At 47.7% G+C, this 121,863-nt stretch overlaps 3 protein-coding genes across 6 annotated transcripts in view; 2 read left to right on the top strand and 1 right to left on the bottom strand.

The window, feature by feature from the left end:
• The first annotated feature begins 4,546 nt into the window (after positions 1-4,546).
• On the top strand, positions 4,547-58,159 carry FER1L5 (fer-1 like family member 5). Its single transcript, XM_046661981.1, has 53 exons — positions 4,547-4,767; positions 6,653-6,705; positions 7,305-7,396; positions 8,114-8,222; positions 9,844-9,898; positions 10,339-10,448; positions 12,587-12,715; positions 13,812-13,874; positions 14,607-14,657; positions 18,058-18,088; positions 18,715-18,830; positions 19,052-19,175; positions 19,615-19,667; positions 21,278-21,346; positions 24,182-24,225; positions 24,314-24,396; positions 24,471-24,565; positions 25,532-25,660; positions 27,374-27,551; positions 38,944-39,068; positions 39,918-40,018; positions 40,732-40,909; positions 40,987-41,142; positions 42,323-42,454; positions 43,695-43,858; positions 44,179-44,293; positions 45,179-45,281; positions 45,881-46,044; positions 46,135-46,308; positions 46,568-46,712; positions 46,838-46,915; positions 48,031-48,212; positions 48,417-48,605; positions 48,900-48,989; positions 50,077-50,223; positions 50,304-50,466; positions 50,617-50,642; positions 51,311-51,361; positions 51,498-51,602; positions 51,954-52,073; positions 52,611-52,772; positions 53,008-53,099; positions 53,529-53,699; positions 53,908-54,056; positions 54,282-54,421; positions 55,589-55,677; positions 55,935-56,030; positions 56,200-56,341; positions 56,541-56,640; positions 56,716-56,909; positions 57,089-57,198; positions 57,484-57,631; positions 57,744-58,159. The coding sequence occupies exons 1-53, from the start codon at positions 4,683-4,685 to the stop codon at positions 57,963-57,965; spliced, it is 6,192 nt and encodes a 2,063-aa protein (XP_046517937.1). The 5' UTR covers positions 4,547-4,682; the 3' UTR covers positions 57,966-58,159.
• Positions 58,160-59,195: 1,036 nt separating this feature from the next.
• LMAN2L (lectin, mannose binding 2 like) lies at positions 59,196-83,495 on the bottom strand. Of its 2 annotated transcripts, XM_046661979.1 has the most exons (9): positions 83,308-83,495; positions 81,992-82,110; positions 79,056-79,173; positions 78,165-78,247; positions 65,604-65,636; positions 64,386-64,547; positions 64,179-64,293; positions 61,029-61,148; positions 59,196-60,680 (listed from the first exon to the last, which is right to left on the bottom strand). In XM_046661979.1, the coding sequence occupies exons 1-9, from the start codon at positions 83,492-83,494 to the stop codon at positions 60,538-60,540; spliced, it is 1,080 nt and encodes a 359-aa protein (XP_046517935.1). In that variant the 5' UTR covers position 83,495; the 3' UTR covers positions 59,196-60,537. The 2 variants fall into 2 exon arrangements, with proteins under 2 accessions (XP_046517935.1, XP_046517936.1); XM_046661980.1 differs by lacking the exon at positions 65,604-65,636.
• Positions 83,496-100,558: 17,063 nt separating this feature from the next.
• The window catches only part of CNNM4 (cyclin and CBS domain divalent metal cation transport mediator 4), a 34,584-nt gene continuing 13,279 nt past the window's right edge, over positions 100,559-121,863 (top strand). For all 3 annotated transcript variants that reach the window (XR_006888696.1, XM_046662117.1, XM_046662115.1), the window contains exon 1: positions 100,559-101,996. Coding sequence is in view for 2 of the 3 variants with exons in the window: in XM_046662117.1 (XP_046518073.1) it covers positions 100,595-101,996 (1,402 nt within the window). In the remaining variant the exon portion in view is untranslated. The remainder of the gene's footprint in view (positions 101,997-121,863) is intronic.

The following is a 121,863-nucleotide window of genomic DNA, read 5'->3' as shown; positions in this document are numbered from 1 at the left end:
GGAAAAGTAAAAGTATAAGGTGAGAGAAGGCACAGAACAGTGAGCCAGCCTTGGCTTGGGTTGGGGAAGGTGTCCTTGTGAAGGTGACATGGAAGCTGAAACTACAAGAGAAGAATGAGGTAACATGGTAGAAGCAGGGAGAGAAGCTCTCCAGGAGAAGGAACAGCAAAGACAAAGCCTCTGAGGAGAAAGGAGCTTGATAGCATTTTTTTAAAAAGGCAAGAACAGTGTAGCTAGGAAGCAATGGTCAGCAAGTGGAGAGAGACAAAGCTGGAGAGCTAGACATATGCCAGAGTCTGCAGGACCCTAGATGCCCCAGCAAGAATTCTGAGTAAAGAAGATGTGGTATATACACACGACGGAATACTACTCAGCCATAAAAAAGAGATGAAATTGTGCCATTTGCAACAACTTAGACGGACCTTGAAGGTATTATGCTAAATCAAATAAGTCAGATGGAGAAAGTCAAATACCATATGATTTCACTCATAAGTGGAAGATAAACAACAACAACAAATAAATACATAGCTATAGGGATTAGATTAGTGGTTACCAGGAGGGAAGGGGGGAGGGAGGAGGGCAAAAGGGGTGATAGGGCACATGTGTATGGTGACAGATGGTAGTCTTTGGGTGGCGAACATGATGCAGTCTACACAGAAATCAAAATATAATGATGTACAGCTGAAATTTGTATGTTATAAACCAATGTTACCTCAATTTAAAAAAAAAAGAACTTTGGTACTGACCACAGACTACTTCGTGTTAACTTTCCTCTGTGTTTTGTAAACAGAGAACAGATCCTCAAAACTGGGGATGTTAACCCTGTTCATATCCTTCAGAGAACATAGCCCAGGACATAGGGGATGGTTCCTGTGTTGACTGATTGATTGATCCATTGGTTGACTGACTGATAACAAGACACCAAGGCAAGAAACATGGTGCAAGCTGAAAAATAAATCTTTACCACTTCACACCCACTAGGATGGCTAAAAACTCTACAACAGCAAAAAACACGATAGAAAGTGTTGACAAGGGCCGGCCCAGTGGCGGAGTGGTTAAGTTTGCATGCTCCACTTGAGGGGGCCAGGGCTCACTGGTTCAGATCCCAGGCCCAGACGTACACACCACTCATCAAGCCATGCTGTGGTGGTGTCCCATATGCAAAAATAGGGGAAGGTTGCCATAGATGTTAGCTCAGCGACAATCTTCCTCAAACAAAAAGAGGAAGATTGGCAACAGATGTTAGCTCAGGGCCAGTCCTCCTTAAAAAATAATAATAATAAAATAAAGTGTTGAAAGTATGTAGAGAAATTAAAACCCTCATACGTTGCTAGTTGGATTGTAAAATGGTGCAGCCACTTTGGAAAACATTTCCTCAGAAAGCTAAACATAGATTACCATGTGACCCAGAAATTCCACTCCTACATGTATACTCAAGAGAACTGAAAACATACGTACACATAAAAGCAAGTGTACAAATGTTCAGAGCAGCATTATTTACAATAACCAAAAAGTGTTGACAACCTAAATGTCCATCAACTGATGAATGGATAAACAAAATGTGATGTATCTCTACAATGGATTTATTAAGCCGTAGAAAGGAATGAAGTACTGATACGTGTTACAACATGAACAAACTTTGAAAACATTGTGCTAAGTGAAAGAAGCTAGTCACAGAAAGCCACATATTGCATGAATGCATTTATATGAAAGGTCCAAAATAGGCAAATCTGTAGAGACAAAAAGTGGATTCATGGTTTCCAAGGGCTATGAGAAGGAGGAAATGAGGAGTGACTGCTAATGGATATGAGGTTTCTTTTTAGGGTGATGAAATAATCTAGAATTAGACAGTCGTGATAGTTGTACAACCTTGTGAATATACTAAAAACCCGAGTTGTACAGTTTAAAAGGCTGAATTTATGGTATGTGAATGATATCTCAGTAAAGCTGCTATTAAAACGAAAAAGAAACCTTTATTGTTTTGAGCCGCTGAGATTTTGGGTTTGTTTGTTACCTCAGCATAACATAGCCCATTCAACTAGACGATCCATCAAGTGTGAAGGGAGAATAAAGACATGTATAGACCTGCAAACACTCAAAAAATTCAGAAAGCTACTAAAAATTGTGTTCCACTAAGGTGAGAGAGTAAATCAAGAAAGAGGAAGACATAGGATCTAGAAAACAGGTCCAACACAAAAGGCAGACAAGGGGAATTCTAAAGATGATGGTGAAGGGAAGTCCCAGGACGACAGCTATGCTACAGGCTGGGGGGCAATCGGTGTAGACTGGGGAGGAGAGACGGCCAGGACGGATATCTCTAGGACAACAGTAAACTGGTAAAATACCTGATGGATGTGAATCTGGGGGAAATTGTATTAAAAGGAGTATCACAGAGCTGTCAAAGGATGTGGGAAGACTTGGTTAGACTTTCAAGAAAAGCAAGCAAATGAAAAAGTGAAGCAATTCTTACTTTTGGAAAAACACGAAGTTAAATAAGAAAGGACATGGAATTGGAGTATATTACTTGATCTGCAGTGAAAAACTATACATTATCACAGTAGAGAAAACACTGAAGCTAGATTTAACCTCTAAATGAGATATAATTATATTGGGAGAATAGGATACAGGTAAGGCAGAGTGTGAAAAGGATAAACGCCTCATCATGTGTAATGAGCAGCAGTAGCTAATGTCTAAAGGTGATGAGTTGGGGTAGGCTGGGGAGAGAGAAGCTGGGAGGCAGGAGAGGCATGAGAGATGCAGTCAGAGAGCTGACGCAATAGACAATGTCTCTAACTGAAAAATTCAAGTGACGTCATTTAAATATGCTATTTAGAAATACAGAGGATACTACTACTAGAAATGACCAAAAAAAGAGCCATTCCTGCCCAGCCTCTCCCCACCCTTAATTCTCTCTCCGGGGCAGTCATCTTGGGCCAGGATTCTGCTATTTTTCTATTTATATCTCATCAGGGCTGTGTATGATTTGTATCTTTTCTCTGCCCTCCTTCCTTCCTTCCTTAGCACACCAAATTTTTCATTCTTTGCCAATTGGGGAGGTGATAAATTCATATCTTGTTGCATTTATTTCCTTATTAATGAGCTTGAATTTTTTTCCATCGTTTTTTGGCTTTTGAATCTAACTTGGCAAAGTGATAAATGATATCGCATTGCATTTCTTTGATTATTAAAGAGACTGAATTTTTTTTATATCCATTTGAGCATTATCTGAGAGAAACTTTGCCCCCATTTTCCTTAGAAATATTCGTCTTTTTCTTATTGAATTATAAGAGCTCCCACTAGAAAAGCTGATAATCTTTTGGACATTAAATATGTTACAAAGAGGGGTCAGCCCCGTGGCCGAGTGGTTAAGTTCGCGCACTCTGCCTTGGTGGCCCAGGGTTTCACCAGTTCGGATCCTGGGCACAGACATGGCACCGCTCACCAGGCCATGTTGAGGCGGCGTCTCACATGCCACAACTAGAAGGACCCACAACTAAGATATACAACTATGTACTGGGGGGATTTGGGGAGAAAAAAAATATGTTGCAAAGGTTCCCTACTTCGATATTTGTCTTTTAACTTTGAAGTATATTTTTCTGTACAGAAATTTTAAATTTGTGCGGTCAAATCTACCAGCCTTTTCCTTTATTGGGTTTGCCTTTTGTGCCTTGCTTAGTTTGGAAAATGATTAACAAAGCAAAAAGCATTGTGTTGTGTTTGGATTTCAAGAAAAATTGTCAGGAAGTGCTTTTTCTTTTTAAATCTGCTGTGCCAGAAAGCAATCAATCAAGGCACCAAGATCACACATCCAGCTTTTTGGTCTGTGAATGCCGTGCATGTCTTAGAATGCGTAGGAAGCCTACTGCTAAATTGTTTCATCAACCAACTAGACTTTTAAAACATCCATTAATTTTCAGGCTAATCGTCAGATAAAATGTTCAACCTTAAAGCAGAAAAAGCCTGAATGTGGACAAGAACCAACAACCCAGCTTCGTCCCTATGCCATCGTCACGCGGAGAGGCCTTGAAAGCTGTCACGACGCCACAGCAAAATTGTATCAGCTCTGAGGTTTTTCTTCAGCCTTACAAACCCAGCTGGCAAAAGAGCTCATTAGGTAAAAAGCTAATTTCCCTTTCTGAAAGAGAGACATGTCTGAACTGAGGTTTCCTTTAGAAAAGTGAGGCCTAACTGTTTGCTTCGACATCAGGCAGGATTCCTTCCGAAATGTCCCTGAACTCGTCTTTGACGTCCCTGTTCCTTTCCTCAGATTTCCTCGCTTCTCTTATTTCCTCATATAAATTGTGTGACTTTAGCAAGGATTCACTTCAGACAACTTGCTTGTAGAAAGAGAAAATATGACTCTTAGACCTGATCTTGCAATCAGAAGGACAGCAAGAATAAAACAGAAAAGAAAGAGGAAATGAAGAGCGGCCAAATTGTTTGGTTTTTCCAGGCCTAGTCACCTCAGGTCCTTGGCTCCATAGTCCCTGTAACTACTTCTCTCATTCACCTTGATTCCTTTCCAGAACCAAGAACCACCCAGCTTTGTGACATGGGCTCTATTGCTAAGCAACAGACTCAGGGCTCCACTGACCCCCAGGAGCCGTGGGAGAAGCCTCTGATCGAGGTGCTCCAAGAAGGAAGCTTTGCTACAGAGGGACGGACGGAAGTAGGTCGAAGACATGCTGCGGCTTGTCGTGGAGTCAGCCAACATTAACCCGCCCCTAATACCCCCACCCAGACCCTGCGTGACCGTCTACTTCAGAGGTGAGAGCCAGGCCCTGGGTGGGAGAGAGGAGCCCCGAGAAGCGAGATGTATTCAGTGAAAAGATAGATTTCTTGGTGCCCTACTGTGTAAATGATGCCCTGTGTAACAGAAAGGTGAGGTAGACACCATCTCGTTCTTTCAAAACTTATCATCTTTATTGCTATTATTGCTCTTATTTCTCTTATTATGACATCTCTGCCTCCCATTTTTTCCAGGAAATGTCTATAGGAAAAAGAGAAGATTAACTCTTTTTCAAGCTTCTTCTGTGAACTAGAGTTGTGCCACAAACTACAGTTTAAAGAAAAAAATACCTGCTTCATAGGATTGATGTGAGGATTTTAAAAGATAATATATGTACAGCTCTTTGTACAACTTCTCATAATCGCTCAATAATATTAATCACTTTTAAAATCAATAATCAAATTTGTATTTTCATAAATATAATGACTTTTGCTCCTCACAACAATTCCATGGGGCAATTGAGGCAAGTTTTATTGTCTCTATATTTTATAGATAAGGAAAAAAGTCTAAGAAAGGTGAGGAGGGAGCTAGTGAAAGGATTTATGAGAGAGAATAAAAAATATGAAGTATATTTATATAACAAACCGGGGAGCAAAAGAGAAAGAAGAGTAAGAAAAACGAACAGTGGGCGGAGAGTCTGGGGAGGTGGCTAGAGACATGAGTGAAGAATGAAATTCCTTCCATTTTCTTCCTGGTCTGTGAAACTGTGCTTGCTGAACATGACAACATTTGGGACTCCAGGCTCCCAGGGCGATGGATGTTTATGCTCCCAGTCTGAGGTTTGAAGCGGTGCAGTGGCTGTTCATGTGTCTTTGCCCTGACTCACTCATTTAATGGTGAGCCAGGGAACAGGCCTGCGGCTCCTCTCCCTGATTCTGAGCCATCTTCCCCACGGTCCCCTGGGCACCATCTTTCTCCTCCTAGAAATAATTCTTACACAGATGACTAAAACCCAGAATCCTGGGTTTACTCATAGATTTACCTACCAATTCTTATAACTGAATGTTTGTTTGATATTTTTTATTCCTTTTTCACCTGTTCTTCCTAGCCCTCTTTCTCCAAATACCATCCACAACGCTGCACCCCTTCCTGCTATCTAAGAGGCTCACTCTCCCCCTTTCTTTCTCTCTCTCTTGCAACCTTTCCTTGGGAAGAATCTCAAAGTAATTTAGCAATTTAGAGGTTCTTTGCAGGGCTATAGACTGGTCTTTGTGAAAGATATTTCTGGAGGAGGGGGATTTTAGTGGCTGAAGAGCTCCCAACCCATTATAGATGTTTTGGGGTGTCTTAGGGTACACTAGCCTTTGCTCTGGTAATAAACCCTTAAACTGCCTTAACACAATAAAAGTTTACCTCTTGCTCACTCAAGCCCTGCGTGGATGGGGCTGGTCAGGCAGCTCCCCAGAGAGCCTCCTTCAAACAGTAGTTTAGAGACCAGCTGCTCGCTGCTTGTGGCTGCAAAGTCACCCAGGCACCACCCTGCCAGCAGATCGTGAGTGTGGACTTGGGAGTGAGGACAAGAATGGAGAATCTCAGGGGAAATTTTAGGGGCCAGGCTTGGCAGTGGTGAATATCACTCCCATACCCCATTGGCCAGAACAAGTCACAAGGCACCAACCGGCTGCAAGGTGGCTAGGAACTGCACAGCCAAGAAGAAAATGAAATGAACACGTCATAGTATCTGTGATGTGGGCTGATGTTACTCTTACAAAAAGTGGAAAGTCTGAAATCTCCAGAGTAAGAATAGTGCCATATCACACCTGCCAATGCAGACTTGAAGTTTCCTTCCTTTCTTTACCCGACTCGAACTTAGACTTTGAAATATTTCCTACCACCAATGCCAGCCCCTTGGTGTTTTTGCAGATATCAAGAGGAGAACTCGTGAGATAGAAGGGAATAACCCCACATGGAACGAGGTAAAGCCATCTAGGAAAGCCCCGAAGAGACCTTAACTACCCCAGGAGTGAGGCTGGGTCCAGGCCGTCCTCAGAAGGGAGAGGACAGGGAGCCTCAAAGGCTTTTCCCAAGGCTGGGGCATCTTGGCCTGCGAGTAGCCTCTGAGCTGACAAGGCTGTGAAGGCCTGAGGGCCACAACAGCCATATCTGCCCATAGCTGTTCTTGGCCCTTCTCCCTGACTCTGGGGATGGGCATAGTACAGCCCATCGTGTCCAACTGGGCCACTCTAATGTTCCCAGAAACCTGAAGCAAAGATAAGGCTCCCTGTGCAGGATCTCATCTTCCATCCATCCATGTCCTCCCTCGCTTGGTTCCCAAACCTCTTAACTACTAACACGCCCATGATACTACAGCTAAAGTCACGGGAACCCAAATAGGATGCCCAGCACCTTGATGAAAGGTAGCAAGGCCTTCCTCTTAGCAAATTAGACTTGGGAGAGGTTCCTCAGTTCAAGGGAAACACAGTGCCAGCCCATTCCCTGCATCTTTCCTCATTGCCTAGAAGGATGGGAAGGGGGAGGTAGAGGAAGGATGCTGATCTCTCTGTGCCTCCCACAGACCGTAATCTGGCACCTCTGGAACCGCCCCCTGAAAAACGACTCTTTCCTGCAAATCATCCTTCGGGACATGGGCTCAATAAAGAAAGAAAGGTGAGGCAGAGAGACGTAGGAGGTGCCTGACTCTAACGAAAGCTACAGCAGATGCTGCATCTCTAGTCCACAACTCACTCAGATGCAAGGACCAGAACCCACTCCGGCCAGTTAATGAAAAAAAATGGGAGATTTGTGGAAAGGTAGCAAGGCTAGGAGTGCAGATTGACTAGAACCGGGAACCTGGGAACCCAGGAGCAGATCTGTCTCTTCTGAAGCTACTGGATCTCAAGTCTCTTGTTCTCTCTGCCCAACCCTGGCTTCCCATCACACCCCGATTCTAGTGCCCAGCAGAGACTCACATCCCACTGAGACTGAAGCTACAGTATCCTAGGTCAAAAATTCCTAGGACAGAGAATCTGATTGGCTCAGCTTCGGTCAGGTGTCTATTTCGTGATCCAAACAGCTGTTACTTGGCAGAGTTCTCATTCCAGAGGAGTGTGGGAGCAGTTTCTGGGAAGGCACTGGGCAGGGCAGAGCCAGTAACTGGGGCACCCACTGCCCAGGAAGCCCCAAAGCCAGTTAGTTCCCAGAGACTTGAGAGTCCTGCGCCCTCTGGTGGATGCTCCCCATCACTGCATTCTTCCTTCAGCCTCTCTTCGTGGATAACACAGTCTCTAGGAGAAAAAAGAATCTCTAGATAAAATCATGCCTTGAACAGAGAAGGACATCCTTTTCCCTGGCTCAGGATCTCATACCTGCTCCTCATTTCCCCAGGTTCATGGGCCTGGCCACAATAATGCTCACGCCCTTGGTGAAAAAACCCAGAGAAGTGCTTTTTGTGAAGGACCTGACCCTGCTCAACCATTCCATGAAGCCCACAGAAGTGAGTCGGGCCCCAAGAAGGGTGGCTGGAGGAGTAGGGGCAGCCAGTAAAGCTGGGCTACTCAGCTCCAGCAGAGGCCCAGTGTCCCCACCCAGAGAGTGCTTCCTGCCCAGGGGGGGCCTCATCACACGGCCATCGTCCCCTCGACTTTCCCATCCCACCACCCATCTACCTACCCACCATTCCACCCTTCACCCACCTTAGATTGATTATTTATTTCATTGTCCACTGGATATCAGCAACTGTGCTAGGCCTGGGATACAAAATTGAACGAAACTCACGGTCTGTTGGAGTGGGCACCACTTGGTGACAAGTGCTCCAGCACACGGGTACCAGGGTGAGTAAAGCTAGGTCGCTGAGATCAGGAGGGAATGACTGATTCCACTTGGGAGGTAATGGAAGGCTTTACAAAGGTAATTAAGACGTGTGGAAACAAACGAAGACTAACCAAATGAGAACAAGCAAAGGCTAGTTATTCAGAGCTTTCTATAGCAGGTGAGTCAGCCACCATCACTCGTGTTTTGGCAGACACTCAAAGGCAGGCAGAGGAGTGGGAAAGCTTTATCGTGGAAAAAAGGGAAGACTCCAGGTGTGCCCCAGTTGGAGGCTGTTGGCATGGGGAAGCTGGAGGAGGGCTAACTGGAAGCGGGGCATCCTGTGTGATGGGTTAGGGGTGTGTATTTGACTTTCTCCGGTTGGTCCTAAGCTGCAGATGGGGACAAAAATTAGGGAAGCTGTCAGTTATTAACCAAATCCTGGCCATTTGAGCTGATTGCTATTGTTAGGCTTTCTGGATCATTGCTAGAGCTGGTGGTCAGACTTCCTATAAGGCTGACTTATAGCGGGCTGGCTTCCTGGGCTGGTTACTGCAGATACTAGTTGGTTTCCTGGGCTGATTGCTGTGGACTGTGGGTCAGAGTTCCATTTTTATATTTGGTCTGGCCACCGTCCATCTGGATATTCAGTTTCTCAGGCGAATCTTAAGGAGGGATGTGAGTTTACCCAATGGACAGGAAAGGAAGACGATCCCAGGCAGGAGTATAAGGTGCTTGTGTGAAGGCTGGAGGGAGAAATAGACAGCAGGGCAGGCTCAGGAGGGTGAGCACATAGAACAGAGGGCATGAAAGGGGGGAGAGCTGAGACTGGGTGTGCGGCCAGGAGCCAGAGGTGAAAGCCCTTGTGTTCTATGCTGGTGAGTTGTGGCTTTATTCTTTAGGGCACTTAGGGAGTGTTTAGGGGGCAATTCCAGAGGATGGATGGGTAGTGAGGGGACTTGGAGGCAGGAGGTCAGTTATGGGATTTTGGGCTAAGAGCAGAGCTGTTAGCATCAGTAATTCTCGGCTCGCCCCAAGTCCCCTCTCTTTCTCCTCTACCTATCTACATGGCTCCCCTATTCTCCAAATCCTCTCTACTGTAACCCACTGCTCTCTCCCCCCCAGTTCATAACCTCCCACCACCCCAGACTGCACAGGCCCTTGTGGTTTGGCCCTGTATCAGGGTCGGCATTGCTCCACCCAGGACGACTAGGCATGAACCCGCCAGGCTGGGTGGGGTTCCAGTGCTATCACTTGGCCAAGAATTGCAGGATCTGGCTTACAGCTCCCCTGCCTTTCCCTTGCAGTGCACTGTCACCCTACAGGTGGCCCTTATGACCCACCAGGATATTGAGAAGACAGGTATGTCCTTCCATGGAGCTTACCCCTGCCCTTCTTCAAGTATAGCTGGATGGGCTCTTTGAAACCTTCGAGACCCATCCCTTGAGGCCTGCAGAAGGACTGTAACCAGGTTATGGTCTAGAGGCTAGATCTCCAGACACCTGGCTGAGGCCATGTCACCCCAATATGTCCACTTGTCATCTCTAGATGTAAGACCCAGCCTCCAGTGGGCTACAAAGGGAGGCAAAGATGGCCATTTCCGGGAGCCACCAAGTATGGAGAGTGGGGCCCGGGGTTACTGAGGGTAGGAGGGGACCCATGGGAATATTCTGGGGAGGACATGTGCCCCTATCAGGGCTTGTTGGCCATGTTTTTAGTTAGGAGCTGGTCCTTGGGGGAAATGCATCAAAACCTCCTGAGCGCCAGCCTCTGAGAGCCCACCCTGGACTGTGTTTCCCCAGGGGATGAAGACCTCCTGGGCACAGCTACACGAGAAGCAGCCAAGCAAAAACTGATGGTTCCTGGCTCTGCCATTCCCAAGGCTCTGTCCTCAAAGCCTGAACACTTTCAGGTGAGCTTCTTCCAGGTTGAAAGGCCACATGATCTGTCTACACCCTCACCATGTTCCCAGGCCGTCCCTGCCTCTCCACAAAGTCGTGGCAGAGGGTCGGAGCTTCACACTGGGCTACAGGTCCTCAGACCCTCACCGCATCCCCTGCTCCTGCAGGGATCATTCTGGGGAACTTCTGCATGTGGCTGAAGCTAGATACTTTCAGTGAGGCAAAAGGAGGCACTGGTGCTTGTGAACCAACAGCCCTGGTAGATGCTGGGGAGGCAGAGCAGAAGGCCTGGACCTTGCCCTTCGGGAGTCCTCAGGGTTGTTGACAACCCAAGGCTAGCTACAGGCAAGATGAAATTAACTGCACAGGAGAAGCGGAGGAGAGTTTGAGGGGATCTATGGGGAGGTCTACAGGTTCCAGTGCGAATTCTAGAACCCCCATCCCATTCCCTCTGATCTCCAGCCTGTGACCTAACACTCCCGCCATGATTTTGCCTGTTCCGTGGCCTGCCACTCGCTCGGGAGACTGGGAGCCATCCTTGACTGCCCCTCTTCCTCCCCCAACCCCCTGCATCCAGTCACTGGCCAAGGCCAGTTCTTAATATCACCTGACTGCACCCACTTCTCCATCGCCACTGCCATTCCTTGGCCTGAGCCACCACCATTGGTTCCCTGGACCACCTTGATAGGCTCCTCCCAAACTCCCAGCCTCCAGTTCTCTCCTGTTCATTCTTCAGTCATGTGGTCTTTCAAAGATGTCATTCTCGTCACGCCATGCGCTTGCTTTAAAATGTCCTTAAAAATGAGAACACCCCAATATCCTCAGGATAAAACCCAAACTCCTTATAATGGCTTCTCAGGCCCTTGATAACCCAAGCCTGCCCCTCCAAGCCATCTTTCCCCTGCTCCTGCCCCTCCCCACCTGGCACTATCATCCTGGACAACTTGCAGTCCCATTCTCAAGCCTCTCTCTCTAGCAGCCAGGTCTTTGCACTTGCCGTTGCCTCCTTTGCAGTACCTTCCCCCTCCCTGCTGGGTCAGTGTGCCCAAATCACCACCCTTCCTATGTATTAGAGGTTAGGGCAAAATTGTGGCATGAGGGCTGTTTGCCTGCTTTGGCCCGCTCTTGTCTCTGATGGTCAGGTAGCTGCATATGTGTCAGTTCCTGAAGGGTCTCTGGACTTGATGGAGGCGCAGGAGACCTCATGAAGAATGGCTGGACCCATGGCCTGGATTGGGAGAGCTGTATGCTGTTTACTACCTGTAGTAAGAAGACAAGCTCCCATGACTGTGCCCTGCTAGCCACTGTCATCTCCAGTGCCTTCTCCCTCGGGCCTTAGCCAGCCTGTATCTTACATGGACTCCACATTGCTCTTCTCCCTCTGGCCTTCGAATTCTAGGCTCAGATGTCATAGTCCCTTTACTGAGTCTCACAATAGTACATAAAAGCAGCAGAAGAAATCACAAATCAGAGATCAAATCACAGATCATAGATTTAACTGCAGGGAACTTTAAAATTTTCAATTCCTTTAAAAGATCAGGGACAAAAGTGAAAAACGAACTACATATTGAGAAACATTAGATTTTCTTTCTCTATTCTGTAATAAGCCCATACCAACAGAGAAGAGAAACACTAAGTGCACACAAGATAAAAAGGGCAAAGAAGTGGGGGTAGCAGTTCCCATAAGAGGGGACAGAAGGAGCCAAGGCCTCCCCAGGGCTTGTCCTTGCCTGAGGCCAGCTCCTAGCCTTCTCCCTGTGGCTTCTCTTCTATCCACAGTAGATGTTTCTTTTTTTTTTTATTTGCTGAGGAAGATTAGCCCCAAGTTAATATCTGTCACTCATTTTCCTGGTTTTTTTTTGCTTGAGGAAGATTAGCCCTGAGCTAACATCTGTGTCAATCTTCCTCCACTTTATATGTGGGTCGCTGCCACAGCATGGCTGACAAGTGGTGTAGGTCTGCACCCGGGATCCAAACCTGTGAACCCAGACTGCCAAAGCGGAGCACACCGATCTTAACCACTACACCACGAGGCCGGCTCCCGCAGTAGATGTTTCTTATCACAACATTTTGTTCCTTTAGAGAAGAGTCCCTGGGAAACGGTCCTCTGGGCCCCCAACGTCAAGGTCCCCCCTTTTCTCTTCTGTAGGTCCGAGTGAAGATATTTGAAGCCCGACAGCTTATGGGTAACAACCTCAATCCAATGGTGAAGTTGGTCATTGGAGGCCATCAACAGCGCACGCGGATCAAGATGGGGAACAACCCTTTCTTCGATGAGGTGGGCCGCATGTGCCCTTCAGGGCTGAATGGGTCTCTTGGGCCCACTGGGCCAGTCAGGGGCTGGGCATTTCTTGCAGGCAGCTGGCAAGCTCTCTTCTTGACTCAGGTGTTTTCATTTGTTTCTTCCACAAACATTTACTGAGCACCTACCAAGGGCCATGCACTGTGCTTGGCACTGGGGATACAGAAGGAAGAACTCGCAGTCCTGCATTTAAGGAGCCTGTGGTCTGTGGGGGGCTTGGCTTCTGAACAGGGAAACAATGACAGTGGGAACAAAGACTGGGGTTGACAGAGATCTGAGAGTGCCTTTAATGCAGCCATGAAATGCAGGCCCAGACCGTGTACGTCTTGTCACTGCTGGAATCCCAAATTGTAGCATTGTGTCTGATACACAGTAGGAACTCCATCAATACTCGCTGAATTAATTGGCAAATAGACTAACAAATAAAAGAGAAAAGCAGAGTGGGAGCAGGGAGGAGTGGGTGACAAGGACTCAGGAAAGGCTCCCAAAACCTTGAAGGAAATGTCTACCAGGGAAAGAGGGACAGGGCGGGGAAAGATAATTCAGGAGAAAGGAATAGGGTTTTCAGAGGCTTGGAAGCATGAAGCAGCAGGATTTGTTGGCAGCCCTGTAGATCTGGGTGTGGCTGGAGGGGAGCCTGCAAAATGGGCTCAGGCCCTGTTGTGGATGGCAATTGGGAGCCAAGGAGGGACTTAAGTAGGAGAGTGACAGGGCCAGGTTTGTATTTGGGAAAGGAAGTTCTGGCTGCAGCAGGGAGTGGGGGTGGAAAGGACTGACAGGGCAATCTAGAAGGAGGCAGAGGCTTGAATCTCCACAGGGCAGCTACTGCTCATGACAGGTTCTCCAGGGATCTCCTGCCCCTGCCCTTTAATTGGGCAGAAAACCCTCCAGGAGCCTGGAGGGTTTTCTGCTTCCCGAGAAAGAAGGTGAGGACGGTAGTAAGCTGAAAGTTATTGAAATGGCAAATAAACAGGAAGTAGCATGTTATTCTGAGGCTTCAGGCTCACTGAGTCCCTGGGTGAAGCAGTGGAAGAAACATCGTCCACCCCTTCCCCCATTCTCTCTGCTTCAGATCTTCTTCCAGAATTTTTATGAGGTTCCTGCAAAGTTCTTTGATGAGATCATCTTAATCCAGGTGAGGAGCCAAACAAGATGCATCCACTTCCTTGTCCCACCTCAATTCTGGGAAGCATTTCAGCCCCCCAGCCCCACTCTTAGAGCCAGAGTCACCTCAGATGGTCTTTCTGACCCCAAGGCAGCACCTCCACCACCTTCTTCACTCCCAAGCAGCCCAGACTCCCCATTCATTCATGCGACAAACGTTATGGAGGGCCCTGCCCTAGGTGCTGAGATGAACAAAGCAGCCTCTTCCCAAGTGCCAGGATTCTCATGCCACCAAAGGACTCCTCAAATGTCCCCTCAACCTGGGACGTTCCACGCCTCAACCAGAGGGAGCCCTGTTATAGAGGTGAACATTGTTTATCAAGTGCCTCCTATGTGCCCAGCACAGGGTAAGGAGAACAAGAGGCCCCTCCCTTGAGGAGGTCACATGTTCTTGGGAACGCAAGCACACCGGAAACAACCAGGACAACGTGCCCTGAAGACAGCTGAGTGCAATGCTTTGCTTTGTGTTGACCAAGTGAATCATCCTCTCTGATCAATTTCCTCATCAGCAAAATGGAACTAGAAATCTGAACCTCACAGGGTTTCTCTGAGAATTACACGGGAAAAGCTATGTGGAAGGGTCAGCCATTAGGAAGTGTTGATAATCGGGGAGAATCCTGAATGTGCCCTTACAATCCCTCCCATGGGGTGGGGGAAAGCGGGGTTGTGAATAACTGAGATCTTTCTGGGAATTGCCCTGCAGGTGATGAATTCCTCAGTGATGAGATTCAATTCAGAGATCGGGAGATTCCAGGTGAGCACTGGATGGAGGAGGAGGTTTGGTGAAATTGTTAGAGACCCCCTCCCGGGTCTTTGCCCCAGTCTAGGGGAAATGACGTGGGTTTTTCAGCAGAAAGATCCTGACTTGGATCCACCGACCAATTGGGTGATTTAGACAAGTTATTCTGAGCCTCTATTTCCTCATCTGCAAAATGGGGATAATAATATACTCAACCCACAGGGTCCTTGTGAGGATTAAAATATGCAACATTTATGAAAGCATGGGGCCATGTTAAATTCCCCACATTTGTGATACGGTGGACACAGTTCAAACTTCTTCCAGGATGGAAGCAGAAGATCCAAAAAGGCCAACCTAATTGTTAGACACCCAGAGAAAGCTTGCTCCCTGTGAGGAGAGAGGAAAAAGATTTGCTTTGGAAAGACACAGACTGAGAGCTGAGGAAGGTTTACACAGTCATGCAGGGCTAAACTAAGATTCTCCAAATCCAGAAAGATCAGGAAAATAAGTTTGTCAGATTAAACACAAGATGCTTCGTTAAGTTTGAATCTCAGACAACAAATACTTTCTAAATCTAAGTCTGTCCCAAATCTCGCATGGCTCCTCATGAAGTATTGCAGGGGACATATGTACACGAAAAAAGTAGTCGTTGTTTACCTGTAATTTAAATTTAAGCTGGCATTTGTATTTTTATTTGCTTAACCTAGCAGCCCCTGAAAAGGGGCCCCACCCTTGGGAAAGGCAACTTTGAGACAAATCAAAATGTGTTCTTTCTCACCACTTGGAATAATCACAGGACCAGCCAAGACCTGCCCCTCCCCCATCCCACCCTCAAAGGAGCAGCACAGGGTGAGCAATTAAGAGCCTCCCGAGGGGTTAGATGGCAGGAGGTCAAAAACGTGCTTTTGACAAAGGTCACTGTGCAATTTCCCAACAATGACTAACGATATGATCTGTTGAGTAAGTTATAGAGGTCAAAGGAAATCTGACCTTTTTTTTTCTTAGTATTACTCTTTTGGAAAATCTCAAACGTACACAAAAGTAGAGAGAACAGTGCCATGAATTCCCACATCCTTATCGCTCAACTTCACTGATTCATTGCCAATCACCTTTTATCTACACCCGGCCCACCTCCCCTCCCCTACCGGATTATTTTGAATCAAATCTCAGACTATCCTATCATTTTATTTTTAAATATTTCAGTATGTATTTCTAAAACATAAAGATTTTATTAAGCATAACCAAATACAATTGTCATGTTTAGAAATCTTTATCATTCTTGGATAGCATTAAATGGCTAGTCAGTGTTCAAATTCCCTTGATTATCTTGTGAATTCCTTTTACAGTTTGTTCAAATCAGGATCGAAACCACGTGCGTACATTGCAGGTGGTTAATACGTATTTTTAGGTCTCTTTTATTCTGTTGGCCCCACTTCCTTTTTTTCCTTGAAATTTATTTGTTAAAGAAACTAGACAGTTTGTCCTGTAGAGTTTCCCCAGTCTAGATTTTGCTGATTGCACCTCCAGGGTATCATTTCACATGTCCCTCTGTCCAGGTATGTCCATCTGGAGGCTTGATCACACTTGGGTCAGTTATTTTGCAAGATGACTTCAGCAGGAGGCGCAGAATGTCCACTGATCTCTCTCTTTATGTTAACAGCTAGCGATGGTCACTGCCTACATCTATTGCTTCATTAGGGGTGACTGAGCTTTATTTTGTTTTGTACAACTTGACGTACAATTGACATACAACGAATTGCATGTATTTAAGATGGATAATTTAATACATTTAAAAATAAATATACGCCCATGAAACCATCATTACAATCAAGATAATGAATATGTCTAGCCCATCTATCACCCCCAGAAGTTTCCTTGTGCTTCTTTGTAATTCTTTCCTCTCACGCTCATCCTACCCCCTCTAATCCCCAGGTAACTACTGGTCTGCTTCCTGTAACTGTAGATTGGTTTGCATTTTCTAGAATTTCATATAAATGGAATCATACAGCATGTACTTCTTTTTTTTGCTTCTTTCACTCAGTATAATTATTTTGAGGCGCATCCATGTTGTTGCATGTATCAATAGTTTATTCTTTTTTATTGCTGAGTAGCAGTCCATTGCATGGATATACCACAGTTTCTTTGTCCATTCATCTGTTGATGGACATTTAGATTGTTTCCAGTTTGGGGCTATTACAATAAAGTTTCTGTAACATTGATGTCTGCATCTTAGTGTGGACCTATGCTTTAATGTCTCTTGAGTAGATATATAGAAGTGGAATGACTATCTCATATGGTAGGTCTATGTTTAACTTTTGAAGAAAATTCCTAACAGTCTTTCCCCAAAATTCAAATAGGTTTTACCATTTTATATTCCCCTGACTGGTGTATCAGAGTTCCAGTTGCTCCACATTCTCATCAACGCTTGATATAATCCATCTTTTCTATTTTAGCCATTCTAATTATGTGTAGTGGTATCTCACTGTGATTTTAATTTATACTTCCCTGGTGGCTAACGATGTTGACCATCTTTTCATGTGCTTCTTTGTCATCTATATATCTCCTTTGGCTAAATGTCTGTTCAAATCTTTTGCTTATTTTCATTGTGTTGCTTGTTTTCTCACTATTGAGTTTTGAGATTTTCTTATATATTTCTTATATCTTATATATTCTGGATACAAGTCCTTTATCAGATACATGATTTCAAAATATTTTCTCCCAGTATATGACTTGTTCTTTCATTTTCTTAACAATGTCTTTCAAAGGGCAGAAGTTTTACATTTTGATGAAGTCCAATCTATCAAATTTTTCTCTTATGAATCGTGCTTCTGTTACTATATCTAAGGAGTCTTTGCCTACCTAACCTAAGAGGGTAACTGAGTTTTAAAGCAGGCCTACATGCAGGATTTGGGCACTGCTCTATGGCACCTTCAGATGTGGGTTACAAGGGTGGCCTGAATGTTCTATGGCGCCTTGCCCCACACCACCTTCAATCCTGTACCACATCCCTCAGGCCTCAGTCAGAAGCTGTCTCCCAGGGGAAAGGGAAAACCCATAGCCTCTGCCAACTCCTCCCTTGACCATCCTTTTCCCCAGGACAGGAGACACACTTCCCTCCAGAGATAGGGAAGAGTCAATGCTCTGTTGGCCAGGCAGGGCTGCGTGGTGGTTAAGGATCCTTTCAATCAGGCCTCCTCACTACTTGTAAGACTTTGGGAACTTCTCTCAAACTCAGTATCCTCTTCTGTAGAGTGGAGGTGATAATGAACCAACTTCCAGGCTGTTGTAAAGATTAAAGGAGTGAGGGCAGGGCAAGTGCTTGCGCCCCGTGGCTAGGACTGTCCTCAGGCTAGCTGGCATTCTGGAACTTGGCTGGAGGACCTAACTAATCTTTACTCCACTCTTGTCTTTTCAGACAGATATTGGGTTTATCTACCATTCTCCAGGTAGGTAACAGTTGTTGCAAATATGTGTGTCTTCTGAGAAAAATCAGGCCAAATGTCAAAACATCTCAAAATCCCTGTATATTCAACATATGGGGGGAGAGTATTAGAGCATATGAATTATTTTCTGTACTTGATAATATTTTACTGTAATTTATCTTGTTTTATAGTAACATCTTTCTCTGCAAAACTCAAGGCATCCCTTTGGGTCAAATGCTAACCTTTTATTGCACCCTTGGGTTGAATTTCCATTTCTTGAGGCCAGTGTTGGGGGATTGAAGTTTGAGCAGTGGTTTCCACTGTGACCTGGCCGTAACATACACACCAGGTTGGGGTTGGGGCTTAGGTTTGGGGAAAATGCTTGCCTTTTTCAGACCAAGACAGTAACAACTGTAAGTTCCCAGGTTGGGAAAGAGGGGTCCCTATTTCCTGAAGGCAATCACAGCCTTGTGAGTGCACTATTTTTGCTTAATGGTAGGAATGACTGACTCCCATTTTCTGCTACTGGATAGGAACCAGAACATATGAGATTTGTCTCCACATCCCTCTCCCAGAGAAACAAAGACTGGTTTCAGGGAAGAAGAATGGAGACTGGAGGCTGGTCTCCCATGGGCCCTCTGCCTCTCCAGGTCACACACTCCTGAGGACGTGGCTAGGCCTCTGCCAGCCAAATGAACCCAACAATGGTGTGAGAGGCTACCTGAAAGTCACCATCTGTGCCCTTGGTGTGGGAGACCAGGCCCTGGTGAGGCTGCCCCCCCACACCCCAGAAATATTTCCTACCCTGGCTGCTTCTGTGGCTCTCAAAGTGGTCATTGACCTTCACGTGCTTTCATTTGTCTACTGTGTCACTTCAGGGTTGTCCACCCTCCCTGTACCAAGTGGAAGGTCGGGGAAGCCAAATCTGGTGGCCCTGGTTGTGACCTCCCTATGACCCTGACCCTACCAGCTCTCTGGTCTCTCTAGGTAGATCAACGGCTTCCCTACGGGGTTAAGGACGCCACTACTCAGATCTTCAAGTCAACGGTGGTCCCCGTCAAAGTGGCCTACTTGCAGTTCTTCATCTACTGCGCAGAGGACCTTCATCTCAGTTAGAACCGGGGTGGCAGGGAGGGAGCGACTCTGAGGTGCCCTACATAGCGGCACCCTGGAGTCTCATGGGACTTCCCTGCTCCTCTTTGACACTAACCTAATTTGGGGTGGGAGAAGAGAGTAAAACTGAAATCCAACAAGAATTGTTTTATGAAGGCCCTGTAGACGCCCTTTAAAATGGGCCATATGCCCCTGACCTGTCTTTGATGCCCAGATAAAGACTCAAGGCTCCCTACACCAGCCCCCACCCCTGCTGCCATTATGTGCCATAACTCATAACGGCACGTAGAAATAGAGTGGAAATGGGAGAGGTTGCCCAGGGGGCACCAAACCAAATTATAGGGGAGAGTTTTAAGTTGTTCTGTCACCTCCATTTCCTTCTCCTAAAAAAAAAAAAATGATGCTGTCTCAGAAATCTTTTAACTTCTTGTTCACAGAGAAACACTACTCAGTGAGTCCTGCGTTGGAGGTGGAACTAATTGGGGAAAAGGTAAGAGTAGAAAAGGTCTGAGGCTTAGAGAAATTGTCACTTGGAAAAAAACGGTGTGGTGAAAAGAGTGGGTTGGTGGGCAGACCCCAGGAATCGTATCCCAGTTCTCTCATTAATGGGATGTGACCCCATTGGACCAGGAGCTCCCTGAGGGTGGAGGCCATGGCTGAGTCACCCTGTATCCCCAGAGCTGTGCCCACTGTCTTGTGTGGAGACATGCCACTGAAAACCAAATATGCAAATGCACAGATGAGTGAATGAAGGAATGAAACAACAGGCGTCAGCATGCCCGCGAATGCACAACCTTGAAACTGTCACCGTCCCCTTTGGGCCTCATTTTCATCATCTATAAATTGAAGGTTCTGGGCAAGAGAGTTGCTGACATTCCTTGAACCTCTATGAATTTGTCGTTAGTGCCAGCAAGTCAATTCTGAGTCCTAGGGACCCTGTGGACAGCAGAGCAGAACCTGCTCTGTCTTTTGCCACCATCCTCTCACTTCTGGTGCCATATCAGACCGTGGTCCGCTGCTATTCACAGGGTTTTCATGGCCAATTTTTTGGAAGTATGTGGCTAGGTTCTTCTTTTTAGTCTGTCTTAGTCTGGAAGGTCTACTGAAACCTGTCCACCATGGGTGACCCTCCTTGTATTTGAAATACTGGTGGCACAGCTTTCAGCATCACAGCAACATGCGGCCACCACAGGATGACAACCCACAGATGAGTGGTGTGGTTCCCTGACCGGGAAACGAACCCAGGCCGCGGTGGTGAGAGCAAACAGAATAGCACTTTCCAAAATGCCAATGTGCAGAAAAAGGATCCTGTGTTCAAACTTGGGGAATGATGGGTTAAAGTCAAACAGGTTTGTCTCAGGACGCATGAACCATCATTCCCACCATATTCTACCTATTAGAAGAAGTCATTAAATTCAGCTCATACAAGGGGAGGGAGATTAGTGTACACCTTTTGAAGGGAGGAGTATAAAGGATTTGTGGACATAATTTTAAAGCACCACACTGAGTATTTCTTTCCCAACGAGTGGTTTGGGTCCTCCTGATCTAGGTGAGATGCTCTTGGGCGGTAGGTGGCGCACATTTTTCAAAAATTTTAATATTTCTGTGTTTTTCTTAGTGTGTATTAAAACATTTAACTAATCCAACTAACCCTGGATTTCACTGACATGATTGCTTAGAAGAAGGCTAGGTTTAAAAACTAAGTAAAGTGATGCTCTGAAAAGGGGCATGCCCTTGTGTGCTGCTGCCATTGGCATTGTTTTTGCCCACTTTTCTGTTGGGATCTTAGTGTTTATCTAACAAAATCTATGTGTATGCCCTCATATAATAAAGCTGGTAACACTATATTTATTTTTAAATTAAGTCCATTGAAAGTTGATGGAAAAGTATTAAGGAATCTAGATCTGGGCAGGCACACGAAGGCCTGAAGTTGCCGCCGATGAGAAGTTATCAGAGTGTCTGCAGACCGGGGCCTCCCACGATCAGCCCTGTGCTGCAGGCAGCGTCCACCTGTGGGCTGGATGGGACGGGCTGGAAGGTGAGGCCAGCGGAGGGAGGAGGGGACAGGCTGGCACTGACACTGCTTTGGGATGTTCCCAGCTCAAGACAAACGTGCAGAACCATACCGAGAACCCGATATGGAACCAGATCTTGACCTTCCAGATTCAGGTACCGCTGTTCCCTCATGCCCACCTTCCTCCTCCTGCCCCACAAACGGAAGGGACAACTGGGTGGTTGAGTTGGGGTGTGGATGGAAAGTAGGGGCCAAGGAGCATGTGAGGGGAAGTTGGGGCTCTGCCTGATAGGGAGCATGAGGAAGCCCAGAACATATTACAGAAAACTTTACGCTATTTATCTAGTACTAAGAAATGAGTGGGCCATACAGCTGAACTTCCCAGAGAACTTAAATGTGCCCTTTCACCTATATTATAAAACAAAACAAGGGGCTGGCCTGGTGGCACAGCCATTAAGTTCACAAGTTCCGCTTCAGCGGCCCAGGGTCCGCAGGTTCAGATCCCCGTTGAGGATATGGCACCACTTGCTAAGCCATGCTGTGGCAGGCGTCCCACATATAAAGTAGAGGAAGATGGGCATGGATGTTAGCTCAGGGCCAGTCTTCTTCAGCAAAAAGAGGAGGAATGGCAGCAGATGTTAGCTCAGGGCTACTCTTCCTCAAAAAAAAAAAAAATCACTTTAAAGACTCATTCTAAATTGTATTGTGCATTTTCTTATCTTCTAGGCAAAGTAGCCTGAATATAATTATAGCTGTTTGTTGGTGGTGTAGAGGCGTCATGGGAACATAGTTATTCTGCAGGCTACATGTAGTACAGGGCTATTTGTTCCTGTACTAAGTGGCCCCGAGATGCTCTTCTTTGTGGGGTTCTGAGGTCTGATTTTCATAGCCTTTCAGTCCTCCTCAGTCACCCGTCAGCGGTGCGGATGCCCGTTCTCTCGAAGCCCTGGGAGAGCCTTGAGTGCCTCTGCCTCCATGCCAGCCTCCCGACCTGCGTGTAAAAGAAGAGCAGGCAATTCTGAGAGGGAACCGGAGTGCTCTCGTGAGGGGGAGTGCACAGAACTTTGTGTGGCATCTATTTGGTGACCCAGAGAGAGTTTCGCTTTTCTCGTATCTTGTATTTATGTGATGGGCAATTAGCTAACGAGCTCCCCTCTACCCTCCACCTTGCTTCTAGAAGCTTCCCCAATGTGCCTCCTGGTGAGTCATAATTTTTAACCATTCCTCATAATCCCCACCTTCTTGGGTGATTTTATAGACTCTTAGAGTAGGGGGAGATTTTAGAGGGGGCCTCGTCCATCCCCCATCCTTGTTCCCTTCCCCCTCTGCCTGGCTGTGATGAGACTCGTGGCCAGGATTCTCAGTTGCTCTGTGGATGCTCAGAGCCTTAGGAGTCCTCCCTCATGTTCAGCTGCCTTCGGGCTCAGAAGCCAGTGACACAGGCCAGGCCCTCCTCTGTCGTGAAAGCGGCCTTCCAACATTTGAAGATGTCCAGTCCCTGGACACTCCCCCATTTCCCACAGAACACAGTTTCTAGGGCTGGGGCCATTTGGATGCAGGCCTGATTGTCGCTAACCCTCTGGAGATGCAATCGGCAGATGGGAACTCACTCTGAAGTGGCAGGATGACCCACAGATAGTAGCATCTGAGGCCAGCTGGTCAGGGCCCAGCAAGGCAGGATGCAGAGGGGAGGCACTGGTGAAAACGGGGGTGTGCCAGTTTACAGTCCAAGGACCCCAGGACAGGAGGGAAATCAAGACAGGGAACTGGGAAAGGGGAGGAGAATCTCAACAGGGTGGATGAAAAGATGGCTCAGCCATGAATCAGAATTTGGAGGATTCAGAACCTTGGAAGACCTGGACGCCTGACGGCACCCGTCTCTCCACTCCCAGCGTCCTTCCTGACCCTGGCCATTTCCTCATTTCTTACACCCAGGCTGCTCAGCTGGAAAGCTCTTTCCCTACTGCCCCTAGGTCCCCAGCCTCTGCAGCAAGGGAAGAATGGACCAGGAGAGGGGAGAACTGGGAGGGCTCCCGGCTGTGCCCCAAGTACCGTGAGGGGGTGAGGCCTCAGCAGAGAGGATTTGGGCCCCACCCAGGCCTCAACCCCAGCAGCTCTGTTTTCCACACGGATTTTTTTGTGTTCATAATTGAGGGAAGCCTGTGGCAGAGTAGAGATAAGACTCAGAAGCTTGGGTTCCAATCCTGACTCCACCCCTTACTGTGTGACTGCGAGTAAGTCCCTCTGCCTCTCTGGGCCTCAATGCCCATTTGTAAATAGGAACAATCACAGCCCTCGCTGGGTTATGGCGGACTAGTGGTTAGGAGCTCTGAAGCTGCTTCAGCCCCTGCGTGTAACACAAGAACTTCAGGAACTCCATCTCTCTGTGCCTCAGTTTTCCTGTCTGAAAATGGGAATAACAGCACCTGGCTTGTGGGGTTGTTGGAAGGAGTCACTCAGTGATCCACATGGATCATTGAGCACAGGCCAGGGGACAATGGAAACCCTCCCCAGAGTGGCAGCTATTATTATTTATTCTTTGAAGAGATAGATGTCCTGCTGTTTAAAAGTCAACTGCTAACCCTGATGGAGACATTCCAGGCCCACAGCCTCCCCAGGAGATGGTTTGGTAAACATGCACTCGGACTGTGAAGGGCCGTGTGTGGACGGCCGTCATCGAGCCCACAGTCAGGCGGACCCGGGTCTTGCGGGTTCTGAGGCTCATGCAATTAGGGGGCTGCTGTAAGAACAAGAATACAAAACCATCATGGGACACGGTCCTAGGTCTCTCCCAGGGCCTCACAAAGGGCCCCAAAGCCAAAGGTCCGTAACCTCCCATGGCAAATCCATCTGGGCTGCAGTTACACGGTTCATCGGTAACTGAGCCAGGCCTCGGGCCCAGACCCAGGACTTCCCAACCGCTCTCAGTCTCCGCGAGGACCAGACCATCTGAGCGGGCACCCACTGCTCCTCTCGCCTTCCCCTTGCAGCTGCCCTGCCTCTCCAGCTACATCAGGTTCAGAGTCTTGGACTGGTGAGCAACCGGGCGGAGGCTGAAAAACAAGCGGGGAGGAGAAAATCAGAGGCGGCAGGGGCTCAGCTAGCAGCGTGTTTCTCTCCAGCCCCAGGAACAACTGCCGGGATGAGATAGGGACTGTCAGCCTGTCCCTCAACCAGATCTCATCTACCGGAGCAGAAACCGAAGGCAAGCGAGCCCCGGCCCCAGCCTGCCGCCTCGCCCACCGGCATCCTGGCCGCTCTCACCCTCTCTTCTTGCAGGAATGTACTCGGGATTCCTACCCTGCTTTGGCCCCAGCTTCCTGACTCTCTATGGGGGTAAAAAGGCCCCTTTCAGGATCCAGGAGGAAGGCACTGTAAGCTTCTCATGTCCGCTCTGGGGAACAGTGGAAGTAAAACTGACCACATGCAGGGCACTGGAGCCTGGGAAATGCCTGAGCAGGGCCCGGTCCTGGTTTCTGGCCGCCACACTCTAGTAGAGGTCGCCTGGTCTGCAGTAAATGGCCACATAGACACGGCACTTGTGCTGTGGCACAAGAAAGGCACAGATGGAGCGCTCTGGGTGTTCACGGAGGAGGGGGCATTGCCACGAGGCCTCGGGTAAGGTTTTCAACAGGTGGAAAGGACACAGGAGACAAAAGAAAGGGCACCAGTAAATGTGGAAAAGCATTGGATTATTTCAGACTGGTGATAAATGACAGAAAGCCAACTCCAGTCGGCTTCAACTCGGGGAATGGAGCTAGGAAGGACTCCGAGCGAGGCAGAGCTGCAGGAAGCGGGACGTCCGGCCATTAGGTGGCTCTCCCTCTCACTGCATCTCGCATCATTTTAGCCGGGGCCTCATTCTTTCCTACTGCCGGCAGGCCTCCCTGCTGGGAACGCGGCGGTGGAAGCCTTTAATAGGGAGGCCAGGGAGGCCTTCTAATTGGCCTCCTTAGGTCAATGTGTGATCCCCTTGGACCAATCACTGTCACCAAGGAGGCGGGGCATGCCCTGATTGGCCAGGCGGGGAGAGCCAACTCAGCAGTTACCACGGTCCCCTCCAAGCAGGATGCCTTTGTGGGGAACGCGGCACTTCGAGTGGGCCAGCAGGTGGACTGCAGCAGAGGAGCGGTGGGCCTAAGGGTGGAGAAGAGGGGTCAGGAACCAGGGGTTTCCTGGCACTGCCGCGTCTGGGGTTTCTGGAATTCCCCACTGGGATTGTGGGCGGCCCTGGGGAGGAAGTTGCAGACAGCCCCGTCTTTGGTGCACGGGTTTCCAGGGAGATTGGCCTGCTCTTTTTCTCTCATCTCTTTTCTCCCCATTTTCCTCCCTGTTACTAGATTATTCCCCACTCTGTTAAAGATGGTTTAGCTTATCGAGGCCGAGTCTTCCTGGAGGTAGTCACCCAAATCAAGTCCCGTCAAGACTCTAGGATGAAGGATCTCTCCAATGAAGTGACCAGTGTGGAGGTAACCACGGAAACAGGTAACCCAGGAAGAAAGAGGCCCGCGGCCTGCCCCGGATCTTCTGACACTGCAGGAGGCCCTGGCCACCAGCTGAGTGCACTGCTGGGTGCACGAGGATGTTTGGTCAACCCGCCTGAGTCTTCACTAAGTCCCTGGGGGGCTTCATGCTATGCCAAATCCCAGGAGGTCACGGGACCCAGTAAAGACAAGATAAAGTTTTGGTTTAAGGAATGTGTAATCTAGTTAAGGAGAAATGATGTTCAAAGGAGTTTGGATTTCTTCCTGAAGGCAGGGGAGGGCCCGTGGGGCAGGAGAGGACAGGAGGAGCAGCGTTAAGAATAGACTAGAGTGGAGTAAGTTGGGCCACTCACTGTAGAGAAATGGGCGTACAGTCACGGGGGAGGAGAGCTGGAGAGGAGGGAGCAAGTTCCAGAGACTCTTTGGAAACAGAATGGCCAGAGCCAGCGGTTAACGGGACCTGAGAAGTGAGGCTGGCTCCCCTGAACTGACGCCCGCTGCTTCCAGTGGCAAGGTGGTCAGGGGTGGCGCCTCACCATAGGCTCCCTGAAGGAGGAGCAGGGCTGGCAGAGGGGATGAATCCCACCTTTGACATGTGCTTGTGAGACACCCACATAGACCAGTCCCCAAGGCTGCTGGACAGATGGGTGTGTCATCAGCACACCAGGATCTGAGCCCCTGGTTGTGGAGGAGTTGCCCAAGGGGAGTAGGCGGAGTGAAATGAGAGGAGAGCTGAGGCTGGAGCCTATCAGGATGCCACAGCCGAAGAGGCAGGTGGAGGAGGAGGAGGGGTTTGCAGAAGAGAGTGAGGAGGAGTCTTCAAAGAGGAGCACTGAGGCAGCCTCCGGAGGGGAGAGTTGCAGACAAGAACAATTGGTGATCTGAATGTGGCAGAGAGAAAGGGTGAGGACTCAACAGTGTCCCCTGGTTATTAGGAGGGCTTCAGTAGCTTTGGCTCAGGAGAGAAGCCAGGCCACAGTAGGTGGGAGGGAGAGGTTGCAGATGGTGCATAGAGGCAACTGCATAGAAACTTGGCTGGAAAGTGGAAGGAGACAAGAGCAGGCAGTAGCTGTATAAGGGCTGAGAGGGGAGAAGGAGGGTTATTTTTTTAAGACAGGGTAGACGTGAGCTACTGAGCAGACTGGGAGAGTGCAGGAGTAGGCAGAGGTTGGCAACAGAAATGAGAGAGGGGCTCACATGATGCAGAGAGGACCCCGAGCAGATGGGAGACATGGTGGGAGGGGGCTGGAGAAGGGCCAAGAGCAGATGTGCGTGTGTGTGCAACCTCCACCACACACTCCTGCCCACACTCTGTCTCATCCAAGGAGGGCATTTAGGCAAAAAGGAGAGGGATGGGGTGGCCCAACGTGGGTGCGGGAGCCCAACTCAGAGCCCAGCCTGACCAGGGAGAAGACCCTCGTGGCCAGTTTCAGGAAGGGAAGGAAGCAGAGCCGGCTGGGTGGAGGCGGCCAGGTGATGGAGGTGATGGAAGAACTGCCCTTGATCTGCCCTGAATGGGAGTCAAGGGAGGGTTTTGAGGGGGGTGCGGAGGTCAGTGATAGTCTAGCTTACCCTGAAGAGAAGCAAAGACAGCTTTTGAAAGAAACAGGGTACCTCGATCTTGCCTCCCTGACTGTGTCTATAGGCTTGTTCATCCTATGGCTTATGTACTGGGAATGTGGGGGGTTATTGTTTTAGAAGCAACAGTACCGCCAAAAGTATGGGCTGTGCGTCATCTTCCTTTCCTGTACCATGATGCCCAACTTTAAGGACCTGATCCAATTCGAGGTCAGCATCGGCCACTATGGAAACAAGATGGACCTGAGCTACAAGCCTCTCGTCTCAACCACACAGTACAGCCCAGTGATATATGATGGTAATAGTCTGAGCCAACCACAGAGTAGCAAGCATCCATCGCATGCCAGGCTCTGTGCTAGGCCCTTCTAAGGGCATTTGCGCATGGAACCTTCACAGGCATTGTTAACCCACATTAGAAAAACGAGCTTCGGGGGCTGAAGTCACCTGCCAAACACTGCACAGCTAGTAGGTGGTGAACCCACAAGAGTTGAAACTAGGTCTTGACTTGAAGTCATCTCCACTGCATTCCACACTACTATTATATTCACTGCTACTCTGAACCACTGCCAATCCATCCATGCAACTACCATACTCTATTCATCTGCCCACCTTCTTCCCCCTTTTTTTTTTTTTTTTTTTGCTGAGGAAGATTCACCGTGAACTAAGATCTGTACCAATCTTCCTCTACTTTATATGTGGATGGCTGCCACAGCATGGCTGAGTGGTGTGAAGTCCATGACCGGAATCCAAACCCACAAACCCACGCCACTGAAGCGGAACACACCAGACTTAACCGCTATGCCACAAGGCTGGCCCCTCATCTGCCCACCTTCTATCCATCCATTCATCCATTCCTCTGATACATACTTAGTGGATAGCTACCTGCAGCTCTCAAAGTGCAGTCCCTGGGCTGGCAGCGTCAGCATCACCTGGGAACTGTTAGAAATGCAGCTTCTGGTCCCACCCCCGTCCTACAGGATCAGAAAATCTGGGGATGCGGACCCACAGTCTGTGATCTAACAGGATAAGGACCTCCAGGTGATTCGGATGCATGCTAAAGTTTGAGAACCACTGCTCTAGAAGAAGGCTGTCTCACTTTCATCCTCCCCAGCTTCCCCATCTTGTCACCCATTGAGAGCCTTTCCATGCATCCCTCTTCTCTACCTGGTTTTTTAAGAACAGACTTATTGAAATATAATTCACACACCATACAATTCATCCTTGTAAAGGATACAATTCAGTGGTTTTAGTATATTCACGGAAGTGTGCAACCATCCCCATGGTCACTTTTAAGACATTTTCATCAGCCCAAGAAGAAACCCTGTACCCTCTAGCAGTCGCTCTATTTCTCCCCCCATCTCCTCAACCTTAGGCAAACACTGATCTACTCTGTTTCTCTAGTTTCCCGTTCTGGATATTTCATATACCTGGAATCGTACAATATGTGGTCCTCGGTTATCAGTTTCTTTCACTTAGCATAACGTTCCACTTGTCTTTAAACTATGAAGTATTATACAAAAAGTATATAAAATGTATATAATGTAGAGTTTAAAGAAGAAAAATAAAATGAGTACCCACAAACTCAGCTTAAAAGATAGAAAATTGTCAGCATCTGAGAAGTTGCCTGGACGCTCTTCCCAGGTCCCCTTACCAAGAAATACCCACCACCTGACCCTTGCGATAGTCACACCATCGTTTTCTTTTAAATTTTTACCACCTATGTATGCAGCATAAACACCATACTATTTTTGCATTTCATATAATGGAATCTTTCCGTCTGTATTCATCGGTTTGCATCTTTTGCTCAATATTAAATTGGTCTGTGTAGCTGAGGTTTGTTTTAATTTCTGTATATAGACCACCGTATGATTTTCCCACGAATTATGAGGTATATGGGGACAGTTAAGTTGTATCTTTGTTTTCTACTATAATAATTTTGTTATAAACATTCTCATACATGTCTCCTGGTCACAAGAGCAAGACTTCCTCTAAATTATATACCCAGGAGCGGAAGAGAAATTCAAAGCAAAAGCAATTCCAGCAAATTACGCTGTCATCAGCATATGGGATGAGAAGTCCTGTCCCTCTGCATTCTCACCAGTACTTGATGTTGCCCAGCCTTTTAATTTCTGCCAATCTGGTGGATAGAAAATGCTCTCTCTCATGATCTTGATTTGCATTCTCCTGATTAGGAATGAAGGCTGAGCCTCTTTTCACAGGTTTACAAACATTTGTTTTTCTCATCTGTAAAAAGCCTAGCAATATCTTTTATCCATTATTCTATGTGGCTTTGTTGTTCTTATTTGTACATTATTATTTGTACATTATTTTTTTCTGGGAACAATCTTTTGTCAGACGTGTGTCGTAAAGATCTTCTCCAAGTTTGGGGCTTTTCATTCTCTTCATGGTGACTTTTTATTTTTTTATTGAAGTATTACTTACAAGCAATAAAATGCATGGATTTTAAGTGGACAGTTTGATAAGTTTTGACAAATACATACACCCTTGTCACCACCATGCGTAGGAAGTTCCATCGCCCCAGAAAGCAGCATGTACCCCTTTCAGTCAATCTCCCCAACCTCTGGGAGGCAGTCATTGTTGTAACATCTATCACTATGGACTGTTCTGCTCGTGCACACCTTCACCTAAGTGAAATTGTACATGTGGTACTTACTCTTTGTTTTTCTCTGGCTTCTTTGGCTCAGCGTAGTGTTTCAGATATTCATCCGTGTTGTTGCATTTATCAGTATTCTCTTCCTTTTTATTTCTGATAGTATTCCATTATACACATATGACAGTTCATTTATCCATTCCTTGATTCAAGTTTTTGGAGTATTATGAATAAAGGTGCTATAAACATTTGAAGGCTTTCTGTGGAAATGTGCTCGCATTTCTTTTGGGTAAATATCTAGGGATGGAATTTGGGTTTTATAAGAAAATACCTAACATTTTTCTAAAATGGTTGTACCATCTTACACCCCACAGCAATGTTTGAGAGTTCCATTTGCTCCTCATCCTTGTCAACTTTGGCTATTGTCAGTATTTTTCATTAGAGTCATTCTAGTTGGGTCAAGTTGTACCTGTAGTTTTAATTTCCATTTCTGTAATCGCTAATGATCCTGAGCATCTTTTCATACTCTCATATCTTTCTCTAGTAAAGGGACTGTTCAAGTCTTTTGTCTATCTTTCGTTCGGTTGTTTGTCTTTTTATATTGAATTGCAAGAGTTATATTTTGCATGTCCTTTGCAGATATATGTTTTGCTAATATTTTCTTTCACTCTGTGGCTTGACTTTTCAATTTCCAAGCAGTATCTTTTGAAGATCAAAAGTTCCTAATTTTGATGAAGTCCAATTTATTGATTATCTTTTCTTTTATGGTGGTACATTATGTGATCTAAGAAATATTTGTCTACTCCAAGATCATGAAGCTGTTATCCTGTGTTTCATTCTATGTTTTGTAGTTTTAGCTTCTTTGTTTAGGTTTATAATCTAACTTGACTTAATTTTTTGTATATGGCATGAGGGAGGGGTCAGGATCCTTTTTTCTATACAGACATCCAGTTCAGTACCATTTGCTGAAAAGACTATTCAATCCCCCATTGAATTACTCTGACACCTTTGCTGAAAATCAATTAACCATATATTGTGGGTCTCTTTCTAGAACCTCTGTTCTGTTCCATTGATCTATTTGTCTATCTTTATGCCAATATCACACTGACTTGATTAGTGTAGCTCTAAAGCAAGTCTTGAGATCAGGTAGAGTAAATCCTCCAACTTTATTGTTCTTTTACAAAATAATACAATTTCTGACTATTTCGATTCCTTTCCATCTTCATGTAAATTTTAGCATTAGCTAAAAAGCCTGCTGGAATTTTCCTGTCTTCTTTTGTTTTAATCGAGTGTTTTTTATTTGTTTTGTTTTTGGTATTGCATTCTATCTCCTCCATTGACTTACTGGCTATACATCTATGGATTATGTTTAATGGATGCTCGAGAGATTACAATATTGATCCTTAACCTATCATAGGCTAACGAGTTATTATACTACTTCACATATAATAATGTAATTATTTAATTAATATATATTAATATAGTTATATCATTTTATACAATGCAGTTATAATAGTATAATTGCATTTTTACCTTATCTTTGTTACACATTCTGGAATTGCTTTGCTCATGTTTTGTTTAGGATTTTTGCATCTATATTCATGAGTAAGATTGATCTATAATTTTCTTTCTTGTAGTGTCCTTGTTTGGTTTTAATATCAAAGTTATGCTAGCTTCATGAAATTAATTGAGCAGCATCTCCTCTTTTTACTCTCTAGGAGCATTTGGGTAAGACTGGAATCATCTATTTCTTGAAAGATTGGTAGAACTCACCTCTAATTGTGAGCCTGGTGGGATTTTTCTGCAATAATTTAAATATAGATTTATTTTACTTTATTCAGCTTTTCTATTTCTTTTTAAGTCAATTTTGGTAAGTGTAATTTGTCTAGGAATTTATAAATTTCATCTAAGTTTTCAAAATTTTCAGCATAAAATTGTTCATAATATCTTTAAAACTTTTTATTGTGGCAAAATATATATAACAAAATTTATCATTTTAATGATTTTTACGTGTACAATTCAGTGCAATTACATACATTCACAGTGTTATGTAACTATCACCACTATTTCATCATCCCAAACAAAAACTCTACCCATTGAGCAATAAATTCCCTTTTCCCCCTCCCCCCAGCACCTGGTTACCTCTATTCTACTTTCTGTCTCTATGAATTTGCCTATTCTAGATGTCTCATATATGTGGAATCATATAATATTTGTCCTTTGCCTGTCTTATTTCACTTAGCATAAGGTTTTCAAGGTTTATCCATGTGTAGTGTGTGTCAGAACTACATTCCTTTTTATGACTGAATAGCATCCCAATTGTGTGTATATATCACATTTGGTTTATCCATTCATCTGTTGATGGACATTTCATTGTTTCCACCTTTCGGCTGTTGTGAATAATGCTGTTTGAATATTGGTATCCACATATCTGTTTGAGTCTTTATTTTTTAATTATTTGGGGTGTATACCTAGGAGTGGAATCACTGAATCATATGCTAATTCTCTTTAACTTTTTGAAGAAGCACCAAGGTTTCTTATTATCTGTTTAATCTCTGCAATATCTAAAAATATCTCCCCTTATTTTATGCTTTGTGGGGTTTGTATGTGTGTGCCTTCTTTCTTTTCTCTTGATAAGTTTTGACAGAATTTTCCAATCTTTTACTATTACAAACAATGCTACCAAGGTATAATCTTATTCATAAGTTATTTCACACGAGTCAGTATATCAGTCGGATAAATTTCCCAAAGTGGATTTGGTCAAAGTGTAGTTGCATCTTGGCAGTTACTGCAAAACTGTGCTGGTCATTTTCCTGTTTGCCTTCAGCTCCTCCAGCAAAGAGAGACTTTTGCATGCTCTGTTCTATATCAAGCTCCATTCTTGCCCTCCTTGCTCTACTCAGTATCTTAGTGGCTGGACACCTGCAAACTACATTTCCCAGATTCCCTTGCCGCTGATACAAGGTGAGATACTGTTGTTCTCTTCCCTCCCCTCCCCTCCCCTCTGTCTCTGTCTCTGTCTCTCTCTCTCTCACTGGAGGCATCTCAAGAAATAGCTGCATCCCTTCAGAGATCCCAGCTTCGGCTTCCTCCTCCTCCGTGGTTCCAGCCTTAGCTCAGGAGCCCCTCCTCTGCAATGCCACTACTGGTTGGGCATCGCCTTCTCCGTGGTTCCAGCACCCTGTGCGGCAACCTCAGTGATGCAGCTGTGGTTGTGCACGTGTCTCTGTTGACACCACTGCCTCCCTTTGTTCCCCCACCCTAGGAGTACTAGCTTCTTCCTCCTGTTACTAATCTCCGAGTAACCCCACTTTCCACTTTTTGATCTCTTAGATTTTTCAATACATTTTTTTAAATGTATTTAAATCCCTCTATTTAAAATATCTAGCATGGTCTTTTTCTTTTCCTGGCTGGCCCCTGACTGATAATCCTCCATAAGTGTTGTGTACCATTCTATACTCCCACCAGCAGTGTGTGAGCGCCTTATCAACAAAACCTGGTATAATCTTTTGGATTTTTTTCAATCTGATAAGTGAAAAATGGTATTTCAGTGTAGTTTTAATTTGTGTTTCTCTCATTACAAGTAAGGTTAGACATCTTTTTATATTTAAAAGTCATTTGTATTCTCCTTTCTGTTAATTGCCTGTTCATATAATTTTCTCTTTTATTCTATTGGGATGTTGGTCATTTTCTTATTGACTTCTAGGATCCCATCATATATTAGGGAGATTAGGCCTTTGTGATATGAGCTGTAAATATATTTCCTATATTTGTCTCATATTTTTGCTTACAGTGTTTTAGGGTTTTTTCCCGTGAAGACTTTTTTTCATGTACTCAAACTATTTCTTTTATGGTTCTGGCTTTTGAGTTATCATGAGAAAAGTCTTTTCCACTCCAAATTTATTAAGGAATTATCTCATGTTTTCTCCTAGAAGTTTTTGGTTTCTTAAAGTTTCATAACTCACACTTTTTCTTTTTCTGATATTTTTTCCCTATAAATCTCTTGATCTTTTTGGCCAGCTGCCCAAAGATTCTTTATCTTGTAAGTCCGGTAACTTCACTAGGATATGTCTAAGTGTTCGTCCTTCTAGGTCAGTTTTCCCTGGCATGTGGTGTACTCTTTCAATATGTAGATTCAAGTCTTTTATTTTGTTAGTAATTTATTTATTGGTAAAATTTACATATCATTAAATTCACTTTTTTTTTTACAATTCAATGACTTTTAGTAAATTTATAGAGTTGGGCATCCATCACCATGCCCCATTTTAGAGCCTTTCTATCAGCCCAAGAAATCCCTCATGCTTGTTTATAGTCATTTTCCTGTTCCCATCCCTAGGCCCACACAACTACTAGCCTATTTCTGCCTCTTTATATTTACTTTTCCTGGACATTTTATATAAATGGAGCCATACAGTACGTGGTCTTTCACGTCTGGCTTCTTTCACTTGGCATAATGTTTTTAGGGGGGTGGTTTTGGTGAGGGAGATTGGCCCTGAGCTGACATCTGTTGTCAATCTTCTTCTTTTTGCTTGAGGAAGATTGTCCCAGAGCTAACATATGTGCCAATCTTCCTCTATTTTGTATGTGGGATGCTGCTACAGCATAGCTTAATGAGCGGTGCATAGGTCTGCGCCGAGGATCTGAACCTGCAAACCCTGGCTGCCGAAGCAGGGTACGCGAACTTAATTACTACGCCACCAGGGCAGCCCTGAGGCATAATGTTTTTGAGGTTTATCCATGGTGTAGCCTGTATCAGTACTTGATATCTTTTTATTCCCAAATGATATTCCATCATACCATGTACCATTCACCATTTGTTAATCCATTCATCAGTTGTTGGACATATTTCTACTTCTTGTCTATTGTGAATAAAGCTGCTATGAACGTTTGGGTAAAGTCTTTGCGCAGACGTATGCTTTCATTTCTCTTGGATACACACTTAGAAGTGGAATGGCTTTTTAAGAAACTGCCAACCTTTTCTAAAGCGCCTGCACCATTTCACATTCCCTCAACAATGCATGACGGCTCCAGTTTCTCCACATCCTCACCAAGGTTTGTTATTTCCTCTTTTTCGTTATGTTTATTATAGTGGGCATGTATCTCATTGTGGTCTTAATTTGCATTTCCCTAATATCTAATGATGCAGAGCAGCTTTTTCTGTGCTCATTAGCCATTCATATATCTTTTTTGGTGATACATCTATACAAATCATTTGCCCATTTTTTAATTGGGTTGTTTGTCTTCTTGGTGGGTTGTAAGAGTTCTATATATATTCTGGATAAACGTCCTTTATCAGATATATGATTTGCAAGTAGTCCGTGGCTTGTTTCATTTTCTTAATGGTGTCTTTTGAAACATTTTTAATTTGAAGTCCAGTTTTTTTCTTTTATGGTGTCATATCTAACAACTCTGCCTGACCCAAGGTCATGAAGGTTTTCTCCTATTTTTTCTTCTAAAGATTTTACAGTTCTAGCCCTTACATTTAGCTCTATGATCCATTTTGAATTAATGTGCATAAGGATAGCTGACTTTTCAAGCACCATTTGTTAAAAAGCCTATTTTTTTCTCATGTGAGTTTTCTCAAATTATATTTTACAATATCCTGTTCCATTGTTTGGTTTTCTACTTGGGGCTTCGTTTCTGGGTTTGACAATTCTCCTTGGTTTTCTTCTCTGTCGTTTTCTCCCTAATCCTCTTTGACTCTTCATTTCCATTTTATTTTGGTCCCTTTTCTTATTTCGGTGCCTCTCACGGAACTGTCTGCAGGGTCTAATCTCCCTTGGGCTCCTTTTTATATAGTCTTTTCTGTGATGTGTTTGTTTTCTCTTCTACTTGTTTTCTGAGTTCCTGGCTCACATTTGTCACCTGAGCCCTGAGCTCGCTCTGGGAGTGTATTTTTGCTGGCCCTTTCCGCGCTCCGCTCCCAGCGGGCTGCGCCTCCTGCTGTCCTCTTGCCTTTCGCTCGCCCCCAGGTGGCTTCTCCTGCGCTTCTCCCCTTGAGGCTTCCACAGCAATCACGGTTGCTTTTGGCAGTCCTTATGTGTATTTTGAGTCTGCAGATTATATCTGTCTCTTTGTTTTACTGAAAATGGAGTTATTTTCTTTCTCCTTGTTGCTTTTGTATTCTATCCAAGAGTAGAAGAAAATTGCCAGTGTGTGTCCCCACGCTCATATCTGAGAAGCCCATTCACGGATAGACATCTTGTTTATCATTCTAATGATTCGCTCAGTGCCAGCGTCTGGAGCTGGTGTCTTCCAACAAGTCTCGGAAGTCATCAGATATTTTTCCTTTGAAAATTACCTCTTCCCCTTGTCTGTCTCTATTTTTTTTTTTTTTTTAGGAAGGTTAGCCCTCAGCTAACATCTGCCTCCAATCCTCCTCTTTTTGCTGAGGAAGACTGGTCCTGAGCCAACATCCATGCCCATCTTCCTCCACTTTATATGTGGGACGCCTACCACTGTGGCTTGCCAAGCGGTGCCATGTCCGCACCTGGGATCCGAACTGCCGAACCCCTGGCCGCCGAAGTGGAACGTGCGCACTTAACCGCTGCGCCACTGAGCCAGCCCCCCCGCCCCCAACCTTGTCTCTTCTATCTCCTTGAATTCACTCTATCCTCTGTGGAACTCCTCATTCTGTTCTTCATATTTTTAAATCTCTCTTCCCTATTTTTCATCTCCCTGGGCTGCATTCTGCATAATTTCTTCTAGATCTTCTAGGAAAGGCCTTGGGTAACCATTCTATTTAAAACTTTTTGGCAGCTCTTTATCCCGTTTCCCTACTTTATTCTTCTCCGTAGCATTTTCCCCCATTTGACACACTGTATTTTATGTATTTGTCGTTTTGGCCCCACCATTTTTTAAATTCTTAAGTCAGCTTCTGATTCAAGTATAACCTACCTGTGGGAAAATACACAAACCAAAGTGTCCAGCTCAATGAATTGTCACAAAGCAAGCACACCCACAGGCAACGTCAGACCGTGAGACATGGTCCTACCCCTCCACCCCCACCAAGAGCCACCACTCTCCTAACCTCCAATTTGTTTAGTCTGGTTTTTAACTTTATATAAAAGAAATCACATAGTATGTAGTCTTTTAAGTCTGGCTTCTTTTGCTCATCATTTTGTTTGTAAAATGCATTCACAGACTTAGATGCTGTCGGGCGTGTTGTAGTTCATTTCTTCTCATTGCTGTAGAGGATTCCGTTGTGCAAATATACCGTAATTTATCCTTCTGCGACGGAGGGAGATTTGAGTGGTTTCCTGTTTTGAACTACTGTAAACGGTGCTGCGATGAACATTTTCCTACAGTCTTTTGATGAAGCCGTGTATACCTTTGTGTTGGGTGCATACCACGGAGCAGAAGTGCTGGGTCAGAGTGTGCGCGTTGGTTCTAAGCTGCTCGTTTTCTTGCAAGTTTATCGGCGGGAATCCTCTGGGACTTGACTAAAGTTTCATGCTGCAGAGAGGATCTGCCTTTGCTTCCTCCAGTTACCTCGGGCCCTGCCACCCAGAGACCACTCTAAGTCTTCTCCAGACCACACAGGGGGCATGAATGCAGAATGCAACCTGCCTGAGGCCACACGCTTGTGGTGACAAATTTTCAGGAAAATATCCCGCCCCCTCTACCCAGATCCACGTTGGAGATTAGCAAGTTTCCTCTCTGTCTTCTGTACGCTGGATTCTTTCTCGGGGACCGAGGGTTTGTTTTCGGAGCGCCAGCTTTTCGTGGCGTGTTGGTTTGCTGGGGCTGTCATAACAATGCACCAGAAACTGGGCAGCTTATAACAACAGAAGTGAGTTCCCTCACAGTTCAGGAGGCTGGAAGTCTGCAGTCAAGGTGCGGGCAGGCTTGGCTCCTCATGGATCTGAGGGAGAACCTGCTGCCTGCCTTTCTCCCAGCTTTTGGTGGCTGCCTGCCCTCTCTGGTGTTCCTTGGCTTGTAGACACGGGCCTCTATCCCTGCCTCCGTCCTCACCTGGTGTTCTCCCTCCATCTCTGTGTCCTCACATGGCTGTCACCTCTCTGTGTCTCTCTCCTCTTCTTATAAGGACACCAGTCCTATCGGGTCAACGGTCCACCTTACTCCAGTATAACCTCTCTTCACTAATTACAGCTGCAATGACCCTATTTCCAAATAAGGTCACCTTCTGTGGTAGTGGGGCTTAGGACTTCAACATAGCTTTAGAGGGGACACAATTCAACCTATAACACACGGGTCTCCTGGTAGGCCGCCCACCTGGATCAGCGCTAGGCTTTCTTCTCCTGACCCTCTGTGTCCCACCAGTTGCCAAAAAGAAGCACAAATTCTCCAAGATTTGCCAGAGATTCAGAGGTCAAAAGTCAGCTTTGCTTCCACTTGCCTCGCAGACTTTCTGCTTTTACTTGATTTTTGGCTTCTGTGGATTTCTTCCTTTTATGTCAATTCAGCAATAGCTCTCAGAAAAAAGTCCCTTATGTTTCATCCAGCTTTCCCCCTCGTTTCAGTAAGGAACATCGCCAGGGAACCCAGCCTGCCATACCCATCACTGTCTATCTGTGTTTGCCCTGCCGACCCCACTCCTCCGCACTGGCAGGCCCCTTACGGTAGACGTCTGCCCACCACAACCAAACCCTGGGGCTCCTCCTGAATCCAGGCTCATTCCTCCTCGGCCTTGCAGACCACCCAGAAGGGAGGCCCTGCCTCGAGGCATGCCCCTGGCCTTGGCATCTCGCCTGAGGCTAAGGGCCGGGGCTCTGCAGTTAGATGCCTGCGTTATGACTACCTGGCTGTGCCACCCCAGGCAACTGCTTCCCACCACTAGCCTGGACTTTCCCACCTGTAAACTGGGGACTTTGAAACGCTGCATGACATCCTGAGCACAATGGATGCTCCATAAGACTGGCCACGTTCATCAAAGGGCATGAGTTCTCAACTGGCCCCCAGCCCACCCTCTGGTGGGAGGGGTCCAGTTAAGATTATTAGCAGATCAAATCCTTGTGGAATGAAGTAGCTCAGGGAAGGTCCTCCGATGGGACAGAGTGAGGGGAGACCTTCCAGAATCCCTCAGACCCCCCCACACACATGTGTCTCTGTATCTCAGGGAACATCTACCATTACGTGCCCTGGTACAACACCAAGCCGGTCGTGGCCGTGACCTCCTACTGGGAGGACGTCAGCGTCCGCATGAACTGCCTCAACCTCCTCCACTTCACTCGGGACCGCCTGGTGAGTGGTGCAAGGGGGGTGCATGGAAGGATCCGGATCGTCGATGGGAGATGGGGGAAAGTGAATCACAGTCCTAGGAGACGGTCACTCAGCTCGCTCATGCTTCCCACACCAATTGAGATGGGAGTGCCAGACCCAGTGCTAGGCACTGAAGACACGAAGGTGCACAGACACAGCCCCTCCTCACCATCTGGGAGTCGGACATGCCCATAGTTACTATGCAGTCAACCAGGGCTGCAGTAGAGATACAGGTCCCGAGAGCTACCGGATGGAGAGATTGGGGTGGGGGAGGGGAGATGAAGAGAGGATGCTCAGAGGAGGTATTTGAAAAGGAGGTGACATTGGGCAGAGTCTTAAAGAATGAGGAGTTTGCTGGGGGCATGCTGGGAGTGCAGAGAAGGGAATAATGTGCAAAGCCATGGTGATGTGAAGTTCGGGCGGGCAGGGGCATGGAGGTGTTGTGGAAATAAGGCTAAAGAAGCTGGGAGGGGTCAGATCACAAAAGGTCTTAGGTGTCTGTCAAGGAAGGAAACTACTGAACAGTTTTAGGCAGGAGAGCCACCTGGCGCCTCCACCTCAGACATGGCTTTCTCGCACCTACAGCAGAGAAGCCCAGGGTTAGGACTCTGTACTCCTTCACAGTCCTGCCCCATCCTGGCTCCTTCCTTCCACTCATTTCTTCTATTGGATCGTGGGGATCCTAGCCTTGCAAGGGCATGCGACAGCTCTGAACTGACATCCCAGGTTCCTCCTCAAAGGTCCTTGCTGAGAACAGCTGGGGCCACTCAGCCCTGCAGCCTGTCCCAGGTGAGCCCCGTGCTCACTCGTCGTTTCTCTCCTGCTGGACAGAAAGCCAATCTGGACACCCTGAAGTCCATGAGGAATCCGAGGGACCCAGCTCTGCTCCCCCATTGGGAGAAACTGCGGAGGGAGCTGGTGGAGGACTGCAAGTAGGAGTGGGCGTGCTGCAAGTGGGGCTGCTCAGAGGTTCAGACCAGGAACCCAGGGCAACCCCACCCCCCGCCCCCGACCTCCTCGGGAAATATGAGTCTGCTCAGATCGTGGCCCCGGCCTGAAACCCAAACACCAGAGCTGCTTCTCTCCCATTCAGGCCCCCCGGAAATGGCCCTGACCTCCTCACCCAGCACGGTCTCTGCTGTCCCCACACCCACACCTGATGCTTCTACTAAACCGAGCCTCCCCCGTTATCCAGACAAGCCGTGCACCGTCCCGGTCCCGGCCCCGCCCCCTTTCCCCTGCTGCTCCTCCTATCCACAGTGCCCTTTTCAGGATTCTCCCTGTTCTGGAAGGTTCGCTACAAGGCCTCCCCCTGCCCCGCACCCCACTTGGATCCTCACCCCTACCCTCGAGGGTTTGTTTGGCCCGTGTCTCACAACACACCCCCCTCTCCATGAGAAGGTCCTTGAGCACAGGCCCGGCACACTGTGGGGGCTGCTAGGATTGGAGAGGGATGGACGAGATCCCAGGGGCCAGACCTGCAGTGAGCAGGCTTCCTGAGGAGGGGTGGGACAGGCTCCCCGGGCCAGGCCCGCAGGGGCCAGGGCAGGATCTCGAGTCTAGGAAGGGCCCATTGGTGTAGGCAGGGCGGGAGCTGGTGAGATGGGACAGAGGCCCAACCCCCGCTGCCCGGTTCTGGCCACAGGCGCCCTCTGCCCTGCATGACCGATCACCACAAAGCCACCGACCTGGACAGGAAGAGGTGGCAGCTCCGCAGCCTCCTCCTGCAGGAACTGGCCCAAAAGGCCAGGGAAGCCAAGCCCAGGGACATGGTGGCCACCGTGGAGGGCTGGCTGTACCGCCTCAATGCCGTGCTCCCCGAGGTGGGCACTGGGCACACTGGTGGGGGAGCAGGCCTTGGAGATGCCCACGCAGGCCTGATGCTCTCCTGCCTCGGCAGCCCCAGGTGAGCCTCCCGGACGTGATGATCTGGCTGATGTCCAAGGAGCAGCGAGTGGCCTACGCACAGGTGCCCGCCCACAGCATCCTGTTCTCCCCAACAGGGGCCCTGTACTCTGGCAGATTCTGTGGGAAGACACAGACCCTCCTCCTGCAGGTGGGGAAGCGGGGAGTCCTCAGGGTTGGCGAGGGCCCAGAAACACCCCAAGGGAGAAGCCCTGAACTCGGGGCAGCCCCCATGAGCCTCCCCGAGGGCAGGTCCACTTCCTCTCTCCGGGGTCCTTTACCAGGTGAAATGGGGTTTAAACAGTCTCCAGAGGAAGGCAGAGCCTGTGACCACCAGCATGTGGCTGACACTAAGTCCATGTCTCTCATAAATCTTCCTCAAATTGGTCTCCTCTGTCATCCTCACGCCACACTTGGTTTAGTCCCCTGTCATCTCTCCCCTGGACCACGATTGGGTGCCGTCCAAAATACTTGATGCCTATAGGGTTTGGGCACCAGCCTATCACATCAGATAAGGCTGAGTGACCACCAGCCCAGCCCTGCTTCCAGCCTGCCTCTCGGGAGGCAGATGGGGACACTCCCTTCCTCTCGGAGATGTCCCTGGCTCCCCACTGCCTCTGAAGAAGGCTCGACCTCCCTGGCCCGACCCCAGCCACCTCTCCCTGCATGAACCCTCTTGGGCCCCACACTCTGGGCGTCCCTGCCCCCAAACCTGCCTGCCCTTTGCCCTTTCCACCATCACGGAAGGCCCCTCCCGTGTACATCTGAGCCCTTCTCGTCCTGCAAGAACCACTGAGACTCGAATCCCGGCTCTACAAATCACTGGCTTGTGTGACCCCAGGCCAGCTCCTGACTGTACCCAGGCCTCAGTATGCCCCTGTGTAAAATGGGCCTGGTGATAATGATGCCCACCTTGTGGTGGTCTGGGGGGATCACAGTATGCACTGCACATTCAGCACTTAGCACAGTTCCTGGCACAGAGCAAGCACACGACAAATGATCGCTAGTTCACTGTCTACGTCACCATCATCACTCCTCTGCTGTGGAGCCTCCCCAGGCTCCCTAGGCAGCACTGCCCATCTCCCCACAACCACCACCAGCCTCTCAGTCATGCATGGGGTCCCAGGTATAACCACTCTGGAAGGTAGGAACTCTGCATCCTTCGCTTTTCAGCCCCAGCAGTCAGCTCAGGGTGAGGCCCCTGCTCTGGGGCTCAGGGTGAAGGGGCAGCTGTGTATGACCAGTTGCAAGTGTGTGTGCCCCTCCCTCACCCACACCCCTGCCCCTGGGGGGACCCGCACCCCTGTGAGGTTAACCTGCCTCTGACTCAGTACCCAGAGGGTGAAGGACCCAAGGACACGCTCCCAGCTCACCTCCGGGTCTGCATGTGGCTCGGCAACGTCATGGACAGCAAGCATCTGCAGCTCCTCCGCCAGGGCGAAGTGGTCGTGTATGCGGAGACGGTGAGCGGGGGCGGGCGGGGCAGGAGGGAGGGCGAAGCTGCAGGGGCCTAGCACCGAAGGTGGAGAAAAGCGTTCCTGGCAGTCTGAGAATTGTGAAAGGGCGTCTGATAAGAGAGGTCGCAGATGCCACAACCTTGCCCCAACCTCACCAGGCTGCCAGATCGGTTCCCTTGTTGACAAGCCACAGGCATGTGGTGACAAAAGGGGCAGCTGAGTGGTCCCCCAGGGCTGGTCCCTCTCTCCCTGGTGGAGGTTGATTGGGAATTTCTCCCAGTTGGCTCAGGCCATAGGAGGTGAGCAAGGCTCCAAGTTTCAGGGAGGCCTTGTCCGTCACCAACATGGCAGCCTGGGACCCCTGCAGACCCCAACTGGGTCCATCAGGCCAGTCTGGTGGTCTCAGGGAGGGGGAGGCCTAGGAGAGTCAGAGGATCAGGAAATGGGGCATCTTCCCACAGAACCACAAACCCAGCGGGTGGGTGAGCAGCCAGCTAGGGACCTCTCTAGAATCAGAGGACGGGAGATGACCTTTGCTGCCCGGGGAGGACATGGCTCAGGAGAAGCCCCTGAGAGCAGAAGAGAAATAAGTTTGAGTTTCGGGCTTTGTAATTTACTGAGTTCAAACGTATCTTTATGGTTCCTAAGTTGCGTGTATCATAACGTGAGTAACCAGCCCTCACGCGGGGCTTGGAGATGCTGAGAGGGACTGGGGATTCAGGATGAGGGGCAGGGAGCAGGGACTGCATGCTCAGCAGGGGAAGCTGGAAGCAAAGGCTCAGAGGCAGCAAAGATGTGGCAAGTGGTAGAGCAGGACTGGGCTCCTCAGGGTCAGCAGTGACACAGGGCAACAGGTCACATCGCAGACATTGCCAGGCCCTAACACGGGCATCCACCCGACTCCACCCCTCGGTAGCTGAGCAACCTGGGTAGGGGTGACCTCTGAGCCTCATTCTCCTCACCTGTGAAATGGGCATGTGAGGATCATAGGGGATAGTTCATGTAAAGCCCTTAGCTGATGAATGCAGCCTGCCTGCGCTGACAGACAGCTGGGGGGAAACGGATGCCTCCTGATAAGTGATGACACAAGCTCCTGGCCCAAGGGCAGGGGCCACAGGGCCCTTTCTTGCCTGATGACCACACTTCTAGGAGGTGCCTGCAGCCCAGAGTTGGGGGCCCAGGGAAAGGCCAATGTCCCAGTGTGTGCTGGGGAGGTGGCAAGCACTGATGGCTTCCCCTCCCCCAGTACGAGAACCAGGCGAAGAATAAAGACCAGTGGGGGCAGCAGGGGCTGTCCCGCTGCCCCAACTTCTCGGACGTCATGGGGCGCAAGGCCCTCCCCAAGGAGGATTTCAAGGCGCCCCACGGATGGCACTGGCAGGGGCAGTGGAGAGTGGAGCCCCAGAGAAGGTAAGGCTGGGGGGTAGGGCCTGGAGCCTGTGTGCCCCTGGACACGCAGCACTGGACTTGACACTTCTTCTCCCCTGGGAGGGCTGGTTAGCAGCAGCCCAGAGAGGTGGGCACACGGCCTCTCTAGCCTGGTCCCTGGGGGTGGGTGCACAAGACAGAGGGCCCTGCCTACCACCCTGCCCTGCACGCCAGGCCCTGCTGCCCAGCCTGGCACAGAGCTGGTGGGGCTGCCAGGAAAGGGAGCACTCAGCAGAGGAGGACCCCGGGGTCCTGTAAGTTCGGGGAGGTGTGCTGGGAACCTGGGGTCTCGCTGCCCCCAGACTCCTCCTGGACACAGACATCAACAAGAGCCAGGTGCTGGAGGAGGTGTACGAGAACCAGTACCGCAACACCATGGGGGCCTGGGTGCCAGCGGCTGTCCCCAACACGGACATGGTGAGCAGAGGCCAGAGCTGCGCAGGGGATGTGGGGGGCAAGCAGCGCAAGCAGGTGGGTGCCTTGGAGGCGGGGTTGTCCAAGTGGAAAGAGCACTGGACCATCTGAGCCCTGCCCCCACATGCTGCAGGGGACCCCTCATGAGCACTGATAGGGTTTGTACCCCAAGATGGCGCGTAGGGAGACCTCAAATAGGACCATAAGGAACGACAAAGCGGGGCAGTGTTTCCTTCCCAGGCCTCTTTCAAAGGTTGTGTGCACCCTGGAGGACGGAATCTGTTTGGGGCTAGTCTAAGCCAGCACCGGCCAGTAGAACCTTCTGTGATGATGGAAACATTCTATATCCACGCTGTCCACGTGCAGCTATTGAGGACTTGAAATGTGGCCCTTGTGAGAGGAGGACCTGAACTTTGAATTTTGTTTCATTTTAATTAACTTACATCTAAGTAGCCCCAGGAGGCTGGTGGCCGCTGCGCTGGACAGCGTGGGTCTCGCCCCTCTCCCACACACACTGCTCTCCCTCCACAAGGACAGGGTGGCCTGGGCCAGGGCAGGAGCATCTAGCCGAGACTCAGTCACACTTGTGCTTTCACAGTTGATAGTGTGGTTATTCCCTATTTATGGTGAGTGACCCTGATTTCCCATTGATAGTGGTTATATAAAGTTTCCTTTTAAAAATACGTTTGTTTACAGTTCAAAAAGGCAAGTCAGTAAAAACATATTAGGTGAATATGCAGGTGGCATCAGACGTAGCGAGTGCTGTCTGCTCCAGAAGGGCGGGGGGCCACTGTGTCCACAGTAGGCGAGTAATCGTGTGGGCAGAGTGAGTGACAGTGGCCTCGCAGCTCAGCTGCCCTTCAGCCCGGCCCCTCTGTCCACCCACAGGATGGGCACGCCATGGAGGCCCGGGAGAGTATGAAGTGCCCCCAAGGCTGGTACATTAAGAAGAACTGGACTGTGGAGCTGAACCACGCAGTGGACAATGAGGGTCAGTCCTCTGGTCATGGGCGGAGGCCAGGAGGGCCTGGGGCTGCCAAGGTCCGAGACTTCCCACAGCCTGAATGCAGCTGAGCTCTCGGGTGGGATGGGCCTGAATTCCTGGGGATTCCCCAGCCTCCAGAGAGTAGGGCCTCCACCCTTTCTGCAGATGTGGGCCTCCGTTTTGAGACAGGCAGGTTATAAGTGCCTCCCGAGCACTTGAACCTGGTCATGGAGCCTGGGTTCACTTAAGGTAGCTCCAGGGAGGAACAATGGGGTGGAAGTCTGAAGACCTGGGTTCAAGATGCAGACTCTGCTACTTATGGGCTGTGTGACATTGTGCAGGTCACAGGACATCTTTGAGCCTCACCTTCTTCATTTATACGATGGGCAGTTGGGCCCAGGCCTCCCAGGTGACCCAGTGCGACCACACCTTCCTTTGTGGAAGGAAGGTTCCTCTCTGGCACCTTCCAGGGCCAGAGAGACCTGGACATGAGGGAAAGCACTGCCTCTTTAGCGTGCTCTTCTGGGGCCCATCTCTCAGGCCTGTCCAAGCCTCGCAGCCTGTGGGCACCTGGGCAACCCCTGGCCGTGGTCCTGCCCCTGCAGGTTGGGAGTACGGAGTGGGGATCCAGCCATCGGGCCTGCCCCGGGTCTGGAACTCGGTGGAGAAGACCTACTATTCGCACCGCCGGCGGCGCTGGGCACGCGTGCGCTACCGGAACCACGGGGAGCTGAGCCACGAGCAGGAGACCCTATCCTTCCTGCAGCTGGTGAGGGGGCCGCCTGCCGGGACCTGGTGGGGCCACAGACAGGGTCCACCATGTGTGTGGCAGACGGGTGACTCTGCTCTCCCCCTGCAGCACCACCCTAGCCTGGATGAGAAGGAGCAGGGCTGGGAATATGGCACCTTTGGCTCCAAGTTCCACCTGAACCCTCAGCCCCAGAGCCAGTTCCGCCGCCGCTGCTGGCACCGCAGGCTGGCCCCCGACAAGGACAAGGGCATTGCACCCATATTCTGTCTGGAGGGATCCTTGGTAAAGCCTCAGTGGGCTAGGTGACTCCTCCCTGTAACCCTACCTCCCAGAGCCAGGGCCCACCCTGGGGGTGGCAGCCAGCCGGAGATGCCCCAGGTTGGGGCATGGACTTCCAGGGAGTGGGGGAGTCTGGGTCCCAGATCCACATCCTCAGGCTTTGGAGGGTGGAGCCCATAAGGGGAGAAGGGTGACCTGGGCCTGGGCTAGAGGAGACTGGAAAAGCCCCCAACAGCCTCAGGGGAGACTGTCTGGGGCACAGGCTATGGATCTGAAAGAGCAGACTGAGAAAGAAGTGGACAGGGCGCCATCACGGAGTCTGAGCAAAAGGCTCGGGGACGCCTGGAGGCCTGCCCCAGAGGACATCCAGCTACCCAACCTCCCCTTCATCTACTGCATCTTTGACAGTGAGCACTTAATTGAGAGTCTGCTTGGGTGGCCCCAGAGGCCCCGTCTCTGAGGGCAAGGAGGTGGGAGGGCGAGGGAGGGAATCCTGGGGGCAGGTGACAGACGTGACTTCTCTCTTACCCAGAGCCCCACTACTACCAGCTTTTCTGCTACATCTACCAGGCCCGGAACCTGATGTCCAACCAGATCCATTCCTTCCAGGGTAGGTGGCAGGGACCCCTTCTCCCCCAGCTGCCCAGGGGCCCCATGATGTGGCCACCCGGCAATATGAAGAATGTGGCAGGGGCCGGCCCAGTGGCATAGCAGTTACATTCGCACGCTCCGCTTCGGCAGCCCAGGGTTCACCAGTTCAGATCCTGGGTGCAGACCTATGCACCACTTATCAAGCCATGCTGTGGCAGGCATCCCACATATAAAATAGAGGAAGATGGGCACAGATGTTAGCTCAGGGCCAATCTTCCAAAAAAAAAATGTGGCAAGCAAATGGGTGACAAGCTTGCAGACCACTCCCCAGCAGCTCATGGCCCTGGTTTGGGGAAAAGACACAAAAACAAGGAATATAAGGCAGGGCTGCTCTTGAGATGTGTCCCCAGTGCTGTGGAATCAAGATGGGGGAGTTGGGGAGGCTTCTCCCCTAGGGGACCACTTAGCTGGGCCTTGAAGAGGGAAGAGGAGTTTTCTGGCAGAGTACTGAGGAGACATGAAGACAAGAGAGAGGGTGACACATTGGGAACCACTTGTTCCTTGTGTTAGACAGAAGGTGAGGGGTGGGGAGGAGGGGTAGCGATTTCTGGCCCTGTGCAGAGGAGGACCTGCCAAAGGCTTCAGGTGAGTCACATGCACGCTCCTGCCCTGTCCTGTTAGTCACATTTTTTGTAAGGAACCAGGTTGCTGGAAGCCAGGGCAGCGGGTGTCTACTGAAAGCTGTGTCCATTGGGCATCAGCACCCATACTGAGACAGACACATGATGTTCCCTGATGCCAAGGCCACTCTCTGATGCTGTGGAAAGACAGCCACATGTAGCCTGGTCCGCAGAACTCCTTCAGAGGAGCCACCAGGCCCTCTATCTCTGTAACACCCGGGCCTCGACCATGGTAGTGTAAAATAGACATGGATAGAACCAAATGATCCTTGGCCACTGGTTAAATGCCCATTTGCTCTGCGGCTTACACTGAGGTAGCCTTCTGGGCAGCTGGCAGTGGCTGTGGCTGCCCACCATGGGCCTCCCTGGCCCAGTGGCGGCAGCAGCCAGAGATGAAGAGAGCCTCACTTGACAGTTCAAAGGCATGACTCTCTCCTCTCCTTCCACCCTCCAGGGCCCTTCATTCGGCTCATCTTCTTGAACCACAGCCAGTGCACCCAAACCCTTAGGAGCTCTGCAGCTCCCACATGGGCACAGACACTCATCTTCCAGCACCTCTTTCTGTATGAAAACCCCCAGGACACCAAAGAGAGCCCACCACTCGTTATGTTGGAACTGTGGCAGCGGAGCTCCCAGGTAAGGCAAGCTGGGCTGGGCAGCATTGCAGGGCTTTCACTCTAGAGGAGAATATACAGAAAGTGCTCTAGTGGGGCCTGATTCGCAGAGTGCATCATGTAGACAGACGTCAGCCCTTATCCTGAAGCTGTCAGAATCCCAGGGGAGGAGCCAGAACCCTGCCAGCTTGGCCTCCCTGTTTTGTGAACTTCCCCCCCACTCCAGGGCAAGGAGAGCTTGTGGGGACGGACCATGTGGTCCCCGGTGGTCTGGCTGGATGTAAAAAACCGGATCCTGCCCCCCATGAGGTGGCATCCCCTTGTGAAAGAGTTGGGGAATGAAGAGGGTGAGATCTTGGCATCCTGTGAGCTGATCCTCGAGACTGAGGTATCGGGAGAGAAGGGCTGGCTGGGAGTGTGGTGTTCAGTGCTCCCACCCTATCCCACGTTCCTATAGCCAGCGGTCCCCAACTCCACCTCCTCAGGAAAAGCCTGGGGCCTGGGAACAAGAACACTGGGCTTGGTGATGTGGGCCTGCCCAACCTCACCCCTAAATCCCCCATCAGCTTCTGCCCCTGGGGCTCTGGGGCCTCCTCAGTTGAGCCCCCTTAGGGACCTGCTTGAGTTGGGGGTAGGGGACAGTAGGACTGGCCCAATGGGGCCTCATGCTCTCTGCTCTCCCACTTCATCCCTTCAGAGTCTCAGAGAGAGGATGCCAATCTTAAGCGTTCCCTGGAAGAATGGGGTCTACACACTCCCCAAGAGCATTGAACCCACGCTAAAGAAAATGGCTATTGAGGTGAAGATGGTGTGGGGCAGGGAGGGCCGGCAGGGTGCAGGCAGCAGCCAGGGCAGGCGAGCACCATGGAGCTCTCTCTGCTGATCCTCCTTGGGCCTTCCTGACCGCCTGACCCAAAGCTTGGACCCTAAGGAGATACTCTCTGAGAGCTGGAGGGAGACGGGAGAGAAAGGAAGAGCAGAAGCTCTGAGAGAACGTTGTAAATTACTTTAACGCGCATCTCTGCAGTAGGTAGGCGACAAGGGCTTCACGCTGCCCCTCTGCAGCGGGGACTACTTTTCAGAGAAAGAAATGGAGGCTCTGAGAGACGATGTATTCCATGCACAGTGACTCAGGGGCTAAGTGGCAGAGCCAGGATTTGGGCTCAGCCCTGCCTGACTCCAAATGCCGGGCTGTTTTTCATCTATCTTTTGACCGTAGCATGGAGGTCCCCATGTTGGAATCTTTGTGCCCTGCCACAAACCTGCCAAAGAGCAAAAGATGGGCAGGTGGTCCTGGCACTGGAGGCTTTCCCAAGATCAGGGACGCCTGCTCTGGGCCCCTGAGGAGGCCCTCATGAGTAAGGACGTGGACACTTCCTGGGGTGCCCAGTGTCTGTCAGTTAGAGCAAGGTCATAGGGTACTGGGTCACTGAATGGCCATGGAGATCTATGGGATACAAGTCAGCAATGAGCTAGATGGCCTAAGGGATGCCTGAGAAATCTGAGGCATTCCCTACTCTGTGTGCCTCCAAGGCAGCCAGCCTCAGTAACTCACTCCTGAGAACCGATTAGAGGCCAAATAAGACAGCCAGTGAGGAAGGGCCATACCTAAGGGGCACTGGAGGTCAGTGAAGGCTACAGTTACAGGGACCGGAGGGCACCTCCCTCATGGAGGAGCGAGGACAGCAGCCAGGCCCTGAGGACAAACACTGATCCCACAGGACAGGTGACCTGGGGGAGTCTTCAGACTCTGACTTCACCCAGCCACATGCCCTGGCCCTGTGTGCTCCCGGATGCACCATCCCTCCCAGGACAGCCCCCTCTCTCTGGCCAGGACCCCGTGACGCAGGAACTGCCTGCCCCTCGCCCCTTCTCTGTTCTGGCAGATCCTGGTCTGGGGCCTTCGGAACATGAAGCAGGTGCGTGCGCCCCAGCTCCTGGTGGAATGCTGGGAAGAGTCCCTGCAGACAGAACCCATCAAGGGCTTCCAGACCAACCCCAACTTCACTGAGTCCGTCCTCTTCCTCACGCTGGTAAGAAGGCCTCGGGCAAGGGCTGGGCGGCCCTCTCCTCCCGGGAAGCCTCACCCTCCGGCCTCTCCTTGGGGCTGCAGTTCATGCCTACAGAGGAGGCCTACGCACTGCCCCTCATGTTGAAGGTGGTGGACAACTGGGACTTCGGCCAGCAGACTGTGGTGGGTCAGGCCAGCATCGACTCCCTACAGCCCTACTTCTGTGACCCCTGGGCTGAGGACTACATGCCTCCACGACGTCCAAGTACGGCCCCTCCTCCTTGCCCTTCCCCAGGCCTCACCAACAGGCTGGCACGGGGAGTACCCGGGGCCCTCACTGCCTGTGGGGTTGGCAACCCTCCTCCTCACCCTCCTCCCTTCTCTTGAGACTCATGATTACACTTTCTCCACACAGTTCTGACTGTGAAGAAGTACCAGGAGGTGAGTAAAGGGCACGAGGTCCCACCTTTCTCGACACAATTCACAGGGAACAACGCTTGTCCCTGAGGAGGGGTGTAGATTAAACATAGCTCTGATATGTGTCCCGGTGTGAGCCCTAACTGAACACGGGAACTCTAAAGCAGTGATTCTCAACTGGACTGCACACTAGAACTGCCCAAGAGTTTAAAAAATCCAGATAGCCAGACCTCTAACCAATTCCTTCAGAACTGCTGGGGGTAGGACCCAGGCATCAGCATTTTTTAAGGCCCCCCCCCCCCCCACCCTCCCTAGGTGATTCTGATCTTTGCAAGGTTCAAACTACTGCTCTAGAACAGCACTTGTCACACTTGAATGGAGAGGAATCCTCGGGACACCTTGAGCAAAAGCCAATCCTGATTCAGTAGGCCTGGAGAGTGGGGCTTGAGCTTCTGCACTTCTGAGCCTTCCAGAGTTCAGTCTGAAGCTGTGGGCAATGAGAACTAAGAGCTGTGCTTGCCCTCCTTCTTGCCCCAAATCCTACATCTCAAGATTCCTGAACTAAAAGGCCTATGTGAAGGGCAGGGGCCAGGGAAGCAGGCCCGCCTCGACCCCCACTCTTCTCCGAGTCGGAGACATGAGTGGGCTGCAGGCCGCCAGGCCTCACCCTGCTCACTGCTCTCATTTTTCAGCTCCTAGGTTACCTCTATGGAAAGTTCTGGTTCAAGTCCAGCAAAGCTGAGGTGATATAGGCTCAGCCCCAGGGAACAAGGAACAACTCCAGGCAGCTCAGGGAGGTGGGAGCAGCATGACCCTGGGCAGAGAAAGGCCAGTGTGTCTTTTCCCCCCGAGGGCCAGAATGACCCTCTTCCCTGCCAGGATGAATACGAGCATGAAGTGGATTGGTGGAGCAAGCTGTTCTGGGCCACAGGCGATCTTCAGCAGCCCCTCAAGTACAAGTACAAAGACTACCATACCCTGAAGGTTTGGAGGCCCCTAGGAGGGGAGATTGCTGAGAGAGATGGAATAAAATCTGCTGGGAGAGGCCAGCAGACCCAGCCCTGATTCCTCTGGGAACCACCAAGTGGAGGAGTTTCCTTATTGTCTCTGCAAGACTCCAGGCCACACCTCCACCAGCAGCGCGCTTGTGGGAACCAGGGCCGCCCCGTCTGCAGCAGACAGTGCTCACCCTGGGGCTGCTGACTGGGCAGATGCGTTGGGGCAAGACCTGGGAGCTGGTGGTCTCTCAATCCCCTGATCCCAGGAATGTTCCCCCTCTGGTCAAGCCCAGGCCTACTCTCCCCATAACCCTGGGCCCCACGCACCCTCCTGCAGGTGTATGACTGTGAGCTGGAGGCTGTGCCAGAATTCCAAGGCCTGCAGGACTTCTGCCAGACCTTCAAACTCTACCAGGAACAGCCCAAGTTGGACAGCCCTGTGGTGGGGGAGTTCAAGGTGCGTGTCTATCCCAGCTTAGCTGCCCCTGTCTCCTTGTGCCCCTCCGTCCCCAGAAGACTCTACTAAAAGCCCTGGCTCCATATGCTCATTGTGAGGATGGGGTAGGGATGGCTTGAGAACCAGTTTTGGGAGTGGAGGAGCAGAGATCGACCTACACAGGGATTCAGGGTGACCTCCTCTTACACAGGAGAGGGCGAGGCCCACTCACCCCCAGCTCTGGCCTATGCTGGCCTCCCCAGGCCTGAAAGCCTTCGAGAACAAGCACAAGCCTGAGGACAGATGGGGTGGAATGAGAGTTCACATCAGCAGAAACTGGGCACTTGTCTAATGCCCAACACCCCTCCTAAACATGGGAGCTCCTGTTGAGCATCTCTGCTGCACCTCCTCCACCCATCCTTCTGCGTTCCGCCCCTGCAGCATCGACACAACTCACTCTCCCTGAACTGGGGCCAGGGGTACCTCCTGGAGGCTCTCAGAGCCAGGCCAGCACTGCCAGACTAGGCTGTCAACACCTTCTTTCCCCAACACACACAGGGCCTTTTCCGTGTCTACCCCTTTCCTGAGAATCCAGAAGCGCCCAAGCCCCCCCGCCAGTTCATGGTTTGGCCTCAGAAGGAGGACTTCCCTCAGCAGTGCTTGGTGCGAGTGTACGTGGTGCGAGCCATCAACCTGCAGCCCCAAGACCTTAATGGCCTGGTAACGAGCAGCCCCAAACCCGCAGTGCTCACCTTCCCGGGCCCCACCCAGCCCAGGGACCTCCCACACCTTGTCCTATACCCCAGTGTCCTGGAGCTCCCTCAGTCTGCTGACGCCGACTGCCAACTCCCCACAGGCTCCATCTGGTGCAAGGGGCTCCCCACTCCCCACTCCCTGACAAACCTGAATTGACTCTCCATTTCCTGTCCTTCCCTCACTTACGTCTGACCCCCAGTGTGACCCTTATGTGATCCTAAAACTGGGAAAGACAACGTGTGGCAACCGAGACAAGTACCAGCCCAACACCTTGGATCCCATCTTTGGCACGTGAGCTGCCCCAACTCACCCAGGCCCACTTCTCCACTCCCATCTGCACGGTGCTGGCAGTAAGCTCCAGAAAGCAAAGAACCCGTGCATTCCTTTCCAGCCTCCAGTCCCTGGCATAGGGGCTTACACACTCTAGGTGGACAACAGACAGAAGATGAAAGAATGGGCACTCCAGTTCTACCCTCCCTCTCACATGCTTTGCCTGGGAAGGGAGCTCAGAGTCCCACACCCACATCCCATCAACAGTTATTTCCAGCCATAACTAGGGGATGGCTATTGGCAAACAACAGCCATCCCAGGCTCTGCTCTCCATATTCACCATGACCAAACAAGGGGATGGAGCACGGGCCCAGGGGGCCAAGATGCTGGAGAGGGAGGCACGTAGATAACACAGTCCACGGTTTCTGCAGTCTGCACCCTCACCCCTAGGATGTTTGAACTAAGCTGCACCATCCCCCTGGAGAAGGACCTGGAGATCCAGCTATATGACTTTGACCTACTTTCACCTGATGATAAGATTGGAGCCACAATCATCGACCTTGAAAACCGACTCCTGTCTGGCTTTGGGGCTTGTTGTGGGCTCTCCAAATCATACTGCCCGTGAGAGGCCTGAACCAGGGCGAAGGAGTAGGGGAGCGGGGAGGACTGAGCCCACAGCTCCCTCGAGGAGGCTTGCCTCCTGGGTCAGGGAACCAGGGCCTGAACCCGTCTCCACCCATGCTCCCACCACTGGTCATCCTGCAGCTCCAAGCAGAGTGTTCTCCCGGACCCAAACCTTCCTCCCTTTCCCTCTCACATGTCCCCACAGGTCAGGGCCCTTCAGGTGGCGGGATCAGATGCCCCCAAGCTTCCTCTTGGAACGCCATGCCAAGCGGAAAGGACTGCCTCCACCGCTGTTCAACACTAAGGATGACTCGGTTTTTTACAATGGGAAAAAATTCAAACTGCAAAGCTTTGGTGAGAAGCAAAGCACACTGCCAGAAAGCATGGAGCCAGGCCTCTGAAACCAGGGAGGCTCCAGCATGGCAGAGCTGCCAGAGGACAACCCCCTTCTCTTTTTCTCCTGTAGAGGGTGACCATATCCACTGTCCCAGCTGGGGGCGGGGAAGGTGGAGGGCCTACATGGGAGAGGGGAAGGCTGATGACCTTGTGATCCCCTCCTTCCATCCCCCTCCAATCCAGAGCCCAAGCCCCCTACTGCTCATTATTTGGGACCTAAGAAAGAACGCCTTGCACTGTACCTCCTGCACACCCAGGGGCTAGTACCTGAGCACGTGGAGACCCGCACACTGTACACTGACAGCCAGCCAGGCATCGACCAGGTATGAGGCTGGAGGGGCTGGATCAGGAGATAGGGGCGTCCATCCATGCAGGACAATGGCGCATGATGAGAGGAGAAGGGGAGGCCAAGGATTCACAGATGTATATGCACAGAAGACCAGCATGTTCTGCACATGTTAATCAGCAAGAAGTTCCAGTGAGGGCATGCAGAATGGAGAAATTCAGAGCTGGAAAAGTCAGCTACCAGAAATGGAAGCCATGCGTCAGCTGTAGCAAGTGCTAAGGCGCCCTCCCAGCCAATGCCAACACTGCCTTAGCCTCTCTTCAGGGCAGGTGGGGAGGCCACACCTGGGGTCAGACCTGCAGACATTACAATCCTGGCATGGCTGTTAATTGCAGGCTGCTTTCTCCATGGCAAGGAACCCAAACAAGAGGAATGAAAATCCCCACAGGCACCCTAATTATCATCTACCTTCCAGCCACCAGAATGGCTCATCTCATTCTCCAAATTTCTCAAACTGATACCACATTCTAGATACAAAGTTCTCTGCTGAGCTTTTAAAAAACCATTCTCATTAAAGCTGTTTTCTCAAATGGGGTCAACTTCAAAAGAATAAAATTAGGTCAGAAAGTTTGAAAGAATATATTTATCTTCCAATGTTGGTAGTTCTACCCTTTTACTTTTTCCTCCCTTTTTCTCACCATTTTCATCCCTTCTTTCTTAGATCTCTGTGCTTTGTGGATAGCTTCATATCCTTAGGCTGTGGTTACATAACATAAAAGTGACCTGGAAATGTGGACTGATCATCCAGTTTACTCTGACTCACGGGCCACTAAGCTGATTAATAAATGAAACCCCAGTCCCATTCTGGAGCCCCATCCAGAAAGGCTGTCTAGCATGACCTGCTAAATGGCATTAACCCTCCAGACCCCAGTCACGAGTGATATCCCAGCACCATGGCCATCCTACACTACCCAAGCTTACTGCAATGTTCTCCCAGCCAAAAAAAGAAAAACGAGGAAGCTGGTGGGTGGTTGCTGATGTCCTGTCTGAAGTCCATTCCACCTCACAAATACCTCTATACTTCACCCCCAGCATTGGGAATACAGCCTCAATAGACCTCAGAACCTGGGACAGGGCTCCCCAGGCCAGCATGCTGAGAACAGAGGCTAGCAGAGCCCAGCTAGCTAGTCCATCTCTACTCTAGGGAAAGGTGCAAATGTGGGTGGACATCTTCCCCACGGAGCTTGGGCCTCCTGGCCCCCCAGTCGACATCAAGCCCAGGACACCTAAACGGTGAGTGACAATCCATTTCCCACTCACTGCAGTTCGTGGCGCAGCCTTCCCAAGGTGCAGAGCACCATGCGCTCACATGCTGAGTGGCAGTGATAACTTGCCTCTCTGGGAGTGTCGGGAGCTTCCCTCCCTAGAATTCCCTCAAATGCAGGATGACTTGCGTGGGCACGGAGGGCAGCCTCCCAGGCTCTCTCCCCTCACCAAGGCTGTGGCTGGGGAGCTATCCTCAGCAGAGCCTCAGAGCACAGTGGCTGCAGGTATGAGCTGCGCTGCATCATCTGGAAAACTGCCCAGGTGGACCTGAAGGACAGCACTTTCAGTCCCGAAAACCTGAGCGACATCTATGTCAAAGGGTGAGGAAGAAGAACAGGGCTCCAGTCAAGTTCCCTCAGAGTTCCCCAGTTCTGTCATTCCTGTGGGTCCTTCTAATCCTGGGGTGACATCTCTCCACTTCCACCTATGCCAGCTCGGGGATGGGGACAATACAAACATGAACCTCAGGTGAAAGGACTTTGGCCCCAGGTGGTTATTCGGGCTAGAGAAGGACGTGCAGAAGACAGATATCCACTACTACTCCGTGACTGGGGAGGGCAACTTCAACTGGCGGTTCATCTTCACCTTGGACTACCTGATGGCAGAGCACGTGTGCGTCCTGAGCCAGAAGGTAACAGGCCTGGGAGCGAGGCATGCTCCTCCTCTCCCTTTGGAAACCTGTAAGTTGCACTAGAACACTTAGAATGTGGCCTCAGGCAGAAATCCTCTTTCTTGACAGTCCATCACTGCTGGGTAGTGGGCTACTGAGGTGGCCAAGGAAAATCTCAAAGGAGGCAGGCCAGTAATATGCTCTTCTGCCATTCCTCCAGGACTACATATGGAGCCTGGACCCCACAGTGATGAAGTTCCCAGCACGGCTCATCATCCAGGTCTGGGACAATGACATCTTCACCAGTGATGACTTTCTGGGTAAGTTCCTGGCATGAGGCCTGGGACCAGAAGGCAGGGAGTTCGTTGGTGCTAATGGCATTTCTCTGGGCTCAGGGGTCCTGGAGCTGGATTTGTCTGACATGCCCTTCCCAGCTCGGCACGCCAATCTATGCTCCATCAGGATGATGGATGCTGACCCCAAGTGGCCCTACCTCCTCCAACACAAGCGCTTCTCCCTTTTTAAGAAGAAGACTGTAACCGGCTGGTGGCCTTGCCAAGTCCTCGATGGTGGCAAATGGCGCTTGTCGGTAGGAGCTGGGGAAGGTGTCTATTGCATAGGACTGCTATGCCACATAACTTGGCTCTAACAGACTTCTGGGAGTTTTAGCTAAATCTCTTTTCCTTTCTGGATCCTGGGAAGAGGCCTTAAAACTATTCTTGCTCCTGCTATCTGAATGCAGCCTCCCACCACCTACGGTGTTTCTAGGGTAAAGTGAAGATGACTCTGGAGATTCTGTCCGAGAAGGAAGCCTTAATCAGGCCAGCAGGACGAGGCCAGTCAGAACCCAACCAATACCCTACACTTCATCCTCCCCTGTAAGGGTCCTGTGGGGCAAAGGCACCAAATCTTTCTCCCCTGTTCACCAAGCCGAGCTGCTGGGCCCAGTAGTTTGCATGGGGTGGTGACCAGTGGGCCTCTAAGTGGGGAGAGAAAATGACTTCCCACCACCCCAGCTCAATGCTCAGTTACAGTCAGCAGAGAACTTGGGGCGGGGGTAAAGAGAAGTTGCTTTTCAAAAAGAAAGCTCTTTGCTCTGGATTACTTGACCTGAAAATTCCCTCTGCCCTCCATTCTTTGACATTTCCTCTGCTCATGGACAGACGCAACGAAAAGTGGTTCTTATGGTTTCGGTCACCTCTTCAAAATATCTTCCATATTTTCTGGAAACGCTACCGCTTCAAAATGATAATCTTCTTAATGATAGTGATTATAGGGCTTCTGCTGTTCAACTTTATCTATTCAGCTCCGGTGAGTGACACCATTGGGGACAGGGAAAAAGGCACTGGTTGCTCTTGGGATGACTCTGAAGAGAGAGTCTTCAGGTTGCTACCTCAGGCTAACTGTTGCCTGTTATCTCTAGAACTATTTGGCCATGAGCTGGATCAAACCTGAACTTCGGCTGAATGCTCCCATTAAAATATACGCCAATATCATCAGTTCATCAAACACCAGCAATGCCAACTCTTCCATCCTCACCACCCAGCATCCGAACATAAAGCCTATGAATGAGTTGAAACTCCTCCAGGGACCCATGAATCACCTGCAAGATATTTTTCCAGAACTTCCAGTCCCACAGGACTGATTCACTCACGTTTGCCTGGATTTCTCCTGACCACCACCAGCCCTACCCTTGGGCTTCCTACCAATTTCTTGTTTCTCTCCTCTAGGACATGTGCAAGGGGCTAGGGATATTCTGGCTATCGTGTTCAGAAACCACTTCCAACAAGAAGGGCAGAGTTGTAATTTTCCACAGAAATAAACAAGTTTTGTAACAGAGAGCCATCTTGTAATGTGGGGGGTTAAAGACAATATGAAAGGCTGAAAACGCCAGCCTTTCAAACAAGACTCACAAGGACAGAGAACAATGTCATCTTTATACACCCTCTAGTTTTCAGGGTCTCTTCTACTCTAAAAGACTCTGAAGTCAGAGGAAAACAGAGGGAAAGGGTGACTATGAGGAAAGAAATGGGTTACGTGGGGTAAGCAGCTTGCCGAGGCCACTTCTCTCCCTGCTAGTGTGCACACACAAAAGAGCCATGCCATGGATCAGGCATCTCCCTCCTCTAGGGCACACCTGCGATTACAGTATCCAGAACAATATTCGGCCCCATTCATGATGGGAAACATTTGTTTCTACAACAGAAAACAAGAGCTAGGGCAGGACACATCATGCAAGGTCAGCCAGTTTCCTTGCACCACACATTTCTCTAAGGTGAGCCCCAAGTGGAGTGGAAACTGGAACCGCACTTCTGTCTTCCCCACCTCTTTAAAAAGCCTCAAGGAGCTCCTGAGCTGGAATCATACAAAACCCACAAGTTCTCTCTCTCTCATACACTCCCTCCCCCATGATGAGATCCCCTCCTCCTGCAGCACCTGGGCCATCTCAAGAGCCCACCTAGGGCCTCCCATCACAGGGCTCCATCCAATCTGCCCCTAAACTCAAAAAAGACAAAACAGCCATTTGCTTTTTCAGTTCTCCCAGGTCCTAAGGCCAAGCTCTAGGTCACAATTTGTCCTCTGGCACTCTGGAGCTGCTCTGCTGTCACGGGGGTGTTAGGAAGATCCCATTTTAATCCCACCTGTAGGAGAGCACTACAGCCCATGATGCTTAATTAAGCACGTGGGAAGGATATAAAAAAGTCCCAGATGACAAAACCCATACCCAGCCAAGGTGACTGTCCTTTCCTTCTGGGCTGAGGGCTTTCCCAACGCAGGAGCAGGCAGGGCAAGGGTTGAAGGGCTTGAGGTTCAGGAAAAAGGCTTGGACCTTCCCCCAAACCCACCCATAGAAGGAGGGACACTGAGTCAGAAGTTCATGTTTGGTTTCCGCCACTTTAAGAATACAGAAGTACAGGGCTGGGAAAGCTCCGAGTTCCAGGCCCTCCAAGGAGGCTCTGGCCTGTCAGCCAATTTAATCACTGGCCAGACAGGTGAGCAGCACATGGCCCCTTGTCAGATAAGGCAGTGGAATAAGCGTTGACCCACAGAGGATGACACTCAGGCTCTGTCGCTCAATGACAACGAACTCTTCCAGGCACAGAAGACAAGGGTCTATTGCTCCCAGATTTGGAACACGAGAACAGCAACTGTTTGTTATCCATTAAGAAAAAGAAGCCAAATTTCTTCTTTGGGGAGTATCCAAGCTGAGGCTATGAGAAGAAAGCTTCTTTACATTTTGAACATTCAAAGTGGAATTCCAAAAATCATGATAAACACAAAACATGCAGCTAAGCAGGCTCCAGAGAGTCCAGAAACATCTCCCCGTGGACAGATCACATGGCAAATGTTGCTTTCAAGGTCAAAATGTGGAGTTGGTCAGTCTCACAGTTAATCCCATTGCATCCATGAAGTCTTCCAAGCTTCTCTTGACTTGCACACCAACTTTCAAGCAAACTTGACCGAGGACTAAAGAGACCTAACTGGGAAGGTCATGAACACACCAATAAAACCAAGATCCATGCTGAAGAACCAAGGCTAGAGCAGCGACCCAAAGCAGAAACCCTCTCCCTATGGCCACCTAATGAGGGTTAGTGAAACCTAAGTTTGTTCTGCAGCCCCAGACCCCAACAGAGAGGCATCCGAATGTCTTTTCCAGCTCAGGTTGCATTTAGAGAGGACAATGAATGGAAGGAGAGGAAGGCAAGGTAGGGAAAAAGTTTCCATCCAGATTTCCAAGGAAAGCTCCTCAGGTGAACAGAGGCTTAGACAAAAAGCAAAAACCAGTGAATGGACGGCCAGAAGGTAGGAGGACTTATCAGTTTTCTATTCTTCGCAGATTTAAAAATGAAGTACAAGGGTCCTCTGAGTCCAACAACAAGGCAGCCTGGGCTATGAAATATTCTTCTGTGATTCTGACATCATAACAGCATATATTCTCTCCATCCCTCGTAGCTCCCAAGTGGAAGGACTGCAGGGAAAGGCACATCACAGCAGCATTGCCCTGGGGTGGGTGGGCTTCCTGAACCAGAGTTAGATGTCCCCATGCTTGACCATGGGAAGCAGTGTCCCTGCATTCAAAGCTCCAGTGACAGAACAGAGTCCCTGACCAGCTGTTGGAGACTGGAGAAGACCCGCTGGGCTATGTGTTCAGGCCAGCACCTGCTCCTCCCACACCTCATGGGGGACTGCCACAGAGGAGGTGGTAGTAGGAGGGATCAGTAGAAACGCTTTCGGCTCTGTTCCTGCCATTTGTTGTAGAGTATGATACCAATGACAATGGCAAATACGGAAAACACCAGAGAGAAAAAGACGATGAGGAAGAGGGCGAGGCCACTTAGGGGCGGCAGTGGGGCTGTCACTGAGGAAGCAAGAGAGAAGCAAGTCAAAATCAAGGAGCCCACCCAGTTGGGAAGGCCCAACCAACAAGCTCTCAAATCCCCAATTTCTGACACCCCTTTCTGGGAGCCAGAGCTTAGACTCTCCCTTTCCAGGAGTCTCAATTTAAAAACTAAGCTGCGCTCCTACTGCTCATCTGTAACATGGAGACAAGTGAAAAAGCAGGTGTAAGTGCTCCACACTCTTTAGAGGAAGAACACGGAAAGGAGACAGCCCTACAAGCTGTGGGTGCAAGTTACCTCAGACCTCCCATAGCACTACGACCTCCTCTCTGACCATGGGACCATTTCCCAAGATCCCCCGTGCTCACTCTCAGGCAGCTTCATGTTGTCCACTGAGGGCAAAAACACATCTCGATGCAGCCTCTCCTCTTCTGGGGTTCTCTCTACTGTCAGCTCAAACAACTTCAGGGAAATGACATCATGATTATCTAAAGAGAAAAAGAACAAGAATTACTCTAGCCACCTCAAAAACAGGTATCTTGGAGTATCATGGTTCAAGCCTCCAATCTACAGCTAACTAGCAGTGCCCTTGAAAAAAGTAACTGAAACCTTTCTGTTTTCTCATCTAAAAATAAGGATATGGAACAGGGAGTATTCTATATTAGTCCATATTTAAGTTTTTATCAACAAGCATGCATTACTCATATAATTTAAGAATTTAGAGCTAATATAAGAATTAAATCCCACATTATATGTAAAACCTTCTAACACGGTGAGAGGAGACACAGGAGCACTGCAGCTCCCCTTTAATCAGACGACACACATGAGCAAGACAGGAAAGCGTCTCAGAGCAGCTGTTTAATGGGCCTCAGGCAGGGCAGAGCTACTGGCATGGAACACACTTCTCTTCCGGACTAGGCCTAATTCTTTACAGTTCCCTGTTAACTGTGACCCTGAATCACTAATAATTACCAGAGAAAGGACGGATTTTAGTCACTGGATTTTTTTCTCTCTCTTTTTAAAGTATCATTATAAACTTATAGATTCAAACATATTCGCTCTGTGTCCATACACTGAAGTTGTACATCTTATTGGTGCTCCACTCGACCCATCTTTGTCCAGTCAGAGCAAATTCAAGTTGGCTCCTGAGTCCTTTTACAGGAACCCAGAAGTTTTTGATACGTTCCTTGCTTTTCTGGGAAGTTCCAGTCTTATACATTTCCTGCCTCAGACCTGGCATCAGCCATTTCCCCAAGAAGCTCTCATTCTTTTTAGTGGGAATTGGTATGAAGAGACCACAAATCTGAGTGCTGGGGTGCTCACTGCTACTAGGTTGGTTCCTGGGGACTGGATTTCTTGCCATTTCTCTTACTAGGATGGCATCTACAGCTACTTGGACTGCTAGAAACTTTAGCAGACCCCCAGATAGGAAAAAACTGGATTCACCTTCAATTAGAAAAATGTTTTCGCTGTCAGGACTGAGTTCAAACCAAAGGACAGGATAAAAAGCCAGGGCAATGTTCCCCACAATATAGGGGCACCAAAGACTGGAAAGCTGGGGTGTCCTAACTTTCTCAGCACTTTTCAACAATCCATTGCATAACAAGTAAGAAAATGTCAACAAGAAAGACCTGAAGAAAAAGACAAAAATTTGTACTTAGGGATATTCTATGGGCAGAGAACACAGACTTACTAACCTAGGCGTTATCACCAAAAACCTAGAGCAAAGGACTCCTTAGGATAAATGAAAAATTATTCTCTTCAGCCATTTTTAACAGTTGGGAAGAATTTCCCATTGAAAAGTACATCAGGGGGCCGGCCCGGTGGCTTCAGCCGTTCAGTGCTCACGTTCCGCTTCTGTGGCCCAGGGTTCTCCGGTTCGGATCCCGGGTGCAGACATGGCACCGCTTGACAAGCCATGCTGTGGTAGCCATCCCACATATAAAGTAGAAGAAGATGGGCATGGATGTTAGCTCAGGGCCAGCCTTCCTCAGCAAAAAGAGGAGGATTGGCAGCAGTTACTCAGGGCTAATCTTCCTCAAAAAAAAAAAGTACATCAGGAGGTTAACTGAGCAAGTACTAGAAACCTGTGAGCTCAAAGAAAAACGTGTAGACAAGAACACCTTTTTCAACTTGAGTCATATAACGAGATTACATAGCAAAGATCTCAAGCCTGTGCCTCTTCTCCCTGTGCCACGGTGAGATCTGTCCCCCAGCTTTGATCTGCCCGCACTGTATTTAGAACCCAGCTGCCAACACTAATCTGTTGAAATAACAGAAAACAGATCAGTGGTTGTCTGGAGCCAGGGTAGGGGAGGAATACTGCAAAGGGGCAAAAGGGAACTTTTTGCAGCAATGGAAACATTCTATATCTTGACTATAATGGTGGTTATATAGGTGTAAATATCTGTCAAAACTCTTCAAACTGTCTACTTCTGTTGTACGGAAAGCATACTTCAATAAAGTTAATGTTTTAAAAAACTAGTTGCCAGGAGTTTAAAAATGAGATTTCATTTAAAAAAAATCCAGATTTCCAGCTTCTCTTGAAAAACTGGAGAACAGGGTCTCATTAAGTCCACATTTTCTCCTGGCGACAATGGCTGGAACTGAGCAGCTGCTGCCCATTTCGGATGGGTATTTGCCTTTCCTTTTTGCCACAAGAAAGTTCTATTTCATACTAGCTTTATTCAAAATAAATTAATCAAAAGAACAAAAAGTTCAGTTCCTTACCTCTTCTCAAAAGATGCTATGATTGGGGCTAACACCAAGGGGGAGAATAAACATATGAAAAGAAGCTACAAATTGGGAACGAGTAGGAAGAAAATCCAGAGGAAATATTAAAGTCAAAGAACTAGGTCCTGTTATGCCACATAAGTCAATGAAGGCAAAAGTTTCAGAATCATTGGTCAAATGAGCTGAAGAGAGGACAAAGAGCGAGGACTGGAACAGAGGACTATACACGGCAAGGAAATGGAAGTCAATTTTATGAGAATAGTGCTAAAAGCACAGCAGAGAAACAGGTCCGAATGCAGCACGGACTAGAGGTGGATGGCTGGGAAACAGAAGTGCCCATACACATGACACATTCAAAAGTGTGAGAACAAAGGAGAGTCCGAGGGGTCAGTTAGAAGAGGGATGGCACAGCCAAGGAAAAGCTTTGTTAAGAGAAGAAGAACTGACCACATCAGAAGGTGGAAGGAGGGGAACCTGACTGTAAAAAGGGGCACCAGAAATAGGAAAGTATGGAACTCAAAACACAGGCTGGAAGGGCTGGCTTGATGAAGAGGCCAACACTGCTCTCTGTTAGCACCCACCACGTCCTAGAGACAACTATCCCAGGATAGCCTAGGCCTGGGGGTTGGAAGGGATCTGGATACAAGAATGCAGGAAGATAAGTACTCCCAAGGCACTTGCTTCTCAGAGCTCTGCTTATCTGGTTCTCCCCTCTGAAGCCTCACCAAGGCCTGGCTATGGAGAAGTGACCTCAGTCAGGTAAATAACTGTGCATACAGCAGTACCTGAGAGATCCCCAGTGATGGAGGAGGTGCCAAAGTAGTAGCCCCGGGGCAGACGAACCCCAGGCACCTCAATGCAATCCCTCCACTCATGCTTGCCATCGATGTCCATCATTATCTAGAATAAAGAGAAGAGATAAATCAGGGCTAGGCCACGAAAGCAGGAGAGAGACAGCCCATACCGCCAACTGGTCCAGAACAGGGACTCACCGTCAAATGCCTCTTGACATAGCGAATCACAAGGAAGGTGTCATAATGGAGATTGCGGACAATGGCTGTACAGCCCCCCAGCTCTGTGGGCCGTCCATCCCGCTCATGATCATAGCTGAGGGAGCCATTGTTCACCATGGCTGAGATGTAGGGGAACACCCGCTGCGGAAGCAGGGAAGGAAAAGCAGAGGATGGTAAGGAAGTACTCTTGGGAGTGCCCGTACAAACAGCAACAGGAATTTTGTACACACAAGCTGAGCCCCTTACAGCAGACCAGACGACCACTCTGCCTCATCATTAGCAGCCCATGAGAACCCACACTCAGATGGTCACTCAAGGGATATGGCCCAGGAAGCAACTCAACTCTGCACTTGTCTTCAGGAATCCTCCTTGCTATGGATCTGGGACGGGCTTGAAATGGGCCCTCTGGAGTCTGACTCGAATACTCCCAGAGATCACCATTTGGCACCTATATATTGCCCAAGACTGACGGTTTTCTTTTTATGTATATACACTTATCTCCCAAACTGCCACGTAAACTTCTTAAAGAAAAAATCATTTATTATGCTTCTTTGCATGTCTCCACCTTAGCTCCATCCCTTCCCCCTCAGGGTAAGTGTTTTGCATACAGCAGGTATTGTGAAAATACTTGTTTGATGAGGGAAATCTTCCCATTCAGGATAGCTCCTTTCAAATTCTAAAATCCTATAACCATATGATACTAAATGGATTAGGACTCAGAAAGAGCACTGCCAGAACCAGGCTGCTGGATGGTGTTCTCCAGCACGACACCTGTTCTTAGTCAAAAGACCTTCCAGCCCACATATAACTTCTCCCAATAATACTCCAGGCAAGGTTCTCCCACTGAAAGTTTCTCCATATCCCATCCATTTCCCCACCTACTTCAGGGGCCCTCTCTCTCCAATAGAGTTGTAGGAGCAAATTCTCCTTAGAAACAATGAGCTAACCGTTCCAGACAAGCCCAGTGCTAAGGCAGTGCAGAGAGGCAGAGTGATGACAGGAGAGGAAACATGAGACATGCCACTTCTTTGGTGAGTTCCTCACTGTCCTAAACAGTCAACATGCAAGGTGGAGATGCAGTCGAAATCAGAGACTGGTGACTCTTGAGGCAACAGCCACGTGGATATAAACAGTAGCAAATGTTGGATGGACACACAGGGAATAAGGGATGACCATGGTGGGTCAAGAATTAAGTACCTGGACTCCTGGAGAATACCGCCTCTTCTGGGCCTGAGAGGGTCCAGCAGGTTATTATAAAAACAAGAGAAGGCACAGGAGACCGGGTCAGAAAGAAACAGCCATGGAAGAGCTATGACCCAGCTGTGATGGATGAGCAAAGCAATCTAAATCCCCAAACAGAATTTTAGGGTCCATGGAGGGCATTCAGCAAGTCCTTACACCCCTCAAAATTACAGGCAAAACTATATGCACAGGTATATGTACATTTTCTAAGGAGAAGGTCTGTTACCACCATCAGATTCTCAAAGGGGTCCATCAGGAAGACCTCTCTAAGGTCATGAGGCTTTCAGAAGCTTTAGAAAACACTGTCCAAGCAGGCCACAAGTTTATCTGTACCCAGACTACAATATTTCTGAAGCAAGGGGAAAGACAGGAGTGACAAATAGGCCTAAGTTCTTCTAAATTCAAGATGTTCTTTACTGCTCAGGATTTCAGGATACAGCTCTTACCCAGAAGACAAAAATCCCACCACTTGAGAGACTATGAAGTTAACTCTAATCCAAAGGGATCAGTTACCCTCTAATTGCGCCTTATGGACAAATATTTCTAAATAGCTGTTGTCATTCTAACCTACAACATGTGGGCAAGGAAAAAGCTCTGTGAGAGCATTGCAGCACAACAGATTTCAAAAAATCATAAGGCTCAAGGGTATTTAGCTTTGCTCCAGAAAACTGCTACAGTTCTAATCTCCTAGTAACAAGAGACACCTCCACAAGCGTAGCTCAGGCCTGCACTACAGAAGGGTGGGCCAGGGTGTAGAGTCCAAAGCACTCCTTCCTCTAATACTTAGTGAGCACCTATTAGGAGCCAGGCACTGTTCCAGACTCTGGGAGTTCAATGGGAAACAAGATGGACAGGGATCTGCTCTCATGGAGCTGACGTTAGAGGGAAGAGACAATCAATCAATAAAATTATTTCAGATAGTGACAAATACTATGAATAGGTAATACAATAAAGACTGGTGAGGGATCATCTCCCTGAGGAGACAACATCTGTGCTGAGACCCAAGCAGTTAGAGGGATCCACCAAAAGATGTGGGGGTATGAGAAGAATGAAGTTGGCATATTCAAGGACTAGAAGACAGGAGAATCTGAAACACAGGTAGTGAGGACAAGGCTGGTGTGAGCTGAAGCAGGAGCCAGGGCACACTGGGCCTCAGAGGCCACAGTCAGGAGTTTAGGGCGAGCCTCAGAGCAGCTGCTCAGCTACTCTTCTCTTATGCCACTGGTGGAATATGTACAAGACTACAGAAAGGAACGAAATGAATCAGTGCATCATTAAACTGCCATAAAACTACTCTTCTATAACTATCATTTAGAATAAGCGAATTATGAGTATATTATCAAGCAGTTTACAGAAATGGGCTTCTGACAAGAAAGCTCCTAACTTCAGTGAACAATTAGGGGAAAAAAAGGATTAAAAAAGGCCCTGGGGAGCTCTGATGATCCCAAAGCTTGCCTCATTTATCAATTCTAGCAACTGTGATCAGAAGTTTAAGTTGCAGCTTTCAAGAAAGTACCCATGGGGCTGGCCCCGTGGCCGAGTGGTTACGTTCTCGCGCTCCGCTGCAGGCGGTCCAGTATTTCGTTGGTTCGAATCCCGGGTGCAGACATGGCACTGCTCATCAAGCCACGCTGAGGCAGTGTCCCACATGCCATATCTAGAAGGACCCACAATGAAGAATATACAACTATGTACCCGGGGGCTTTGGGGAGAAAAAGGAAAAAAATAAAATCTTAAAATACTGTTCAGTTTAAAAAAAAAAAAAGAAAGTACCCAGGACAACGACCCTTAACCTAAGTAGGTCTGACTCTTCCCAGGGCGGGTGAAGCATCCAGTCAGCCGGGAACAGCCAGAGGTGAGCTGGGCCTCAGAATCACTTGGAGGAGCTTTGCAACTGCACGTATATGAGGGTCTCGCAGTCAGAGTCTCAGTCAGTAGGTTTAGAGTGGGGCACAGGATCATGTACTTTTTTAAGATTTTACTTTTCCTTTTTCTCCCCAAATCCCCCTGGTTTAATGTAGTTGTATATTTTTAGTTGTGAGTCCCTCTAGTTGTGGCAGGGTGATGTACTTTTTAAAAAGCACCCAGGCAGCTGTAATGTGCCACTAAAGTTAAGAAATACTGCACTAGACACACAGCCTTACAGCTTTAGAGCTGGAATCTGTCTACTTCAGCAACTCATGACTAGGCCTTCCACTTTTTACCTCACATTAGCAATAAATCTTTAAAAATCTTTCTTCCCTCTATTTTGTATGTGGGATGCCTCAACAGCACGGTTGATGAGTGGAGTAGGTCCGCACCCAGGATCTGCAACCGCGAACCTGGGCTGCCAATGCGGAGCGCATGGAACTTTAACCACTCGGCCACAGGGCCAGCTCCATTTTTGTTTTTTTTGACCCACTAAATATACTAAAATACAATAATGACAGAACAACCACCTATAATAAATATCATTTTTTAAAAGCACATTTTAACACCAAAAAAAGAGAACTATGTGCTTTCATAATAAGTCATTTAGCATTGATGAAGTCACTTCAATGTTCCTATTCTTAGACCAGTGACACCATTACCAACCAATATGAGTTCACGAACCAGCATCTGGAAGCTACTCCCTTAGAGCAGTTTTTGCCAACCTAAACCACACTGCAGTGGAGTTCGCTGGCCAAGGTTGCCCTCTGGAACCTTGGTATGAAGAAAAGGAGGGTGGGAGAGGCGAACAAAGCCACAACTACTGCCAAGATGTCTGCAGAATGTCCCTTGGGAATGTCATGTAGCGGTGTGAATAAGAATAGCTGGCACGTTCTGAGAGCTTACCCTGTGCCTGGCAGTGTACTCAGTAACATACACGTATGCGTTCATTTAATTCTCACAACCCTAAGAGGTAGTGTTAGTATCCCCATTTCACAGGCAAAACTTGTTGAAGATAACACAGGTATTAAGTAGTGAAACCAGGATTTGAAACCAGATAGTCTGGCCCCAGAACCCTGGCTCAATCACTATCCTATGCTGCTCTCAGTATCTATCAATACGGAAAAATGTTTAGTATATACTGTTAGATACAAAACACAAAAAATCTAGGTCTCTAATATACCCTGAAACACAAAGAAATACTAGAGAATGGTTCCAGATTAAAGGAAAAGAGAGACGTGACAGCGGAATACAACATAAGATCTGGGATTTTCTTTTGCTATGAAGGACACGTTGAGACAAGTGGTGAAATCTGAATAAGGTCAGTAGATTAGAGAGGTGCTGCTGTCAACGCTAAGCTCCTGACTGTGATCACTGTGCTGTGTCTAAGGGAACTCATTTCTAGGAAAAACAAGTGAAGTACTTAGGACTGAGGGAGCATGATGAAGGCAATTTACTCTTAAGTAGTTCAGAAATAAATCTACACACATGCATGAGCACACACAGAGACACACAGAAACAGAGGTGAAAGAAAAAGACAAAGCAAATGTAGTAAAACATTAACATTTTAGGGAATCTGGGTGAAGACCATTCCAGAATTCTGTGTTGTATTCTTCTAACTTACCTGTGAGTCTGAAACTATATCAAAATAAAAAATTTTTAAAAGATTAATCTGAATCTAGTATTTACCATACTCTCAATTTTTTTATGTCTAAAAAATTTCAAAATTAAAAAAGTTAAGGGGCCGGCCCCGTGGCCGAGTGGTTAAATTCGTGTGCTCAGCTTCGGAGGCCCAGGGTTTCACTGGTTCGGATCCTGGGTGCGGACACGGCACCGCTCGTCAGGCCACGTTGAGGTGGCATCCCACATGCCACAACTAGAAGGACCTCCAACTAAAATATACAATATGTATGGAGGGATTTGGAGAGAAAAAGCAGAAAAAAAAAAAAGATTGGCAACAGTTGTTATCTCAGATGCCAATCTTTTTTTAAAAAAGGGTAAAAACAATAGGTTCAATATGATGCAAAGTTTTTGTTCTTAAGTTGTCTGTACAGTGTTGTTTTTGTTTTGGCCTTTTCTGATTTTTCTGTAATGAGCTTTTATATAAAGATTGGAATTAATAAAACAAATGCCTCTTCTACAGCATCTCCCTTCACACCTCCATTTGATCCTCCTCTTGGATCACTAGTGGAACACACTCACTGCCACTGCCACTGCCACTGCCAGATGCTTCTCAAACTTTCCAAACTTTGTTTTGTTTTGTTTTTTGCTGAGGAAGATTTGCCCTGAGCTAACATCTGTTGCCAATCTTCCTCTTTTTGCTTGAGGCAGATTCGCCCTGAGCTAACATCTGTGCCAGTCCTCCTCTATTTTGTATGTGGGTCACTGCCACAGCATGGCCACTGACGAGTGGTGTAGGTCTGCACCCAGGAATCGAACCCAGGCCACCGCAGTGGAGCATGCTGAACTTAACCACCAGACCATGGGACCAGCCCCAGACTTTCCAAATTTTCTAAGTCACTGGTCCTACAGTAATCTTCATCCAACTCACCCTTATGCAGGAATCTGTATAAAGAGGTGACTGGTTAACTCAGCAACACTCATCCTATTCAGAGTGTAACAAGATCAGTGAGATTCTTACCACATTACTGGGCAGGATGAGAAGGCCCCTCAAACCGCTAACCTATACTAGTGACCCTGTCTCCCAGTCCCAAAGCTCCCTGACTGGAGGATACAGAAAAGTGCTGCCTCCAGGCCAGCTGACTGCCTGAAAGACCTTCACATACTTGAACGCTAGCATGATCTCTCAAACTCAAGGAATGATTTTTTTTTAATTGAGTTCATAATAGTTTACATCATTGTGAAATTTCAGTTGTACATGATTTCTTGTCACCACATCAGTGCTCCCCTTTACCCCCTTCCCCTGGTAACCACTGAACTGTTTTCTTTGTCCATGTGTTTGTTTAAATCACTCATGGAATGATGTTAATCCCATTTATTTCAGTTGTGACCCTACTATAACAAACCCAAATGATATAATTTGAGGAATTCAGTAAAGAGTACTCTAAAATCAGGAAAGTTTAAACTTGAGGTACACCCTCAAAACTGAAGTTCATAACTTATCTACCCAAAGTACAAGTATCAACATTCAGAAAATAGCCTAATATGCATGCTTTAATTTCACTGCTACCCATCATTTTGATAGTATGTGAATACTGCTTGTTAATGAGACGAACCATCAATTCTACAGAATAGGAGATCTTGTCTACAGTTCTACTTTGGGGAATGTAGGAACTTTCTAAAATTATATATAAAATCCCACATGCACCTGTATCTTTCTGTAGGCCCACACTTTGACCACATTCTCAAAAGGGTCAAAACCCAATGTCCTCTGGAGCACTGGCTCTTGCTTTCTTTCTACTTCCTCTCTCCCTCTTTCACTGTTTCAGAAAAAGAAAGATCATCTTCTCCTGGTCTTTATTTAATTCTAGCAGAAAACCATACATCTCTACTTCCCTCGAAAAGTAGTTCTCACCAATGAAGCTCAGCTTCAATGCTTAATCACATCTGAGAGCTTGCCAATACTCCCTAGATCTAGCTTCCAAAGGAGTCTCTCTTGGAAAACACTGCCTCACCTAAGACTGGAAAAAAACCTAAGTCACATCCAAGGTGGATGATAACAAGAGAATTGAAGAAGTTACGGCGTTCTTTTAATAATGTAAAGATTCTCTCTGCCAACAATAAAGAGACCAAGAGGATCAGTGTCTTTATCAACATAACGACTTGAGGAAATGTGTTTTTAAGTTGGATGGCACAGTACTGTTAATTTTCTCCAGTTTCAAAGGAGGAAAAATAGTCATCACATTAAAAAATACATAGGAAGGGCTTCAAACTAGACTCCCAAGCTGGCCTGACCTGGGAAGAGCAGTGAGCTGTTCTCCCCACTCTCCAACCAGCTGTGTCCGCCGCCACAGAGTGAGGCCCAAAGGTCTTACTGGGAAGAAGGAGGGCAAAGGCTGCAAAGGGCTGCAATTCTGTGCTCTCATTCCAGGACGGCCTCTTGTCATCAGACTCTGATTTCCACTGAAAGAAGAACATTCCTGGTCCAAAATTGCTACTGAGTTCCCTGCAACTTTTCACCAACATCTGGCTTCTCATGAGAACTAATGACCATCAGCTGATGGCTTCACAGTGCCAAGAAAAGATGATCAGGTCACGTTTTAATCAATATTTTTTTAAAAAGCAACACTAAGATAGAATTCACATACCACACAATTCACCTATTTAAAGTCTATAATTCAATGTCTTTTAGTATATTCAGAGTTAAGATTATAATGAATGTGGAACATTTTCATCACCCAAAGAGAAATCTTGTGCTCACTAGCAGTCACTCTCCCCACCCCCATTCCCATTCGCCCAGCCCTAGGCAACTACTCACCTACTTTGTCTCTATAGATTTGCCTATTCTGGATATTTCACATACATAGGATCATACAATATGTGGTCTTTTGTGACTGGCTTCTTTCACTTAGCATGTTATCAAGGGTCATCCAGAGTGGAGCACATATAAATGCTTCATTTCTTTTTAATGCTGAATGATATTCCATTGTACGGATATATCTTAATTTTGTTTATCCCTTCATCAGTTGATGGACATTTGAGTTGTATCCTTTTAGCTTTATTATGAATAATGCTGCTATGAACATTCATGTAAAAGTTTTTATGTAGATATGTTTTTATTTCTCTTGGGTATATACATGGGCGTGGAACCGCTGGATCATATAAACTCTATGTTTAACTGTTTGAAGAACTGCCAAACTGTTTTCCAAAACAACTGCACCATTTTACATTCCCACATTGAGAGTATGAGAGTTTCAATTACTCCACATCCTTACCAACAGTTATCATCTTTTTTATTTTGGCGATGCAAGTGGGTATGAAGCGGCATCTCATTATGTTTTGATTTGTATGTCCCTAATGGCTAATGATGTTGAGCATCTTTTCATCTGTTTACTTGCCTTTCATAGATATTCTTGGGGGAAATATCTACTGAGATCTTTTGGCCACTTTTTTTTTTTTTAAGATGTTATTTTTTTCCTTTTTCTCCCCAAAGCCCCCCAGTACATAGTTGTATATTCTTCGTTGTGGGTCCTTCTAGTTGTGGCATGTGGGATGCTGCCTCAGCGTGGTTTGATGAGCAGTGTCATGTCCGCGCCCAGGATTCGAACCAACGAAACACTGGGCCGCCTGCAGCGGAGCGCTCGAACTTAACCACTCGGCCATGGGGCCAGCCCCGGCCACTTTTTAATAGGGTTGTCTTTTTCATTATTGAGTTGTATCTAGAATATATAAAGAACTATTACAAGGGTCCTATCAGGTATATGATTTATGTTTATTTTCTCCCATTCTGTGGGCTGTCTTTTCACTTTCTTAATGGTGTCCTTCAAAACACAAAAGTTTTTAATTTTGATGAAGTCCAATTTACCTATTTTTTTCATTTTGTGGCTTCTGTTTTTGTCATATCTAAGAAACTATTGCCTAATCCAAGGTCATGAAGAATTAACACTATGTTTTCTTCTAAGAGTTTCATAGTTTTAGCTTTCACATTTAGTTCATTGATCCATTTAGCAAATATTTGCGTATGGTGTGAGGCAGGGGACAACTTCATCATTCTGCCTGTGGATACATAGTTGTCTCAGAATCATTTGTTGAAAAGACAATTCTCTCCTCATTGAATTGTCTTGCTACCCTTATCAAAAATCAATTGATTATGAGAATTTATTTCGGGATTTTCAATTCTATTCCATTATCTATGTCTATCCTTATACCAGTATCACACTGCCTTTATTACTGTAGCTTTGTACTAAGCTTTGAAATCAGGAAGTGAGTCCCCTGACTTTGCTCTTCTTTTTTTTTTTGAGGAAGATTAGCCCTGAACTAACATCTGCTGCCAATCCTCCTCTCTTTGCTGAGGAAGACTGGCCCTGAGCTAACATCTGTGCCCATCTTCCTCTACTTTATATGTGGGACGCCTACCACAGCATGGCTTGCCAAGCAGTGCCATGTCTGCACTCAGGATCCAAACTGGTGAACCCCGGGCCACCAAACCAGAACATGTGCACTTAACCACTGTGCCACCAGTCCAGCCCCTTTGCCCTTCTTTATCAAGATTAATCTGGCTATTCTGGTTCTCTTGAATTTCCATATTGATTTTAGGATCAGTTTGTCAATTTCTGAGAAGCTAGCTATGCTTTTGATAGATAGGAATTGCATCAAATTTGTAGATTAATGTCGGGAGTATCACCATGTTAATACTAAGTTTTCTGATCCATCACATGGGATGTCTTTCCATTTATTTAGGTCTTCTTTAATTTCTTTCAACAATATTTTATAGTTTTCAGAATATGTTTTTTTGTTAACTTTATTTCCAAATATTTTATTCTTTTTGATGATAGTGTAAATGAAACTGTTTTCTTAACTTTCATTTTCTGATTGTTCAATGCAAGCATAAATATAATTGATTTTTGAATGCTGATCTCACATCCTGCAACCTTGCTGAATTCATTTCTTAGTTCTAACAGTTTTTTTGTGGATTATTTAGGATTTTCTATATCCAAGATGATGTCATCTGCAAATAGAAATAATTTTACTTCTTCCTTTCCAAACTGAATGTCTTTTTTTTCTCTTGCCTCACTGCCCTGACTTTTGGAATCTCCAGTACAATGTTGAATAGAAGTGGTAAGAGCGGATATTCTTGTCTTATTCCTGATCTCAGGGGGAAAGTATTCAGTATCTCACAATTAAGTAGGACGTTTGCTGGGGGGTTTTCATAGATGCCCTTTATCAGGTTGAAGAAGTTCCCTCCTATTTCTAATTTGTTGAGTGTTTTTATCATAAAGAGCTATTAATTTTGTCAAATGCCTTTTCTACATCTATTGATATGATCATATGATTTTGTCCTTTATTCTATTAATATGGTTTATCCCATAAATTTTCAGATTATTAAACCAAATGTGAATTCCTAGGATAAATATACTTGGCCATGGTGTATAATTCTTTTTATATGTTGCTGGATTTGGTTTGCTAGTATTTTACGATGATGTTTATTTACATCTATATTCATAAGAGATACTGGTCTGTAGTTTTCTTGTCTTGCAATATCTTTATCTGGTTTTGGTATCAGGATAATACTGGCCTCAAAGAATGAGTTGGTCAATGTCTCCTCTTATTTTTTGTAAGGGTTTGAGAAGAAGTGGTATTAATTCTACCCTATATGTTTGGTATAATTTACCAGTAAAGTCTTCTGGGCCTGGGCTTTTCTTTGTGACTCGTTTTTTATTACTAATTCAATCTTTTTACTTATTACAGATCTATCCAGATTTTCTATTTCTTCAACTATCATTTTAACAACTATTTATAATATGGCAACCTCACTGTGGCACAGATAGTATCCTGTACTCCCAAATATTAAAGCTCTTGACTTACTCACCTAAACTACAATTGCTATACTGCTGATGAGGAAACTGAGGTCATGTAACTTTCAACAATCTGTCCTGATTTCAGAGAGTCAAGCCTAAACTCAGCTTACACATTGAACTCCCTCACTCCCTTCTCAGATGCATTACTGGTTGGTAGTGTTTTCCCAGTATTTCTTCATGAACAAATGCGGTAGGAAGTAAGTTGAGCAATAGGGTTGAGCACTCTGGTACCAAGGAAACAAGAAACCAGAGAAACGTTTATACCACTACCTTGAGGGATTGGATGAATTGTTCCACACCCACTCCTGCCTGCTCCTTGTCCAGCACATCTTCTATACGTGACATTTTCAAGTTGTCAAAGGTACCATATTTGTCACCCTCTCCTTATGTGCTCAAAATAAATAAAGGAAAATAATGAGACTGAAGACTCTGGAGTCAGACCCCACCACCTGTGTGTTTTTTAATCTTTCTGCACTTCAGTTTCTTACCCATCAAGTAGGGATAATAATATCTATCCCAAAGGGTTGTTATGATAAGTAAATAACACATGCAAAAGTGCTTAGAACAATGCCTGGCCCCTTTATGTGTGATATCAAAATAAACCATGGCACTAACAAAACACATTTGATTTTACCCTCTAAGACAGTTCCGGGTTGTCAGGATGTAGAAGGAAATACACTTTCTACAACTCTCTGCATTGAGTGGAAGTTCTAAGAAATGAAATTGCATAGATCACATGAAAATAATAAAACGTCTACATTCTCAGGGACATCAACCTGGCAGAAGAAACGATGGATGAGAGGTGGTAGAGCATCATAATTAAAAGCACAGCCTCTGGAATCAGGCAGACCTGTGTTGAAAATCTCACTCCACCTTACATTGGCTGTTACCTTGAAGGAGACACTTAGCTTCTCTAAGCCTCTGATTACTCACTGGTAAAACAGCAAAAATAATACTGACTATAAGATTTCATGAGGATTAGGACAATATTTGTAAAGTACCAGCCACATAATAGCCACCTCATAAAGAGAAATTGATTTACTACCTTTTTAAAATGTAGTTCTAATAAATAAACAGCAAGCAAGGACCTGATGTTGGTCCAGGGGTTCTCAATCCTGGTTATGCATGTGATTCATCTGGAGAGCTGCAAAAAAGTAAGCTTGCCTAGACTGCACCTAAGATAAACAGAATCAGAGTTCCCGGGCTGGGGGCCTGGACACCAGCATTTTTAAAAGCTTTCCAGGTAATGCCAATACGCAATTGGGGGTGAGAACTATAACAGCTAGCCAGAAAGGAAGTCCTGATTTTTACCATCTGAAACTAACTTTTTTGATTAACATCTACTCTCCTTACAAAATAAGCCCATCAGCTCTGCCCCCTCATATCAGAATTACTACTATCAGATGGTGAAATGGAAGCTAAGAAGAGTCTGAACAATTTATTTCTGGGGGAAGCAGAGAGCTAGGTTTGAAACTCTAGGCCAGCCCTGAAGCCCACACCTCTTATTCAGACGCATTCTAATCACCACTATTTCCTCAGCATAACTGCAAATCCAGTCATGACATTTCTCCTCATCAAAATGCTTTAATGCACTTACCTCCTTAGCATAAAGTCTAGACTCCGTAAAAGGAGGAACCCGGCCCCATAATGTGCATGGTGAGGATGAGTCACATATACTCAAATTGTCTGGTGCTGGTCTCAATAGCCAAACCACCTACTACCCAGACACTGCTCAATCTCAGTGGCCAGTTAACTGGCCCAAGAGGGAACAGCGTTAATACTAAAGAAGCAAGGTGAATGATGGCTCCTGGAATTGTGCAACATAGCAAAACTGCTGGCCCTGTTTTTCTTTCTAGCCTCATCTCTCTCTGATCCCCTCTTTTTTCCTCATATTCATCATCCCTTCTCTCATGTTATCTCCTTAACACAAGCGTTTCCTTCTGCATGGAACACTGGTTCCTAATTCCGCAGACTTCAAGGTAAATGTCACTTCCTGAAAAAAGTCTTCACCAAGGACCACCAGCATCACCACTGTCCACTCCAGGTTAGATGCTCCTGTTATGTCCTCCCACAGCGCCCCACAGTTCCCCCATCGGCATTCTCACTTTGCTACTGAGTGCAAAGACCAGGTTGGTCTTGCTCACTAATTCTTTGGCACCTACAAAGTGCTTAATGTATGGTGGAGTGAAGAGGAGGCCAGAAGAAACATGGAGATGCAACTCTGTAACTGACTCACACCAAAAGGTTATTCTCCTAACTCAGGTCTCACTTTCCACTTCCTCTAAAATAAACTCTGTGGGAAATGTTAAACACTATTGAATCTGGGTGTTGCACATATGATGATCTGTTCTTCCAATTTTTTTATAAGTTTGAAATTTTTCATAATAAACTTTTGGGGAAAAAATTAAGTGAATTCTGCCTCCATTTCTAATTCTGCCTTTCTTGCTAAATATTATTTAGCTACAGGATACCCAGCAACAACCTGTCATAATCATTTTCCCACCATCTGATAGCAAGGCCATTGGGCAGAGAGAGTACAAACCTGTTGCCAGTACAGGAAAGTACTAAAGAACCCTAGGGTCAGCTAACAAAAAGCAAGAAGCCTCTGCCAACAGCCAGATCCTGGGTTCCAACAAAATGCTGGGATTTCACCAATTTCCTTTTATAGCCTTTCCTATAGGAGAGAATTGCTGTTCATGGCTGAGAAGAGGAAGAAAAGGATGCTGGAAAATGTGAGCAAGCTGCAGAAGAGAGCACAGCGGTGACATATTAAGTCAGGGGAGCTGAGTTACATAAATTCAGCTTGTTCTGGTACTGGCATAGTAGCCACATCACCAACCAGCCAAACATGCTCAATTCCATCCGCTACCTAATGTGCATAAGAGAGCATACTGTGAACCTAAAGAGAAAGCCCCCATTTACAACAGCCATTCCCAAAAGACTGTGCACCATTAACAGTTCTCTCTAGAAAAAACCTTGACAAGGACATTAACTTTTGAAGTTCAATCAATGAAGAAAATAGAACGGAACCCCTCACTTTCTTCCCCTCTGTTCCCTCCTGAATGACATTCCTGAGGCAAAGGACTGTGATGTCAGTGCAGCTGACCTAAGCTCTGACACTTGCCATTACCTCTTGCTGCTTCTCCTCATTGGGATAGGTGTCTACAAATACTCCCAGCCCCACAAATTTGTCCATGTTTCCAAACACAGGCCCTAGAGAGAGAGAACAGATGACGAACAATGAAATAAAGCCAAGAGTTGATAAAGGAATAATATATCACTATGATGGAGGAAAAAGTGAAAGTCAAATGACTCCCAGGCCTCTCTTTAAGATGAGAAAACATACGTAAAAGCACGCAGCAAAGTGCATGGCCTGTAACAAGCACCCAGTAAATATCCGTAGTTGTTTGTTATTGAAGGCAGGGGAAAGAGAGAAGGCCACTGCAACTGTGTTTAGCTCTACAGCTGCTCCCTGATCCAAACTGGTTGCCAAGGCGCCCCGAAAGAATTCTGCTTCACAAACACTTGGTGATGACTATGCCCCCGAGAGAGAACTGAATTCCCAAGTTCCACTTCTTGTTACAAAAGAGACCAGGTCAAATCAGGCTGAGTTTGCCATCTACTTGGAGCAATGGCTCCCGCACAACAAGGAAAACTAGATAACTCTTCTCCTGAGTCAGGAGTGCTGAGATCGTCCCCTGTGCATGCCCAGAAGAAAGCGGCCAACCCAATCATCGGTGTTTGGGAGAGACAGCGCTTTCACCCAGCCAACAGGCCAAGTGGTTTCAAAGGGAATCTGGAAGGAACTAATAAGCAAGAAATTGCCCCAGGATGAGTCAAGTTCAGCTGCTTATTAGGACTTAGACCCCATTCCAGAGACTAGACAGGCCAGTCTTCATCCACAGACATCAAGGTAGAGGTAAAACTGCTGGCATTGTGGGGACACACCGTTCTCAAAGAGTGCAGATGAAAAAGCTGGCCTGTCACACCCCCGCAGAAGAGCAATACAGGGTCCCAATACCTGGCTGCATCCGATCTTTTGTGTACCAGATTGCCAAGCCATCCCCATGCAGATTCTTCTTCCCTTGTCCATGGATCTTGAAGTGCACCTGCAACTCCCAGTCTCTCAGGAAACACGGCTAAAGTGAAAAAGACGCTGGAGTCAATGAGGAGCAAGAAATGCGAAACCCCTCAAGCCCTCGTCAAGAGCCTACGGACTTGGACAACATAAATGCAGGTAACACTAGGTTAAGGGCTAAAAATGAAATCTAAGACTTGCTAAATGTTTGTGTCGTAAAATTAAAGAGATGGGCCATTCAGCTGTATCTGAGATTTAATATGAAAAGTGAATAAACCTCCCAATTATCTTCAACCTCTCCCAATAGAAACAGGATAGTACTCCAAAGTTGGAAAAGACAAGAATGCCAAATTAGACTACTGTGATCCTACACCCACCCAGCAAAGTATCTCAGACCATAGAGTGCAGGTGGCTGAACTAACATTCATTTGCAACTTAAGATCACCCTTCTGACAGAAAGACTCTAAAAAGCTTGAATTTAAAGGTCAATGCCTCGTTCATTACACAAGAATAAGAAAAGTAAGTCATTACTCTCAGGTTTCCAGAAGCAATTAGCAGATGCTATAAACAACTCTCATTAGCTAGACTTGGCCCTATGCCAAGCTGGGGCGCAAATCAGAGTTCTGCAAGAAGGTTAAGTTACAGTCCCCCAAAACCTCATGCCCATGGCCAAGAAACTAAATGCTCTAAAGGAGAACACCACCATCCCCACCGCAGGGACAGCCTCCAGGGGGAAAGCATTAAGGAGGTGAGAGACTCCTGTTTTTCTTCTTTTGAATTGTGTATCAAAACCTTGGAAAATGGAGAAGGTAAGTGCATGGTTAAGTGCTCTAAATAGTTGAACACTTTCAAGGAGAAACCAGAGTGGGTATCTAGTTTAGAGAGGCTCCTGGTTAAAGCTCACCAGGAAGGAGGGAAGAAGGGAAGGAAGAGCAGAAAGACCAGTGGGGTGCAGCCAAAGGCTCTCCAAATAGGTTATCCCGGCTCTCGAGCAACGTACTGCTAGGTCACTTTCAGTTTTCATTTTTAATTTCTGAGAAGTCTTCAAAAGTGATAGTATTAGAAGTACACAGTCAAAAATGAAAAGGGTGCTGATACTTCCGAATTCACCAAAGAACCCTGAAATCTTCAATAGCTTACCTGCTCTGATGAGCCCAGTCCCTGTATTGTCATTCTGGGTTCTGACCTTTCCGCTGTTTCATTTAGATTTCTGGGCTCCATAGCCAGTGAAATTCATTGGCTCCATAGCCAGCAGGTATATTATGCCCCTGAGAGGAGGGCAAGGCCAGAGAAGTTCACAATGACCCAAGAGATGTCTGCCCCTTATCCTTGGCCTCCAGCAGCACAGTGCTATACAGTTTCACTCAGGGCTACCTATAGTGTTTCTGAAACTTTGCTGCACATTAGATTCACCTGGAGGCTTTGAAAAATCCCAATTGCCAAGCCATACCCATTCCAATTAAATCAAAATCTCCGGGGGAACCACGCATCAACTCCAATGGACAGCCAAATGAGAACCACGGCTCAAACAAATGCTTTCTATTCAAGCAACTCAGAAACACCTCCAAAGCTCATTCTGCTAGTCAGACAACAAAAAATACAGGTATCAGAGAATCTGAAAAAGGGCAGGATAACTAGATCCTAGACTAAAATTGCTGCTAAAAGAGTTAAGACAGCAGCAAAGTATCGAGCTTTGGATATAATCATTTAGTAACCCAGAGAGTTCCGTCAATGAATCTTATAACAGACGTAATAACATAACAGTGCACATTTCTGTAACATTTTAACTTTCCAAAGCTTTTTCACACCTATTGTTTTATTTTACTCTCACAATAACCGTGGTGGGCAAGTAGAGCAGATATTATGAAGCTCATCTGACAGATGGAGAAACTGACAACTGTGAGAGGTTAAGTAACTGTCCAGGGCTAATAGTGGGTCTGTGATACAGCCAGATCTAGAACCCAAGTCTTGCAACTGCCAGCTGTTCACCTCTTCCACCAGAGCACAGTGCCCTGCACTCTGCCCAAGAACGAGCTCGGAACTACAATCTGGGTTAAGGGGCCAGCCTGTGCAAATAGTTCACGTAGAAACTTCTCTTATCCCTCTGCTCCTTTAGAATTCTCTGCCACATAAAATGAACAGTGAAAAGAAATAGTTCTCTTTTCTGAGGTACACTTATCTACAATTAATAATAAAAACCATGTAAAAGTAAGTTCTTAACTTATGAGAACCCAAGACAAAGTATTAAAGGATGCCAAGGTCATTCCCATAAGTAAAGCGGTCGTAAAAGATTTAGAAAGAGCCCTGGAAACTGAAATGAAAGCATCATCTTACACTTGTACAAAATCACAGTGCAGCCACACCAGGAATATGGCATTCACTTCTTGCCGCCATACCTCAAGAAAGACAATGTAGCTAGAAAAGGTCCAGAGAAGGACAAATAAAATGACCAAGGGCTCAAAGTGGCTTTCACATGAAAATAAAATTTAAAATTAGACTCTTCAAAGGGAAATAACAAGGGGGGATACTGGGATGAAGTTTGGGATATATTAAAAGAGCAGTTTTCTACTTTACAAAGCAAAGTAATTAAACATGAGTTATTAACCTGCAAGGAGTAATACCATCAGGTCAATCAGGAATTAAAGACATTTCAGGAAACAGAATCAAAATGAATTATTTGCTATAATTAGGGCAATAAAGAGCATTTCCTTAAATATCTGATTTCATTATGAAGGTTATCATCACCTCTGAAATGAAAATCCTTGATATCCACAGAAGACAGAATACTGGAGACAGACAGTAAAATTAAGTCAGTATGCCACTGGTGAACTTTTTAGGACTTTCTGAGTCACCAACACAGGAGAGAGAAAGACTCTTACCACCCGGTTCCACAGGGCACCCTGTTTACTCTGCATATCTGGGGTAAGGCGGATATACTGGGTCATCACCATGGCATTGCCCATCAGATTCCACAGGGAGGAACTGCTTGTGCCCACACCTATGGAAAGAAGGAGATCAGTTCATACTCTTCAACACCAACCTGTTCAGAAGGCCACCGTGGACCCTTTGAAAGCTAGAGTCATCATCTTTTTCTCCTTTTCATGTCACTCAATCTCCCACTTTCTGTCACTCATAAATCTTAAATCCTTGCCATCTTTACAGCTTCCTTTCACAAAGCCCTTCTCAGGTGAAGACCCCAAAGCACATCAGAGCTTCTACCTTATCCATGCCACAGTAACCATAGCTCAGATCCATTCTTCCCGTTTTATGAGCAAATTTCAGCACCATGAAAGAAAAAAAATCCCCCAGTTATACCAAAAAGAGCTTGACCCTCAGGCCTCTAGGACTTAATGATAGTCTTTCTTTAAACAATCCAAGTGTGAAGTCACTTCATCCCCTATCTCAGACTATAAATCCCTTGAGAGTGAGAGCACAGTATCAGCAGAGAGCAGCACAGAGGAGGCACTCAATACAGCTGCTAAGTGAACAAGTGATCACCCTTGGCAACAGTGTTTACGCTCTTGCAGTCTGAGTTTTTGTTTGCTGTCCCCCTATCCACACTCCCTTGGGGAAACAGACTTGTGTTAGTTAAGCCATCTGCACTGACTTGGTCCTCTTTGTAGCTAACTATATAAATTTTCTAGTCGATACGCTGTGCCTAGGGGCCTATGGACCCTAAACAGAGCAAAGCTAACCAGCCTCCTTCATCAGTAGAGCTCCTCGACTGGAGAACAGGTGTTTTAATCGGCAACAGAATGTTATCCTCTTTTTCAGTCTAAGTTCTACCCTGTTCTGCCTCCTGCTTTATTTCTAGCACATCCACAGCTCCATCGCGAGACCGGCTCGTCGTTAGTGGCCCTCAATCACTCCTCACCATTCGCCGTTCTCTCCCCTTCCCACATTCCTCCCATCCAACTCCAAGCTCCCCTTCGTCCAGGCCTAGCGCTAGTGACATCCGACGGCCCTCCTTCGACCTGCTGGAAACTTCTAGCGCTAAGTGCAGGGCGGAGAGGGGAAGCTGACCCCTGCTTTTCGGACCCGTGGCTCCCAAACGCGGTGGGAGTCCCCGTGGGGCCCCACCCACCGCCGGCAGTTTCCTCAGGGCCACGCAGCCCTGCGCCGCCCCCGCCTCTACCGAAGAGCTCGGGTCCAGAAGCCCTCCCCGTGCGCGCCCACCTCGCCCCGGGCGCCTCACCCTGGTAGGGCTTCGACAGCGAGTGCTCCCGTTTCAAGTACTCGAACGTTTGACCCGCCCCGACTTGCCGTGGCCCCTGCCCAGACCCCAACAAAAGGAGGAGGAGCAACATTCTGGACCCATCTCGGGCTGACAAACGCCGCCGCCACCGCTGCCACCACCCAGAGGACCCTAGACTCGCCGCCATCTTTCCCACCGCCGTCCCTTCACTAAAAACCCGCCTTGTCGTCCAAGCCATTGGCCCATGGAACCACCTGCCCCGCGTCTCATTGGCTCTCGTCGAGTCCCCGCCCCCGCAGGTGAGCATCTCTCCAATTGGCTGGCTAGGGTATCAGTTGCCTTGCCAACCCTGGAAAGGGGCGTGACCGAATGCCTGGACTCCCTAATTTGCATTTGTCCTAAGCTCCACTAGGCCTGCTGGGACACATAGTGATTTTCGTTTTGTTTCAGCGTTCCAGAGAAAATTTAAAGAGATAAAATGTTTCTTCCAGTCTCATGCAAACGTTCTTTCCTCTCTGCCGTAGTATCTCCTGACTGTGCCGAGCTATCAATCAGGAGGCTATAGAACTGAAAGGAGAAAAAGACAAACCCACAATTAAAGTAGCTGGAAAATTATCAAATTTATAAAAGACCTGAACAGCACTATCAAACAACTTGACCTGATGATATTTATAGAAATTCCACCCAACAACAACAGAAGACACATTCTCTTCAAGTGCAAAAGAAAGATTTACCAAGGTAGTCTGGATCAAGAAAAAAAAACCCCACACATTCAAAAGAATCAAAAACAAGCAAAGGATGTTCTCCTATCGTGATAGACTTAGACTAGAAATCCGTAACAGAAAGATTTTGCAGAAATCTCCAAATATTTGGAAATTAAACAACTCACTTCTAAAATCAGTAATCCGAGAGAGTAGAAGGGACGGGAGGACTTCAGCAAATCCTCCAAGAAGTAGAGCAATCATTTCTTTACCTGGGTGGTAAAATGATATACCCAGGCCCCACAGCCGAACAAGTGAGAGTCATCCCAGCTTCTCTCTTTTTCCTCAGCAGTTCCTCAACAATTTCCAGTTCCACCACCAAAATAATCAATTTAATGATTTTACTCCTAATTATTTCTCAAATAATAATAATCTTTTCCATCCCTCTCTCTGTCTCATGTCATACCCAGGCTTTGAAACCGCTTATGGCTCCCAATTACCATAGGATAAAATTCAGACTCCTTAGTGTAGCGTTCAAGGCCCTTCATAACAAGGCCCGAACCACAACAATATGTGTGCTGGCTGATATTCTGGCCACCATGATCCGCATGGCCACCCAAGTGATCAAAACCATCTAACCATACTGTTTCCTTAGTGTCAAGATGGAATGAGTCAATATTGGTAAAGCTCTTAGAATAGTGCCTGGCATGTAGTAGGCACTATATCATCATCACTGTTATTATTAACTGAGCCGTTGATAGTTCACCATCACCTGTGGGGAAGAGATTCAAGACCCTCAACTTGGCACACAAAGCCCTCTCCCATCTGGCCCTGGCCCTCTGGCCTTATTGTCCACAGCCCCCTTCCTTCATCTATATGCTCCAGCTTCCCCTCTTCCCTTTCCTTTTTCCCGGTCCACTTTCTCCTGGAGGCCTTCTCTGACTCCCTCAGCCAGGGGCAGTTGCCTGACTCTGAGCTCTGAATGTGCCCCAAAGCACATTTCTTACAGAGCACTTGCCAGATCTGTGTCCCTGTCTTCCCAATAGACGTAATCAAAGTTAACTCTTTCTTTCCTAAACTTAACTATATTTAGTAAGAGAAACATGAATATGGGCAGAAACATGAATATAAGCCTGTTTTACAGGGGATCAACTTTTTAAAATTAAAACTGTCACAGCCATTGATCTTTTATATCCTCCCCGAAAAGCAGATGTTTGGTGATAAGACATTAGGAATTGCAATGAATCTATTCATGTCATACCCAGGCTTTAAAACCGCTTATGGCTCCCAATTACCATAGGATAAAATCCAGACTCCTTAGTGTAGCATTGAAGGCCCTTCATAACCTGACTCAAATCAAGCTGTACACATGTCTATTATAATGTGTGTCACCCTGAATTAGGTAGCTCAATTAGCTGGTTATGTGTTTGTCTCCCCAGCAAGGCCAGGAGCTCCTGGATCACAGGAAGCAGGTCTTACTCATTTCCTATCCCAGGCGCTGCCCACTTTCTCACCCCAGAACCCATCACCCAGCACATACTAGGGGTTCTAATTGTTTCGAATAAAATTATTTCCATTCTATGTCTCTGTCAGCTGCAATTTTTTATTGTGGTAAAATATACACAAAATAAAATTTACCATTTTAACCATTTTTAAGTATACAGTTCAGAGGCATTAAGTACATTCACATTGTTGTGTGACCTGTCAGCTGGATTTTTGATAGATCATCTCAGTAGATCTCTCTCTCATTGAAAATTCATTATGATGAAGAAAAAGGGAAGAAAGGAGAAGGATATGAAAGTTGAAATACACAGGACAATAAATCAGGTGATTTTGTTCAGACTATTGCAATAGGGAGAATGCTCATTAATGAGGAACATATCCAAGAAAAGGAAGGGGACGTGGGGTTTTACAGAGGCAGACATACAAGGGAGTCATCATGAAGAAGGATGCTAGGGGTCTTATCTGACTTAGTGAGGAAAGTTGGAAGTGAGTCTTACCTTGGAATATTCTAGAGCAGGATAGTCCTTTGAGGTTAGCCATTTCTCAGAACTCAAAATGGGGTGAGCGGGGACACAAAAGGGTGGGGGAATTTCTTGACTGTAGCTGCTTTCCAGAAGCACAGGGTTAAGATGAAGTTCAACACCGTCAGTGTGTTGAGGGAGATAAAGGGACAGAAAAAAAGGAGCCATGCCCGCCTCCAACGCTGCCCTACACACACATGGAGGCACTTCCTGAAAGCTGGGTCAGATCTTGACCTACCCTCCTCTCAGCGGCCTAACATTCTTCTTTTTCTCTAGGGAATGTCTCCCACTATCTGGGCCTGTACAACTCCAGGTCAGGGAGCATTCATATACCTTGTGAGCTGTGCATTCTAGTAGTTCTGGGTGATTCCTCTACTTTCCTGCCTTCAAAACCAAACAGGTACCTCCACTTAGGAGCATCTTGAAGCCTGATGCCCCCCACCCCATGACAAAGGCTCCAAAACAGTCACTAGGCCTCATCATTTCCTCTCCTTTCCACCGTTCACTTTTTTTTTTTTTTTAAGATTTTATTTTTCCTTTTTCTCCCCAAGGCCCCCCGGTACTTAGTTGTGTATCTTTAGTTGTGGGTCCTGCCAGTTGTGTCATGTGGGATACTGCCTCAGCATGGCTCAATGAGTGGTGCCATGTCCGCACCCAGGACTCAAACCAGCGAAACCCTGGGCCACCAAGGTGGAGGGTGTGAACCCAACCACTTGGCCACGGCGCTGGCCGCCACTCTTCAGTTCTAAACCTTGCCATTCCATTTAAATCCACTCCCACCCCAAACTCAGGACCCAAAGCAGGACCTAATGTCAACCCGCTCAAAACCAGGTAGACCATTCCTCCCTCCTCAGGGATCCAGGTTGGGCCCATCTTCAGCCCCAAAGTTGCAGCTGACAGCTGACATTCCCCCCCCAACACACACACACACCTCTAGTTCTCCAAGCAGACCCTGGAGCATAGAAGGGGATGGTAGCTCTAACACAAACTAGCCAACTACTTTCCAGTGGCAACTTGTGAATTTTGGCCTCCTAACAACCACAATTAAATAGCCTGGAGTCCTTTGAGCATACACAATGCCTGGTTCCCACTCCCAGACACCCGATTCATAGGTCTGGGGTAGGGCCTGGGGATTTGGTTTTGAAAATCTCTTGCAGAGAATTTGATGTGCAACCAATTTCGAGAACCACAGCCCTTTCACGTCCAGTATCTCATTTCGACCTCACAATAACTTGGTGTGGTGGGCAAGGCAGGTGTTACTCAACTTTAAGATTAGGACGTTTGTACTCAGTTCATAGGGTAAGTTTCAAACAGGGTACAGCACCTGAATTTAGAGATAAGAGTTAGAGATTTACTTTAAAATACTGTTGGGGGGAAATTGTGTGTGTGTTGGGGGGATGGTAGGATAGATGAAAAAAAGGCAGCAGGATGTTGATAAATATTGAAGCTGGGTTATGGGTACATGAGGGTTCCCTCCAGCTTCATGTATGTTTGAGAGTTGCCATAATAAAAAGCTTTTTTGTTTTTTGAGGAAGATTAGCCCTGAGCTAACTACTGCCAGTCCTCCTCTTTTTTGCTGAGAAAGCCTGGCCCTGAGCTAACATCCATGCCCATCTTCCTCTACTTTATATGTGGGACACCTACCACAGCATGGTGTGCCAAGTGGTGCCACATCCGCACCCAGGATCTGAACCGGTGAACCCCAGGCCGCTAGAGAAGTGGAACGTGCGAATTTAACCACTCCGCCACCGGGCCGGCCCCTAAAAAGCTTTTTAAAATCTCCCTCGGAGATGATTAGGAAATGTGCTGGGTATGCATTTGTGGTGTTTTCTAAATTTCCTCCAGGGAATGAAAACTGTAATTAACTATAATCTGTAAAGTTCACTGTGACCCATCCAATATAATGTTGTCATAACTAAAAAGAGAGGAGTCTGCAATCTCGAAAAAGAACAATCAAGGGATGAAGATATGTCAGATGTATCAATTCTGTCCAGGGAGAGGTTTCTAAGTATTTAATATTTCTAAGTATCTGTGTTGTTATTCAAATCAAGTCTACTGTCCTAACATATTCATAAGTCTTCCTCTTAAGATTCTAGCCCTCTTAGCAATTTCTCATTATACTAAAAAATTAGGGGGCTGGCCCAGTGGTGCAGCAGTTAAGTGTGCATGTTCCACTTCGGCGGCCCAGGCTTCACCAGTTTGGATCCCAGGTGCAGACATGGCACTGCTTGTCACGCCATGCTGTGGTAGATGTCCCACATATAAAGTAGAGGAAGATGGGCACGGATGTGAGCTCAGGGCCAGTCTTCCTCAGAAAAAAGAGGATTGGTAGATGTTAGCTCAGGGCTAATCTTCCTTGGAAAAAAAAAAAATTAGTGTTGGGGCTGGCTCCATGGCCAAGTGGTTAAGTTCGCGTGCTCCGCTGCGGTGACCCAGGGTTCAGATCCTGGGCGCAGACATGGCACCGCTCGTCAGGCCACGTTGAGGCGGCGTCCCACATCCCACAACAAGAAGAACCTGCAACTAAGATATACAAGTATGTACGGGGGTGGGTTGGGGAGGTAAAGCAGAAAAAAAAAAAAATTGGCAACAGCTGTTAGCCCAGGTGCCAATCTTTAAAAAAAAATTAGTATTAGCATATTATATTGCTAACATTAGTATATTAATTAAGAAATTAGTATTTGGAGCAGTAGAAACATGCTATTCAGAAAAAATTACAATAAGAAACAGCTGAGTTAAAAGTAGTTGTCTTGGGAGAAAAAAAATCAGGGATAGGTAGAGAAAAAGCGGAAAATTGCTGTTTTCCATTACCCATCTAACAGTACTGTTTTGATTTTTCTTAACTATACATATATAGTTATGTATATATTTCTTTGATTAATAATTAATTTAAATAAATTTAATTTTTAAAGTTAAAAAAAGAAATTAGTATTTGGGTTTATCATTTAGTTACTTGCTTAGACAGTGTAACTTACTCTCCCCAGTCTGTTTACTCATGAGTGAATTGATAAATATCAATATTCTGAGGACCAGATCCCAGATCTGTGGTGGCTCAGTGAAGAGGGAGAACTCCCAGGAGTTACAGCCTGCCTCTAGGCATCCAGATCCTGCTTGTCACAGAGTTAGAGCATAAAATTCACCAGGAATTGCAGAATGGGAGTGAGGGAAGGGAGAAGAATCTAGCATATTCGATTTGGAATGAAAACACCTGCCCTTTTGAGCCCCAACTCCACCGTATGACATTGGGCAAATTACATAATCTCTCCGAGCCTTGAATTATTTATCTGTAAATTGGGTGTGCTGAAACTTACCACACTAGATTGGTGAGAGCATTAAATGAAGGAGAGTATAATGGATGCACGTGTACATCGTAGACTCTACAGAGTTCTGGAAGTATACAAATGGCTCTTTGCGAATCTTTGTGATGGCCTACTTGTATCCTGAAATGTGTTCTGGGAAAGTGGTTTGGTCCCTTTAGAAGAAGATACGTGTGTCAGAAGTATTTTTATAAATGCAGAAGAAACCGCTGGCTGATTTGAGGATACTACTCAGGCATCAGAGGTGCAGAGTGGAAATATGTAATGTGCAAATCCTATCACTGGGGTTTATAATTAGAAATATGATAAGCTATAGCTTCGAAGGTCAGACAGCTGGAAAAAGGTTTTGGTGGGTATAATTTTACTCATTTGCCTGCTGCTTGTGGAAGATGAGCAGATGGAGGAGCCCTGAGCTCCCCCAGGAGCTGGGTGAGTGGGGAGTACATGGGTACAGCTGAGCTGCAGCTATGACAGAAGGCAAGGGAGGGGTTGGATGAGGTTGGAAATTCCCTGTTCTGTGCAGCAGGCAGAGCCCATCACTGCAAGGAACGGTAGGCTCTTTAGAAGGAATAGAAGCCATGGGTCTAAAGAAGCCGTCCTGGGGCTTTGGATGTTAACCTGGCCTGAAGTCCTGAACTAGCCTGATGATGGCTACTTCCAAAAGTCAGATTGAGGGTTGTTGGCTGTAGGGGGGAAGCCAAGAAGTCAAGGTTAGCCTAAATACTGATGGAAAAAACCTGAAGATTAATGTGTAAGGAGCCCAATTGCAAAAACGTGGTTGTATTTCTTTAAATCGTATTCTGCTTGGTATTTCTTTAAACAACTAGACTCATGTATGACTGTTTCGTAATAAAGATTTCTATTTTCTATCATGAAGACTTTTATAATGTCCCAATATTTCTCATTGAAAATGGTAGCTCGGGGGGCCAGCCCCGTGGCTGAGTGGTTAAGTTCACACGCTCCGCTTCAGCGGCCCAGGGTTTCACTGGTTCCAATCCTGGGCGTGGACATGGCGCTGCTCATCGGGCCATGCTGAGGCGGCATCCCGCATGCCACAACTAAAAGGACCCACAACTAAAAGAAATACACAACTATATACTGGGGGTGCTTTGGGGAGCAAAAGGAAAAATAATATCTTTAAAAAAGAAAATGGCAGCTCGGAAAGCATTAGAGGTAGACAGGTTTGGGTTTCAATACTTGTCTCTGTTGACTTGACTTAGTTGTATGACCTTGGGCAAATTACTTAATCTCTTTGGGACCCAGTTTTACTATCTACAAAAGGAGAGTAATAATAACACCTACCTCACAGAATTGCTCTAAGTATTTAAATGAGGAAAGGAGTGGAAAGCCCCGCACCTGGCAAGTAGCACTCAATAAATGGGAGCTATTCTTTGTTAATTGTTACTTGTCCCTTCACATCTGGATTATATTGGCAGCTTCTTGGCTGGACTGCCTCCCACCCCCATTCGCCCAAAACACTGCCAACAATTAACCTTCCAAACTTTTTAGTTTCCATCATTTCACTTCCCCAATAAGAACTTTCTGTTCCTCCCTAATTAGATTAAGACTAAACTCCAGTTTGTAGGCCAATGTCCCAGGACTTTGGCTGTTACTTTGAAAGAAACTGGGAGCCTCTGGAAGGTTTTGATAGAGGAGGTTTATAATCTAACTTATGTTTTTAAAGGATCACTCTGGCTGCTGGCTTGAGAACAGACTATATGTAGTAGGGCAAGGGTGGAAGTAAAGCAGACCATGTGTATTCGTAATGCGGGTGAGACAGGAAGGGGCCGGGACCTGGGTGGTGACAGCAGAAACAGGGAGAGGGAGCTGGATTTTAGATGTATTTTCAAGGTACAGGCTACAGGATTTGCTGTTGGATCAGAGAGAGATATGAGAGGAATAAAGAATGGCTCCAAGATTTTTTGGCCACAGCAGCTGGGAAGTTGGAACTGCCATGTACTAAGAGAAGGGAAATTATGGGAGATATGTGTTTTGGAGGAAAGATCAATATTTTAATTTTGGTGACACTAGGTTTCTGTGTCTATTGGACATCTAAGCAGAGAACAGACCCTCCGACCCCAACCATCACCCCAGTAAGACCAAATTCCCAATCTTTAAGAGAATATGTTGGAGGTCAGGGTAGGAGGAAGTTTGTTAGTTGATCAGCGTTCAGTAGAGAGGATTTTCCCTCCCCTCCTATGATGGCTCGCCTCCAAATGGTCCCCAGTGATCCCTGCCATCTGCTATTCATGCCCTGTGTAGTCCCCTCCCACAGAGTACCAGTTTGTGTCCATTTGATCAATAGAAAATGGAAGATGTGGTAGTTTGTCACTTCTAAAGCTAGGTCATAAAAGACATTGTGGTTTCTATCTTGGTCTTTCTCTCTTGGATCACCTACTCTGGGGAAAGCCAGCTACCCTGCTGTGAATAGCCGTATGGACAGGTCCTTATGACAAAGAACTGAGGCCTCCTGCCAACAGCCATGTGAGTGAGCCTGGAAGTGGATCTTCCAGCCTCACTCAAGCCTTCAGATGACTGCAGCTCTGGGAAACATCTTGACTTCAACTCACAACAAACTCTGAGCTAGAACCACCCAGATAAACTGCTTCCTAATTCCTGACCTGCAGAAACCATGACATAATAAATGTTTATTATTGTAAGTCACTACGTTCTGGGGGTAATTTGTTGTGTACCAATAGGTAACTAACATACCTTTCAAAGTCAAGTGAAGGGGGTGTTCCAAGAATACTTGGGGGTTCCTGCAAAAAGGGAGACCGGTATCTTATTCCATGATCAGACTTCTGCTCAAGTAGCAGACTTGCTATTTCGTCCTATGACTCCTAGAGCAAAAGGCGGAGAGAACTGGAGAGCCACCTGGGGCAGAGAGAGGGGCCAGTAGTGGAGTGGTCTATACTGCAACCATTGGGTGGAGTCATCCAAGAGGGGCTGCCTGACAGGCAAAGGGCACCCCAACAGCAAGAAGCTGGGGGCAAGGAGTCCCAACAGGGCCTGAATTGAACCTTCCACTACAAGAAACCAACACTGGACACAAGCCACACTCAGTCAAGCAGCAACAACCACAAAGAAGAATGTTTAAACTGTGGGAGATTAAGAGAAATTTCCCCTCTCGCCCCACCCAGGAGAAGTTTGGCCCTGAAAAGGAAGAGGGAAGTATGCCAGAATCAACACATGACCCCTGCGCTCGACACCAGGCACATGCACACACACAACCAACACTTCCCTCCCCCCACAACCGGCTGCAGTGATGGGAGGATTGAAAGGCTGACCAAGGCATTTCCCTCCACCAAGTCCCTGGAGCAGAACCTGGACCCCGAGCCTGGAAAACGATGACACAACGGGGGCACAGGTAATATAAATTAGAAATGAGGCAGTAGTTTTTAATGGACCTGTCTGGACTTTTAATACTAAAAGTCACTCCAAAGCTGCAGATCCTCTAGAAATACAAGAAGGGAGGGGAAAAAGAAATTGGTTCAAAGCCTTGACTGGAAAAGAAATAAAACCCTGTCATGTTAAGGTCCCACCTAGTCAAGATTCCTCAATCAACAGATTACAGTTCTGTTCCTGTAACCCCCATCTTCAGAGGGGCAGCACAGTGCAGGGGTTAAGAAGGTTTGGATTCAAGATGGGTTCAAACAGGATCGAAATTCATCTTTGTGTAATCTGAGCAGGTTTCTGAAGATTTCTAGATCTCCCTTTTCTCATCGGTAAAATAAAAGTAAAAAAAAAAAAAAGGTGATGAATAATGATACTTCCCTTCCAGGGCGTGGTGAGCTGAACGGAGGCAGCAGCGCAGTCAGTAGGGAGAGGGGACACAGCAGCAGACGGCTTGGTGCTCCTATGAGCTCCATTTAGGGAGCCTCTCCTCATATAAAAGCCCAGGCCAGAGTCCTGATTGGCCCTTCCTGGTGTCTTGTCCACCCTAGGTTAGTTGTTGTGGCCTGGGGTACTTTTCTCCAGGCCTGGTCAGTTGCTCATTCCCATTAGAACACATGGGAATGGGGATGGGACAGGTCCCCAGAGGAGGTACCATTCCCAGAAGAACGGGACAGGAAGCTGGACAGACGAGAACGGCAGATGCCCACCACATCTGATCTTGCTGATCTCGCCTTGACCTTCCTCCCTTGGTCGTCCAGGAAGAATTATACATCAAAGAATTTAAATGAGGACAGAAGCTGGTTATCTAATCCAGTCCCCTCAAGTTAAAGATAAAGATCCGGAGGCCCAGCAAGATGAGCTGGTTGCCGAAGGCTCTGCAGGTTTTTCGTGCTTTGGCAATTGTTTGGGACAAACCTGCCTGCCGAAGTCTGGACACTTGGGAAACAATAAGATTTGGGAATCAGGAACTTGCCTTGTTGATCTGCCTGGGGTAACTTATTGCCACATTTGGATTATGTCAGGCACTGTGGACATGGGTGGGTGTCATTTACATAGAAAGCATCTGCCTCCCACTAGACCTGTAGGCTTCCTCCAAAAGGAATTCCAGCGGATGCCCGTGAGCAATGAAAAAGACCAGTATTTTTCAAACTGTAGATCTGTCAAGAAATCTATTTAGTTGGTCAAGATGAGATTTTTTTTTTCTTCTTTTTTTTTGAGGAAGATTAGCCCTGAGCTAACATCCGTGCCCATCTTCCTCTATTCTATATGTGGGACGCCTGACACAGTGTGGCTTCCTAAGCAGCGCGTAGGTCCACACCCGGGATCCAAACCAGTGAAACCCAGGCCACTTAACCGCTGAGCCACTGGGCCTGCCCCCAGGTTTTTTTTGTGTTTTTTTTAAGAAATAGGAGATAGCAAAAATTATATGAAGGGGTAAATATGTCTTGTGAAACAGTCTTCTCAGTTGTAATTTTATACATAAAGCTCCTGGCTACATGTTTCCTTCTCACTTCTCACCCCCGGCCACTACACATTATTCCTACTCCCTGTGAAGAGAAATCCAATTCACTCCACAAATGCACGTGGAACGCTGGGCGTTTCGGATACAGAGATGACTGACAGTTTTTTCCCTTGAGGGACCCTCAACCCCGTGGGAAATGGCCTCCAGTCCACAACAGGGAGGAGAAGAAAATGAAGAGGCAGAGGGTGGTAGATTACTTGCAGAGAAACCATCCCTGGCCAGTGGAATGGGGGTAGGGGAACGTCCATTTTCTACTTTATACACCTGGTGTCATTTGAATTTGTTGCAATGAACATGTATAACTTAGCAATTTTAAAAAGCCCAGTAAAAATAGGAAAATACACAAATGAATAAATGAATGAAATGTAATGTGAAAGTCCTGGCCTGGGGGAAGGAAACAAAATAATGTATTTCTTTCTTTTTGGTAGGGAAGATTGGCCCTGAGCTAACATCTGTTGCCAATCCTCCTCTTTTTGCTTGAGGAAGATTGTTGCTGAGCTAACACGTGTACCAGTCTTCCTCTATTTTGTATGTGGGATGCTGCCACAGCATGGCTTGATGAGCGGTGTGTAGGTCTGTGCTCAGGATCCTAGCCCACAAACCATGCCAAAGCAGAGCATGTGAACTTAACCACTACACCACTGGGAGGCCCCGAAAAGAAATAATATTTACAGAGTAGTGCTTTTAAACACGACCTCATGGGGCCGGCCCCGTGGCTGAGTGGTTAAGTTCACATGCTCCACTTCGGTGGCCCAGGGTTTCGCCAGTTTGGATCCTGGGTGTGGACATGGCACCGTTCATCAGGCCATGCTGAGGTGGCATCCCACATGCCACAACTAGAAGGACCCACAACTAAAATATACAACTACATACCGGGGGGTTTTGGAGAGAAAAAGGAAGAAAACATAAAATCTTTAAACAGGACCTCGTTTAGTCCTTTCAATATAGCAAGAAGAGTCTCTTGATCCTCATCTTAAAAATGGAAAAACTGAGGGGCTGGCCCCGTGGCCGAGTGGTTAAGTTCGTGCACTCCGCTGCAGGCGGCCCAGTGTTTCGTTGGTTCGAATCCTGGGCGCGGACATAGCACTGCTCATCAAACCACGCTGAGGTAGCGTCCCACATACCACAACTAGAAGAAGCCACAACGAAGAATATACAACTATGTACCGGGGGGCTTTGGGGAGAAAAAGGAAAAAATAAAATCTTTAAAGAAAAAAAAAAAAAGAGGAAAAACCGGAGCTGGTCTGGTGGCATAGTGGTTAAGTTAATGCACTCTGCTTTGGTGGCCCGAGGTTCACCGGTTTGGATCCTGGGCATGGACCTAGCACTGCTCATGAAGACATGCTGAGGCAGCATCCCACGTAGATGAACTAGAAGGACCTACAACTAGGATACACAACTATGTTCTGGGGCTTTGGGGAGAAAAAAAAAGAGGAAGATTGGCAAAAGATGTTCGCTCAGCAAAAATCTTCCTCACCAAAAAAAAAAAAAAAAAAAGGGAAAACCAAAGGCCCTAAGAGGCAAAGAATCTTGCCCCAGTTCACTACCTGATAAGGGACAGACCCCACGACATTTCTGCTACAGTCTTTTTCCATCTGCCAACCAAAAAAAAAGGGTCAGAAACTAGGGACAATGACTCCAAGAACTTTGTTTTCAAGCTTTCGTAAATACTACTCAATGTTTGTCATCTTGCTCTTTCTTGTTTTTCTCCAGTGATTAACAGTTAATATCTTCAAATAAAAAAGTGTCTTTGTGTTTTCAGAGGCAGAAGGAAAAACTTGCTGGGGTGGCCAGTCTTGGGGACAGAGGGTGCTCCAGCGCACAATAGGAGGAGGGACACAGAAAGGAAAAGAGCAGGCAGAGTCCTAGGTCCACTCAGACCCTCAGACCTGGCGCTGCCTGGGACTCCTCCTGGAGGCCCAGGGGCCCTAGTACAGCAGAGGCTTTCTGGCAGGCCTTGCCTTGCAGTCGTCAGGTCTCTGCAATCCCAAGTGAGAGGTTTCCTTCTCTCCCAGCTTGCTACCCTTTGCAGCCTGAGCCCCTTTGGTCAGTGAAAGCCCCTCCTGTCTCCCCTCCACCAGCTCTGCCTCTGCCCCAGCCTCCTTTCTTCCCTCACCACAGTGGCTCAGGGGCCACACGCAGTCTTGCTTAGTCCTCGGTGGTCCCCCTCAGCCTTCTTTCTTCCCCCATCATCCCCTACTGATTTTCTCCCTCTGCAGGAAAGGGAAGGGAAAGAAGAAGACTGTGGCTGAAGGTGGATGGAGAGACATAATGGAGCTAAGGAAATTTGAGTGTCCTCTAAAACTCTGGGCCTCATCATTTCCATCACCGTCACGGTTACAGATCATGTTTATTGAGCTATTACCACGGGCCAGGCATCCTCTCACTCAGCACTCAAGAATGTTCCAGAATCCCAGGTCACACAGGCCATCTGTGGCCATGCCAGCCCCACACTGTGCCTCCAGACGTGTGCCTGAACCCCCATGCTGGGGCATCCTGCCTCCGTGGTCCTGTCCCAAAGGAGAAAAATTTGTCCTATGGCCTTGGGAGCCTGAAGCCTACCCAATTAATACAAACGCTCCCTCCCTTTTCCTGCTCTGGTATGGGCCTTCCCGTCAGAGGCACATCCTTTTACTGGCCCAGATTCACTGACCTGATATTTTCATCCCCTCCTCTGGCTCAGTGAAGCATCTGTCCTAGGTGCAAATCATGACGCCAGGTCCAAATGTCCCCACTTGCTGGGATGATGTGAGTTGGGATTTGAGACAAGGCACCATCCCAGCTAATCCCAAGCTTGCTCGTCCCTTTGTGGAGGCATGCCTGCCCCTTCCCTCTTGAGACAATTTAATGGCGTGGATGTATCTGCGAATATTCTGCTCAGGCTTATTGTACACTTACAGACAGCCAGTGAACAGGCCACTGCATGTACTGATGATGGCCCGTGTCTCACCCTGAAAAGGTACCCCACTGCTCCCAACCAGGCTCTCATTCCGCAAGGCCCATGGCATCCCCCGAGGAACTCTGCCTGGCGCCGGATCATAGGAGGCTTCAGCCTCTGACCCTCACCAGTGGACAGGCAGCTTCTCTGCCAGCAGCTCCCTATCTTGGAGACCCAGAAGTTGGAAAGGGCTAAGAATCCAGCCTGGGAGGGTTCCAGACTAGAGAGTGGAACAGGAGATCCTAGGTTACTAATTCAGGATCTGGTTCATCATTGGATCCTCAGTGTCAGCACAAGGCCACAGGGCCTAAACCCGAGAAGAACCTGTCAGGTCCAAGGATCTCATGGACGGAGGGCTTTGAGATGCTGAGGTGCCAGACCCTTCTGAGAAAGACCTTCCCAAACTCCTTACTTGCAAACGGAGGCAACTCAGGTGAGTAAAGGCTTCCACCCAGAGGCAGAGAAACAGGTTGGCCCCCAAAGAAGAGGGCCTTCTCACTTGCAGTCACCGTCTGCCATTCTCACAGCCTGGCTCACAAGAGTCACACAGGCGTCCAGGCTTCCTGACTCTTCATATTAACAGACCTCCATCTCCATGTCATCCCCATCACTCTGTGGGAGAGGTTTTTCACCTCCAGAGGTAGAAAGGTTAAACTCTCTAACCAGGGATGCAAGCCTGGCAGTGGATGAATCTGGACTCCAGTCTGGGCCTCCACTGCCTCCTCCAACACTCTCTGTGTCATGTTACATTCATCTTTTACTCACAGACTCTTGTCTCCTCCGCTAGATCAAAGGATCTGCTCTATTCACTTTATCACAGATGTGAATATAATCATGGATGGGTGTAATTAAATGAACTTTGGGAGAGACTGATTTTTCCTACCAGACCCTCAACCACCCCTCCTGCTTTTCACCCAAGTATCTCGAAAGCTTGTTTTTCCCTTCCCTTTGTTGGCTTCTGTCTTCGGACTCAGTGCATACATAGAGAGCTTCTGAGTAGAGACAATCTGAAAAGGGCAAAATAAAAATAGCCAATGGGTCAACAAAGGAACGGGAAAGTCTCTAAGTATGGTGGGGGAGGGCAGTAGTCCTAAAGCCAGCTGGGAAGAGATGAGGCGGGGTGGGCAGAAGCCTCCCCAAGAGCTGGGCTTGCTCTGAGGCGAGGCAGGTAGCTCATGCTGGTGGGTGGAGATGAAAGAGAACAGTCGGTCAAAGGTTCTGCTTTCTGCTTTTGTTCTGTCTCGGCCAGTGCCCATCCCGAAGCTACTGTTCCCTAAAAAACTGGCCCGCTGGACCTTCACTGTGGAATGTGAAAACCTGCCTGCAAGGGACGGCTTCCGGCTGGCCTAGTATGCAAGCCCTCTGCTAACAGTGCTTAATTTCATCAGGCCTCCACCCCCACACCTCCTTCCATAACACTGTATGATTGTTCCTCTCTGTTTGGACTTTTTCTGGCTGGTATTGATTGTTACTTTTTCTTTTTTTTCTTTTTTGAGGAAGATTAGCTCTGAGCTAAATCCACTGCCAATCCTTCTCTTTTTGCTGAGGCAGAGTGGCCCTGAGCTAACATCCATGCCCATCTTCTTGTACTTTATAGGTGGGATGCTGCCACAGCATGGCGTGATAAGCAGTGGGTAGGTCTGCACCTGGGATCTGAACTGGCAAACCCTGGGCCGCCCAAGCTGAACACACACTTAACCGCTATGCCACCGGGCTGGCCCGATTATTGCTTTTATTGGCAAACAGCACATCAAAATAAAAATAAACACAAGTGTTTGTGCAGAGAGAGATTAAAGTGGATTGTGTCTCCAGGGCTGGGGAAAAGACTTGCTGTGAGACCCTGTGGTCAGCCTGGTCCCTGATTCTTCCCTCAGCGCACCTCTGCAATTATGATCGGGATGTTTGTCTGTCTCCTGCCCCCTAACAGGGTGGGCAGCTGCGGTCTTCCCCACACACCCTAAGTGTTTGGCACCTAATTCAAGGTAATTCATAGCTACCAACTGACACGGCGGTAGGGCTGTCCAGGAAGCAGTCATTTCAGGGCTAGGCTGGGGCGGCACCTCTCAGCTTGTTTCCACATGCAGCTGCCCCAGCTGGCCAGTCACCCCGACAATTTGGGGTTACGGGTTTGGTCCCGGAAGGGCAGGCAAAAACAACAACAACAACAACAACAGCTACACAGCCAAAGAACATTTAGAGTTGTCCTGCCGTGTCTAACACCTAGGCCCCAGCTTAGTGAAGTGATGCTGTAGTACCATTCTTATGCCCACTTTACAGATGCAGAATCTGGGGCTGAGCGACCCTCCAACTTGCCTTCCCGAAGTCACCCAAGCCTGCTCTTAAGACGACAATCTGTAAGGACCCTAATGTGTGTCTAGACTTAATTTCTTTATCTGTAACAGGGAAATAACACTACCTCTTAGAGTTGTTCAGAGGATTGAATAAACATTCTGCGTTTACTTGTTTATTGCCTGTTTTCTGGTCTAGACTGTAAACTCCAGTGGGCAGGGACTTCGGCTTATTCACTGCTATATTGTCAGAGCCCGAACAAGTGCCTGGCACACAGTAGGGGCTCAATATTTGTGTCCTAAATGGAAACGACATGAGATAAGGCCAGGCCACACCCTGGCCCTTCTCTCTGCAGGTACACTCTTCATTCTCAGTTCTCAGACTGGCGCTGGGGGAAGCTGCTTCTGGCCTTGGGACAAGGTCAGCAAACCCCCCAGGAGAGGGGTGGCCAGAAAAGTCTTCAAGGGGCAGGCTGCAATGCCGGTGGCTTCGTAAGCCTCCCGCAGGCCTCCGCCCTCAGGATCCACTTTTCTTGTTTTATATCAGGAAAAGCACTTTTCTGCCGCAGCACAACGTAGGGCTGCTTCTGAGGTTCCTGCAGACAAGGGACACACTCCCTGAGCTGCAGACTTCTGGGGAAGGGAAGGCGCAGGGCACGCGGCCCCGGCTAGGCTGCCGACGAGGAACTCCGCGACCACGAGAGTGGGTCCCGCCGGAGGAGAGCTGGACCCGCGCAGACGCCGAGTGGGCGAGCAAGACGGCGAGGAAGGGCTGCCGAAGTGGAGGGTGGGGTGGGGCGGGGCGGGCGCCTGCCCGCGGCTTCCGCCCGCGGCTCCCGCCCGCGGCTCCCGCGCTCGGGCGCCGCTCCACCTTAAGCGCCGGACCCCCTTAAGGGCGGGCGCTGGAGGCGCGCGCCGGGGGCGGGGCCCCCATGCAAATGAGGGGCGTGGGCTGGCGGGGCGGGGCGGGCGGGGCGCAGACCTGACGTCAGGCCTGCGGCCCGGGCAGTTGGCTCGGCGGCGGCGCAGCGGCAGGAGCGGCGGCACGAGCGGGGCCGCGCGGCGAGGCGCGGGGAGCGGCGGCGGCCGAGCCGGAGCAACATGGCGCCGGTGGGCGGGGGCGGGCGCCCGGGCGGCGGGCCGGCCCGAGGGCGCCTCCTCCTGGCGGCGCTGGTGCTGCTGGTGCTGCTGTGGGCGCGGGAGGCCCGGGGCCAGGGCGACCCCCAGCGAGGCGCGATCCTGGGCATGAGGCTGGCGAGCTGCAACAAATCGTGTGGGATGAACCAGGAAGGCATCATCTTCGTGTCCGAGGGCAGCACGGTGAACCTAAGGCTGTACGGCCAGAGGCTGGGCTCTATCTCCAGCAACCTGATCTCCTTCACCGAGGTGGACAACTCCGAGACCATCCGCAACTCTACCAGTTGCCCCGAGCTCACCAAAGACCTGGTCGTCAAGCAGCTGGTCAACGTGACCCGCGAAAACACGTCAGGGATGCTGGTGGTGCTCACTAAGTTCCTCCGGAGGAGCGAGAACATGAAGCTGTATGCACTGTGCACTCGGGCCGGAGTGGACGGGCCCTGGCAGAGGTGGACGGAGAACGACTCGCTGCTCTTTATGGTGGAGGAGAATGGGAGGTTCCTACCCCTCTGGCTGCACATCCTCCTCATTATGGTGCTGCTAGTGCTGTCGGGCATATTTTCTGGCCTCAACCTGGGGCTTATGGCCCTGGACCCCATGGAGCTGCGCATCGTGCAGAACTGTGGCACGCAGAAGGAGAGGCGCTATGCCCGCAAGATCGAGCCCATCCGGCGCAAGGGCAACTACTTGCTCTGCTCGCTGCTCTTGGGAAACGTGCTGGTCAACACCTCCCTCACCATCCTTCTAGACAACCTCATTGGGTCTGGAGTCATGGCGGTGGCCTCCTCCACCATTGGCATTGTCATCTTTGGGGAGATCTTACCTCAGGCCCTGTGCTCCCGACACGGGCTGGCTGTGGGTGCCAACACTATCGTTATCACCAAATTCTTCATGCTACTCACCTTCCCCCTCAGTTTCCCCATCAGCAAGCTCCTGGACTTTTTTCTGGGCCAGGAGATTCGCACCGTTTACAATCGGGAGAAGCTGATGGAGATGTTGAAGGTGACAGAGCCCTATAATGACCTTGTGAAAGAGGAGCTAAATATGATCCAGGGTGCCCTGGAACTACGGACCAAAACTGTGGAGGATATCATGACCCAGCTGCAAGACTGCTTCATGATCCGCAGTGATGCCATCCTGGACTTCAACACGATGTCGGAGATTATGGAAAGCGGCTATACCCGCATCCCCGTGTTTGAAGATGAGCAGTCCAATATTGTAGATATTCTCTATGTCAAAGACTTGGCCTTTGTGGACCCCGATGACTGTACTCCCCTCAAGACCATCACCCGCTTCTACAACCACCCAGTGCACTTTGTCTTCCATGACACCAAGTTGGATGCCATGCTGGAGGAGTTCAAGAAGGGTAAGGCCTGGCGCAGCTCTCCCGGTGAACTTTTGTCACTCCTCTGTACCCTTGCCTGTTTTGCATCTGCTGCTCATAGTGTCCCTTTGCCCAGTCACCTCCTTTGCTTCTGAGGTGAATGGCATTTGGGGCAGCAAAAAGAATTCTTAAGCATCTGCTGTCTGCCAGGCACTGTGCCTTATGCTTCAGGTGAATCAAAGCTGAGTGACACACTTGCCCCCTTGGAGGGAGAGAGCGAGGCTTCAGGGAGCTATTGAAGCAGGACAGAGTAAGGCAGACGTCTTAGATGAGGCCAGCACCAGGGCATGGAGATGAGAGCACAGTGGTGCATCTGATTGGGGTGGGGCAGGGAAGGAGCTAGGGAACTGAGAGAACCTTCACAGGGAAGGGAGCATTTGAGGATAGCCTTAAAAGGTGGGGAGACTTGGTACTTGAGGTGGAGGGAACCCCATGAGCAGAGGATCTGAGTGGGGAAGCAAAGGCTGTATTTGTGGCCCAGCAAGTGGTCCTGTTCAGCTGGGTGTGGGCTCTGCTCATCAGTGCCGGGGCGAGAGGCTGAGTCATTAGCGGCCTCGGGAAGAGCCTTGAAAGGATGCTAAGTATGATTGGAGCTGTGGAAAGTTTTTGAGCAGGGGGATGCCGTTACTGGAGCTCCTAGCCCACAGAAGCCGAATTGGGAGGTCTCTAGTTGGCTCCCCACTCAGAACAATGCCAAGTAATGCTTTGACTATTCAGCAGAAGCAAGCAGATTAAGTTTTGGTTATTGTTCTGTCTTTCCCAGGCGCCAAACATAAGCTTCCCCTCTGTGGTCTGCTGGAATCTTCAGCCGGCCTTGCGTGGCCTTGTGTTTTTTTCTCACGTGGGTTCTTGGCCAGTTCTCAGGTAGTTAGAGAGGCGCTTGGAGAGTTTACTCACCAGCCTCAAAGCTCAGGGCACACACCCCTTTCCTTACTTCCAACAGAACTTTCCTCCCACCTCTCAGAGTGGCAGTAAACAAGCCAATTATGGAGTAAAACCCTCCTAGGCCAAAGGGAGTGAGGAGGCAGAAAGGGAAGCTCTTTATAAAGGAATGGGAGGGGGAGGGAGCTCATCCTAAACCCGGGGACTTTGCTTCATTTCCCATAGGTAGAGCTCCTGCTGACTAAGACCTAGGTTGGCCTGGGAGCGACTTCTGCACCCTAGCTGAGAGCAAGCTCTGGACCCTTGTTAGTTGTTTCCAGAGCAGTGAGTGGAAGGGAGACTGGAACTGGCTGGGTCAGTGGGCAGTAGAGTGGAATAGGGAGGAGCTGGCCTTGCCAGAATTGGTCTGAAAAGATGCTCGGGTAGGGGCCAGGGTCGGGGGTTGGTCCCCTCCTGTTTTCAGTTTGACAGACTGAATCTCAGCATCAGAGCTGAGAGAAGCCTTGAGTAATATAAGTCCAAGTGGGAGACAGCCCCATAAGGCGGCCTCACTTCTCAGGAACTGGAGGGATGTGGACATCTGGTGGTGATGGCATAACCTGGGGGAAACTTTGGGGGTGCAGACCCAGGAAGCTATTTCCCCCAGGCACCGCAGCCTGGGACAGAAGAGCAGTGTGGATTTGTGCCCCACCTCTACTCTGCAGCCTCTTGACTCTGAGGACTTCTCTCTTGTTGCTTGGTCAGGAACCTGGTCAGGACTCACCAGGGCGTTTCCTCCTCATCACCTCTCTGGTCTTTGGGACATTGTTGGTGACACACCCAGCAAGCACGTTTGCATCTTTCAGCCCAGATCTGGATCCAACCAAGCAATATGGGTTGGCTTGGCCGGGCTCCCAGCCTCTGGTCAGCAGGTCTCAGCTCTCCTAGGGTGGGAGCTTCCTGGGTCTTAACAGGGCCACGTTTGGATTCATCTTGTAAAAAAGTGCCACTTCATGAAGCTGGGTAAATAGAGCTAGCATCTCTCAGGCCAGAGCTCTGCTGAGCGGAACTCTCCAGATGCACATTTTAGTCCCCTGGACACTCCGCCTTAACAGAGGCCTGCGGCCTGAGCCCAAACCCGAGCCCAGGGGATGCTGGTAATTCCATGGATGGTCTACCCAGTGCAGCAGGAAGCCCTGCAAGTGTGATATTGTCATCCCTGATGAGCACACCCCGGGGCTTTAAGCCATCATCACTTCCTGGTCCCCAGGCTCCCCCCAGTGTGGGCTCTTCCACGTCTTTCCATCTGGCATTTACCTTTTTAGTTTGAGGCTGTCTGGGACATGGCAAACCCCTAGTGCACATCTGCAGTTTAAAAGATTTCCTTTACAAATTTGGTGTTTGGAAGCCTTCTTTTTTAGCCAAGAAAAACAAGGGAGCAAGGTTACCAACAGCCAGCGTTGTCGGCAGCATCAAAATCAGAGCTGGGGTTGCCTGCTGAGACTAGCCCAGCATCTCTCTGAGGGTCTGTCCTGTGCTTCGGTGGACGATTCAGCACCTCCAAGTCGGGCGAGGGCCCTGACCTCTGCCAGAGCCTTTCTGCTCTGAGTGTAATCCTCTTTTAAGGTTGTTTTATCTCCTTCCTGCCCACAGCGTATGAGCTCCTTGAGGGTAGGGATCGTGCCTATTAGTGTTTTGCCACTCAGTGCCTGGTGAAGAGATGAGTCTTCAGTGAGTGTGTGTTAAATGAATGAGTGAATGAATGAATTAATGAACAACAAATGAACGACTGTCCGGCAAGCCCTACTGGCCTTCTTGCTGTGCTTGAACACACCAGGATGCTTGTACCCTGATGCCTTTGCCCTCCTATTCACTTGGGCTGGAATGTTCTTTCCCAGATGCCTGTGGCTCGCTCTCCCCTCCCTCATGTCTGCTTCAACTTCACCTTCTCAGTGAGGCCTTCCTGGCACCCTATTTAAAACTGTAACCCCCCATTCCACCCTGACCTTCCTGGTCTCCCCTACCCTGTGCTAGTTTTCTTTTTCACGTATCACTTTCTAACAACTATGTAATTTATAAATTTACTACGCTGTTTATTGTCTGTCTCCTCCCACTAGAATATAAGTTCCAAAGGGCAGGGCTCCTTATTTGTTCACTCCTGTGTACCTGCCCCCTAGAATGGTTCTTGGCACATCGTAAAACCTCAAGAGAAAGTCACTGAATCAATGAATGACTTGTCAGATTTGAGAGTTATCCCGGTTCCAGAAGTGCTAGAATTTTGAGGAGCTGATAAGGGATAAAGAAAAATGGGTGTTCTGCTGTTCTCCAGGGGCCTAGCTGCGCCAGGAAAGACAGGAGGAGCTCTTGTAATGACGTAGCTATTAATGGTTCAGCTCAGCAACTGAGAAAGAGTTTGGGGTCTTGAGTGTGATGCATGGTTCCCCTTCCCTGTGCCTCAGTTTCTCTGTGAATAAGTGGTCTTTGACCATCAGGAGTTTACATAGCTTCCCTCATTAGCGTGACTCATGAATATGCTCCTGCACACTTAGAGACAAGCTTGGGGAGTCAGTGCAGGCATGGGGGTCTGAGCTCCCCCTAAGACTAAGGCAAGGAGGTTAGGGCTTCCCAGCTGCTTCCGCCTCCCAACTCAGGACAGTTATCGTTAGATATTTGTTGACCCTCGTACTGTGTGCAAGACCTGTGCTGGGTGCTGCAGGACCTCAGGAGTAAGACCATCTAGTTGGTGAGAGCAGTGAGGCCACCGAGAGGCTCGTGTGATTTGAACCTTTGTCCTTTGACTAAAACCTCGCCTAGCACTGTTTGCAGTACTGGGTGTTGTGGTTGGGTTTGTCTACAGCTTGAAATCTTAGAATAAAGGCTCCTTGGACTTTTCCTGGCTCAGCTGTATTTTTCCTCTATCGCAGATGCTCTCTCAGACTCTGGAAGCAAAGTACTATAATCGATGAACTCTCCCCCGGAGATCAGAAGCTCAAGCCCCACACTGAAGCCCCGCTTTCAGCTTTCTGCAGTGCCCTTCCCTCTGTGACATTTCTGCCCCTCCCAGGGACTGAGCTCATCTTTAGTCATCTTATCTTTCCCCACCCACTTTATAACCATTTAGCCCCCTGTAAAGAGCTTGGTTTAAACTCTGCCCAGCTGGGTCACTGATCCATTAGGTGACTTTGGAACTGTTATTGCTCCTCATAGAAAGTTGGTGGGTTATAAATTGGAGGGGGGAAAGCTAGAAATATTTTATTAACTCCTTCCACATTTGCCCTTCTTTTTTTTTCTTTTTAAAGATTTTATTTTTCCTTTTTCTCCCAAAGCCCCCCAGTACATAGTTGTGTACTTTTAGTTGCGGGTCCTTCTAGTTGTGGCATGTGGGACACCACCTCAGCATGGCTTGATGAGTGGTGCCATGTCCGCACCCAGGATCTGAATCAGCAAAACCCTGGGCTGCCGCAGTGGAGCACGTGAACTTAACCATTCGGCCACGGGCCGGCCCCATCCCTTACCTTCTTAATTTTATTCCTGAAACACCTTTACAAAGTCAAGCAAAAACACTGTATAATTTTTGCATTCGTTTTGATTTCTACCATCTGACACACCGTAAGTATCATCTTTCCTTCTGTTTATTCGCTCCTTCATTTATTCAGCAGACATCTAGTTTTTTGAAGCCTGTGTGTCACACTCTGTGCAAGCTGTTAGAAATCAGAGAGGAATGAAACAGCCCTCTTGACAGAGCTCTCAGTCTGCCAGGGAGAGAGACGTGTCAGCAGAGCTTGGCTGTGCCCTGCTCAGTGGTGCAGTGCCGAGGGGCCGAGGATGCTTCTCAGGTCAGAATAACAGGACTCACTGATCATTACAGAGATGTTGAAATCAGGGCCAGGAAGTAGTTATGAACACCTGAGGTTTCTAGCTTGGGATTCAGGTTGATGATGATGTCATTTGATGGAAGTTGGGAGAGGAAGAAGCAGCGACAGTTGGTGAGTGTGGAGGGAAGGGAGTGATGGTAAATAATAATGGCGTGACCCCATTTTGGACTCCTCTGTGCCCAGCACTGTGTACACCAGAGCTTCTCACACTTGAACATGGGCCCAAACTGCCTGGGCATTTTGTTAAAATGCAGATTTGAACTTGGTGGGTTTGGGGTGTGGCTGGAGTCTGTATTTCTGACAAGCTCTTGGATGATGCCCACGCCTCTGATCCTGGACCACAGTGAGCAGCATGAGGGTGAAGTCCATCTGGGCAAGTGTGCAGGTCAACGTGCCCATGTAGGGGCTTGGGAGTGAGGCCAGGACCAAGCTGAAAGCTTTGGAAGTCAGCTGAGAGCAGGCAGAACGTGAGAAACATGTAGAAGCCTGGCCAAAGTGGCTTCTTGGAGAGATAAAAGAGCCAAGCAGGTGTGGTTTTGGGAGCCTTCTGGGGAGGTCAGATGGGGCGAGGGCTGAGCACAGACTGTAGGATGGGACAGTTATGTCACAAGGTGCTGGGAGGGGGCAGCCTCAGGAGTGGGAGTGAAGGCAGCCATCCACCTGGTCTCAGATAGCGCCACCTGGAAATGGTCTCTAACTGAGCTGGTGATTTGATCTCCAGAAGCTGCCCGGGGGCAAGTGTATCTGAGAGTGACAGCAGCTGCCTGCTAGGGTAGAGGTGCCAGCGGGGCAGCTGACAAAACGCTGGCCAGGCTCCTCCTCTCTTTCTCTTTAGCGGGTGCTTGGGGGCACGGAGCATGGCCACTGTGGGGAGGGCCGTACAGTGCGGCCTGCGGGCGGCTGCTCCTCTTCCCCTTGCTGGCATCTGCAGCCTGTGGGCTGGCTTTGCCAGAGGAGCCAGAGCTGGGAGCAGTTTCACCAGTCTTGCATTTACAGTTCTCTTCCTAGAGCTCTTCTTTGTGTACTGGAAGGTGCTGCCTTATGTGTCGGCCCTAATAAGAGCTTCTTAGATCATAGTGAGATCATCCTGGTGTTTACTTTTCAAAAATCTTATATTTTTAATGAAAAGCCCAGCTCCAGAGTTTTTCTGGACACCTCTGGTCAGGATGGGAGGTATCGAAGAGATGTTTAACCTTGAAAATAGATGAGTGCACAGAAACTGTCCGACAGGATAAATGGCTAAGGGGCAGAGGACTTTCCAGAAGCAGAGGCCTGTCTTGTCAGTAGAAGTCTGGGAAGACACTCCAAAGGAGGTGACATTTCAGCTGGGTCTTCCAGGGTGAATAGACATGGCATTTTCTACTTCTGTGCCTCGTGTTCTGCGAGAACGGGGACAAGACCACAGGACAAGAAATGAGCTTATCCGTCCTTGGCGCCAACTTAGGGTAAAACTGCTTCTGCGTGATGTGACTGCTTCTCAGCCGTTTCTGGAGGGGCTTCGAGGTCCGACCGTGTGCCTTCTCTCTCCATCCCTCCCTGCCCCCCACATGAGTGCTGTCAGACAGAGGAGCCAGGGTCGTTGAACAGCAAGGGCATCTCTGAGGGAAGGGAATGGCACCTCACGGGCAGGGGCAGCAAGAGCGTTTAACAGACACCCTCCTGACAGGCTGCACAGCCAGGGAGAGTGTGTATAGAAGGTGAGGATGGCCCAGGCCCTTCTGTCACTGTCTTGGTGACTGATTTCCGCAGAGCCACCAGGTTTCTTCAACCCAGCCCACGCGGAGGGATGAGTTCCCTTGCTTGTCCTCCAGCTGGCTCTCTCTAAGCCTTCCTTTGGTCTTAGGGATTTTTGGAACTTTTCAGCAGAACTTGCCATGAGGATGTGAGGGTTATCGAATTTCCCAGAGGTGCCCAAGATGGCCCTGAGCCAAGAGGATGGGGAGTAGCTTTCTGGTGCTGTTCCTGCCATTTGATCCGGCCCCTCTCCCCTGCTTCTCCGAGTCCCTCTGTCTGCCTGCAGGCACAGCTGCCCTTAGGTGCTCACCTGTCCTGTGCCTTCCGTTACCCCTTGTCAGCCCTGAGCGTGCCAAGACATCCTGTAGTTTTGTGGCTACATAAAGCACTCCTGGCTCATTGCATAGACTGGAGTCTGGACTATTGTGTGATGCATCTATCTCATCATCAGAACTTTAGAAAACACACAAAAATCTAAACAAAACAATCCATGAGCCTGTGACCTAGAAAGAACCACTTTTAATATTTTGATTTATTGTAATAACTTTTTTAGAAATTTACTTTAAATTTTATTTTTTGGTTAAAAACATCTTGTAACAAACAGCAAGATCGAAACCATTTTCATTTTTGTGGCCACGCTCTCATATTAGCTGCCCATTTGTATTTTCACATTTAAATCATTGTCTGCGTACAATTTTGTGTCCTGCTTTTTTGGAGCACGGCTTAGATTGGCTCTTCAGATTTTTCCTCTGATAAGAAATGAAATCCTTTTTTATCCCTGGGCTTCTTGGGAGGAGCGTTTGGGAGGATTTCCACGGACTCAGGGCTGGGCAGTGCTGTGTGGCTGACAAGAAGGTAGCCCAGAGGGCTGGGGTGTGCCGCTGCCAGCCTGTTTTGCTTCGGGTTAAGCCTGGTGTTGCTGGAGCATTCCCCAGAGGGGTACAGTCAGAGCTGCTTCCATGCTGCAGGGCTGGTTTACCAGTACCTGGGCAGGGTTCTCGAAAGACTGGTTTCCCAGGCTCTCTGGAACGCCTGGTCTCTGGCCAGCGGGCAGCCAGGAGCCTTGGTTGGAAGGAGTTTCCCTCCCTTTCCACCCCAGGCAGGCTCACTCCCACACACACTCGCTCCCCACCCCCACAGACACAAAGACAGGCTCACACAGAGGCACACTCTCCCCTCACAGGAAACGCACTTACCCGGCGCACAGGCAGACAGACAGACACACAGTTACCCCTCCAGGCAGGTAGCCTGTCTGTCTCTGTCTCTCTCTCTGTCTCTCTCCTCTATCTCTCTCTTTGTCTCTCTCTGTCTGTCTGTCTCTCATACATACACATGCACAGTCACCTGGAGTCCTGTGTTTTAAACTGATGTCCATCTCTCATCAAACTTCCCTCAGATTGAGTTTAAAAATGAGTAAATGCTCATGCAGTGGAGTTTATTTCATGAGAGGCTCAAAATAGAGACTGCCTCTTGGGCTCAGAAGAATTTCTCTGCTTGCTGGTGATTTGGTCACTCACGTTAATGTGTTCGGTTCACAGAGCTGTGGTGAGGATTCAGTGAGGGAAGGCATGTGAAGCACCCGGCTCAGTGCTGTGCCAGAAAAGCAGCAAAGACAAGAGGGAGCTCCAAGGGAACAGAGACTCCGCAGGAGGCCCCGTGTCCCCGGAGGTGCCCCAGACCCAGCGCTCTGGAAGAGGGTAGAGCAGGAAGAAGGAAGTGCCTTCTCTAACAGTTAGCCTTTATCGAATACTTAATTAGTCCTCCAGTGCTGTAGATGGGGCACTGAGGCTCAGAGAGCCTGACTCTTTCCCAGTCACATGACAGCCAAGTGGCAACCCCAGACTGCTCCCCTCCAGAGGCCAAGCTCTGAGCCGCTGTTCTGTCACTTTTCAGTGAGATTAAGAAAGAGACCAGAAGATTGGGATATTCCAGTAACTCCAAGCTGGAAAATTTACTGTCGATTCTAGATTTTTTTTGATTGAGATATATAGTGCATTGTGTTAGTCTCAAGTGTACAACATAGTGACTCCACATTTGTATATATTGCTAAATGATCACGATCAGTCTGGTTCATAGCCATCACCACACAGTTATAAAAATTTTTTTCTTGTGAGAACTTTTAAGATCTCTCTTAACACCTTTCAAATATATAACACAGTATATTATTAACTATAGTCACCGTGCTGTACCATATATCCCCATGACTTATTTATCTTTTAACTGGAATTTGTACCTTTTGACTACCTTCACCCATTTTGCCCACCCCCCACCTCTCGCCTCTGGCAACCACCTAGATTTGTTTCAAAGTAAATTTTTCATTGAAGCAAAGTGCATAAATCCTAAGTGTACAACTTTATAATTTTTGCAAAGGAACAGCCCTGTGTAACTACCAGTGAGTCAAGAAGCAGAACAGTGCCACCACCCTAGAAGCGCCCCCACGCACCTCCCAGCCACTGCCCCGCCCCAAAGTCATCATGGGTTACTTAGTCTGTTTCTGAAGGTTTAAGGTGAATCACACAGTATGCATTCTTTTGTATCTGGCTCCTTCTGCTCAGTGTTAGGTTGTGAGCTTCATCCATCTTGTGTGCAGCCGTAGCTCCGTCTTTGTTGCTGTCTAGTATTCCGTGTATAAACAGCCCACAATGGTGCTGTTGATGGACATTTGGGTTGTTTCATTTGAGGCTGTTGAGCACTAAGAGTATACTCTTGTGCATGTCTTTTGGTGACTAAATGTAGGCATTTCTGTTGGGAATAGACCTTAGAGTAGAATTGCTAGGACATGGTATGGGCACAGATGAGTCGGTTTTTTACAGTGCGTGTATCAGTTTACACTCCTGTCCGCGTAACTCTGGTATTGTCGGCTGCTTATTTGTTTATTTTATTTTATTTTAACCAGTCAGGTAGGTCTGTGGTATGACGTTGTGATTTTAATACAGATTTCCCTAGTGACTATTGATGTTGAGCACATTGTCATATGCTTACCATCCATATGGTTAGTACTTTTGATATCCTGTTTAAGATTCTTTGCCTGTATACAGGCGGGAAGCTAGGATCCTATGTTATCTTCTGGAAGCCATATTGTTTACCTTTCACATTTAGCTCTATAATCCTTCTGGAATTTTTGTTTTTGATGTGTTACAGGTTAAGATTCATTTCTTTATCCATACGGATATCCACCTATTCCAGTACTTACTGAAAGACTGTCCTTTCCCCACTGAGCCATGGTGTTGGCACGTGCATCTGTCTCTGGAAGCCTTTATATTCCATTGGTCTCTTTATTTTTCCTTGTTCCAGTACTACACTGACATAATTGCAGTAGTTTTATAATCAGTTTTAATATCTGGTAATGTTAAGTACTTTGTTCTTCAAGGTTGACTATTCTTAGCCTTTTGCTTGGGAATTTTGTGGAATTGCATTGAATCTGTGGATCAACTTGAAGACCTGACATCTTAATAATAATGAATCTTCCAATCTACGCACATGATTACCCCTCCATTTGCTTATGTTCTCATCATTTTCTGTGTAGAAGTCTTACATCTTACATTTGTTCCTAGGTATTTGGTGATTTTAAGTGGTGTCTTTAGAATTTTATTTTCCAAATGTTTGTTGCAGATTGTTCCAAGTGAGGTGTACTACGGTTCAGTTCTGACGCTGACCACCCGGAGTTAGCATCAGACCCCACAGGTCTAAGGCTCAGTCCTCCAGACGGCCCTCACTTCAGATGCCGGCCACAGGTGGGGGCCGCCCACTTGTGTACTTCTTACCAACCTGCCGTAAATTCGGGGGTTCTCATGACTCCCCTCAGGTTTGATAATTTACTAGAATGGCTCACATAACTCAGGAAAGTGCTACACTTATGGTTATAGTTTTCTTTTTAAGGATACGCATAGGATGAGGGCTGGAACTGTCTGGGATGCTGAGCTTCCGAGCCCTCTCCCCATCCAGTCAGGGTGGGTCAGCCCCCTGGCCATCAGTGTGTTCACCACCCCAGAAACTGCTGAGCTTTGGGGTGCAGAGTTTTTATCAATGTTTCATTACCTAGGCATGGTTGGTTAAGTTGTGGGCCACATGATTGGATCGAATCTCCAGCCCCCTTCCCTTCCCTGAAAGTAGGGCAGGTTCTCCTGGGGACCAGCCCTGTCCTGAAGCTATCTAGGGTCCACCTAGAGTCGTCCATTAACATTATAAAGACACTTCTATTGCTCAGGAAATTCCAAAGGTTTTTGAATCTCTGTTCGAGGAACCAGGGTCAAAGACCAGATATATTCTTTTTTTTTTTAATTGAAAAGTAGTTGACATACATTATAGTTTCAGGCATACAACAGAGTGATTCCACGTTCATATGCATTACAAAGTGATCACCACGCTAAGTCTAGTAACCATCTGTCGCCGTACAGTTATTACAGTATTGTTGACTGTATTCCCTGTGCTGTCCATTATATCCGTGTGACTTACTTATTTTATATCTAGAAGTTTGTACCTCTTAGTCCCCTTCACCTATTTCGCCCCTCCCTCCCCCCTTCTCTCTGATGACCACCAGTTTGTTCTTTGTATCTATGAGTTTGTTTTGTTTTTTAGATTTCACGTATAAGTGAGATCATACAGTATTTGCGTTTCTCTGTCTGACTTACTTCACTTAGCATAATGCCCTCCAGGTCCATCCATGTTGTCGCAAATGGCAAGAAGATATATTATTTATTATACCATACAAGTATAGAGAAATATAGTTAGTTTTTGTGTAGTGACCTTGCTAAATTTACTCGTTAATTCTAATAATTTATTTTAGATTCTTTTGGATTTTCTACACATAATTATGTTGCCTGTGAATAATGGCCATTTTATTTACTGAGTGCTAAGCTTTGTACATTTTATATCTTGTTCTTGCCTTATTTCACTGCCTAGGAAGGACATCTAGGATTGTGTTGAATGGTGACGTGAGCATCCTTGTTTCATTAGGTCTCGGAAATGTTTCAAAATTTATCATTATGTATGATTTTGCTGTAGTTTTTGGTAGATTTTCCTTTATCAGATCAAGAAATTTTCCTTCTCTTCCTACTTTGCTAAGAGTTTTTTGTAATAAATAGATGTTGAATTTTACCAAATGCTTTTTATTTATTTATTTATTTTTAAAGATTGGCCCTGAGCTAACATCTGTTGCCAATCTTTTTTTGTTTCCTTCTTCCTGTTTTTCTTCTCTCCCAAGCCCCCAGTATGTAGTTGTATATTCTAGTTGTAGATCCTTCTCGCTCTGTTATGTGGGACGCCACCTCAGCACAGCTTGATGAGTGGTGCTAGGTCCGCACCCAGGATCTGAACTAGTGACACCCTGGGCCGCCGCAGCGCAGCGCGTGAACTTAACCACTCAGCCACAGGGCTGGCCCCGCAAATGCTTTTTAAACATCTGTTGAGATGACTGAATGACTGATCTCCTTTGTTGTGAATTACACTGATCGATTTTTGAATGTTAACCCATATACATTTATTGCATAACTGGAATAAACCTGACTTAGTCATGATGTAGTCTGCTTTTATGCATCACTGGATTTGACCTGCCAATACCTTTATTTAGAATTTTGGCATCTACATTTATGAGCGAGATAGGTCTATAATTCTTTTTCCTGCCGTTAAAAAAAAAAAACAACAACTGAGAGAGATATTACAAGATACCCCTGTTAGTTTTTTTGTGTGGCAGGAAAAATGATTGTTTAATAATTGTCTTTTTTCCTCTTAAAACTAATATCCCAGTTTAGGCGAGCAAGTTTGAGCGTAGCAAGTAATATTCTCGCCCCCTCCCCTGCTTCTACTTCTAATAGCCCGTGTAATGTCTCCTCCATTGTGTCGGATGTTGCTGTTTTTCCCCTCTTCGGGTTTTGATATGAAGGTCTAGAATGATGGTTATGTTTTGTTTTTTTTTTGGTGAGGAAGATTGTCGCTGAGCTAACATCTGTTGCCAGTCTTCCTCTATTTTGTATGTATGACGCCACCACAGCATGGCCTGAGGAGCAGTGTGTATGTCCACGTGCGGGATCTGAGCCTGTGAACCTGGGGCTGCCAAACTGGAGCACATGAACTCAACCACTATGCCACTGGGCTGGCCCCTAGAATGATTTTAATAATTTGTAAGCATTTGGAAATGATATATGGTTATCAATTTACCAAGAAAAAAAAGCTTTTTCTTTTTTTGGTGAAAGAGATAAGATTTACTAGGTTAGTTCAGTAGAAGGCTAGTTCCAGTCTTAATGTGTCTTGATGTCAGCAAAGTATTTCACAGAATTTCCGATTATATCTTCATGACCAACATAGGACATGTGGGCTCATTAGTAATGGTCCAACTTTTAGATTGTCTGTAGGTTATCAGCTGGTTGCACAAACAGGTCTATAGAATGAGTGCCTCACAGGGCAGTAAGTGAGCTGTGAGTCTGTAGGCAATCAGTGAGAGGTACAACCAGGAAGGAGCTCCTTCTAGGTGGGGGGTGGGGGCCGGAGGCCAGACGGCTCAGGATTACAGGGGAAAAGGCCAGAGGGGCTCCTGAGAAGAGAGGACTGAGCCTAAAGGGAGAAGCAGTTTGGTGGAAGAGTCCAAAGTCAAAAGAAGGCTGGTGGTGCTGACGAGATGGCTGGAAACCCCTGAGGTGCCTCCTGATCACCCCCCTCTGCCCTTCCCATGCTTGCGGAGGCCTTGTCAGCTGGGCCTGCATCTTCTCTCCACTTTATTTTCTTCTGCTGCGTAACATAGCTCTAGTTCTGTAGTTCCTCCCTGCCTTCTAAACTGCCGCTGGCTGTATCCTCCAGGAGAGTTTTCCACATCACTGAGGACGAAGACATCAGCATTAGGTCTGAACTCACCCCTTGGATAACTTAAGAAAGGTTTAAAAACCCTCCCTTCGACCAAGTGATTCTCCTTCTAGAAATCTATCTTAAGGACTTGGAGATATAACCAAATATATTTATTACAAGGATCTTCATAATGGCCAAAAAAAAAAAATGGGGCAAAGGCACAATTTAAGAGCCCAATGGGGATTGGGACTATGTACATACATGTACCATGAAATACTATGAGGCCATTCAATTTTTGAAATATTTTTATGACATGGGAAAATACAGAGAATGTAAAGTATTTAAAAAGCAGGATACAAAACTATATATACGATGATCCAGTTTGTGGCGAAAATACATATTGTAATATTTGATCTGTATATATTAATACTAAAAAACCAAAGAGAATGCTCAGTTAATGGTAGTCATTTTTGGAAGGCAGGGTTATAAGTGATCTTAATTTCCTTCTTTCCACTTTTGTTACCAATATCAGAAAAAAAATCATGTAAAAATTAGATGTAAAATTTTTTTATTGTAAGAAAATTGGGGAAATTAGAGTGCTGTTGATGATCTCAAGGAATTATATGTTTAGATGTGGTAATACCATTGTGGTTTTGCTTTTTTTTAAAAAAGAGCCCATACGTTTTAGAAGTACTTACTGAAATACTTGTAAAATTTACAGATGTTTACAGATAAAATCTGGGATTTGCTTCAAAATAAGCCAGTGGAGTGGGTGGGAGGAAAGAGGAAACAAGATTGGCCAGAGGAGTTAATTGTTTCTTAGGTGAAGGGCCCTGAGGGTGTAATTATATTATTTCCTGTACTTTTGTATGCTTGATATTTTCCGTAATAAAAGGTTAAAACATTAGAGACTGCGGGCTAAGTGAAAAATCAAAGGCATGAAGACCGTCCCCAGGGTGAGAGAGGAGTTGTAGGGTCTCCTGTCAACAGCTTCACCCTGGGGTGCTTGGGTTAAAAGAAGAGGGCTATTGGAGAAGTCCCATTTCTGAATCCCACTTGCTCACCCCCTCACAGTGCATCCTGGACAGGACTTCTCTGGGCCTCGGTTTCCTCCTGTGAAGAGGCTTCGGTAAGAAGGAGATGCATGTGGGGCAGCCCCCGGTGCCCATTATAAAACAAAAAGTTTTTAAAGAAGTAAAGATGAAGTAACCATTGTTTTAAATGTCTTGTTAACGGTTACCATTTCACATTGTCTCTGGCTTATACGTTATGTGCTTTCTCAAGGCACAAAATACCCTTATGGTGAGATTCCTTATTACTAACAGTGGCTGTAAGTCTGTTTCAAATAGTTTTCTTAACAATTTTGCGTTATTTTGGCCACCCACCCAGCCCTGACTCCACTGTTAGTGACTTTTGCCCCTGCTGATTGACAGAGGGGGGCGGGGCGGTGAGGGACCCCTCTGGCCTGTGTGGGCGCCTTGCTTGCTTTATTCGTGTTCTCTTCACTTTGCGAATTCCTTGCAGGGCCCCTGTTAAGCGACTGTGCATTTCGTGAGCGTATATTTGGTTAAAAGTGCTCAACATCATCTGCAAACCCGTGTAACTGAGCAGACGCCGTCTGCAGCGGGCCAGTGCGGGAGCCCCTTCCTGCAGTGACCGGCCGGCACACAGACCTGGTCCAGCCTGCTGTCAGTCTGGATAAACAAACGCTGAAGTTGCTTATTTATTTTGGATTAAAAATAAACGTAAACGGAGTCTGGGATGAGTACTCCCTCTGGAGACCCTGCTAACAGGTCCCAGATGGGCTGTGGCTCTCTTCCAGGCATGCATGCGCTGTCTGGCTGTGTTGCTGTCTTGCTCAGGATGGCTGGGCAAGTCTCTAGAAATCCCTTCACCTGTGGACTTTGGCAAGTGGGCCACAATGCCTGCATTTCCATTTCTCTCTTCTGTGCAGCTGTCCTTCTGTCACTTTCTCTCTTTTTTTCTGCTTTACTCTGTTTTTCTCCTCTCCTCGCCTTCCATTTTCATTTCTTTCCCTTTAAAAACATAACCAGCTATAATGTAGTATTTTCACTGGTAGCTTACTTACTGAGCACCTGCTGTATATTTAACCTCGTGCTAGGCATTGAGGAAGGGATCGGGAACCACTGAATATAATTTCTGCTGGTGAGAGTGTAAACTGGGAGGGAGCCCTACAAGGGAAGGCAGTTTGGAAGTTTCTGTCCCATTTGCCGATGCGCAAACCCTTTGACCTAGTGACCCCACAGCTGTAAATGTATCGTAATCTCACGAGGGTCAAATGATGGACACACAGGGATTTTCTACAGGGATTTTCACTGCAGCGTTGTTTGCAGTAGAAAAAACTGGAGACAGTCTTGTGTTCATAAGCAGAAGGGAGAGGGTCAGTCCGTCCTGGCGTTCAGCAGTGGCCCCTCCAGGGGAAGAGAAAGGTGCTCTGCTTCAGTGACATCGCTGGGTGCAAAGCACAAGGTGCAGAGGGCTGTATGTTGTATTTTTAATTAAAAAGTAAAAATAAAAGTAATATATTTATTGCAGAAACTCTTAGAAAAGTGGGAAATGATTAAGAATTATCCCACCACCCAAAATATGAGTATTTTTGGTGTGTTTTCTTCTCTTGCCAGCAAGGAACTATATTGCTTTTCTCTTCCTCTCAAAATGAGATGTCATTCTTATCTTTTCTGATTATAAATGTGAAATTAAAAAAGTGAGACATGTTGATTTTAAAATGCAGTAAGCAAAAGTGAAAGAAACTAGTAGTGCTTTTACTGTCCTGTTTTGTACCTTTTTGCTCTGTACAAACGGTAAACCGCCATCTCTAGATAAATCCATGTCTGCATCAGGCTTTTTAGTGGCTGCAATACTGTGTCATAAACCCCATTGGATGTGCCCTCCTGGGCACACCTTCACGCTGGCCTGGGTATTTCCTTTGTATTAAGGTCTTTACCGGAAGTGGAAGACATGGCTGAGTGCAGTCTTGCACGTTTTACTTTTGACACGTACTGCCGAATCTTGAAGAAAAAATTCCATTGTTCTCTCCAGGACTGCACTGTTTTAGTCCCTTTGGTCTTATAATATATTCTAATTTATATTAGAATTAAGGACCTCCTCAGTGTTCTTTCAAGTTTCTTCTTGCTTGACCAGCTTCCTCCCTGGCCCTCTCTGCTGTGGATGCCTGACAGTCTTCTTTCTGTGTGTAACTCTGCCACCCGCGTGGAGCTGAGCGCCGCCGACAGTGGGAGGTTGTGCCAGGGGTTTGGCTCCTGCTGCCTGCCCCTCTGGTTCCTCTCCTACTCCAGCCCATCTTCTTGCTTGGCTGCTGGGATGGGCCCTGCTCCTCCTGCTGGTCGAGGTCAGCACTATTAATAGCAGCTTAATCCTGCCCACGGCCTGGGTGGAGGGAAGAAAGGAAGGGGGAGTCCCAGGAAATCAGGGTGCCTTGTGGTCTGCACATGCAGACCTGTGGCCTATGGCTGTGTCTTCCAGCAGCTTGGCCAGCGCCTCTCCCCGTAGGAGGGCCTGAGAGCTCAGGGCCAATCCTGGGAACCTGGGATGTCAGGAGGTCAGCGAGGAAGATGCCGAGGACACCCTCGAGGGTGGTGGGACTCCCATGTCTGATCTGGGGCCCCTGGATCTTCCCCATGAGAAAAGGCAGCCGGAGCTGGTGAGTAGGGCTCTCTCAGGGCCCTGTGGACTTTGAAACCCAGCACCTACTAGTGTGTTTTTCTTATGGTCTTTGAGAGATTATAAAGTTTTTTATGGAGGGAGGAGGACACAGCAGTTTGCTAAAATCGGCATTGCGGAAGGCGGAGGAGCGGGCTTGCTGGGGCCCTAGAGACCGGCCAGTGTGTAGCCAGCAAAGAGTTTGGAGCGTGTGCTGCACTCCGGGCGTGGGTGGGAGGGGAGAGGGCGGCGTGGAGAGGAGTGAGGTCATGGTGCAGGCCTGGCGGAGGTGCAGCCCCATCCCTGGGGAGATGGATGCCATTCAGCCAAGGAACAAGTAGGCGTGGCAGCCGAGCAAGTGCGAGGAAGGGAAGAACGGGTGGGGGCGGGGGCAGTAGGTGCCGAGGGGCCCCCAGGGCTGAGCCAGGGGAAGGAGGAAGAGGTGATGGGGGGACTGTCAAGGGACTCAGGCAGGTTCGGGGTCCTTTCACTCCTTGGCCCCTGTTCCAGGTGGAAGAGGGCAGTGAGAGAGGCCCCGGCTTGCTGTCTGCGTCTGTCGAGTCCTCTGGGGTTTCTAGAGGCCTCGCATGCAGTTCTCTGACCTGGGAGGAGACTGGCCCACCTGGCTGGACAAAGGCCGAGGACGGGCGGAGTGGGCAAGCTTGCAGCCAGGTGTGGCCGAGAGGAGACCTCAGGCGGCAGCTTCAAGGCGCCTCCTTTCCCACAGCCAGGCTGCCCCTTTCTAGCAGTGCTTGAGTTGGAAGTCTCAGGAAGCCTGAGCGAGTTCCAGGGGCAGCAGGTGCCAGTTTTTTAGAAGTTACTTTAATGTATGCGTTTCTTTCTGATTATAAAATTAATACTATTGATAATGGAAATTTTGGAGTTTCTATTCATAAAACTATAAGAAAGAAAACAAAAGTATAAAAAAGAAAACAAACCATCTTGAATCCCCTATAGCGTTAGGTTAAATCATATGAAATTGTTATTTTTGTTCGTCAAAATATTTGAATTTCATGTGGATCAGCCAAATGTGAACATTTTGCTATATTTCCTCAGTCTTTTTTCTTTGAATAAGGGAGCTGCTTTGAAAAATGTAGGATTCTCAGCTTTTGGGGTAGATGTATTATTTAAATTTTATGTTTCATTTCTCAGCCCAACCACCCCTAAAATCCAATTATTCAGTTAAATGGACACTAATAATAAAATGAGGTAACTCGTTAAAATAAAGTGCTATGTTAGATTTAAATTTCCTATAATGAGAATCATAAATATAAGTCCTAAGTTGATGCTCTTATTTTAAACGGTAAATCTCTTACCAGTAATTTCTGAATTACAAAACTTCTTAATTACTAAAATTCAAAATAATTCTTTCCCTAGTCTCCATCCCTTTCCCCCACCCCTCTTGGTTACGTTTCTCCCGAGGATCATCCATGTGAACTGAGTCAGTCATTCCACAAATATTCATTGAACACTTACCGTGTGCCCCTCACTGACCTGAGTTTTGGGAACACAGACTGAATAAAGGCTCTGCTGTAACGGAGCTCGCAGTCTAGTGGGAGAAGACGGGCCATAAACGAGAAACATGATGAGTAAGCATATTATATTGTTTATTTTAGGTGATAAACTAAAGACTGAGGTTGGGGTGCTGGAGGAGGGGCTTAGTTTTCACTGAGGCCCTCAGGGTACGCCTCAGGGAGAGGGTGACATCTGAACAAAGACCTAAAGGTGGGGGCCAGCTGTGCAGGTATGTGGGGGAGGATCAGGCCAGGTAGAGGGAGCAGCCTCAGGTGTCTGAGGAGCAGCAAGGCGGCTGTGTGGCTGACTGGAGCATATGAGAGAGAGAGAGGAGTAGGAGCCGGGGCAAGGGGGTCAGCGTGAAGGGCTTTGGGACCCCCGCCACTCTGAGGAATGTGGCTTTTACTTGGAGTAAGTCAGGAGCCACTGGAGGGATTTGGGTGAGGTGTGAGGTGACCTGACTTCGTTTGTCACAAGAGGGTCCCCCTTGTGCTGCGTTAAGAGTAGGCTCGGGGTCCAGATGAAGCAGCGAGATGGTGAGAGGCTATTCCAGCCATCTGGGTGAGAAGGTGCACATGGCCCAGAACAGGACAGTCGCCGTGGAGGCTGCCGGAAGAGGTTGGGTCCTGGGTGTCCGTTGCAGGCAGAGCTGACAGGATCTGCTGAAAGGGTTGGATGTAGAAGGGTTTGGAAATAGAGGAGGCAAAGTTTACTCCCCCATGGCCCCATCACCTGGATAGACAGCGCTGGGGAAGGCTGGGGGAAAGGTAGGAGCTCGGTTTTGGCGGTGTTAAGTTCAGGGCGGTAGATGTCCACGAGGAGCTAGCTGTCAGCCAGCAGTTGGATATATGAGTCTGGAGGGCTCAGGAGAGGGCTGGGCTGCAAATATTTGTTTGAGATGCCCTGACATATAGTTTGTATTTAAAGTCACAAGGCAAGGACTGAGCCCTGGGACCCTCCAGTATTAAGAGGCTAGGAAGAAGGAGCAGCCCCTGAGCTCAGAGGAACACCAGGAGAGCGGTGTCCTGGAAGCCAAGGGGAGGAAGGATTTCCAGGAGAGGGGAGAGAGTGACCCCTAGTCAAAGGCTGCAGCCTGAGCATGAGACTCCACCATTGGAGGTCGCCTTGGCAACAGAAGTTCTCTGGCTAGGGGAGGGGAAGATTCTGCTAAGACAAAAAAATGTCCCCTCTGGGCAGACAAATTAGAAAAAGGCAGACACAGCCCAGGATCCCATGGTGGGGCCAGTAGGGGATGACTGACTGGCCCGCGGTCTAGCACCTTTTTGTGAGGCCCTAACTGGCCTCCAGAATCAGCGCCAGTGCACCAAGCACTTGGCATGCAGAGCAGGGGTGACCGTCGCTGGGGCCCAGGTCTGTACACCTACAAGGGGCTGGTGTCTCAAAGG

The sequence above is a fragment of the Equus quagga genome, chromosome 5 (assembly GCF_021613505.1).
Source record: "Equus quagga isolate Etosha38 chromosome 5, UCLA_HA_Equagga_1.0, whole genome shotgun sequence".
NCBI classification, from domain to species: domain Eukaryota; kingdom Metazoa; phylum Chordata; class Mammalia; order Perissodactyla; family Equidae; genus Equus; species Equus quagga.
The sequence above is the reverse complement of the archived record's forward strand: the minus strand, read 5'-3'. Positions and strand labels throughout refer to the sequence as shown.

Bases quoted from the DNA above. Each gene is read 5' to 3' on its own strand.
- FER1L5 (XM_046661981.1), top strand. From the start codon at position 4,683: ATGCTGCGGCTTGTCGTGGAGTCAGCCAACATTAACCCGCCCCTAATA. The intron at 24,566-25,531 runs GTAAGCTTCTCA...CCCTGTTACTAG, and splicing joins GGATCCAGGAGGAAGGCACT to ATTATTCCCCACTCTGTTAA. The intron at 50,643-51,310 runs GTGAGTAAAGGG...CTCATTTTTCAG, and splicing joins CTGTGAAGAAGTACCAGGAG to CTCCTAGGTTACCTCTATGG.
- LMAN2L (XM_046661979.1), bottom strand. From the start codon at position 83,494: ATGGCGGCGAGTCTAGGGTCCTCTGGGTGGTGGCAGCGGTGGCGGCGG. The intron at 82,111-83,307 runs GTGAGGCGCCCG...TTCTTTCCATAG, and splicing joins GCTGTCGAAGCCCTACCAGG to GTGTGGGCACAAGCAGTTCC. The intron at 61,149-64,178 runs GTACTGCTGTAT...TTTTCTCTTTAG, and splicing joins CATCACTGGGGATCTCTCAG to ATAATCATGATGTCATTTCC.